The sequence below is a fragment of the Marmota flaviventris genome, chromosome 3, assembly GCF_047511675.1.
Source record: "Marmota flaviventris isolate mMarFla1 chromosome 3, mMarFla1.hap1, whole genome shotgun sequence".
NCBI lineage: Eukaryota > Metazoa > Chordata > Mammalia > Rodentia > Sciuridae > Marmota > Marmota flaviventris.
The window spans coordinates 145,784,244-145,928,422 of NC_092500.1; the positions used below are offsets into that span (position 1 = coordinate 145,784,244).

Sequence of the window (144,179 nt, forward strand, 5' to 3'; positions counted from 1 at the left end):
AATTTATGTTTGAAATTTCAGTTATGAAAGGGGCTAGATTCAATAACACTGACTAGGGACAGTGGCACAAAAGAAGGTCTTAAAGGCACCTCTACCTGCACATCATCTTCCTCTATCTCTGTGCTGGTGAGCAGTCTGCTCTTGTTTTGGGGCCAGCAACTTCTAGTCACAGATTGCTAACCTGTTTCAAATGGTCCTTACGGTCGGGTTACAGATAAATGTTTTAAGAGATTGGGGTGGCTCGAGAGCTTCACATACTATTTCATTTATGATGTAAACTTCATACTCGAAAGCATGATAATACCACAAAGTCAGAGCAAATTTCTAGATGGTCTGTGACATTAATTTTCGACCAAATATTCTAGGGGGAAAAATTACATTCGAAACAATAAGTATGTTGCTATGTAAATCAAATGGGTGTAGACTTTGTAGATGCTGGCAAGTCAGGCCTGGCATTTTTAGACTTAGAGTATAAGAGAATAAAGAATAGTGAAAAGTTGCTATGTAACCTCCTGAAAAGTACCAAACCCATTTAAGCCTCAATTTTTTACCTATTAAATGTGGCTAAGGAGGCTGGGGTTGTGGCTCAGAGGTAGAGAACTTGCCTAGCATGTGTGAGGCACTGGGATATTGTGTCCACCTATAACTAAAAAATAAATATTTTTTAAAAATGTGGTTAAGGCTCAAACATACTTCATGAGACTGTTTTGAGGATGAAATGAAGTAACACATCTATAGATTTACTGTAGCCTAGGGCACAGAAACTGTTCAATGAGAGAGTTTATTTGTTTCATAAATGCTTATGACATTGTTATTATTGCTGTCATCATCATTGAAAGGCTGTTTTGTAGGAAAATGATATAATAGAAGCAGGCATAAGAAGTGCGATTAGGCCATAGCAATGGTCTGCCAGAGAGTGTTAACTTAGGGAGGTCGGGTGGAAAATGGATCCTGGATTCCAAGGAAGTTGGGCTGGAACTGAACTAGAAAGGAAGCAACTGTTATGGAGGGAAGAGACAGCTATACAGAAGAGAAAAAGCAACCCAAGAAGCCCAGATGGCTGACAGCACTATAATTCCCAAGACTTAATAAGCTCCTCATAATTTGTGAAAGCCCGTTCTCCAATTGGGCAAACAGATGCATGTTTCCATATTTGCTTAACCATAGAGAAAAGAAAAATCCCAAAGCAAAACTAAATTACTGTTTTTGTTTGTTTGCTCTTGCAATTATTATCCCTCAGAACTTACTCCTATTTTATATATCATTCTTTCTCTTCAAAAGACAAATGCTCCAACAATACTTTGAAGGTAAAATTTCTATCCTTTCTGCGTTAACAAAAGCCAGACGTTCTTGTGAAAATACACTTTGAGGGAACCTATTCTTCGTGACAAGTTGTTTACTATTCACGGTTCTTAAGGTTTCCCAATCATATTGGACTGGGTCTACTAAAAAATTAACAAAAAGGATAATGGTATTTTTGTGAATGCTTATCGACTGCATAATTGGCTTTCTCCAAAGCAGTAACTCATTGTTATATTCAGTATTCACCTCCTCTTTGTTACATTCTAAATTGTTAAATGGTGAGATTTTGCTGCTTATGACAACATAAATGTTAATTTATAATACTCTTCATAGAATTTTCATTTCTGAGGGTAAATGTTATTTTTCCTAAATATAAAAATCAGAGGGGCCATAACCTTTAAAATATAGTTTGATACCTACCAATTTAGTTATAATGCCTTGAAAATAATATGAATAATAACATTGTGTTTTGTATGGAAAATGTTATAAAAAATTTAAAAGTATATCTGTCACCTGTGAATAATTTTATGAAATTTTTATTTTACATCAGTTTCTTCTTGAAAGAATTTATCTTAGAGGCAGAGAAAAAAATTATAAACAAATTCATAAAAATTTCAATTCTTTTTCATTTTACTTCCCAATGACTTGTATTTATTTTTAAAACAACTTTTAACAAAAGTCCCTACCACATATCTTCATGGATTTTTGTCAAATAGAGTAATAGTAATCTGTTATATTAAGAAGATACACAATAAAACTTCTCTTTGCTAGATTTACCTTTGAAGAGTCCTTGCTTGTATAATTAGAAGCAATTCACAACATTCGCTTTTTTAATGTTTGGGTGAATTTTGAATTTAATTTTGACAAGCAGAAGGATTTCTCTTTGGAGGTCTCCTGATGATGTGTTCATGCTTACAACAGCGGGGCGGGGGGGTGGGGCACGTAATCTAACATGTAAAAATGAACACAAACCTGGAGAACAGCGCGCTACATTTATCATCAAGCTCTTGTGTTTGGGGTTGTCGATCTGGCTTTTAAATTCCCCAGCACTGAGGCCAGAATGCTAACTTTGTCAAAAGAAAATCTGCAAAACTATTTTGTAGGAGATGGGGCTTATTCAGCTCTGAGACTTAATACTGGTTTTAAGCACTTGTAGCCGAATAAAGAGGGGGGTTGAAAAGAAATGTGGAAGGGACACAAGAGGGAATAAAGGAAACAAGAAAGGAGAAGAGCCATGAAAGGAATCTGAAAAAAGGAACAGTAATTAGTGGGGGAGCAAGCAGGAAATAGTGGAGACAGGGAAGGCTGCAGAGCGAAGGCTCACATTGCAAGAGGAGGCTGAGTTGTATTTTTGGAGCACAGCGAATATCCACTCTCTTCTCATCTATTATATTGCTGGCACTACAGCAAAGGAAACGAAAATATTTCAATATCGTGCTGTTTTTACAAGGCAATGGAAAGAAACTAAAACAGCCGGTTTATTCTGTTTATTTTCTAGCCCATTCAAGGGCTACTTTCCTACAAATTGTTTGGTGGTCGTGGGGGGGGGGGGCAATGAATATAAAGAATGTGCTTCTTTGTTTACACTCTTTGTTTGTAAACATGTGTCATCAAATTCTTCAAGGGCACCTACCTGCATTTGCTCTTCAATTTTCTAAGTCACCATACTAAATGAAGAACAGTTTATACTTTCAAGAAAAAAAAATTGAACTGCACAAGACATTTTCAAAGAAAACTTGGCCAGTTTTTCTAAGTACAAACACATTAACTCCTTTCCTTTACAATTTTTTGGCTCTGAATAAAATGTCACATGTGAGTAGTATATGTTTCTCCATTTGATAAAATCTACTTCACAGGGTGAGTGTGAAAGATGTGAGTGTCATTATTGAGCCATCTTCCAAGGGCTTCTCTCAACTCCCTTCCCCCACACAACATCCATCTTGCTTAAAGCCTAAAGGCCAGACTTCCCAGGCCCTATGAGGAAGGCAGGGGCCTGTGCCAAAACGACACTGATAGGGTGGGGGAGAAGGGGTGAGCCTAAGAACATGCCGTCTGTGCACAGAGATACAGTCCTGCCTCTGGCAGATCTGGAATCAGCACTTAGAACACTCTTAGCACAAATCTGCTGCTTCTCACGCTGACAAAAACTCTCTTCTGGACCAAACTAGTCAGGCCCCCCTGAGTCCTGTTTTTGACGAGGCCTTGACTTTGCTCCACAGCCAAGTTGTAGCAAGAATACTGCTTAAGTCAGTTTAGAGAAAACGTACTATCTTCAATATCTCATCAAATTCCTCATCTCCCACCTTTGATGGATAGGTCTTTGACCTAACTTCAGCAATAATCCTATTAATTCAGCCTGAAGCCCCTCTGCCCAACCACCACACACATCCCTGGTGTGTCTTCTTAGTTGTTTTCCATCCCCAATGTGCTCTTTGGTTATAAACATCCATTTTTTATTGTATTTGGAGGGGAGTCCCACCTCTCTCCCCTATTGCAATAGATTTGACACCAAATTGCAGTAGTCTTGAAAAAACTCATCCATACCTTTTTTCTTTCTTTTTTTTTTTTTTTTGGTACTAGGGATTAAACCCAGGTATATTCCCACTGAGCTATATCCTCAGTCCTTTTAAAAAAACTATTTTATTTAGAGACAGGGTCTCAATGAATTGCTTACGGCCTCAATAAGTTTCTAAGGCTGTCTCTGAACTTGCAATTCTCCTGACTCAGCCTCCAGAGCTGCTAGGATTATAGGCATGTGCCACTGATCACAACTTCCATATCACTTTAACAAAAGCAATAAAATACATTTTTCTTTCACAAAACACCAAGAAGCAGGTGGTTCCATATCACTGATTCCTGATAAAGAACTGAAATGACATGACAAGAACCATAGCAAGGTTGATTGGCATGGTAAAGGTTCAGCCTGAAAACCAGAGGTCAAGGGGCCAACTGTTATATTAGCATCAAGTAACCCACAGATGGTGAGCTCACTACCAGAAGTGTCATCAATAAAATGGGTTTATGAAAAAAGATTTTCAAAGATCAGATTAACTGGGGTCTTTTGGCTTCAATTTTTGCCTACTTTTTTATTTTTTATTTTTCTGCAGTACTGGGAATTGAACCCAGGGCTAGGCAAGTGCTTTGCCACTAAGTTACATCTCAGGCCCTTTTTATTTTATGAAACAGGTTCTAGCTAAATTTCCCAAGCTGGATTTAAACTTGCAATCTTCTTGCCTCAGCCTCCCAAGTAGCTGGAATTACAGGCAAATGCCACCATGCCCACCTCTGTCTGCTTTTGATGCCCAGAATTGATCTAGTGGAAGGATCAGGCCAGTAATACAGAACACAGTGGTCTGGAAACTAAGAGACAGCCTCAGCATCAAGGACCTAAAACCTAAGGAGATAGTAGCAAAAATCAGTAATATGATGCTGAGTTTGGGAAATGAACATAGTACTAGAGGAAGAAAATCTTAGATGCAAAGGCCCATGCATAGTTCTCTAAACACTTCTTGGAAAAGTCCTTTACCTCTGATGTGAATGAGAAAAAGAATGAGGTTGTAGGGCAATGACATCACTGACTGAGATATGTTGAATGTGAAATATGCAACAAAATGCCTGAGTATAATCAGAAAATACACAAAAAACATGAAGTAGTAAGAAGATATCAGATAATCAAAATCACTTGAATGGATCAGCCATCTAGTTTAAAATGTGATTAAAATCAAGAGGCATTACTAACGCATAGTTTCTTTGAGAATTAGCTCAAATTTTCTGCTTATAAATGATGAATAAATGGTCTAAGCAAATAAGAATTATTTCAGACCTCATTATCTAATTGCATCTCAATATTATCTTTAGCAACAAAATGATTTATTCTCTTATTATTATTTATTTTAGTTTTTTGCAGGACTGGGTATGGAACTTAAAGGTATGCTACCACGGAGATACATGCCCAGCTATTTTTTTATTTTTAATTTTGAGACAAGTTTCCCTAAGTTGCTCAGTCTAGCCTCAAGTCTGTGACCTCCTACAGCAGCCTCTGGAGTGACTGGAGTCACAGGACAGTGCCACCACACCAGTTTCTTTTGTTCTCATAATAGCAATAGGGAGTCAATCAAATCAACATATTTAACAAACTATGGTATAATAACCTCTTCAATAAGTTTTATCAGAGCATTATCCTGGGAGGTTACCCTGCTACCCTTATTCCAAATGCAGAAGGAATAGGCTAATTCTTGCAATGTCAAAACTATTCACTTAATATCTTTACTTCCTAGTTGGGGGCGGGGGGCAAGGAAGACCATGTTTTTCTTGGATATATAATACCCAGCTCTTCATTAATAAAATACACATACACTACTGGGGTGTACAGTGCTTGTCTAGTGTATAGTAAGACCCTGGGTGTGATCCCCAGCACCCCAAAAAACAAACAAACAAACAACAACAACAAAAAAACACAGGAGTTTCCTACTTCTCTTCAAATATTATTCCAGAAGAAAAGTCTACAGTTCTTATTCTCAAAAATCATTCTGATTTCTTTAATGGTTACTGATCTTTCTTCATCCCAATACATAAACCATCTTGGTGTTCTGAACCTTTTTCTACTTGCATGGCTCCTTACAAGTTGACTGAGATATAACTGGAGTGGACAGGGATCAAGTAATACACACTAGGGATCAATTTATCTTTGGCAAGAGAATTGACTAATAGGTTTTTTTCTGTCTCTAATTTTTGTGATTTCCCACTGTCAGAAGAATTCTCAGACCATTTCTTTTCTAGCTGTCAAAAGCACCTGCTCTCAGTCTTCTGCTCCACATGGGGCTGAGCCCTCTCACAGCTGTCTGATTCCGTCCCTGGTCAGAGCTCACACCTTTCTCTGAAAGCCTACATGAATGTAAAGGCTCAAGGCTTCTGGTCAACTTTCACTCTTTGCTGGCACAGAGAAAATGAGGGCGGTTGCCCATCCCACAAGCCAGGATGCCCACTCATCAGCCTCTTCCAAGCTCTGGAAACCAAACAGGAGCCGATTTGATATGAGATCAGCAAAACAGAGACTTTCAGGATGACTTTACTAAATTGTCTGGGACTCCAGCCAAAGCCCAAGTTAACCTTGGTTACATCACTAGTAAACGAATCACCTCCTTGTTGCAACAGAAAAGCAAGATGTGACCTTAGCTAAAATTTCGGCAAACTGGTGAGTTTTGTGAGATACATACATTTTCACAGTTGAGAGAGATTTTAAATAATAATATTTTGAATATTGCTGTTCTTTTAAATTTATAGTTCAAGATGCTTGGTATGGTATTATCAAAACTGATCAATATCATCATCAACATATGTGGATGCTATCAGCAAATAATTTATACAAAAACTCATATAAATTCATTATACATTATCTATTTATTTCTTCTAAATATACAAATATTTATTGCATGTGTACTCAATGCCAGATACTGTACTCTCCACTGGAGGTTTAACAGGGGGCAAAGTGAACAAGGTGCTTGTCCTCATGAAGTTCCTGGTCTAATGTTATTCTTTCATAGAACATATCCCTTTCCTTTTGATTCTAGAATAGTCTTTTTTTTTTCTTTTTGGTTGGTTTTAAAATATAGGATCTCACTAAGTTGCACAGGCTGGCCTTGAACTTATGGGCCCAAGTGCTCCTCCTGCCTCAGCCTCCCAAGTAGCTGGACTACAGACAGGCTAGTGTTTCTACCCTAGTCGGACCTTAACTTGCTCTTAGAGGAATGTCTATGCTAGTTCTTTTTTTTGAAATAGCTGACATGTCTTTTTTTTTTAAATAGCAGACTGTCTGCCAAGGACTCTGGTAAATACGTGGATCATTTAGTTTTCTCTGCTCAACAACTTTGTGAAATAGGGACAATTATCAGCCCCATTTAGAGATGGGAAAATGGAAATTATCTAAGGCCATGGTGCTATTCAGCAGTGGAATTGGGACATGGGACCAGGCAGACTAGTGCAGAGCTGGACTCCATCACTTGACTCTCCACTACACAAACTTCTCACACATCTCCGTCATTCCAGGTTCTCTTTCCTTTTATGCTGTGCTCCATGCTTCAATTATAATTTTTTAAAGCATTTTAATTTATGTCATTTTCCTCCTCAGATACATTCAGTGACTCTTTACCAATAATGGGTTATATACATAGGTCTCAGTCTAGCATGAAAAACCCTGTTCAGGCTTTCTCCAATCCACCTGTGCAAGTTTCTGGCAACTCCAACTATGGATGGCACATACTTAGGGGACTTGGACTACTCACTTTCCCCCAAAAAAACAGTCCCCTTATCCATGCCCCATTTTTATGTTCTTCCCTTTTTTAGAAATGTCCTTCTAGCTAGCTTCCAAGCACATGCACCTCCTCTCAAGTTTTTTTTTTTTTTTAAATTCAAACTGCAACTTCCTGCTTAGGGTCACCAAATGCTTAGGGTCACCAAATACCAGTACCACCTAGTACTGGTACCTTCTGCCATGTACTCAGTTATTTGTGGTCTCAGGAGAAACTATTTTAAAATGTGGAGCTGAGCTCTAAAGTCAGATTGGCCTGAATTCAATTCTAGCCTTTCAAATTTTTAGCTCTTAGAACCTAAGCAAGTAGGAGTACATCTCTCCATGTTCAAAATATTTTCATGGGGCTAGGGATGTAGCTCAATGGTAGAGCATGTGCTTTTCAATATGCAAGACCCTGGGCTCTATCCTCAGCATCAAAAAACAAAACAGGAAAACCCTTCCATAGCTTTGCATTGCAATTTTGAGAGAAAAGCCTTCTGGAATCCAAAATAATTTTTTTTAAAATTCAAATTCTTTTAAACTCCAAACTCTATGAAGCCCACCTTCCTTCCCTCTCCAGTCTTGTTTTATAATAGATGCCAATCTTCTCTTGAACCACTAAGTTCACCTTCAGAAGCTGGCTTTCCATTTCTCAAGTGCTCCAGCAAGCTCTTGCCTTTCCAAGACCTTTGCAGTTCTCTTCTTTTGCCTGACACATGCCTCAAAATGTTCTCTCCCATCTTTCAAGTCTCAGTTTTAAACTCATCACTTTTTCAGAGAAGACTTCTCTGACCAACTGATCCTCATCCACCCTGGACATTTCTCTCATGGAAGCCATTTCGTTTCCTCGCATATGTTGTGATAACATATTTTTGTGGTTTAATTGTATAAGGCTTATTTTTCCACTAAACTTGCAAGCTCTGATTTGTCCATTTTCTTTTTTATTCAATATTTTATTGGTGCATTATAATTATGTACAATAGTGGAATTCATTGTGATATATTTGTACATGCACATAATATAATTTGATCAATGCTGTAGTCTGTTGAGACTGTATAATTTATAAAGGATAGAAGCTTTTTGTAATTTTTTCTTGTGTGGGGGACTGGAGATTGAACTTAGAGACACTCTACCACTGAGCTAACCATTCAGAAAACTGGGGAGTCCAAGAGTGTGGCGGCAGCATTGGCTGGGAAACTGGTGCATCATAACTTGACAGAGGATATCACAAGGTAAGACAGAAAAAAAAAATGCATGCTAGCTCCAGTCTTTGTTCCTCTTATTATAAAGTCACTAGTGCTATAATGGGGGTCCTACTCTCATAATGTCAACTAATCCTAATTACCTCCCATAGGCCCCACTTTCAAATACCATTAACATACGAATTTGGAGTTCAAATTACCAATGCAAAACATTTTGAGAGATGCATTGAAACTATAGCAGCTCCCATAAGGAGAGGTGATATGCTTGGTTCATATGATATCCCAGCTGTCTGTACAATGGCACATGTAGATGCTCAAGAAAGACAAAGAAATAAATCTCTCTTTACCTCACTTTTCTCATTTATAAATAGGAATTACAGTAACCTAAACTCACTGCTTTTAAAGAGCTGACCACAATATTTTCTAATTATCTTACTGTATTGTGTGCATGTATAAATATGTAACAACAAATCCTATCATTATGTACAACTGCAAAGCACCAATTAAAAAATGTGGAAAGACAAGAATAAAAGCTGACCATAAAGTCTGCACAGAAGTGGTGCTCAGAAAATATTAGCTACTCTCACTTCTACTTCCAAACTTCACCCCTCCCGTGGAAACCACCTTTTCTTTGTATCCTTTGCATGATGTGAGCACAGAGCTTTGAATATCATGGGCATCCATCAATACTTCCTGAACTGAATTAAGCATGCCATCTGAAATCCCAATTTTTGTTTCTACCAAATTTACTGAATTTGACTTACCTACAGAGATCTACTTTCTCCATAATCATACAATGAAAGATCTGCAACCTTTGCCGTTGTGATCTACTAAGGAAGTACAAACAGGAGTCTAAAATAACACACCAGCATTCATCGGTTCTTTTGCTTTCACATTTGTGAAGAATTATCTCTTATATGACTTGTTTTATATATAGCATAACATAAGCAGGCAAACAACTATAATATTCAGATTAAAAAATCACTGACTTTGTGTGCATATGGTCAAAAATCAAAATTCAATTGTTCAGCAAACAGAATTTGAGAATTTTTGCAAACAAGGTCAAGTGTAGGATTCATGATCAGGAACAAAATTGTTTTAATCTTATCCTATGGATCATTAGCAAGCCGTCTAAGAAACAGAGGAGGTAGTAAACAAAAAATGTGCTATCGCTTGGGTGACCATTTAACTTAATGACCAAACCAAGACATTTTTAAGACTAAAAGGAGACAGTGTTGATAGCACTGAGACAACAGACATAAACCTGGATTATTCCAGGTTATATCTTGTGATTTGGCTTTGTGAATAGTTCGATTTTGACTCTATGGCACTAACAAAAATAAAAGATTTTGGTATTTTTCAATCAGTGTGTGTGGAGCATGTTCAATAGTTACTGTCTACATTTATTTTTGATGACATAACCTTAGAATATTATTCAGCATAATACAGTATCAGCAAAATAACTGATTCATCCTGGCAAGGGTCACTGAACTAAAATACCAATTTGACCTCAAAACAATACAAACTCCTGAAGGAGAGATTCCAAGGTCACCACTGTGATGTTGGAGCTTTGGTGTGGTGAAAAGCACAACCATGTGCTCCATGTTTGGGGACTTGTGACATGACTGTCTTTATCCCTCCCAAATAAATCTTAGCTGACATTTGAATCTGTATTTTCAAAACATGTCAGTTTGTTACATTTACTGTACTTTAAATGATATTTAAAATTCAGGTAAATAATGTAAAGAGAAAATATCAAGGACTTGAAAGGAATATCTTTAAATATGATGCAATCAGGTAGATACATGTGCAGTGTTTGGAGACATTGATGTAGTGATATTGAGGAACTGCTGACAATTAGTCAGAAGATGGAGCAGAGGTCTTGTAAGAAAATTACTCCCAGGTGACAAAATATTGAAAATTCAATTATACTGTGTTTATTACAGGCTTACATTAGCAACTATATTTCTAATAAAGGCCTTGATAATAAACAAATTAATGGGAACACAGGGGAGTACTATTAGAAATATTTTTCCCCTTATGGTATTCTATAATATTGATTTCTAAAGTGCTCCAGATGACAGTATAAGTCTTGCTAAAGAAATTCTTAACATAAATTATATGTATAAGAACATGACATATTAAAGTACTCAAGATTATGAAAATAATTTTAATATATAATGACAATGTGCAATAAATTTAATGCTTAAAATTTCAATTTATGCAAGTGTATAAATCATTTAGGAAAGAAAATCAAGTGAATGCAAATAAGAAGAAACCATAATAAGGGATGCACAAATGGTCTGAATTATAATTAAAACAGTATGTCATGGAAGTTAATACGTTCATTCTCCTTTTTACAAATGTGATTTAAAAACACATCCAGAACATGAAATTCTTTATAAAACATTTTTTTTCAAGTGGGCAAAGAGCACAAATATCTATTTTCCACTAAGAAAATAATAACCTTTGATTGCACAGGGCTAAAGTTTTATTGATTGTTCCCACCATTTATGACATGCCTAGTTCAATGGACACTTCATTAATTCATTCATTTGTTGAAATTTCATTTAATTAGCTTACTCTTTTGGAGCTGGGGAATGAACCCAGGACGTTAGGCTTGCTAAGCATGTACTCTATGACTGAACTCTACCCCCGGAACCTCGATTTTTGAAAGAAATTAACTGAGTGTGCATTTTGGGTGTGACTCTGTGGGTATACAATGCAGGCAATAGGCTTAGAAGCCTGATTCCTCTTTCTTAGACATTTATGAAATACAAGGCAGATACACAGATAACCTCAAAATAATGCAGAAATCATGAAATACCATGGAAACACTAGGGAGAATAAAAGCTGTGGGGATTTAGAGGCAGGCCAACTCAATTACCCTTTGGTTGCAAGGACAACTAAAGGAAGGGAGACTAAAGTTGAACCTTGAAAGACTGGGAGGATTTTGATCAGGAAGGAGTAGCTGGGGGTTATTGCAGGTTGTCAGCAATGGAATGATCAAAAGCAAAGAAACAAGAAAGCACATGGTTTACTTACAGGATGGCAAATAATGAGGAAGAGTCCATTTTTATGTCCTCACAAGGAATCTCAAGGAAAGAAGAGGAAGGTAAAATTGTTTAGTACTTAATAGGAAACACAAGCACAGAGAATGTTAAGACTCCCTAAGAAGGTTGATTCCACTTCTGTCCTATCTTTGCTGGTGAGGAGGGGTTTATGAAGCCAAGATCAAAGGCACTGCAGGAAAGAAAGAAATTTCTAAATGTAAGAAAGGAACGAGAGAAAGGCATTTGAGCGGTCCCTGAACACTCAGGCCTAAAAAAGTTTTGAAATAGATAGTTTGAACTTGATGTAAGTATATGGCAATGGAAAGATTTCAAGTAACGAAGGAAGGCAAAGTAATGAGTTTGAAATTTTGGAAATGGTAAGTGGGAAAGAAAAAACAGAAAATTGAGCTCACTTTGGTAAATCATTTTGATTGCCATGATGAAAAATATATAATGCCAGTCATCATATGATTTTATAATATTTTAAAATTTTTATAGTGGTTTATGCTTGAAAAACTTCTTTTAAAAATTTCCTTTGTGAAAGAGAATCTGTTTGGTTTATAACTCCTCAGTGCAGCTTTAGATGGCAATGTGATTTTAAATAAGAAGAAGAACAGAAAAGATATTAAAGCAATGTCTGGTGGCCAACAGAAAAAGAACAGAATTAAAATTTAACTCAAATTTAGGCTATAAACAGAATAAAATAACAAAACTGGGGTGATACTATAAGTAATAAAAAACATGGTTAAAGAACTAATGTTAAAAAGAATAAAGATCATATGCATGGTGTATTGCTCAAAACAAGGATAAATGAATGAAGAAAGATTAAAGGACAAAAGGTGACTAAAGAAGTCTGAAATGCACAAGTGACTCTAGTTCCTAGTAGAGTAATTTCTAACATACTATATACTAAAAACCCTGGTAGGTTTTGTTTTTCAGTCTTACAAGCCTTAAAGAGTCAAGGAGAATGCCTTGGCTCTATTTGTTGAAAGAGTAAAGAAAAAATAAAATAAGGGGATCTCGGAAAGCAATGCTTTCTTAAAGTGGGGGAGAATCTGAAAAAAAGTCCAAAAACGTAGAGCTGAAAAGGGAACCAAAGAGAAACCTTTAGAAGGTGACCCCTCAATAAGGACATGATAGGTTGGGGTTAGAGTTCAGTGGTAGAGTACTGGTCTACCATGCATAAAGCTCTGGGTTCGATTTTCAGCGCCACATATAAATAAAATGAAGGTCCATTGATGGCTAAAAAAATATTTTTAAAAAATAATAAGGACATGATTGATGATTCTAAGAGCTCCCAGAAATGACTCCAGTGAGAAAGCAAGAAACTGCATCATTCAAATCTTGGTTCAGAGAATTCCAGGGACAGCCTGATGAACTTGTTCAGGAAGACAGAGGTCAAGAGAAGGCTGGAGTGTGCTGGCTTGTCAGACCCGCTCTTTAAACCAGCAGGAGATGTTCTGTCTTAATTTTTAAGAGGCAAGGAAAAATAAGACCTCCTCTTGAAGAAGCAATGGAAGCAACTGCAAATGAGGGAGATTACTCACCTTTACAAGAGGTCAGAGGGACAACAGGTGTACAACATTCCCAGGATACAAAAATTGGAGAGAGACTAATTTAACAATCAGTGACTTAATAATAATTAAAACTAATTGAACAATCAATAAAGCAAGTAATTATGAGATTATTTTCCCCTTCATCATGGAGCATGTAACCACTATTTCCTATGTGAACACAAATTTTGAGGATTGTATATGTATAATTACTTTCATACCTTGAGCTATGTTGTATCACAAATGCTACTCCTTTTATAGACTTGACTACTAAAAACAAGTATCTGTTAATTGCTCAATGATCAAACATCTGTTTGCAAACAAAATACTTTTGGAAGAATATGTTTTCAGGTGAGCCAGGGAAGAAATAGAAACAATTAAAATACATTTAAAATATAATAAAAAACAACGAGAAGTTATTAGTAATAAAAACCACCTTGTCAAGTTATTTTTAAAAAATTTGTAAAGATGTCAGTGTCATACTTAATATGGAAAATATGCAAAATATAGTTAAAAGAAACAGAATAGTGGTTTATGTTTTTCATAACATAATGAATCTGTTGACAGTACATATATTGCTGTTATTTATAATCCCAAAGTGACAAGAAAATGTCACCAATTACTGGCTACAATGACAGAACACAATTTATTCCTAATGATTTATACCCGTTAGGGAAAAAATGTAGGCTACAAAAAGACAACTACCCTTCTACTCCCCAATAGCAGTCTTTTAACTATTTGCAAAGGAAAACATGTTATTTTTGTTAATGAGACTTTTCATAATTTGCCTGTATAACACCTTTAACTGAAAACTAAAATGAGATATTCTAAGGTATATTGTTTAAACACATAGAAACTGAAATATCATATTTGTGGCTCAGGTTTTCATTAATTTAATGATTGCATTCCCTTCTATATCTAGATCTTTTAAAGATGCATTGGGTTTCAGGGTGCAAGAAATAAGATCTGAAAAGATACTAAATCAGTCCCTAAAATAGATATTTATTGTTTATCCTGGCTTATTAAGAATTGTAAGTTGAAAGAAATAGATATGAGAATAACCCAGTGACAAGGAGCTACAGAGTGGTGACATGAGAGGGGAAAGGAGGCAGAGGGTCTCACAATTCCACACTAGAAAGGAAACTAAACATGAAAATGCAGGTGAGATTGGGTGAACGTGTGGACAGAGTAATAAGAAAATCCTGATTGAGTCAGCTATAGGGATCTGAGAACTAAGAATCTTATAGAAAATTCTCAAAAAATTCAAAGTTGACATTAGAAAGAAATTTATGAAACAAGCAAAAGGAAGGGAAAATAGCAATGACATAATTTCAAGGGTTATGGTAACATCACTGTAAAGCTTAGTTCAGAACTGAATAATTAAAAGGGCCATAAAATAAGATTTAACCATTGAAAAAATATTTTTAGGAAGACACCATATTTTCCAGCATAGTGCAGATACACGTCATAGACATTAAAAAAAACATTGAACAGAAATGTGGTGTTACTACCATTCAAAAAGCAAAGAGATGCTGGGTACCTACATTAAGAGTACAGGAAAATATAAGGTGTGTGTGTGGGGGGGTGTGTGTGTGTATGTGTGTGTGTGTTGTCTATGAAAGATCTGGGGGAGAATTTTTAAGGTCCTCAGAAACTAAGGAGGTGTGATGAATTGGGGGCAAGTTCAGTAAACAATGAGAATGATAAAGGCTAGGAGGTAGAATCCATTTATCAAGGAATGAATGTTGGATCTAATGAGTTTTGAGAACAGAATAGTCTTACTTCTCAAATATAAGAAGGATCATGACATGAAGCTAGAGACCAAAATTTCTGTACTTTAAACCAAGAATTTAAGACAAAAAGCAGGGGAAAAATGCTAATTAAATGCAGATACAGGTTAATTCTGAAAAACCATGATATCCAATTCTGCTGTGTCTCTCTAGACTTCTTTACAAAGAAGAGAACTACTATCTCACAAAATCCATGCCAGACTTATGATGATGATATTCAATTACCTAGCAGGTCATCTAACAACATAAAGCTGAATTGATTTGCTGAGATCATTTTCCCTAGAAACAACCTGATAATTGCATGAATAATCTCCCGGTGAAATAATAATCCGAACCAGATTGTGTTTGGAGGGCCTGTAGTATCTCAAGAAAGACACAGATAATAACACATGAGGAAACAGGGTAGGAATGATTCATAAAAAATATCGAGTATAACCATGGTTAAATAAAATAGTATGTTCCACATCAAATCTCTCTCTTCGAAAAGTGTGTGAAATAAGATGAAAGAAATGCCATTGACTCTTTTGTTTTTGTATGTTAAAACTGGTTTGATTATGGTTTTTAAAAATACGGCATAGTGGCATAGTGGTTCCTTGGGAGGCTGAAGCAGGAGGATCACAAGATGGAGGCAAGCCTGGGCAACTCAGCATAGACCCCATCTCAAAATAAAAAATAATAATAATAAAAATAAAAAGGTCTAGGGATGTAGAGCAGGGGTAAAGCACCCCTGGGTCCAGTACCAAAAGAAAAAAAAAGATTGATTTACATATTTAGGTAATGTCAGTTATTCTGTACATCTGTTAAACATAGCACCTACATGCTTGGTATGGTAAGGTATTCACTAAAAAAATTTCTTCCTGCATATCACTAGTTTTCTAAATTTCTGATAAAATACCATAGATTCTTAACCTTAACTTAGATAAAACTCTTAGCACTGGAAGAAAATTTTGTTTTAGAATTCTGAAATGACTAATATAGATGAAATGTTGTAAAAACAAATAAAAGATAAAACTTTGGAGGCGCCAATGTCTATGGTATTAATTCAAGGGTTATAGTTCCATTCTTCATAGATGTAACTCTTATTGAGAGACATACACAGAAACAAAGGAAACTTGGATTATGCTTCATTGATATAAAAAAGAAATCTAATTTTTCTTACCACTTCAGGTGGTTTGTGAGATTTTTATGCGTCACAAGTTCACTTTGTCAGACCTATCTTGACCCAACATGACTTCCACTCTTGAGGGAAATCCTCAAGAAAAAACTTTGTAAAATTAGATTTGTAATCTTAACTAAAATTAACATATTTCAAATATGATTTAACAAGAAGGCACAGTCTAAGGAAACTCAAGCTCAAAGACACAGGGTAAAACAATGAAGTATTTGTAAGACTAGAATAAGAAACCAGATCCCTTCACTTCTAATCAAGTTGACCTTAACACTGTGCCTATGAAATTCTTTTCTTAATATAGAAGGATTACATTTTAAAGTAAGAAGTGGGAAGCAAATTCAACTACACAGAAGCTCAAGGTGACATGGAGGACATTTACATTTTCAAAGCTCTTTCCTTGTCATTGAAAAGTAAATATCCTCAGGGAACTATACTCTTTTACCATCTGGATACCAGTAGAGTCCATGCAAGGATGGGCGATGTATTACAGTAGGTTTTGGAATTAGACTGTACTTTTAAACCCCCGCTTGGTCATTTAGTATCTGTATGATCATAGCAAAGTATTTTGATTCTCTTAGTTTTCTTTTCTCTATAAAGTATGGGTAATACTAGCCTTAGAGGATGGTTGTAAACATTAAATATAATAAGTGCTTAACAAACACTATCTATAACTCTATATCAAGTTGTACTCTGCCATTTAGATTCTCATATAGTGGTTTGTCTAATGAACAGTTAAAACAACAATCATATCCAAAATCCTTAACAGGAGCTAGGGTTGTAGCTCAGCGTAGAGCACTTGCCTCACATGTGTGAGGCACTGGGTTCAATCCTCAGCACCACATAAAAATAAATAAATAAGATGCAGGCATTGTGTCCATCTACAATTAATTTAAAAAATTTTAAAAATGCTTAACAATTATCATTGTAAAGGTCACCATTACAAAATGCTTCTCTATAGTAATGGCACTTTCTATGGGAAGTCAAGGATTTGGGAGAGAATACAAACTTCCCTGTATATAAGGGAACAAGCAATGGTTGAAATGAAAGAATTTTGTGAGTGAAATTTTCTAATTAAAATAGAATCATATCTCATGGAAAGGGTCAACATAGGCTCTCACTTCTTTCTGATATTTTTTCCAGGAAAATAAATCTTACCTGACATCTGTCAACTAGCAATGAGGCATGCATTCTGTACAAACTATTTTAAATACAGAAGTGATGAGCACACCTGGGTATCTATGGCAAATATTCTTATTCCTTAAAGCACCATCTTTCATGTCCATATGGATTCCCTTCCATCAATTTTTACCCCTTTAGAGGCCAGTTTGGGGCAGCAGTGAAAATATGAGAACACTTTGAGGAAACACCCTTTTGGACTCTCTGCGCCAATCTCTTGATATTTTGAGACAAAACAATAAATGCATTCAATCTGCAACTGGTGAAATCAGGTCGTGAATAGGAGACCCTTTAAATGCAACTTTTTCACAATATCAGCTCCTGGAGTGGCAGTTCTTTGTCTTTACAGGATCAAAAAAGGCACTGGCAGATTTTTAAGCCCTTTGGATATATACCGAGGAATAGGATAGCTGGGTCAAATGGTGGTTCTATTCCAAGTTTTCTAAGGAATCTCTATACTGCTTTCCAGATTGGTTGTACTTAAAATCCGCGTACTATATTAATGCAGCCACATCAATGCTTATAGCAGCTCAATTCACAATAGCTAAACTGTGGAACCAACCTAGATGCCCATCAATAGATGTATAGGTAAAGAAACTATGGTATATACACACAATGGAATGTTACTCAGCATTAAAAGAGAATAAAATTATGGCATTTGCAGGTAAATGGATGGAGGTGGAGAATATCATGCTAAGCAAAGTAAGCCAATCCCCCCAAAATCAAATGCTGAATGTTCTCTTTAATAAGTGGATGCTGATCCATAATACGGGGGCCGGGGGAGGGATATGGAGGAACTTTGATTGGATAAAGAGAGGGATGGGGGAGGAGGGAGCATGGAGGAATGGAGGCAGGAAAGATGGTGGAATGAGACGGACATCATCACCCTGGGTACATGTATGACTGCCTATATGGTGTACCACTACATCGTGTACAACCAGAGAAATGATTTTTGTACAATTAGTCAAAATGTATTCTGTTTTTATATATGCCTCATTAGAATAAATAAATAATTTTTTTTAAAAAGACACTGGCAGGGTTAGGATACCTGCAGTGCCTTTAACAGGTCACCCACATAACTCAACTGCCTTAACTTAAAATCTCAATCAAGACTGAGACCCAGGAGGAAGAAGAATATGATTTACCCTTAATAATAATCTTGTAAAGGAAATCAATTTTATGTTGTGATTGTTTTGAGATTTGCCAGGAAGTAACTAAAATGTATGGGAGTTAAACATTCTGAGATTCTGCTCTTTAATCTCTAAGGCTTCACACTACTAGCAAATTAATGCATGTTAGGGTATTACTATATATGGGAATTAACTGGAATATTAAAATGCAGTATTCTCATTGGACACTGAGCAATGAATGAGTGCCCTGTTCTAAGGGCTAACTAGGAAACATGAAGAAATAACTTTGCTCTTCTAATTCTCAACTAGATTTGCCAATTGTTCACTGTCCATCTTGTTCTCTAATTAAGCCATTACATATTCCTTTAAATCCACATTTATGTCTGATATTTGATCAAATCTTCACATTCTGCACACTGTTTCACAAACTGCAGTGTGAATTCTTCTCTACCTATAACATTACATAATTGTGCAGTTGAGAATCTCTTTATCTTCCTATGGCTTTTCCTTTTTTTCCTCCTACCGCAACATTTTTCCAGTTCTTCATTCAAAAGCTGGATCTTTGGTGGGCTGGGGTTGTGGCTCAGTGGTAGAGTGCTTGCCTAGCTTGTGTGAGGCACCGAGTTTGATCCTCACCACCACATATATATAAATAAAGGTCCATCAATAACTAATAAAAATATTTTTTAAAAAAAGCTGGATCTTTGGCTTCCTCTTCTTCCTTCACATCACAATGCCTGGTCAACACCACCATCACTTGTACCTTCCCCTGCATTCACAACATCACCTTCCTGGTTCACATCAAACCTGCCTCCTTAATCCCAAATTCTCCATAGAGTCCATTCATCATTCATCATGTCCCAACTCTGCTTAAGGATGGAGTTGGGGCAGATCTACACACAGAGACAATCTTAAGCTTTTCAACATGACATCTACAGTTCTTCATAAGTAGATTCCGTTTAACTGTTAACCTGAACATCCCTTTGCTTCTCAAGAGGATGCTTCCAGATCTGGTGGCCTCCTTAAAACACTGCACTTGTTTCATATTGTTGTTTCCAAGCAATTCCTCAAATTTTTCCAACTACACACATGTACTACTTTTCTGCCACACTGAAATACATTTTACCGCCCTCCTAAATCCTGCTCAAACTCTGTAAATTCTAGTAAAATCTTTCCTTTTCTAAATCTTTATTGCTTTCCTCTTCCCAACATGTAGTTTAGTGATGTATTTCATACAGTGGTTTTGTCTTCTAATTGTTTCCTCTTGGCTAAGCCCCTGTCTCTCTAAGCCTACAAGCCTGACAGCAAAGGATGTAATTTATTCCTTAAAAAATACCTCTCAAAATATTTAGTATAAGGATATTCACAAAATATGTGCTTAATACAGCCTGACTTTTTGCAGGATTAATGCTTTACTTTTTAATGAAAAATAGATCTCAATAACTTCTTGTAACATTATATATAACTTCCATAAACCTATTTATGTCTGTTTTTCTACAACCTCACTATTGCTTTTTTTACAATGCCTAAAGGTTACATATTACACTGCTAGTGGATAATTGTATATTCCTGAAAATACTCATTTTTAGTTGTCATTCTAGATCAGAAACTGTCAAAGCTAAAAATTACTATTTATACAAGATATTTTACAAATCTTATCCCATCTCTTCACAAAGATTTAACTGCACAATTTTTATTGATGTTTCATTATTGAAATTTAAGCAAATAAGAATATATTTTTAGGTATTATAAAGCATATTCTAATTAGATTACAGGACATTGACAAAAATAGAATGTGTAAATAAATTTAGTTTCCTATATTACAAGGCATATTAAAAATTAAGATGTATTAAATGTTAAAAAAAGCAATATATCCAGGTACAGTGGCACATGCCTATAATCCCAGTGACTTGGGAGGCTGACACAGGAGAATCACAAGTTGGAGGCCAGCCTCAGCAATTTAGTGAGACTCTCAGCAACTTAATGAGATCCTGTCTCAAAATAAAAAAAAAATTTAAAAAGAATGGGGCTGGGAGCTGACGTTGTGGTTCAGTGGTAGCATGTGTGAGGCACTGTGTTCAGTTCTCAGCACTTCATATAAATAAAATGAAGGTCCATTGACAACTAAAAAATATTAAAAAATAAGACTAGATGGGGATGTAGCTCAGTGGTAAAGCACCCCTGAGTTACATTTCCAGAACATACACAAAATAAAGTAATATAAAAAATATATATATACAAATGAGAATTTAGGGAAGAAATCAACATTTCTGGCATAAAAGAAGCTGAAGTAAATAGTATCACTGATTTGATCATATCTCAAAGTTTCTAAAAAATTCTGTACCTCAAAAATACCTTAAGAAAATCAAACTGAGGATAACATTTGCAAAACATTAAAAGCTAAATTTTATAGAGACAAAGGGTTAAAAGATTTTTATATAAGATTATAAACCAATTGTAACTTAATTAGAATATATATACATATACCAATGTCTATGTCTCTCAATAATTATGTGTATGTATAAATCTGTATCTATATCTTACTTCTTTTCCAACAGACTATGGATCAATGGAAAGATATATCCCTCCCAGTGTTATTACTGCCTGCTTTAATTTTTTAAATAAGGGTACAGAAACTTCGTGGAAATGCTATTCTGAGCTGGATTAAATACAGATTTTCTTGGGAACTAGAATTTCTACAAATGAGTGCATGTTGAAGCAAAGCAGAATCCTGCTAGACTGGAAGACCATAAATTTGTGCTGTGCTCATGCTCTTTTATTCTTGGAGTTTGCATCACTATTCTATTCTTCATTATTGTAGACTTTGCGCATGTCTAGGAGCAGAAGGCCCACATAGAAGGGCATGTTTACACATAAAAGGTCTTCCTGCAGCCAAACCTGTCTCACCAAGGCCACATGTATACAAGAGAGGAGTCAATGCCCCGTAGCCTTTGAATTCTACCTTTACCTTCAGTTTTCTTTACATCAGGAAGATTCATGTACCGCCCAACAGAATAACAGAGGCACAAACTGACAATTCATCAAAGAAAAAATACAAATGGTATATACATACAAAAAATACAAATGGATGAAAATATTTCACCCATGAATTGTTGGAGTCTGTAAACAAGTCAAAGTAACACCTGGAATTTTGCCAGGGGAATGTTAGAGTTCGTAAACAAGTCTGGATGGTGCCTGGCAAAATGTCAGAGGGAGTGGTTTGAGAAGTAACAAAAACAAGCCATTAACTGTGGAGATTCCTTATTGGTTGACTGATGTATCTAGTTTATGCTAATTAGATAAGCTGTGTGGAATGTATAAATACTGCTCCTGTCCTGCAATAAACGGCTCCCACTCCTGCTGTATCAACGTACACAAGTTATTCGTCACCCCCCTGGTTATTTTGCTGCAGCCGGACTGCGGCAGATGGTGGCCCGTACCGGGAGCCCCGGGACACTTGGGGGTAAGTGACGAAAAAAAAGCTGCCCGTCCATAGATAGGACGGGAGGAAAAATGACCATTTCGAGAAAATGGAGAAGATTGATACAGTATGTTTGTGTCTTGTTTTGTCTTGAAATGTTGTATTGTCTTTGTGATGAAAATATAGAAGGGGTAAGAAGTAAATTACTAAGTGAAGGAGGCACCCCAGTGGAACCAAGAATAGTTAGGGCATGTGTTGATGGAAGCCCAGGAACTCTAGTCAGAAAGAAAAAGAAAGTTAAGAAGAAGAAGGATTATCAGGAAAAAAGTTGCAGCAAAAGGCTATTACTGAATACTTTTCGTTATCGGAGGGTGCGTGAAGAGGCGAGACGGCTGCCGATTGTGCGAGCTGGTCATGGCGCAGCAAGAATTTTCCAAGTGGCGACAGCTGGCTCTTCCACTGCCCTGAGCCCAAATCTAGACCTGACCTGGAGGCACAGTCTCGCAGGTTCTTGCTCCATGTGCCCAGTAGCAGTTTGAGACCAGGACACTCCCCAGGGCCATCTGGGGCTGCCCAGGCGCTACAGCTGGCAGAAGATACTACTGGTGTCCCTGATGTTTGGTCATTTTCAATGCCAATAACTAAGCTACAATGGTTCTCCCACACCTGGAAACTAATGAGTAATGAGCACTATTAATGCTTATTTCAAATGCAAAAAAACCTTGAGATAATGTACTAAATTGTTCAGAAGGTTGTTTTCTTAGTAGAATGCTACAGGATTTTCTTTAGCCATCCGGAGTTCCTGCCTTCGTCCCAGTGCCGGTAAAGACCAAGGTGGAAGAATTTCCAGTGTTGCTGAAAACCGGACAAGACTTCGGCTGAGAAACGGACAAGACTTCGGATCAAGCCAGTTGCCTGCAGAACTTACCTGGACTGTGATTTAAGCTAGCTGCCTGCAGAACTTACCTGGACTGTGATTTACCTGGACTGTGAGTTAATCTATTGAGACACTGCTTTACCTGGACTGAGACAACAAACTGTAATCTATAATTGTAACTCGGTATTTTTGCTAACAGTGTCATTGCTGGTATAATTTTTCCAAGGGCTTCTTGCATGGAGCCATCAATTGGCTTGGTATTGTGGCATTTTGTATCCTCCCTTTCTGTTTGTAGCAGGTTATTTATGGTGTTTCTGTAAAAACCACTATGGTCATTATTTAAATTAAACAAAAGGGGGAAATGTTGGAGTCTGTAAACAAGTCAAAGTAACACCTGGAATTTTGCCAGGGGAATGTTAGAGTTCGTAAACAAGTCTGGATGGTGCCTGGCAAAATGTCAGAGGGAGTGGTTTGAGAAGTAACAAAAACAAGCCATTAACTGTGGAGATTCCTTATTGGTTGACTGATGTATCTAGTTTATGCTAATTAGATAAGCTGTGTGGAATGTATAAATACTGCTCCTGTCCTGCAATAAACGGCTCCCACTCCTGCTGTATCAACGTACACAAGTTATTCGTCACCCCCCTGGTTATTTTGCTGCAGCCGGACTGCGGCAATGAATCAAATAAATCACAACCATAGTATGACACTATGTTTCAGAAGGAGAGGTAGTGGGAACTAAATTAGAACAAGATATGTCCCATGCTTTTGTAATTAGGTCAAAATGTACTCTGTTGTCATGTATAACTAAAAAGAACCAAAAAGTGTTTTGTTTTTTCTTTAAATTTCATTAGGAAAGGAGTATAAATGGAGACAAGCTGTTTTGTGGGGCATTTTGACAGAGTGTATCAAAAGCCTCAAATTGTACATACTTATTGGATCTGAAATTCCATTTCTAATAATTTATCCTATGGTAATCACAGATGGTTATTACAAGTAACTTATGTTTTCTAACTTTTTGTTTAAATTGGCAAATAAAAGTTGTATGTGTTTATCATGTATACCATGATATTTTGAAATATGTACACATTGTGGAATGGTCAAATCAAGCTAATTAACATGTGTATTAATTCAGTACTTATATTTTTTGTAATAAAAACACTTAAAATCTACTTTCTTATCAATTTTCAAAAATACAATATATTGGCTGGTCACAGTGGAACATATCTATAATCCCAGCAACTCAGGAGACTGAGGCAAGAGGAAGGCAAGTTTGAGGCCTGTCTGGGCAACTTAGTGAGATTCTGTCTCAAAATAAAAAGTAAAAAGGGCTGGAATACACCTTAGTAGTAGAGCCCCCTGGGTTCTATCCCTCCGATCTCAAAAAAAGAAAAGAAAATTGTTACTTACTAGAATCCCCACAATGTATAAAAGATCTCTTGAATTTATTCTTCCTAACTAAAATTCTGTATCCTTTGAGCAACATCTCACCAACCACTGCCCCCAGTAAAATTTTTAATAGTGAAAATTCAAACAACCAAAATGGCAAAAGTAGTGGGTACACAAAACAAATTATGATATGGTATACTATTTAAAAAAAACATCATGGAGTAGTATATCTAATAACATAGGCAAACTTATGTCAGGAGATATTGCTATTTTTATTATTGTAAAAAACAAGCACACAGATAAAGAATAAAAACATATCAAATACCAAAATAGGAACTGGTTAATATTATCTAGCTTTTTTCTGTTGCCTAATAAACATGTAATGCTAGGTAATTAAAATAGATTAAAGGTATGCATTTAAAAACTCATAATGTTTTATTCTTAAATTCATTTGCTCTAAAGTTCCACTTTTATTGTATCTGTCATATCGAATAATTTTAGGTTATTAAGACAGTACTTTACAAATAATGACTAAGTGCCTAAAAATTCTACTGATTATCTGAAACAAATCCTAAATAGGCTCATTTAGACTATTTGGCTCACCTATGAGCACATTTTGTATCCTGCCATCTATACAGTGGTACTCCAGTCACAGCAAATGAGACACAGTCCATTATAAGGAAATGTCTCATACTTGTTTTCTGCAGCAACTGACATTTCATTCAAGCACTTTCAAATCCCCCAGGAATCTCCATCTGCTGTATGTCAAAATTTTAAGATCTCTCTTTGTGAACTTTAAGACTCCTATATAAACCAGTTGGAAGGGCAAGCCTACTTCATCCTGATTACTGGATATTAACCAGTGTAGTCCAAATCATTATTTCACTAAGTCACCATTTTCCAAATTTGCAATATGTAAGTAATGACTACCTCTAGCTATTTATAGACTATTTCTAATTTTCTTAGACACATCAGTCATGACTAGGCTTTTGGTCCTCCTTTTGTATATTTTTCAAAAAATTATTATTTGATATTGTCTCAGAGAATTCATTTAAAAATAAACTGATTACATAATTATGTTTATAAACATGCATTTTTTGTTTTTAAGGAAATAAGCTGTTTAAAATAGTACAAAACAATTTGCACTTACTAAGGTGGAAACACTTATTTTCCGGCTATTGATTTAATCCTTAGGGCAAAGATCATACAGATGTCATGTATATGTATATATATGCACACATGGGTGTAGACACACACACACACACACACACACACACACACACACACACCAAAGATCAGGAAAGGAAATAAGAAATCACCTTTGTCACTGAAGTAATACTGAATGCAATCCTGGCATTCAGACCCCAAAGCCAATAACTACTTCCTTTTCATAATGCTCTAGATGAGAAACCACAGTTTTACAGTTGTTTAGAACTATTTTAAATAAAGTACCAATTTTGGATAAGAATGTACTTTCCCCACAAATCTTTTTATGACATGAAATCTCAATTCCATCAAATATTATCAGTTTATACTACTCTGACTTGACATTTGTTATGATTTCAATCAATATTAAATAAAAATGTGTCTTTCTCTTTCTTTTTTTATAGTGCTGGAGATCGACACCCGGACCTTACATACACCAGGCAAGCACTGAGCTACATCCTCAGCCCAGAAACATATCCTTTTTAGTAAACCTTTCCATAGCAAATACCAAACTATTTATGCACACAAAATGGTAAGATGAAAGTATATTAAAAGGTAAGACATCTTGAGGAATTCACAGTTGCATAGGTTTATAGTCCAAGGATCCCTGCACGCCTGATCCCTCAGTCCAGGTGCAACTCATTTCCCCCTTAATCTCCTCCACCTCCAGTTTCTTATTGCATTTCTCCTTCCCTTTCCTTATAAAGATGCTGAAATGTCTTGCAAGATAAAAATATCCCTTCCGCCAAATTCCCCAGGTGTCTTCAACCTAGCTCCCTCCTTCCTTGCTTAGTTGAGTTTTGGAAAGAACAATCTCCACTCGCTGATGCCACATTTTAGGTTTCTGTTCAACTCTCAGCCCTCTGCAATTTGACTGCCATACCCACTACACAGAAATTAACATCTTCCTGTCCAATCCTCAGGATAATGTGGCGCTTAACGGGGCAGAATGTTGGAAGTTTTTGATTCTGCAAAACATATACAATCTGTCTTCAGTGAATTGATCTTTTTCCCCCTCAGTGGAAGTTCATTTCTTTCATTGGTGCTTCTTCTATAGAAGATATATTAGAGAACTCATGATTCAACCTGTGATTGTCTTCATTTCATATTCTGTTTGCATTTGGGAAGAGCTTCTATCCCTGGTTTTACATAAGTATTTCTAAACAAAATAGCACTAAATGTAATGTATGTATTATATATAATAATATATGTATTTATATTATATAATATATTACTATGTATACAATGAATATAATATATATAATATATAATAAACAATGAATATTTTATATATATATATATATAAAATAAACACACACACACACATAATTGTGTAAAAGATTACTGAACTGAGTAGTAATTCCCTGGCTGAATTTCTAACAATATGCTTTAACTCCCAACTTGGATTATACTATCATTCACCCAGTCTACCAAGTTAGAGAAGATAGTCTTTTTAAATGTCTCCCTTCTCACTATTTCAATGCAAATAATTAATCACCAGATTTTGATTTTAAATGAATGGGTCTCCCTTTCCTCCCTGGTTCTTTATCCAAACTTATATTTTCCCATTTTGGTTATTAGAATATTACCTAATTGGCTAATTTGTTCCCAGTTTGCCCCTAGATTTGTCTGTTTTCTGTTCTATGACCAAATACATGATGCTGGGCACTTTATGTAAAAAAGAGGTTTATTTAGTTCATAGTTTGGGAAGCTGAAAGTCTAAGATTGGGCAGCCCCATCTGTTCAACCCAATCTTAGACTTTCACCTTCGCAGACTAAATGTGCTAAATCCCTTGACTGCAACATAGTATGGTAGAGAAATAGAATGGGAGTCATCCATGTGCAGAAAGGGGTAAATGTGGGGGATGGCCTCATTTTATAACAACCCACTCTCATGAGAATTTACTCACTCTGTGAGAGTAGCATGAACCCAAACGCAGAGCCTCCAGTGATCATGTTCCACCAAGTTCCACCTCCTAAAGATTCTACCAGATCTCAACATTGAAAGGTGGGGAACAAGTCTCCAGCCCGTAAACGGTTGGGCTGGAGAACCACTTCTAAACCAAGTCTATTCCAAGTCTATTATTTGAGTGAATCATTATTATTATTTGAATGAATATTCAATAGCAACTTCATTTCCAGGTTCAGAGACTGGGTAAGTGAACACAGTGGCCATGTCCCCACAGAGCTTACTCTCTTGTGGGAAAGACAGCATTCCACACTGCTTTCAAAGTAATTTCATAAAATGGGTGTGTGACCATGCAATCCCTCTAATCAAAATCCCTCAGTGCTTCTTTTGTAGCCTGCAGCAAAAAGTGTTTAAGGACCTCTGGATATATTCTGAGGCAACTTGTGCAGCCTCAACTCTCATGTGTTACAGGCACCAAACAACTTGGGATTTGAGGAACAGTCCCCAGGAATTTAACACATTCTCCTTGACTGATTTGTCTGTCTTGAATTTCTCTATAACCTTTAAGCCTCTATTCCAATACCATTTCCCTCTCCACCTTTATGAAGCATTCTCTCCTTTCCTCCCTGCATTCTCTCTCTACTGGCAATATTCTGCTCTGTGCTGACAGTGACTTTGCATATTCTGCTGTAATAACACTTACCATATTAAAATCCAATTACATGTCGACTTGCCTGTTTGCCTACTAGCCTGTGAGCGACTAGAGGTCAGGACCCACATCTTACTCATTTTTGTTTTTCCAGCACTTGGTACAACAGTCAGCATTTATTATTCATTGAATGAAGATGTAGTTGATAGACCAAATAAGAAATCAATTCGATGAGTCACATCCAAACTTTATTCAATTTTTAGTTTCTGTGTGACTTATAATAGTATTATATAAAGTCAAGGTAAGAGTCATCAGATGTTCCTAATTGCCCTTTTCCCAAGTTTATACGCATTTGTATCCACTTTAATATGCATTCAAATAGCTTTTACATTTAATTTATGTACAATCTAGTCATTATAGAAAACTATCTCAAGTCAACCAGTAAATATAAAAATATTTCAATATAGTAAAATTATCACTGAAACGACTCAGTAAATAATGTATAAGATTTTCATGTATAAAACTGTATGTAGATGTAATGTTAATAAACAGAATCGTTAAAACTTGAGAAGAATATTCTTTAAATAGCACACACAAAAAATCAGTTAGTTGCTCTTCAAACATTTGAATACACTCAGAATGGCAAATAAACTAAGGTTCTATGACTGTAACATTTATTTTTTTCTATTTCAGTGATAATTACATCAATAAACCTGATTCAGCATTCACTGCTGTTCGATTCATTAATTAAAACAATTTTACTGCTACCACTGTGATTTTTCAAGGATATCAAAAACACATTCAAAAATCCAAATGGCATACATCATCAGTTTTGTTAAGTGCATGATATACTTCATGTTGATTTCAAATCTGCAACTAAAAGAATGTTCAGAATTTAAACAGAGGTAGCTTATATTCTATATATTTTAAACAAAAATACTTAGAACACAAGATGAGTTTGGTGGAATTGGCAATGTCCACATGACAAGTAGCAAATTGAAAAGTTTACTGAAAAACCTCTTAGAATGAAAAACTACATATGTATACTAAGTAAGAGCAATGGCAGTAGACTTCATAAGTTTTCATAATAGTAGTTTAATAATAATATATTTTTAAATTTTATTTAAATCCTAATACTCAAGAGTGAGCTGTACATATTTAAGAAGTGAATATATTTCATCCTTAAATGAAAAATGGAAACTTTTACTCAAAGAATGAAAAGTCACAATTGAAACTACAAATGTATATGTATCGAGGCAAGGTAACTATTTTATACATTAGAAATGACTGTATTTTGCAAAGCAGCACTTCAATTCTGAGCTTGATTTAGTAAGCATACCCACGTATTACTTTCACTCATATTGACATACTAGAGCACCTAAAACATAAAATATAATTTACAGTGGCAGACCATGCCAGAATTGACCACTGCATGCCAGAAGAGGGCCCATAATTGAACTCAACATTCAAGTTATAAGTTACTGTGTGTAATAGAATCTCATAAAATTAGAATAACACTAAAACAACATTTATTTCTACAGCAAGGGAATTCCATCTCAGTTCTCACAATTTCCCAAGAAGGCTGAAAGGAAAATTTGTGGATAAAGCTGAAGGAACAAAATTAGGCTAGAGAAGCTAAAATACACACACACACACACACACACACACACACACACACACACCCTTCAAATTATCTTCAGAAAATCCAAATATTATTCCCTTCATGAAAAGAGCTAGGGAAATGCCATCTTCATGGTAGCTACAAGCATCACAAGTAGGTGACACAACGGGGTACTCCAAGCCTCTAGCAGGTTCTCCCAAACTCTTCTAGAATTTAATTGGTAATAGAATAACTATAGGTCCTTCCATTTCCTCTCTCTCACCTCATACAGTGACTCAGAAAGAGAAGAAATTGCACTGCCCACGCTTCCAGAGAACATACACTGCCTGACATAGTAATTTGGATTGCAAAATAGCTCAAGCTCTCTGTTGAGACACTGATGTAAACAGTATCAGTACAATGGTTTATCAAATTGGTTTAAGGGGCATACCTTACCTTTTTCCTTGTAAAGTACAAATAACTCAACTTTTAAACTTTATCTCTCTATACAGAAAGCAGATTTTTAAAAGTACCTATTTCAAAGGACAAGTAAAATTGCTTCCTTGAAAAGTGTTTAGCAGTGCAAAGCAAGTATCTTGTATGGAAAAAAAACAAACAAACAAACACTGCACCCTAATGTTATAGGCTTTTTGTTAGTCAAATTAGCCCTTAATACTTCAGTATCATGCACAATTAGTGTGGCCTTCCTGGGGTCCTACAACAGGTACATTGCTAGGACCCCAGGTGAGAAGTGAAGTCTTACGGGAATGATTTATTTTATTGTGTGAACTGATGAGCATCAGTTAAACTGCCTTTTAATTGACTGGCTGTCTAAGTAACATGCCTTTGAGGGAAACACTACTTTTGAAATTTCCTTCGGCCAGGAGGGGAAGGAGCATGCTAAAGTCTTTGAAGTCTATAGCCATCAAACTAATTATCAGCAGCATTCAATGCACATTCATTTAATTACAGTAAATTAAAAAGGATGTGGGGTTTTGGAGGAAAATAAGAGAGTCAATCAATGGTGACAGAAATTCCAGACTATGCAAATTATCAGTGCCTTTTTCTGGGAGAGAGTGTTGGTTCTCTCTCATCTTACCAAACCTATAAACACTTGGCTAATGTAGACAAAGGGAGGGTAACAAAGAGGTGGGGAGGGAAGGAGAGGGCACTGAATGTGGGCCAAAACTATGTAGGTACTTAATATTATTTATTTAATTTAATCTTCATAATTACTTAAAGATGTAATTTTCTGCCTTCACAAATAATAAGAGCACACACTCACAACTCAGTAGATGCCAGGCACTGTTCTAAAGCACAATATATACCTGAACTCACTTAATATTCACAACAGCCTTATCCTTTTAGGACTGTATACCAGTCACTGTCATCTCTATTTTACCTACATGGAAACTATAGCACAGGACTGTTAGGTGACTTGCCCAAGGCCACACAGCTGGGAGGGGATGGTGCTCATACAAAATCAGGTGGCCTGCCTACAGGCAGTATGTTTTCAACCTATACCCTTCATGAAGGTTCTCAGGCTCTGAATCATGATACAGTAGAAGAGCAGTGCCAGCTCCTCCTGGCCTGAATGATGTCAAAGGTCAAGTTTTCCCAAGAGGCACTAAGTGATAGAGAAGGGAAGAGCAAGATGAGGGACTTCCAACCGGGGAACACCACATCTCTGGAAGTAGCAACAAACAGAATTAGCAGAACAACCGATGCATTAGCAGGCAGAGATGCACAAGTTGGGAACTCGCACCCTGGGTAACTAAGGATTAAACGGTTTTAGGGGATGAATGAAAGGATGGGAGCCCTGATCTCTGTGATTCTGAATCCAGGCACCTTTCAGGATACCACACACTGGATGACAAAAAACAATACTTGCTTGACTGCCCCTGGGAAATGATGCATATGCGAACATTTTTTATAGCTTAAAGATGGATGTTTTGAAAAAAGTAAAAAGTCCTTTGTTCCTGACATTTAAATAGATATTCAGAATTAAGATCAGATTACTTGCAAAGCTAGATAGTGGGAATTCAGTAGGGGGTCTTTTAATAACACATCAGAGACAGGAAAGATGCCTAAAATAATCCAAAGCACACAGGTAATTTTACCTTTGATTAGAGAATCCCATTGCATTTATTTTTTTAACCTTTTAACAGCTTACTAGAACTGCTGTTAATAGGTGGGCACAAATCACTGTCCCTTCAGCATTTATCTGGTGCTTGGCAGGTGACTCATGAGAACGATGACAACCCCAATGATCAATATGTGTCAAGAAAGGACTTCTCCCATATCCTTAATTTGGAAAAAAGATCAACATTTGGAATTCCATATGTAACTCAATATACTACAAAATCTTTCTTTCCAAATTCTTTTTTGACTTCAAATTCCCATGGTTGGTGAAAACTTAGGTTTGCAAAAGAATAAATTTTATCACTTGTTTTGAATCTCTGCTCACATAGAGATGTGTGACAAGGTCTGAATGTTCTTTTATTCTCCTGGGATGCTCCAGCCATCAAAATTTCATTAGCCTCACAGTCGTTCTAGCACCTTCTTAACTTGAACTGTTGGCCTCTTTATCAATAAATAAATGAAATCTAATCTGTTTTAGTGACTAAACACTCCTTTGAAGTTATAACTACAGTATCAGACACTCCACTTGCATACTTTTACAAATGTTGAAAAACATCTTTTCCTGAGGAAAACGACCTCATTCACAGTTATTGCAAATGATGAAAACAGTCAATGAAAGGTCCCATGTTAAACCGGGTGAGAGGATGAGAACAAATCAGTGTCTGGTTCTTAAATTAGTTTCATTTGGTGAGATATTTTACCCGGGTCCTTCTTGTTCTGACCTTTAGTGATATAATAGGTTTTCCACTGACACATCTCAAGCTAGTTCAAAAATGAATAAAATCAGACAAGCAAAATAATTGAAGGGTCAAAGTAAAATATAATGGGAAGATCAATAGACTTTCAAAGTGAGAGCAATTCAAAATACCCAAAGAGAAAAGAATTGAATTATTTTAGTAATTTTATATTAGAAATATTTAACTAAAAATACTGATAGAAATAGAAATATGTATTAGTTTTGAGTATGTTGGTTTTGAAGATGTTCGAAGAACCTGTGTATGATTGCAAATTTTAGTTCTTACTATAACACAGCTTAAGGGGGAAAAAAAACATATATTTTTATATCAGGGAAAAATCCACAATGTTCCTGTTTAACTCCACAATTCAAAATTCTAAGGTCTGCTAAATGCCTCAGAAAACTATGTTTCCCCAGATCTTAAAGTAATTAATTAGCTTAATGAATTCTTGGTCTTTCTGAGTAATCACTGAAATTTCAGAACAAACAATCTGAAATGTTCCTATGGAAATATATAATAAATATATGAAATCCTCAGTATTCATTAAGATAACATATCTCTTTTCTTTCTTCTTGTTTCCTTCCTTGAACCAACCTCATTGGGAATTCTTGGACCATCAAAACGTTGTTTAAAAAATAATCACAACCAAACCTTGAGCAAAGAGTAAACACAAGTTTAAGTCATTGCTGTCCAGCTCAAGAAACACTGCTTTTGACACTTTATACTCTTAACTTGGCTGACCTGTTTACTCTCAATAAATGCTGCCAAATGTTCGAATTTCAAGGCAAGGCCCTTGTCACTCTCTCCCTGCCTCTCTTCATTCTGCTTCATAACCAACACTTGAGGAAATGAAAGAGTGCAACTTCTCTAGCTTTCCCATCACTCTAAGAACTGGATCTATGAGATTCCCAGGGAAACAAGGTCCTCCTCTAGTTAATAATAATTCATGCAGATGCAGAGGGGCAGCAGAGTTAGAAATTCACAAGTTTTTCTGCAATCCTCCCAATCATTTTTTTAACTAAACATTACAAAGTTTGCAGATTTATATTTTCTGAAAAGAAAGAAATGATACATGTTTGAAACTTGGTCATTCTCTTCCTTTCTATAATATCATAAATTCTATTGTGAATTTTAGGAAAATCAAATGCAGAATTTGAATATAACAATGTACCTGCAATTGCTCAAGGAGTGTTATATGAAGTGCAGATGGATGGGAAGCAATATTTATACCAAATTGTAAGTAGTTAAGGTTAGTGACTCTTGAATCCACTATGAAAATTGATATAAACACAGGATTTACTGAGGTGAATGGATTAACTGAGGGAAATGTTGGCGGCCTGATTCTGAGACTCATTTTGTCCAAAAGAGGTATCCTTGTTTCTTGCTTGAGATTGAAATAAAGCTAGCTTTTACCAAGAACTTGCACTTCCAAAATGAAAATATTAAGTGTATGTTATTAATTGATCTTGACTTTAGTTTAATGCACTAAAATCTTCTATATAAGGTAAGAAATAGTTCTCGACGTCTTAAATTAGACTTTTTCCCTGTGAATAGGAAGGAAATGCCTAATAAGCAGTGCTCCCACTAGGTACCACTTCACACTGTCATTTAGCTGAAACCGAAAACTAACCAGAGATCTGCACTCTTATTACAAAGCCAAGCTGACAAAGTTGTTCAATAAATATTACAAATGAAATATTATTAATAAGATAACAACCTTGCTTTCCAATGTTAAGGGATTCTTTTACCTTAATTTTGTCTTTTTTTTTTGATACATTGGATACGCATAGCATTAATAAACAGACTGAAGTAGCATTAAATCTGAAGGAGAAATGGTTTTTTTGTTGCTGTTGTCTGGTGCATTGGCACTGATGTTCCAATCCTTCCTAGAAGTAGCACTGACAAAAAATTAAGCTTTTTTAAAAAAATTTATTACTGCATTACTACACATAAATTAAGTGGTTTTTTTGTTTGTTTGTTTTTTAGTAATTCTGTACCAGCATTAGGACAGAAGTCCCAGTAATTTATAAAGACATTTTTCTTTCTTACATGTATAAAGCTACTATTTGGATACCCTTAAATCCAATTTTTGTGTGTGGATTTAATTGCATAGTCATCCAGTTCCTGAAGCACATCAAAGGCCACACTCCTCCTCTTTACCAAGAATTCAATTGCTCTCATCAACTAGGAAGTTTAAAGCATGATCAAATTTGTTCTTCAATCACTTGAGCCCTGTTAATAAACTATTCTGTGTGCTCACTCATCCATTCTAAGATTCTGCAACTTCTTTAAGATATCTTCAAGAGGAATCTACAAAGACATCTTTGATTGCAAGCTGGCTCTGGGATAAACCTTATCAACACTTGCTTTGCTGCTCTACGGAGGATAACAGGTGACATGGTCCAAGATAAGTCAAAGTTAATTTTTTTTTCCTGTACACATTGAAATGTTTTTCAAAACTATAGCTAACATATCATAGACTACTTGCATAATTTAACAATCTGATGTTCAATATTGATTTTTTTCCAGGAAAAAAAAATGCATTATTCAAGGACATTTCTTGTATTCTACTGCATTAAACAAAAAGAAAGGAAGAAGGGAAGACAAAGAAGAATGGGAGGAAGGAAGAAAGGAAGGAGAACATGACCCATAGTCAACCAAAATAGGCAGAAGCACTGAATGCCAACATTATAAAGCAAAAATGAAACTTACCATTCTCACTGTCGGACTTGTTTTCGTGCTCTGTATCTGTCAGGGTGAGGGCTGAGTTGGACCGGCTTGACAGGCAGGAGCTGCGGCCTGATTTGACCCCCCTGCCCCAAAGTCTCATGGCATGCTCTGGGGACATCACTGCTTCATTTTCAGTATCAGCATCTGACCCTGCACTGATAGAGTAACCTCTGTGAGGGAGCCCCATTTCCGCACAAAATGCCAGTCCTCTTCGAGTTGCTGGTTCACAAACTCCTAACTGCCTTAGGGTAAAATTCTGTCCTAATTAGGGGGAAAAAAAGATAACAACTAGTGAGTATATGATTAGTATTAGTCTTAGTTTAGTTTTTTTTTTTTTTTTTTTTTTTAAGAAAATCTCCCTGAAATAAACACTCACACATTCAGGTTTATCTGCTACCAGCACCAGTGTTCCCATTAGCTTTGCATGGTATATGGTCAAGGGGGTGCAATATGGGGCAGAGTGGGGCTGCACTGCAGCCTGTCTACAAGCTCCAGCTCAGACATCCCTTCTCCCACAAGCACCTCCATGGAGATGAGCAGGTAGCACAAACCATGAAAACTCAACCCAGAGAAAGGATTCCTTACAATGGCAGAATTTTGTTTAGCAGACTTATGAAGTAATAGAAATTGTCAGAATTATTTCCTGTGTCCTGGCTCCAATCCTGGACTACAGGATTTTCCCACCCAGATGTTACTCCTCTGAAAAAAGAAGAAGTTTCCCTTAAGAATAAATTTGTTCCTTAAGTAAAAACATGAGTTTACTCAATCTTATTACATCTTCCCACCTTAATTTAGCAATCAATATAAACATGGTGTGTGTGTGTGTGTGTGTGTGTGTGTGTGTGTGTGTACACATGCATGCATTAAATTTTGGGGTGTAATGTCTTGAAAATTTTCAGCATGCTTTGGACATTTTGACATTCTAGGGATTTTTTGCTTTAATAAACACCTGGAAAAACCTGTATTGATCTGAGTAAAACAATTTTTGCAAATACAGTAAACTCTTAAAGTGGAAGTATTATGTATTTAAAAATTAATGATAAAATCAAGTTCCCTGAAAAATAAATGGCTGTGAACTCTGTGGGCCTTTACTAATAAATTGAGCATAATAAAACTCATGACACTGCAATAACTTAAAGCAAAAGTGTTTAAATTAGGTGACACCTTAAAATGACTTCTGTTATTAATGACTTTCCCAATCCTGTATTTATTCTTGAATTCTCACATATGTTTGATGATACTATGGATGAGAAGAGTGTGAAAAATGTTTGCTTGTAAGATGTATATATAGGTCTCTTACATTTCTTATATCTTGCTGACATGGTAGACTCTGAGACATAAGAAACAAAATATTTACAAAGAACAGTAGGATAAGAAGAGTGATTTAAATTCAGCTACTGAATGACCAACAGTTTTAATTTTCCTACTTCTAGGAACACTTCAGTTAATTTGCTGGTATGAGAAACCTATGCTATACTTTTTAAAACAGTGTATTACAAATTACTTATGATAAAATGATATGTAGAATCTTCTAGGAAATAAATCAAACATAAAGTACAATGTAGCAAATATTGGGCTGTAAAGATATTAGCAGCCTCCAGGCCTCAGCATATTTTAACTAATGTGGTTAATTGCTTTATTGCTATGGTCATAATCAGAAGTTGGAATCAGCTTTGTCTTGGTCAGACTTCCAAATGGATTCTGACAATGACACCCATAAATAATGAAAATCAGTTGCTACAATTAGCTACAAATCAAACTGTGCTTATCAGGGAGATGTGAATAAGCATCTGAACCAAAAAAAAAAAAAAAATCCACAAAAAAAAATAAGAAAGAAAAAAGTGCCTGCCCACTTCACAGTGAGAATGTGGGTCAACTCACTGAGGTAGGACACAGGACTGTCAGTATTTTTAGTGAATTCTACTTATGAGAGTCAATCCAAACAAAATCATTGTCATCATGGACTGTTAATGGAATTGCTTTAAAAGAGTTTACTCACTGTTATTTCCATGTCACATTTAAAATGTCGGCGGGTGGGGGGGTGCAGAGAACTCTACAACATTTAAATATTACCATCAAACATGCAGGTTTTTCAAAATAAGAATACAAAATAATTTTTAGGGAGTGAAAAAATAAATAAGAATGATCCTCTGCATTTCCCTCCTATATTGGGAGGTACCCACATTCCAGAACAAAAAGACAGACGTTATAAAACGATAAGCATTCTCTTTCTTATCTTTGAACTTAATATTTTGAAACATTTTCCAAGTTTCTGATTTTTCAGGCTATTGCCATCTTGATGCAAAAACCCATGAGGTGAAAGAAAGCAGAAAACTGCAATCTTTATTTGTTCTCCAGGTATGTAAACACAGTTCATTTTGCAGCTAAATATCCAAGGCATCATCCCTCTGAATTGTATGTGATCTAAACTCCAGAATAATTTGAACCTCTGCAGTCATCAGCTCACAATGACTCAAAACTCTTTAGGGCTGTTTCTGAAATGCAAACTAGAAAGCTACCCAAACAGCAGGAATCCCTGTTAGATTTCTTCACTGAATTTAAAAGTTTATTTTTGTTTCCAGAGGAAAGAACACACTAAACTTGGCCTCTGATGGACCTGTGTTAAAGCCACTTACTACCTCTGTTGAAATGACTTCCCCGTGGCCTCTTTCTACCTTTCAGGGATTTCACAACTTGGCTTACAAGATGGTTTGTATAAATGAGGGGAAAATTCCTTAAAAAATAAATACCTTGACAAATGTAATTAATGATCATGGAGAAATGTGTAATTTTATGGTGGGGAAAGAATAATTTTCAAATCACTTGCAAACAGCCACATCACCACCAAAGTTGACTTTGACATAAGTAATTGACTTCATTCAAAAATGCCTTTTCCTGAGAAATGCCACAATGCTTCAGATTCTATTATTGTCAACTCTCCTCTTTGGGTAAGGCTTTTTAAATTTTAGGATCCCTTGTTTTAATGCAAACACCCTTCTCTGAAGATATCTAACCATTAAGCCAGAATAAATTAATCTACCAGATAATTTCCTGCAATCTAGCAACACTTAGCTAGATAAGCTACACTTACGGAAGACTATGCAGTTTTGACAAATACAGAGATGAGACAAGAAAGGTTCCTAACTAGGAGAAGAGATAATTGGTGAGGGATAGAGGAGGTGGGAGGGCTGAGCTGGGCTGAGAATGTTTGGGTACAGCTTGAAGGAGATGTAGAAAAGTAGAAAAAGAAAGGCATGATGAGGCTGCTTAGGTACCTCTGGGACCAGGGTAACCATCTGATAGCCTTGGTTAGAGTCAGATTCAGTTCAAATAGCAAATATTCTATTCTTATTTTCCACGATTTTTTCAGATTGTAAAAAGTCTGATGTTCTTTGCACTACTTTTAGCACCATTTCTCTTAACTTCTCTTTCTGCTTTCCAGTCTTTATATTAATTCTGTTTGGCTAAGAATGGCAAACAAGTATTTCTCTCCTGCACTTTGAATTTTGGTAACCTTGATCAGCAGGGTCAATGGCAAAGTTTCCCATTATAATTTGAAACAGCACCAAAACAATAAATTGTAGCAACAACAAGTCTACCTGAGGGTGGAATTCACTTGTGATTAAAATGCAAAGTTAGCTTGCAACAGATTAGGCATTTTTGTTTTATGACACTCATAAATTTGAAAATCTATAAAAGAAAAACTTAATGAACAACCTAGGCAGTTGGCATCATTAAAAAAAAAAACTTTACATTTAAAAAAATGAGTTAGCATACATGACAAAGGAGAAAGGATGATGTAAGGACAAATACTTCAAATGAGGTTGGTGCATGATACAACTACCCCTTTAATAAATGAAGGGGATCAGGGATCAGGGTTCCTATTTGGCCTTTTTTTCATACAGCACCTACAACTTAGTCAGAGCAGAGAGGAATTTCTCAAAGCTGCAATCAGAGTGTTCTTTGCCAATGGGTAAGACATCTACTATCTCTTATTTGAATTGGAAAGATAAAAATTCTACGTAAGAATCTAGTCTTAGAGTGGCACAGGGTGATGCCAGTACCCTGGGGGCAGTGTATTCTCTCCCTTCTAATGTCCAAATTTCCCTAAAGTTGGCGCCGCCTCTTACTTTTTAAAAAATAAATACTTTATTGAGATACAACTTATATGCCATATGGTATACAATTCAATGGCTTTTTAGCGACTATGATGTTAGAATACTTCTATTTACCCAAAAAGAAATCTTCTAAAATTTCCAGTTTGCTTCCCCCAACTCCCTTAGGAAATCACCAGTCTGCTTCTACTTCAATAGATCCACCTATTTTGAACATTTCAGATAAAAGAGCCCTTATAATGCGTGGTCTTTTTTGATCAATTGCTTTCAATTAGCATGATGTTTAAAAAGTTCAAACATGTTATAACATCAGTTCTTCACTGTTTTTCATGGTTATGTAATATTCTTTTGTATGGATACACCATATTTATTCATTCATCTATTAATGGACATTTCAGTTTTTTCCACTTTCTGACTATTATGAACTGTTTCTAGGAATATTTATGTAGAAATTTTTGTGTGTACACGTTTTCGTGTCTCTTGGGTATACAACCAGGAGAGGAATTGCTAGGTCTAGGGCAGTTCCCTACTTAATCTTACGAAGGCCTGGCAGACTGCTTTCCACAGCAGATGTACTGCTTTATTCCCACTAGCAGTACACAAGGCTCTAATTTCTGTATGTTCTTATCAACACTTCTTATTAGGTATTGGTTTTCTTTTATCACATTGCAAATAGGGCCTGAAACTTGCAACCTGTGTTTAGAAAATCAATCGTTGGTACTGAATGTGGGCGGCGGGAGGAATAATTGTTATTGTAAGAGCTAGGCACTTGTAATCCCAGAAACTCCAGAAGCTGAGCAGAAGGATCACAAGTTTAAGCCCAGCCTTAGCAATTTAGGGAGCCCCTAAACAACTCAGTGAAAATAAAATAGGGATCAAAATAAAAAATAAAAAGGCTGGGGATGATAAAAAGTGATAAAAAGTCCCTCAGTTCAATCCCAAGTATCAACAATTAAATATAACAATTAAATAAATAAAAGCAATTGATTTATGGGCTTACGTGAGAATTCATTATTTATCTTTTGTTTTCTAGATTTCCTCTTATGCTGCTTTTATTCCTTATAAAGTACTTTTCTATTAACATTGTAAATACTCTTTAGCTAAGATGGTTTGCCTTTGGGACTATACCCTATACAAACAAAATCACTTGATCTAAATATACATGTACAAAAAATGTTTACTGCATCATTGTTGCAAAAATGTAAATAACCCAAATGTTTACCAGAAAGGGAATGGCTGAATAAATTACATATCCATGCTATGGAACATTCTGGAACTAGCATAAATAATGAGTTTGGATCTCAATCTTCAGATCTGGAAGGAAGACCATTATGTATGTTTTAAGTTAAAAAAAAAATGTAAGTTGCAGAATGAAGTTGTATGGTATGATCCCACTTCTGGAAACAAAGGAGGAGAGTTAGCAGATTATGTAAGTGCTTGTGGTTTGAGCATGAACAGAGATGAGAAGGAATATATTACTATTAATGATGGTTCATTTAAAAGGGATTGTTAGTGAAGGAAATTAGCTATTTTCTGTCTTATAGTTTTGCATTTTTACTTTCCTGATAATTATTTTAGTAATTTAAAAAACAAAGAAAAATCAAAACAACCCATTTTACATGTATTTTCTTGATTTGCTGTTTAATAGTACCTATTCAGTAATTACACATTTAATATATTACCTTCTCTTGGGAAAGGGGAAGGTTAGGTTTTTAAAAATCTTCCCTTCTGGTCTGGAGTTGTGGCTCAGTGCTTGTGGTCTGAACATGAACAGAGATGTGGTAGAGTGTTTGCCTAGCATGTGTGAGGCCCTGGGTTTGATTCTCAACACTGCATATAAATAAGTAAAATAAATGTCTATTGACAATTAAATATATATTCATTGTAAAGAAAAGAAGTTGTGTATGATTATATAGGAGCATTTTTCCCTCCATTTCAATCCTTCCCTTTCCCCTCATCATATATGAATTATTTTAAAGAAGATTAACCAGGGGCTGAGGTTGTGGCTCAGCGGTATAGCGCTTGCCTTGCACATGTGACACACTGGGTTTGATCCTCAGCACCACATAAAAATAAACAAATAAAGGTATTGTGTCCAATTACAACTAAAAAAAAATACTTAAAAAAAGAAGATTAACCATCTGTTTCTTTTACAAAATCCAAGGTTAAGAAATGGACAGATGAATCAATATAAGTATAATACACAGAAATAAAATAATCTATAATTGTCTTTAATTATTTTTCTTGGTCACTATAAGCTTGAATGAAATTATTTATTTTCAGGCATGGAGTGACACTCCTCAATAGGTCCAAGCATATCACAAAATAACAGATCAGGTAAATGCTTCTTATTTGGCACTTGTGACACACTGGGTTTGATCCTCAGCACCACAGAAAAATAAACTTCTACCATCTTAGGAGAGTTTTCAGTTTGGCTGAGTTTCAAAACAGTAAGACAATTACACAGTAAGAGAAATACCTGTAACTTTATTTCCTGGTGCATATTTTTTCAAGACACTCCTCTTCTTATACTTTCCCACTAACTACCTGAACTTGCCCTATCCCCTTTTACTCTGCAAATAAAATTCAAATATCTTCAACTTCTTGCTAAAGTTATCTATTAATATGCTACTAATCTCCAAAATCATACACTGATGCCATTTTGGCATGCTAAATCCTCTGAACTGAAGGAGGCTGGAGACTTCAGAAGCAGCCTCAGAACAAAGTCTCTCTCTGGCCTTATCCTGACCTCCTCTCTCTCACCTCACTGATGCACATCACCCAAACCAGAGGTCCTCCTCCTCAAGGTGGACCACAGAAAAGGAACCTCTCAGGCTGGGGATATAGCTCAGTTGGTACCGTGCTTGCCTCACATGCACAAGGTCCTGGGTTCAACCCCCAGCACCACCAAAAAAAAAAAAAAAAAGAAAAAAAAATTTACTGGGACAGGGTTGTGGCTCAGTGGTATAGTGCTTGCCTAGCATGCATGAAGCACTGGGTTCGATCCCCCACACCACAGAAAATGGAACCTCTCTCTCAAAGCAAGTCATTAAACCAAGAATGATCACACTATCCCTGCTCCCTTTTACCTTCTCCCTAGAAAAACCCTGGTTCTGAAGGTGGACAGGTCTTGCTGCATTTCCCCTTCAGTCTGTTACCGATACGTCAAACCCTTTCTTTCCAATCACATTTCTACATGACTGTCCATTTTTCATCAAGCCTAATAAAAACAGACAGCTTTACCTAGGTCTCTCATTCCTGAAGGCTCCTGTTTCACACAAAACCTTCATCAATACATTGGTATGCTTTGCTCATGTTGACTTTCTCTGGATGAGAGTCCTATGTGCCATAGGCTGGGTGAGGAAAGGTAGCCCACCTTTCTGCCCCTACACAGATAACCTCAAATTTCCAGAGGATATTGAAAATGACCACCGTGCAACATACTTATAATCCAATTCATTACACAAAACACAAGTCTAATGGAAGCCATTGCAGGATGCCCCCTCAGCAATCATTTTTAGAAAGCAGTTGTGGAGGGGGACCTCTGCCAATGGAAATCTGGGGCTAGGCACTAAGGTGAACTGGATGAGGAGGATGAGAAGGGAAAACCCCAGCTATATCTGAAAGCAGAGAAAGCAGGATTAGAATGAATGGCCCTGGAGAATGTGCATTTTCTTCAAGATAAGATTCGTGAGACCCCCAGAGGAGGAGGAACATACGGATATTGAAAGGAAGGTTTGGTGGCCCAAATGGGAAAAACTACATTAACTCCACTGACTTTTAAAGAAAAAAGCATCTTTTAAGCCTGGATCATGAAGGATTTATACACTCAACCATATATACACATACATAGCGATTTAAGCAACCACTTGTAATTAGAGAAATATTTTTAGATTATTTATTTTATTAAAGGCATTCTGAAAATAAATTTGCTTCTTACTTTCTCTTAGTAATTATTCCTTTAGAACAAACCAAGAGCCAGAGATGATAAGATGCCTACAACCTATCTGTTGGTATCTGATAGTCAAACTGCAGTAGGTACTAGTATGAATAAGCGTATGGTTTGGCATAAAGCAGCAGGTGTTTAATAATTGTGACTGAAGCGGCACCACAGTGATTCACAATGTGGATCCAAAATTGGCAACGTGGCGAGGACCCGGATACAAGTTTAGCAGTAAGCTGGGGGCTCAAGACATCAGACCAATAAAGGCCGAGGCAGGGGGAAAGGATTACCCCCACTGCGTCAGGAGGAGGGCTGTAAGCTACATCTATCTGCTCACACCTTCTGGTAGGTAATCTACAAAGCGGGTTGGCGGCCAAGACTGAAAGAAGCACTTGCCTACTTAACAGCCAAAATTAGTTAACAATCACTTAGGCAGGGGAGCTAAAAGAGAGAGTTAAGAGGAAAACATTAACATGAAACAATGATAAACTGGAGCTATTTAACTTGTGTCTTTAGTACAGAAATTTAAGGTTGAGTAAACATGACCATCTAAATCCTTTAATCCCGCCGCTGACATTTATAGTGACTGAGAAGGATTAATCATTTTGATCTCCAAATGAATCATTTTAAGCAGTTAATATTTAAAAGTAATAAACTTTGGAGTTCACAGTAATTAGCCTAGTGGATCTGATTAATGTTTCAGGTTTTTGTCTCTTTATTAAACCCTATCTTCACACACAAAAAAAATAAGTTTGCTCAGGGCCAGTATTTCAGAAAACACAAAAAAAGTTTTCAGATTCCTTTCGTTTTTGTATGATGACGGAGGTGAGGGGGAACACTGGGGAAATGAAAAGTTTGGGGTCTAACTGGAAATTCATAGCAGCATTAAGTGCTGAATGGTAAGACCATCTGGTCATGTTTCTTTTGAAGTCTAGGATCAGTTCCCATTATTCACTATAATGGCATCCAAGACTAAACCAAATTTCAGTGTTTAAAATTAAAAGCATTTTCCTCTTGGCTCTTGTAATCTTCCTCTTTCACAATTTCCAACATGTCAGGAGGTTTGATATATTTTCACAGTGTAAAAAAAAAAAAAAAGCAAGTAAATAGAGTAAAAATAAGAAGAGTAAAAAAGTTTATTCCCTTTCCTTTCCAAAGCAGGATAAAAGTGGCACAGAGACACCATAATTAGTATTTTAGCAAAGGAATTATTAATACTATTTTTACATCTGCCCAGTGCTATTAGTGACATGCTAAAATTATAACTTGCATGTTCTACATTTAAGAAATATGAATTAAATTCTTTTGACCTATCTGGAACAATATAATATATAGAAATATTTAACAAATGACTTATGATTTTAGTATTAAAACTGCCCTCTGATGTAATCCATATTGAAGTGCTTAGAACAGTTCTTTTTTGATATGGAAACTGATGAAAATATTTGAAAGACCTGGTTCCATCCATATGCCACCAACCCTTCATTCTCTCAGCACTGTCTGGATATGTCACATCTGCGATTATCCTGTTGGGCAAAATGTCTTTATCCAGAAAAACCCTGCAGTACAACGGCAGCAGAGGTTTCTAAGAGAAGATTGTGGTTATGGCTCAGTAGAGGCCATGTGACTGCCCATGGCGCCAAAGGAAATCTCACCCTGGCTGAAGCTGTATGAGAGTAAAAAGATAAATCCCAAACTTGCCACATTCAACTATAGTTGTTTGAATGTGTCTAGCTCTGTTTTTGTTTTAATATTATGGTTTAGGTAAATTTTCATGCACTGAAATTCACAGATCTAAAGCAGACACTTCCATGAGTTTTAAGAAATACATGCATCTACCACAAGCCCAAACCAGATATGGCACCTCTCCATCATGCCAACCAAGTTTTCCCGTGCACAGCTAATTCTTACTCCCACAGGCAACCACGGTTCTGATTTCTTCTACTGTAGATTAGTTTTGTCTGTTCATGGAATGTTATAAAAATGGAGTCATATAGAATGTACTGTGGATCCTTTTGATTAACAGGATGTTTCTGAGATTCTTCCATGCTGTTGCACACATCAGCAGTTCATTCTTTTGTATTTCTAAGTTGTATTCTATTGTATGAATGTACTGCCTTTATTTATTTTTATTTTTTGGAACCAGGGATGGAACCCAGGAGCACTTAACCACTAAGCCACATCCCTAGTTGCCTCCTCCCCTTTTGGTACAGGGGATTAAACTCAAGGGCACTCAACCACTCAGCCACATCCCCAGCCCTATTTTGTATTTTATTTAGAGACGGGGTCTCACTGAGTAGCTTAGCACCTCACCATTGAGGAGGCTGGCTTTGAACTTGCAATCCTCCTGCCTCAGCCTCTGGAGCAGCTGGGATTGAGTGCCACCACACCCATCTTCCCCAGCCCTTTTTATTTTTTATTTTTAGACAGGGTCTCACTAAGTGGCTGAGGCTGGCTTTGAGCTTGTGGTCCTCTTGCCTCAGCCTCCCCAGCTGCTGGGATTACAGGCGTGCACTACTACTGCAATTTATTACATCCATTCACTTGGGCCTATGATGAATAAAGCTGCTATCAACACAAGTTTTCATGTGCTTTGAGTAAATATTTAGAAGATGAATCTCTGGGTCCAAGAGGAGATGCTATTTTAACTTTATATATGAAATTTCCAGTTTCCAATGCAGTTGTGCCATTTTACATTTTACACTCCCATCAGCAATGTGTGAGAGTTCTAGTTGTTCCATGTCCTCATCAATATTTGATGCTGTGAATCTTTTTAATTTCAGCCATTCTAGTGGGTGAATAGTAATCTCATTGTGATTTTGGCTTTAATTTCCTTGACAGTTAATGATGGCAAACATTGTTTTCATGTGCTTATTAAATATTTGTATATTTTTAATGCAACATTCCTCTTAGAAGTTTTCTGCCCATTTTGAAATTGAGTTATCATTTGTTATTGATTTCTAGGAGCTCTTTATATAACCTATATTCAAGTCCTCTGTCTTACACACACACACACACACACACACACACACACACATACACACACACAAATTTTTCCCAGACTCTATTGCCTATTCATTTTCTTAAAGACATCTCTAAAAAGCAGAACTGTTTAATTTTGATGAAGTTTAATCTATCCAAGCTCTTCTTTTCCATTTATCCTTTTCATATCCTTTCATAAAGATATTTTTGCCTAACCAAGGTTGTGAAGATATCCCAAAACATATTTAGCATTTTATTGTGGTTTTCTAATAAAAATTAGCAAGATAAAGGAGTAGAATAAAAAAAAAGATTTGATGAGATTCTGCTTATTCCTGGCCTTATAACTCACCAGCTATTGACTGTGTGAGCATTTTAACAAGTGTAGGTCTCAGTTTTCCTCACCTATAAAATGGACTTAGAGGATTGTAAAGATCTCCCAACCACCTAAGTCTATACAGATGCAGGAAGGAGGCAACGCAATGGAACATGAGACAGAGCTGAGAACAATAGCATCAAAAGTACAAGAAAACGGAAGAAAAATGGCCTTGGATAAAAATATGAGTCACGAGAGTTCATATTTCCTTTAGCACGGTTGATATTTCATCCCTAAGCTAACTCAGAAGCAGGATGCCATCCTCTGGTCTAGCTCTTCCCTTGAACACCACCTCTGGAGTTCATCCTGAATTAAAAACTAACCATCAGACAGCAGGGACCTTAGCAAGTTCTAGTCTGGAAAAGGTGCTTTTCTTCTCCAACCTCCAAAGTGTATAACTGACCTGCTTGGTTCCAAAGCAGGGATTATTTTCTGATTTCAACCTTTGATTTAAAACTGGAAGTCTTTCCTTCACAGAAGGAACCCCTATCCAAATACAATTTCTTTCAACATTTTACTGTTTTTAGTTTTCGTTTTCTTCTTTTTACAGTGGTAGTGATTGAATCCAGGGCCTCGCACATGCTAAGCAAGGGCTCTATACTGAGCAGCATCTCCAGCCCTTTTTAAAATTTATTTTGAGACAGCATCTCACTGAATTGCTCAGGCTGGCTTTGATTTTGCAATCCTCCTGCCTCAGCTTCACATGTGGCTGTGATTACAGACATGCACCACCATGCCTGACTGCTGTTTTTAGTTTTCTTTCTAGTTTTGTTGTTGATGGTGGTAATTCAACTGATAATTTTAAAAAATGTATTTCACATGTTTGTAAGAGGTTTTGAGTAAAGGTCTGAGTAAAGCTGTTCACGAATTCTTTCTTTTTATTGTTTTGTTTTTCCTAAATCTAAATTTCACAATTGCACAGAAAGTCCTCACTTAAGGAATATGTTGTGTCTAGATGTTGGTAAGGATCAGTATATGTTTCCCATAAAAACAACATGAAGGATGTCAGGCTGGAACTTGCAGGTCTACCAGGGTCTATGTCCCTAAGGGACTGAGTCAACAGTACTCAGAAGCATGGCTTCCACAGAGGAGACTGTCTCTTTGGAAACACACAATCCTAATTCCTAACAAGGAGACTAACACAGGAGACTCTTCATTGCATTTTCTATCTACCATGCTGGGAGACAACTCCTAAGAAAATCCCTGGTGATACCTTGGTTACATGAATAGTCAATGAAGGTTAGGAGCTGTGTGTAGGGATGTTAAATTAGGGATTAGCTATTGCCTTTTCCTGACTAAGAGGTAAACAGATTCACTATTTCAAGTTTATTGACCATTTGAATTTCTCTTTTGTGAATTGTCTATTCCTACCATTTTCCAACTGGATTATTCATTTTCAGTATGTAAAAGTTACTCATCTTACTATAGATATAAACTTTACATATGTCCCATGGATTAGAAATATATTTCCCCGTGTAATGATTTTGTTTCTGGGTATTTTCATTTACATGTGAAAGGTCTGCAAAACTAATCACAGAAACCTATCTTTTCTTCTGAGTTTTCTGTTTCCATTAAAACACTCTCCCCTGCTCTTGGGGTGTACTTATAGTCCCTGGACCATGCTGTGGGGATCCACATCCCTTTTCCCCTTGCCACCTTCTGTTATATAAACTGGCAAGCAAAAATAGTACACATTTCCTTTCCAGCAGCTAAGAATGGCCGTGCATAACAGTCCTGAAAAAAGAGTTGTAGGAGGAAGTCTCAGGGGAGTAAAAGAAGCAGTCCAATGCAGAGAAGAGCCTCCTCACCCCTGCGTTCATTGTTATTTCAACAGGAATATGAAAGTACAGCAACCACCTGGGGATTCACAGGACAAAAGCCACATGCTAAGGGTGGCAAAGCAAAAGAAGATAGAAGGAATCTGGGTCCTTGATGGCATCTTTGATCCCTGGACAGTCTATCTTTGGATTTATTTGCAAAAAAAAAAAAAATAATAATAATTCTCTTAGGTGTTTAAGCCACTGTTTGGGGAGTTTTCTGCTATTCATAGCTCATGTCATTCCTGTATTAGTCAATCTCCCAAATTAACTTCTAAAATTTTTATTGCTTTATTTTTTTTACATTTGTCTTTAATCCATCTTAATTTATTTTTGAATATGCTGAGAGATATGGGTCCAATTTTATATTCTTCCAGATGGATAACCAGTTGTGCCAGCACCATTTATCAAATCATACTGAATAAATTTTTTTTTTTTGTTTTATGTTACATTTCTGTACATACTAGGAAATTTTAGTTTATTCCTTGAATCTATTTATTATTTGTACCAACAAAATATACATGTGATAATAGAAGCTTCATAGTATTTTAGAAATTATATAATAAGCCCATTTTATTCTATTTGCCTTTTCAACATGTTTTTGGCTAATTTTAGACATTTATTCTTTCACATGAATTATAAGATCACTTATTAAAATTAAAAATAACCCTAGCCCATTGGGATTTTATTTGATAGTTTTGACTTCTATACATTTGTTTAGTGAGAATGGACATTCTTATGCTTTTAGCCTTTCAATCCAAAAACATTGCCTATCTTTCCATTCATTCAGATCTTGTTTTATGTCTTTCAATAATAGTTTACAGATCTCTTCATTTTGGGTCCCATATTATGCTTATAAAATTTATTTCAAAGAATTTTATAGTGTTTGCTGCCTTTGTGATATAGGTCATTTTTTTTTTTCTGACTTCCAAATTGAGTTAGTGATTGCTTAGTAACTACTGTAATTGCATATGTTATGGTTTAGATCTTGACTGTCCCCTGAAAAGCACGTGTTGGAAGTGTGGTCCCCAATATAGGAAAGTTCAGAGGTGGGCATTTAGGCTAATCCATTTGCTGGCTTAATCCACTGATGAGGTCAGACCCCTAATCAGAGTTGAAAGAACTAATGGGTGATAATTGTAGGCAGGTAGGTGTGGCTAGAAGAGGCGGGTCACTGCAGGTGTGTAGACTTGGACTATATCTGTTCCTGGCTCCTTCCCCAGCCTGTTTCTGTTTCTGGCTGCCATTAGCTAATCAGCTTTCCTAGGACACAACCTTCTACCATAATGATCTGCCTTCCGTTGGGCCCAGAGAAACAGTCAGCTGACCATGGACTGAAACCATGAGAACAAAATTAACTATATTACCTATGTTATCAATACATTTATCTTGTATTCATTCAAGTACAAAATTCATATCAAATTCAATTTTTTTATTTCTAGAGACACATGGATTTTCTATGTTTATAGTCATACATTTAACAAAAGTGCTAATTTTAACTTTTCCCAAAATATACATCAATTGTTGGAACTTCTTCTCTTATTGCATTTACTAAAACATCTGGAGTAATGTTGAATAGTAATTGTGACACTATTGTTGAAACTTCCATATGATCTTGATTTTATTTGAAAAGTCCTAGTATCCCACCATTTTGAATGCTATTTAACTTTTTAAAATAATCATCTTACACATGACTATCATATTTGTTTCTTCTTCTTGACTTAGTTTTATTTTAATAAAGAATGTTTTCTAAATTTTATCTAAAACTTTTTTATCATCTATTGATAAGATCATATTTTTCTACTTTGATTAATTAATGTAATTATGTTAACACATTTCTTATATTGAAAAAAGCCTGCATTGTCAGCAAGGATTAGTAACCACTTGGTTATTAATTCGGTTTAGCATGTTATACATTTTATATATTGCTGGAAATATAAATATAGCTGTTTAGAACTTTTGCACACATAATGAGAAGCAATTTTGGTTTATATAGCTTTTATTTTGTACTACTCAAGTCAATTTTGTTACTAAGGCTATAGCAATTTATTTTATTCTTATTTTTTTAGTTGTAGATGGACACATGTCTTTATTTTATTTATTTATTTTTAAGTAGTGCTGAGGATCAAACCCAGTGCCTCACACATGCTAGGACAGTGCTCTACCACTGAGCTACAGCCCCTGTCCAGGCTATAGCAATTTAATATGAATTTTGATGTATTCCATTTTGGGGGGTGTCAAGTAGCTTTTTGATATTGAACTTAGTTGTACTTTGAAGGTTACAAAATTTCACCTAGGAACCTATCTGGTACTTTTTAATGGCACCTGTTTTAATCACCTTCCTAATCTCTTCTAAGATAATTGGTTTTGACAAGTTTTCTCCATGTTCTAAAATCATTTGGGTTAAATCATATTTTCTGAGAAATAATAAATTATTCTAGATTTTTCAAGTGTACTGCTTAGCATAGTCCCATTTAGTTGTTAAAATATTTTCAATATCTCTCCTTCTTTTTGTTTATAGGGGCTCTCAATGAATCTTTGTAAAGAATCAGCTTTTAGTTTGTTTTAAATTCCAGCTTTGATTATCTAACTTTTCCTATTTCATTTGGTTTATTTTCCCCATATTTATAAATTTCTTAACATGAATATATTTATATACATTTATTGTTTATATTTATTATTTAAATATATTTCTTAGCAATATATTTTCCTATCCATAGGGCTTTTACTATCACCCATAAATTTTGGAAGTAGAATTTTTTTGTTTTCTGTTGCTTCTTATCATAATTAATGATGTCAAAATCCTTAGGGCAATGTTGTTTTCATTTGTTTATATTTTTGTTATTTGTTTCTAATTTTACTAAATTTAGGATGAAATGTTTTGGCTTATAAAGTTTCTTCTTTTCTAAATGTTTATGTTTCTGTTTTGTCGCCAAATACAGAATCCGTTTATGAAAGTATTCCATACAAATGTGAAAAACTATAATTTCTACCTGACATTATAGATATCTGACACACACACACATATATATAATAGCTAAAAAAATTAATTAATATTACATAACTGCTTTCTCAATTTTTTCTTTTATATCTGCCTGATTCTGAAAGAGGTGAATCAATGCATCCCATTATAATGTGTTTCAGCAATCTCTTTTTCCCTAATAGTTTTGGTTTATAACTTTAGCTATTACATTGTTTAATGTATATAATTTAAGAGGACTTGCCCTCTGTACTGTGTCTTTTATTGTTTGCTCATTGGTCTTTTTATCCTGTGTAAAGTTTTTTTTTTCTTTTTAAAAAATTTGTTCTTTTTAGTTATGACAGTAGAATGTATTTTGACATATCATACATACATGGAGACTAACTTCCCATTCTTGTGGTTGTACATGATGTGAAGTCACGCTGGTCATGTATTCACATATGACATAGGAAAGCTATGTCTGATTCATTCTATTGTTTTCCCCATTTCCATCCCCCTTCCCTTCCTTCCATTCCCCCAGTTCAATTCAGTGAACCCCCCCCCACCCCACATTGTAAATCAGCATCCACATATCAGGGAGAACATTTGGCCTTTGAATTTTTGGCACTGGTTTATTTCACTTAGTATGATAGCCTCCAGTTCCATCCATTTACCAGTAAATGCCATAATTTCTTTCTCTTTTATGGCTGAGTAATATTCCACTGTGTATATGTACCACATTATTTTTATCCATTCATCTATTGAAGGGCACCTAGGTTGGTTTCATAGCTTAGCTATTGTGAATTGAGCTGTTATGAACATTGATGTGGCCACTTACTATAGTATGCTAATTTTAAGTCCTTTGGGTATATGCTGAGGAGTGGGATAACTGGGTCAAACTGTGGTTCCATTCCAAGTTTTCTGAGGAATCTCCATACCACTTTCCAGAGTGGTTGCATCAATATGCAATTCCTTGTTTATAGAGTTTTTAAAATAAATTCCACCTTTCTGATATTAATGCTGCTGGTCCTGTTCTCTGTTTGTATTTACCTGGTGTCTCTTCATTCTCAACCATTTCTTTTAACTATTTTAAGTGTATTCCTTATAAATGCCAGTAACTTTTAGGAACCAATTGAATAGCTGATGTCAAGATTCGTGTATTTATGTTTCATGTAATATGTGGCAGGTTTTATTCCTTCCTTCTTGTTTTACGATTCTTTGTGATTTTCCTTGTTTCTTCCTTTTCCTTGGAGCTGTTCTTGCTATTTTGGTCAGGTTGATATCCATTGCCTTTACCCTGCTAATTAGGTAGGTCTATTGTGCTTTTTTTTTCATTCTACTAATGATTGCCTTCCCTTTCTGACATTCAAATTCAAATACATGTTTTTTCATTATTATATGAATGCAGGAGCAATTATTTACCTCCAGTAAAGCTCTTTCCTTCTCTCTCCATCTTCAGATGAGATGGGATTTTGCAAGACTTTAACTTTCCCTACCACTTTTCCCTAACTACCGAGTAGCTGAGATTGATAAGTACTTTTAGTTCAGCATTTGTTAAAGCTTCCCTCCAGCTGTTCTGGAACCACCATTTGAGGTTTAACTATATATACCATAAAGCTGATTGCTCATCACCTATTCTGTCTAACTTGGTATTCCCCCCTGAATATACTCTATCCATTGTAGATACAGTCTCTGGATCTTTTGTACCCCCAAATTATCTTTCATTCATTCTGAGAGATGAATGGCATGATGGGGTTCAGGACATGCTACCACAAAATATGGCACCTTGGCATTTGAGAAAACAGCAAAGACAAAAGGCTATTCTCCCCCTTCTTGTATCTCTTTCCCTTGAACACGGGTTATAAATCCTAGGAGGGCCACTCTCTGACTTTCTCCCCTACAGCTGGTCACAAGGCCCTCATTGTGTTGATCACCAGGCAGGTAGTTGTAGGGGCAACCATCTATGTGTGGGTGGAGAGGGGAGAGTTGCTGCCCCTGTAAATGACTATGAAGACTCCTTCAAAGTTGTTTTGTTTTGTTTTTTCTTTTTGTTTTCCAAATAAGGCCCTCCAGGAAAACTTATAAGGAACCATCCCAACTCTGAGTCACAGTGACTTACCCTTTCTCATTATAATACTAGATTTTCTCTACCCATAGGTATTTTTGTCTTGCATTTTTTTGAACACATGATGTTGAGCTCAAACAGAGCATGCTCATGAAGGCATAGGCCTCTACTTACAATGACAAGTCTTTTCTATATAATTATGTATAAAATTCCCCAATAAAAGCCCCTTCTTTCTTTGTTTAAAGAGATAATCCTTTGTGAATTATCTTCAGAGTCCTTCTTATTTTCTCTAAGTAATAAATCTTTCTTCACTTTTTTTTATCTCTTGATTGTACTCATGGGTATTATACTCATCAAGAGGTGAACCCATTGTGTTTGGTTACAATTGGAAAGGTACCCTTCCTATATCCAGAGGAAAGGAACATCCTTCTCTCTGTAAACACAAGAATGCAGAGAAGAAGCAGATCAAACAGGTCTTGTTAAATCAACCTCCCCTTTCCCTCCCAAAGCCTGAAGGGGCTCACTCTGAAGTTGCCTTATGTGACCAAGAGCAGCTCTTCCAGGAGGAGCTCAGTTGTCTTCAACTCCTCCCTGATGTTATCACTAGTCAAGAACTCACAGGAAATGAGCACCCAAGGTCCCACACTTCACCCAGAGAGAGTGTGTCATAAGCAACTATTTATTCTTTGGAGAGTTGTTACTGGTCAGACTTTTTTGTCACTACTTCTCTCCAAAAGATCCATGCCCATACTTCTTTCTGTAGCTGAGAACACTGCTTAAGCTTCAACCATCTGGTCCTTCCTTGGGTTTCACATTTCATGTGACTCCTATAGGCTTGCACATTGAGAAATCTGTGCACATTTTCCGTTAATATCTATTGTCAGTTTGCTTTAGAGACTGAACTTATTGTAACTTTAGTAGGTGGAAAGAGAGGATTCCTCTGTTGCTATACTACCATCACAACATACTCCATCTGTCTATACTTCTCCATAACTATTCACCTCTTTATCAGACCTAAGCATTAAAATACACACATTTACCTGTTTCTTTGGATCTTCATTTCCTTAGGAAAGTTCCCATGGCACATTAAGTGTAAATTAAATACCTTTGTATGCTCTTCTCTTATTAATCTGCCTTTTGTTATAGGGCCTTAGTGATGAGCCTAGTGATCTCTAAGAAAAGATATCTTTCCTTCTCTGTAATGTATTCTTTGCATATACCACCCTAAAGCATTATGCCACTATCTTCTAGCTTTCATTGTTTCAGACAAGAAAATCATTATTAGTCTTATTTATTTTTCTTTATAAAAAGAAAAGAAAAAAGTTACTTGATTTTTTTTTAACCTTAGAATTTTGTAAGGGAAATGTCTTTATCCCCAAAGAATTTTTCTGGTGTGTACTTAGGGATGTGCGTATGTATGTGTGAGTGTGTGCACAGTTATGCATGTGTGTTTATCTTAATTTTGCTTTCTGGTTTAGATACTTCTACTTTGTCCTTAAAACCATTCATTTGGATTTCAACAATGACCCTTCTCTTCTTCAACTTATTTATGTATTCATTTTGGTACTGGAGATTGAACCTAGGGTCTTATGCATTCTAAGCAAATGCTCTACCACTGAGCTATACCTTCTATTCTATTTTATTTTTAAATTTTAAAATTATGGCTTTTCCCTCCCTCTATTATTTGATTGCCAGTGTTGGTTGTGTTGGTGGTGGTTTTTAAATTATTGTTGTTCTTGGTTTTCTGTGAGTGCTCATATTGTAATTATTTAATTTTAGTTCACATTGTCATCTGTCATCTCCACTGCTCAATTTCATTATATGCTCATGGTTCTGTTTGCTTGCATCCTATTCCATTTCTTGCTTGCTGGTTGCCATTAAGCACATTACTTTCCTGAGGTGCCTTAAGAAATAGTGGGAAGTTCTGTTAGACTCTAAGGACAAGCCTTTCTACTACTTGATTTCCATAGCTGGCATTCTCATAATATCAAGAGTGGAGAACTGCATCTTTTTGGTTCCCCCAACTCCTGAGGGGCAAAGAAGCCAACTGCTCCTTTCAGGCAAGATCCAAGGGAGAGGCAGGCCAGTCTCTCTCTCTCTCTCTCTGGAACCATGAAGTTGCAGTGTTCTTTTCCATCTTTACCCTATTCTGATCTCTCACCAGGCCCTAAGTGAAAACACTTGTATCAGAGTGTTCCTTTAGGACCCTAATAGATTTTCAGCTCCCATTTGCAACCTTGATGACAGTTCAGCTCAGAGGAGATAAGGGGTTGGTTGGGAGATGGGTGAATGAGGCATCAATCAAGCCACCATCAAGCCAGAACCCTGGATAAATATTTACAGGAGAGCCCAAGTTGTTCTAATATTCTTTCTTGAGAAGGGGCACATCTAGAATCTGCAATATTGCATAAAAGATGGGCTAGAACTGGAGATGTAACTCAGTGCTCGAGTATTTGCATACCATGTGTGAGGCTCCTGGTTTACTCCCCAGAATCACACAAAACATAAATAAATAAAGGACTAGGGCTCAGGATGCAGCAGAAGAATCAGGACTTAAGGAACCTACTTTCTTTTGCCTCCCTAACAGAGCTCTCCTAAACCATACTTATGCAATGTCATAATGTCAGAATATAAGCCATGTTTGTGGAAGCTGGAGGCTACTGGACACTACTGCTTATGATTAAAATGAAGAAATGCCAAGTCCCAAAGAGAGGAGTTTCTGGAATTGGAACCACACTGTTAGGGAACACCAGAGGTGAGTCACACCTAGCAATCACGGAGTGCCTATTCTTTGTTAATCTGCTTTCCTCTTTCTTCCCTTCCATTCTTTGAAAATGATTTTTTCTATTTTGATTTCAGTTGTATGTAAACATAGATAGGATGCAATTCTTAAAGTATAAAAACCAACAACCTTTCTCCCCATTGCCAATTTAGAAATTAAGAACAAATGATCTTGGGCTGGGGATGTGGCTCAAGCGGTAGTGCGCTTGCCTGGCATGCGTGCGGCCCGGGTTTGATCCTCAGCACCACATACAAACAAAGATGTTGTGTCTGCCGAAAACTAAAAAATAAATATTAAAAAATTCTCTCTCTCTCTCTCTTTTAAAAAAAAAAAATTTAAAAAAAAGAATAAATGATCTTTTCATTGACCATCTTTTCATTTTAAAATCCTGAAATTCACAGCCCCAACACAGATTACTGACTATTAAACAGTTTGAGTTAGGATTGTCTCAAAGTTGGTTTTCTTAGACGTACGGTTTAGTGGAACAAAAATATTCTTTGTTTTCAAACACTATGTCTTTTTAAATTTTGCCCTTATGGCCAATATTCCTTGTTGGAGTTGACAGCATTCTTGTTTGGTCAAGAATACTACAAGCATGTGCACAGCACAAGAGAGATGAAGCAGAGAAAAAAAATTTTTTTCTTTTATCGCTTTTCCAAAACTGTGGTATGATCTTATGCAGCTGTTTCGTAAGAAATGTGTCTCAGACCTGACGGGATAAATTCTCTTCAAAGATGAATCAAAGAAAATAGTATCCAAGAATGCAAAACACGCCATTGTTACCCTAACCCCATCACACCTACAGAGAGCTCCACAGCTGCTGAAAGAGCAACTATTTCCATCACCCATAAACCACACAAAGAGATTGAAATAGAGAGAGAGAGAGAAGATCTATGTGAGATCCAGTCAAATTACACATACTGTGAAAATGAAATCATCCCCAGCCTTAGAGTATCTAAATATAACACGTAATTAACAGTAGTCACCTGCCAGTCAGTAAAGCCATAAAAAATGATTAAAATCAAGTTTGATGATAGGCTATAAATTTGGTGGATAAAAATAAAAACACCACATTTCTAGATTTGAATTCTCCATGTAATTGCATTAACAGGGTCTCTGCTCCCTCCAGCTGAAGTGGCATTTCCTTATGTCATTCAAGGAGTAAGGGGACGCAGGACTGACGAGCTCTTTTAAAACTCCACGGGCAAGCTAAATTAGCATGATTCTTTGGAATTGTTTCAGAGATCTTTGGCTACTATTAATATTTTCCATCTTTCATTTTTATTATGTGTATGATGTCAGGAGCTGTCGCAGGAAGCACATTTTGTCAATTAAATAATTAATCCCACAGCATAATAGTCAGTGAGGAAAAATTGACATTTGTCAGGTTCAAAGAAAATGAAAGCCTGGGAGGATTTTTCATTATGCTTGCTTAAAAAAAAAAAACATAATCTGATAGCAGACTCTCCCTATTCATTTCTCTCCTACACCTACGGCTCTTGCTACAAACACACCCCATAGCAAACCATAGGGAAGGAAAAGAATTTGCAATGCTTCCTCCACCTTCATCCTTACCCACCCCAGTACACACTCAGATTAATTTTATTTCCTATATATGTCTCACATTTGCCCACTTCTCACCATTCACTCTACCACCACTTTAATATGGAATTGAAGAAAAATAACTCCAAGGGGCAATTAGAACACTGAATTGTCTATTTTCTGCACAGAGCTTCAAATCCTGAGCACTAGAGGTAGTCTGGCCTGGGGTCAAGTGCTCACTAGCCAGGGGATCTCCAAGCCTCCTGGGTCTCACTCTGTGGAAGGAGGCTACCAGGAGGACCTAGTTATCAGGTGACTGCACACACAACCCACTCAGCGCCTTGGCACACAGTCAGGCATCAATCAGTTCACCTTAGCCAGAATTAGCAGTATGTTCCACTTATGTTTTCATACATTCTCATTGAGGAGCCTGTCAGTGAATCATGGCACCTTCCAACACTGCACTTCTGCTTTTCCTTTCACTTCTGCTCTTAAACTTCTCACTTCTCCCCTGGGCTCCTGACATCAGGCCTCCATCTGCTGCCTTGCTCGCTTTCTCCTCGTTGTGCCCCTTTTCCTTCACTAGTCCCCGGCTTGCAAGGAGCTGAGTAATACTACTATTTGGTCCCCAAGAACGTCGGTTCCAGGGTTTCCACAGATGGTATAGCCAATGTCGTCAACAACAGTCTGCACTGGATTAACGCTGCCTAGGAGGTGAAAATTTCAGTGCGCTATTTTTAACCTGTTTAAGCATCCTCCACTCTGCCAAAACTAAATGCTTGCTTGGGGTGGAGATGAATCTCCTCAATGCATCGCACCACATGTGTTACTTTTTTTCTCCTAATAGTATTCCACGATGTAGCCCCCCAACCAAAACAACAACAACAATAACAAAAACCCCAGGGCACTAAAGAGTTACTTTTATTACAAAATGCAAGTCTTCATGCTAGGTTCAGATCCTATCCCTGTCTACACTACCTATTTTTTTTTTTAATTGGTGAATGATGTACACTTATGCTCTATTTCAGCTGGGTAGACAGTGTGAAAGAGAGAAAAAATCAGGTTTAGAATTGGTACAATGAACTGAGTCTCTTGACTTATGATGAGTACATATGTCAAATATGTGTTCTATGTCTCCTCTAAAAATGAATTTAAAATCTTTAGCTATCTTATCCTTTTTCATAAAATTTGATACCAGCAATCAGCAAGGCATGCTTAAAGGGGGGAAACATCTCTCTTTAGGGAATCAAATGAATTTTCTTTGGTGTAAACTGATGTGGCTGAGTGAATACTATTGCATCTAGCTAGGGAAGGCTCTTTCCACAATGCAGAAAAGAAACATGGGAAAGTTTTGAACAAACTGTTGCACTATAATTTTTTCTTAAATTTGTTCCTGCCCAATATCAAATTCTTAGTCACACTGTCTATGAAGTGATTGGAAAAGAATGAATATATTATTTACTATTTAGGTTTGATTTATTTCTTCCCCACTAATTTCCTGATTAGATTAACTAAGAAACAGTAAGTTCTGTGTGAATTGTAATGCATGATTTGAATGTAAAAGGATTTTGTTTTTATTAGTAGTAATTTTGCCCACATCTCAAGACTGTATTAAATGAACTGTATAACTATGAATGCCTCCCTTAAAATAAACTACTGTCTTGGGCTGGGGTTGTGGCTCGAAGGTAAAGCTCTTGCCTACCATGCATAAGGCACTGGGTTCAATCCTCAGCACCACGTAAAAATAAAATAAAGATATTGTGTCCACCTATAACTGAAAAATAAATATTAAAAAAATAAGCTACTGTCTTAAGCACAAAAATTGGTTAGTTTAGAATTGTGAAGTCAAGATGCAGATGTCATTATCCCAGTGGTAGGATATGGATACAGAAAAAAGGGAATGTAAAAATGTTCAAGAAATGTATGCAAATGATCAAGCCACAGCAGACTATTTTACAGGAAACTAGAATGTTTTCAGGTGTAATCTTAATGTACAAGGTTACCTAAGAGAAAGAATATGGATCCCTTTGATGGCAGGCTCTTGATAATGTGCAGCCTTGCAAATAGCTGGGCTGGATGGAACATGAGATTATCTAGGGTCATAGTTCTTATTTTCTTGTGAGGGACAGGTAACTTTCCTCTTCCACAGCTCCTGGTTTGCTTGTACTAGTTCTAACTATAAAAGCTATAATTGTGAACACCTTCATTCAAATAAAAAGGAGCCCTACAGACTTGAGTTTCAGGCATATGTGCACAAAATTTGGCCATGCTTAGAACCATAAACTTTACATGTGAATGTGGTACTGTGGAATACCCTGTGCATTGGAGCCAGTGGTAGTACCCACAGGTGCCTTTCTACCTCTAATCTGGAATACGGTGCGATCATCTAGCATCTCAGCATAAGAACTAGTCGGACATGAAAATTGTAAAAATGATCATGTCCCCTTCTGGGAAAAACATGGCACCTACAAGTTAGCAACATGCCTCATCCTGCTAGAACCATTACCTACCTTGTCTAGAATACTCGTCTGCTTCTCTGTGAACCAAATCCTTTACTCTGTTTCCGTAAAGCAGCCGTGAAGAATCATGATCAAAAGCTTTCAAGGTTTCACTGGAACTATAAGACTTCTGCGTAGGGACCCTACACTCCTCATTGTCTGCAGAGGAATTTGTATACCGCCGTTCTTTTTCCCGTCTGCTCTTGGTGAGGGAGCAATAAGGCCTACGTTCTTTCACATCCATACTTCATTCCTTCTGTGTGCACATCGGTCCTGCTTGTTACAAACTGTGCTCAGAGTTCCATTCTCACTGGCCTCTCTGTAAAGATAAAAGGTTGGCATGATATCAGCATAATATTCATCTAAAACCTGACTATGCTCTATCCTTCTCAGTGTGGAGGGTGGTGGAAAAACAACCATCTTGCCTATCTAGGATCTTGCTTTCAACAATAAATTAGTTATTTGTAAGGTGGTTGTAAATATTCTGTAACACCAAGAGGTGAGGCACTTTCTGTTAATGAGAGCTATGAGTGTTGGTTTAAGCTACTATATCTGAATTTTCACATTAATACCAAAAAAAAAAAAAAAAAAAAAAAAAACCAGCTCAAGCTTAAATTTCACTACAGAAGCCAGCTTAAAATTGGCTTCAAAGGTTGGTTAAATTTTCCACAATGGAAAAGTTTCCTCTCGAAGCATTTTCACCATTCACAAATTAATTCCTTTTCTTACAAAAACTTAATACTACTTTTTCTCAAATATTTTGGTTTTGTTTAAAGAGCAGGAGTAAAGAGGGAGCTTCTTACAACCGAAACTTCTTCAAAAGCTTTGCACATTTTATCATTTTTTACGAAGACTTTTCCTTCCGAGGGCACAATTTTCATGTTTTAAGGACTGAAATGTCTTGATTTGTGGAAAAAGCTGTTCGGCCTCTCATACCCGCTTCCTTAAAATGCATTTTCCTCTCTAGCAAATGAATTTAATCAGCACTACCCTGATATTTAAGGCAATTCAAGTGGCTAATTTGATGGGGGTAGCTCCCAAAACTGCCAGTAGCAAGAATAACTTAGAAGGAGCAAGGCAAATCGTGTTTCTTTGCTTAGCAACTCTTTTTCTTGAATTTGCTGAACTAACAGTGGAAAGGGCAAGTAGGCTCTGTTGAGCTAGATCTGGGGTCTGGAAGAGGGAGAGTTAGTTGCCCAGGGCTAATCCGAATTTTAAATGATCCACTTTTGTCTTTATTCTTTCTCATTTTGTCCTTCCTTTTAATCTGAATGTCCCTGAGAGCTTTGACTTCAGCCCTCAGTGTTGTTCCCCCACCCCAATCCTACTTTCCTAAATTTGCTTTGTATTTTGAATGATTCTATAATCAACTTGAAATAAAAAGATTTCCGGCTGGCCCCAGGTCTTCTCTTTGGTTTGCCATCCTTAAGGCTGTAACTTCCATTTAGATATTTTCTTCCATGCAGCGTCCCTCTCCCGAAGAGTCTGTCTCCCTTTCTTCACCATTTGCTATGCTTAGACACACCACACAGCTCTTTAATGTGCTTCCAACTTGGAGTCTTGTAACTGCCTCTAATTCTCCCAGGTGGACTCAGTTTAATTGAAGTTGTCAACAACTCTTGATTTTTCCTGCTTAACATTACAATTCCTGTACCTCTCACGTTTGGACTTTTGCTTTCTGTCCAGCTACAAAGAGAGTGGCAAAGATCTCTGGGTTGGAATGACCAGTATTTCAGAGCCTTTGCTTGGAAAGGTTTTGACTGCTCCTCCATACCACCTATTTAGCCAAATTATAGCCTCACCCACAAACCACCCAAATTGCCAACAAAGGGTTCCTTCAAGTGGGGCTCCATGTTTCTCTGCTATTGAATTAAACTGGACTGTTCAAAGTAATTGGTAATATTTGTAGTTTGGTATTGAACTGTACCTTGATTTCTCTTTTTCTTCTTTTCCATGAATCCAATTTTTTTTAAATGAATTGTTTTCATTGACTCCTTATGATTTACTATTCCATTATTCTTTTACAAATTCTTCTAATAACTGTTCATAGAAATGGTATTTCCTTTAATGTTGCTTTCCTTTCAGTTTAGGATGATAAATAATTTTAAGGTATGTGATAGAAACTATTTTTGTACAATGGGATTGAAACAACAAATCAACTCATTCTTTTTATTGCAATAACTAGAGTTTACTTTAGATGAACATTTACAGAATGACTACCACAAGTTGGGCCAATTCTGGGTACCAAGGACACAGAAGAGAATAAAATGATGTTCTGCACTCATGGATCATACATTTTAGTCAGAAAATCTAAAATCAGGACCATTTTCCACAATAGTGTTTTCAATAAAAATCACAGGTGGCTATAGTTTTATTTATAATCTATTTTTTTATATATATCAGGGATTGAATCCAGGGACACGTTACCACTGAGCCACATCCCTGGCCCTTTTTATGTTTTATTTAGAAACAGAGTCTCCCTAAGTTGCTGAGACTAGCTTTGAACTCCTGATCCTCCTGCCTCAGCCTTTCAAGCTGTTGCTATTACAGGCGTGCACCACTGCACCTGGCAAGTGGCCATAGTTTTAGACCAGTCTCCTGCATTGGGTTCCACAGACCAGACTAAAAATCAAAATGGAGTCAACCAGGCTGGGGTTCCATGTCACAAACAGGACCTGGTAACAGTGACCTGACTTTCCTGAACTTCCAAGAAAGAGATAATAACCAAGTTTTCTAAACAGACCAGTTTAATCCACTTGGTAATAATGATCCCTTTGCTTTAATCTTACCAAAAAATAACCCAAGATTACCTGATATTGACCAGTCTTTTTTTTTTTTTTTTTCATTTTTCTATGTCCCTCTCCTTGCCTCATAAGGAAAGTAACTTTGAAATGACTGGTTCACATTTTGTTCTTTGTTTCTGCTTTCACTATCCATAAAAGTAACCCCTTTCATTCAGGCCATTGAAACACTGGTTCTGTTTTAGGCAATGAAGTGTTGCAGGATTCTAGAATGTTAAAATAAAGCCAAGTAAGATCTTTAAACTAAATGTTGTCATTTTGTCTCTTGACAGATTGAACAAAAATGTCTGAGTCCAACAAAAATTTTGTTTCCAAAATAGTCTTGATCTCTTCGGAGGAAAGGCCACATAGACCCTCAAAAGTAACTGATCATCAAAAAGCCTTCTAAATGACCAGAAAAATATAATTCAAGCATTCTCAGTAACAGAGATTTGAGATTCAAAATCATTATAGAACTTTCATTTTGTGCCCTAAGTTGACATCTATTTTAAAATAAATGTTGCTAATGATTGAATCAGAAAACCATGTCCCAAAATATGGTGCTTTGGTATGCTGAGTAATTTGCTTTTGAATGTAACAAGAATTCTCTTTACTGTACAATTTTCATTGATACAATTTTATACTCTTTCAAATTGGATAATAATGGTATTCTTTAAAAAGTAATATGAAGTATACCATCACAATTAAAGATACAACTTTGTGGTTATGTTACCAAATGTTACAAACCAATATTATATGTTAATAAATTAGCAATAAAAAGATAAGTTTGTGTATTTTTAGGGTTTTGTTGTTGTTGTTGTTATTGTTGTTTCCTTTTGGTGGGGTGGTACTGGGGCCTTGGAACTACATTCAAAACTCAAGAAGATAATTTTAGGTACTCTTGAACTTCATAGACCATCTCTACCATCAAATATCCGAGTTTGCTTTATTTGTGAAGCAATTTAAAGTACCATAATAAAGCAAGATATGATACACTGTCAGAGACAGAGGCAATTTGATCTTAGACACTCCAAACAATAAAAAGTCCTTTGTATTTCTCTGATTCCATTTTTGTACATAGTTCAAACTCTTCAAGGATTCAATCTACTCTGTGGCATTTGTAACTAGTGATATGTTTCTGATGGAAGTCAATGAGCTCAACACGACTTCAAAAGGCAGTTTTCTATGTTATCTCCTCCACTCAATGCTGAAGATGAGAAGGTTAAGAAGTGCAGCTGCTAAAGGAGTGCTAAATAGTTGAAACACTTTGATGGTGACTACACAGTCCTACACAAGGAAGAAGGTCACTGTGCATATATTCCTCATTAAGAACTCAATGAATAGGACATGAGTCTCATCAGTAGGCAAAGCCTTTGAGAAAGAAAGAAAAATACGAGAAAGAAAATTTGATCAAAATCTTTTGATTGAACTGGCAAGTATACAACGATATTAAACTGATTTGGTTAATTTTCATTAATTCATTGAAAAACAACCCAGGTACTAATCATAATACTCCTCTGGAAATCACTGCTAGTCCTAAAGCAAATTGTATTACTTAGTTAATTGTTTTGCTTTAATATAGATGGTCTCATTTGGGGAGAGTTTGACTTGATTTTTCAAGGGTATGATGGTGTGAAAGCAATATACACGCAGTATAAACTATACTTTGAATTTTGATCTTTTTCTAGGCTAGTGACCTATAACACAATACTCTCTGGGGAGGCTGGACAGTGGCAGTGAACCACAGCTCCCAATCAGCCATGCAACACAAAGGTAAACAACTGATACTCTATAGTGTATTTTGCTGCTAAGCTAAGGTGTTTAGAAGGCTTGGTGTATTAAGTATATTTTGACTTAAAACATTTTCAGTTTACAATGGGTTTATCAGAACATAACACCATCCTAAGTTGAGAAGCACCTATACTCTGAAAAGTATTTGACTTTTCAAATGAGCAGGCAGTTCCTGATTTATGGACACTAACAGAGGGTGACCATGTCCTGTATTTCAGATATATTACTTGTCCAGAAAACTGAACATTATTACCTTTTTGCATGTTCCTAATTCCAAAGAAATATTTTTAAATTGTATCTTTAGAAAGTAATCTGATTTTAATTAGAGTATGTACACATCTTTAAAACACTTGATGTCAGTGATTATAATTTTTCAGGTCTATAAGAAGTATCCTTAAACTCAACTGTGGTTCTAAAATGACACGAACTGAAATAAAAACATATACACAAACCCAAAAGATTAAACAGCCTATTGGTCAAACTCATTCAGGATTCCATTGTTATTTATTTTCTGTAAGAATTACAAATATTACGAAAATGCAACCTTTAATATCTTTCTACATAGATTGTCCCTCTGTCTTTACTATAGTTGGAAAACTCACCCAAAAGAATAAGTAGACTTCAGACAAACACTAATGTATCTTCCCACATTTCAGAATAAAGATTTAAATTAAGTTTTTTTGTACACAATTCCAAATTTTTGTCTTTTGTTACAATTCATATTTCCCTAATAAGGTAGTATTTATAAATTATTACTAGTTGTGTTAGTCAAACAGTAAATACAATTTTGCATACCATAAGAATTTTCCTTTATTGAATAGCTAGATTAATACCAACTGAACACAAGAGGAAATCAGTTGCTATTATTCATTTTAGAGGAAATCAAAGAGTTGAAATAAGAACACAAATAAAATCATATTATGGTAACTTGTTCCAGTAATGCTAACTTCAAGTTTAACTAGAATTTGAACTTACAGATTCAAAAAACAGAGTGAAAGAGAATATAAGTATCATGTTTGTGGTTCAAAGTTAAAACATGAATAGTATTGTTAAAGGAAAGATGAAAGAAAGGTGAGTCTGTAGATAGATGTTGTTGAGGAGATACAGGTATGGAGAAAAATAAATAAAACATCACCACTAATAGTGGTTGAAAAGGAGAAAATGAGTCAAGTTGCTTTCTTTAAACATGACAGGTCATAAAGAGAATATTCAATAGTAATGAGAAGTAAGAAATCGTCTTCTGCTTCCAGCAAAGATGGAGTAACAAGAACTAGATTTATTCTCCTGTCTAAAGTAACAACAACAACAAAAATCTGAAATAATAGTTTCCAATCCATTGATATCAGCAGTGAAGGCTAGTGAGCCCAGAGACATGGGAAACAAACCTGGGGGACCCCGACTCACTGCCTTGACAATTTCCAGACTATAGCACTGGAAGGAGGAAACCCAGGGAGAGCCCTAACCTAGCAGACTTCCTAAATTAAAGAGATAGAAGTGAGTCCACGGGAACAGGTCATTAGAATTTGCAGGACAAAGTGTTGGGGAAAAAAGACACACATAGAAAAAGAACCCTAGGCATCTGCAGAGGGCTTGTCTTGAGTATTCAGCAGATATTCAGCACATGTGTGTGAATTGGCCAGAGAAAGAATTATCTGGAAGGAGGATTGCAAGTTTTCCAAACCTCAGTACTACAGACTCTTTGGAGAAAAAAAAATATTTTTGTGAGGGTCTCTCTTATACTACAACGTTTATCAGTATTTGTAGCCTCTATCCACAGGATGCCAGCAGTTCCCCCAATTATGACAATCAAACATGTTTCTAGACATTACCAAATATTCCTGGGAGCAAAATGGTCCCCCTTAAGAGCATTAAATTACAGGTAGTGTATCCAAGGTTCATATAAGAATAGTGTTTGTTCTCACCAGCCAAATTAGAAAACCCTCATAATTTATTGGGCAATCCCACTCAAGAAGATCTTGCCTATTATGGGGAATATTTACCATCAGACTAATCACTGGACCATGTAACAAATCTTAAAACCAAGACCAGAAAGGATCAAACCATTTGCAAATTGCTTAACTAACTTCCTCATTAAAAAAAAAAAAGAAGAAAGAAAGAAAAAAGAAAAGAAAACTCAAGAGTCTGTCATTCATTGATAGATTATCAGGCATGTAATGAAGCAGGAAAACAAGAGAAAAAGAATCAATTAATTGAAACTGACCCAGAACTGATGTGGATGTTACAATTAATAGACAAGAACGTGAATTTTAACTGTGTTCCATATGCTTGAAAAATTAAATACAGACTTGCAATATATATATATATATATATATATATATATATATATATATATATATATATATATAAGACTCACATCAAGTTTCTGGAAGAAAACTACGGAGTCTGAAATGAAAAATACAATGTATGGTATTGATGGCAGATTAGATATTGCAGGAGAAAAGAGTAGTGAACTCAAAGAGTAGTCCCTACACAAAATAAAGCCCAGAAAAAGATAATGGGTAGATAACTAAATAAATCACCAGTGAGACAGATAGAGGACTCTAAGAGGCTAATATAGATGTAATCAGAATCCCCAAAGAAGAAGACAGACAGTAGTGAAAAGAAACTACATGAAGAAGAAATAACTGAATGGGCTGGGGATGTGGCTCAGGCGGTAGCGCGCTCGCCTGGCATGCGTTCGGCCCGGGTTCGATCCTCAGCACCACATACAAACAAATGTTGTGTCCTCCGAAAACTAAAAAATAAATATTAAAATTCTCTCTCTCTCTCTTTCTCTTTAAAAAAAAAAAAAAAGACGAAATAACTGAAAAAAATTTTCAAATTTGGTGAATACTATAAACCCAAAGCTATTAGAAGCCTAATAAAACAAGAAATGTAAGAAAACTCTACCAAACCATCTGATTGTGTTAATATTGTTCAAAATCAGTAATGAGAAGATAATCTTAAAGCAGACACAGAGAAAGGCAGGTCCCATAGAGCTTCTCAATGAAAATAAAATACACAAAAAGACTTTAGAGAAACTTCTTTAAAATACTGAAAGTAAAAAGAACTGTCAGCAAGAATTCTGCACCCAATCAAAATACCTCTCAAGAACTAAGGTGAATTAAACCCTTTTTCAGACATACAGAAGCTAACCCATCAGCAGACTTGCACAACAGTGACAACAACAAATGTAAAGTAAGCCCTTTGGCAAAGAGAAAGTGACATCATTTTGTAATGTGGGTCTGTTCAAGGAATGAACAGCACTTGAAAATGGCAAGTGCATGGCTAAATATTTAAGTTAGTTTTTCTTAACCAAATCTTAAAAGAGGATCATTTAAACAAAAATCATAGCAATGTATGGTAGGGTTTGCAACATGTAAGTAAGGAAAATGTATTGCAAGAGTAAATAAAGGAGGGAAATAAATACAGGTGGGAAGGGGAGAAACAAGTAACCTTTGTAAGGTTTGTATACTGCTTGAGAAGTGACATAATATCACTTCAAGGTAAACAGTGCTATATTAAAGAGGTATACTTCAAACTTATAGTAAGAATGAAAATAACAAAACAAATCACAATTAGTAAGCCAAAAGGCATAATGGAATAAAAAGAAACATAAAAATATTCAATTTTAATCAAAAGAAGGCAGAAAAGAGGAACAAAAAAATATATGGGACAAATAAAAAACAAATAGCCAAATGATAGGCATAAATCTAACCAAGTCAATAATGACATGAAACTGATGTGATTCTGCAATCTGTGTATGGGGTGAAGGTGGGAGTTCATAACCCACTTGAATCAAAGTGTGGAATATGATATGTCAAGAAATTTGTAATGTTTTGAACAACCCACAATAAAAAATTAAAAAAAAAAAATTAAAAAAAAAAAATAATAATGACATGAAATGCAAATGTCCTAAACATCCCCCAAAATCCAGATATTTTTACATTGGATTAAAAAAATACATTGTAAAACTCAGATATTTTACATTGAATCAAATCTCATGCTGCTTCCAGCAAACATACTTAAATATAAAGACAGAAATGGGTCAAAAGTAAATGGGGATGGGAGATGTGAAACCGAAACAATATCAATAATCACACTAAATATAAATTGCACAGATGAATGACATGGCAGAAATTGTCAGACTGGATGGGAAAGTGAATCAAGGCCAGAAGGAGGAGCACTCTGCAGTAATGCATGTGTGGACATAGGTGTACACATGGCAAATTGAGATCATTAATTTCTTTACTTATCTTTTTTATCACACACATAGAATACCTACCTACCACCTGTCAGTCATGGTGAGAAGCACTGGGAATGGAAAAATAAACAAGGCATAGTCCCTTTCAGATTAAAAGAGGAAAGAGAATGTAGAGAATTAGTGACACAAGAAAATATATAATTAAAACTGTACAAATGCTGCATGAAACAATCACGTCACTAAGATAAAAGATGTAATCTAATTGATAATTAGGGCCAAAAGAAGACTTCTCCAGAACAAAATACGTTTAAGGCAAGACTCATAGCTAATATGCTTTAGCCTGATTACCAGTATATATGTCACAGGCAAGGGGTTGCCAACAGAACAGGCCAAGCTGAGAGAATAACATGCCCCAAAGTACTCAGAGCTCAGTGGTAAAGAGAGTGTGTGTGTGTGAGGCCAGCAGTACACAAATACAAAACAGCAACCAAAACAACAAAGAAACACTCTGAGGTTGGGAAGAACATGGCAGACAAATGCTGATGGGGCATAGTATATAGGAAGAAAGGAGGAGGCATGAGATGAGTCCAGAGTGATCTAAAAGGTGAGATGCAGAATTTACAGAAGAGGTTAAACAGCTCCATCCATGGTTCACCAGTATTGGACCGCTACTAGAGAATTGTAAGCAAGAGCGTAACCAGGTTTTCAGTTTAGAAAGATCTCTCTAGCGGAAATGTGAAGAATGAGGAATAGTAGTTTGGAGCAAAAGTAGGAAAACTTGTTGACAGATTTTTGCAGATGTCCAGGCAAGAGACGGAGTTTAGACTAGGAAGCATGAAATGGCAGCAGAGATTTAGAGAAGGGACTAGATTAGAGAGAACATTTGAGGTGGCATCAGCACAACTGTGATGGTGTTGGTGTTATGGTTTAGATATGAGGAATCCCCCAAAAGCCCAAGTGCAAGACAATGTAAGAATGTTCAGAGGTGAAATGATCAGATTAGGAAAGTCTTAACTTAATCAGTGGATTAATGTGCTGATATGGATTACTGAGTGGTAACTATAGGCAGATAGGGTGTGGTGGAGGTGATAGGTCACTGGAGGTGTGACTCTGGGGTCTATATTTTGTCCCTGGTGAGCAGTTCTCTCTCTCTGCTTCCTGGGTTCCATGTCCAAAACTACTTCTCTCGGCCATGTCCTTCTGACATGATGGTCTGTTTCTGTTGGGGCCCAGAGCTATGAAGTCAAATGTCTATGGACTGAGACCTCTGAAACCATGAGTCAAAATAAGATTTTCCTCCTATATATTATTCTTTTTAAGTCTTTTGGTCACAGCTCACTAAAACACAAGGGTTGAAATATGAGTAAGGAAAAAGAAAGAGCTGAGACTGACACCAGGTTTCTGGATAAAGCAGCTGGGCACAAGAAGTCTCCTCCTGAGACAGAAAAGGAGGCCATCCTCTAGACACTGTTTAATACACACTTCCAATTTTTGCGTTTTCTTTTATTGAAAACATATATGAAGCAGGTAATACTTGTTCCTTATACAAACTAAAAAATAAACAACAAAAAAATTGCCCTCTTAACATTTTGGTGCTTACCTTTTCAGACATTTTCTGTGTGTGTGGTGTGTGTGTGTGTGTGTGTGTGTGAGTGTGTACGTGTATTATATATATGTATATATAATATGAATAATCTTGTACCCTCCTTTTGCTTACTATATTAATATTTTCAGGCAAAAGATATCTATGTTTTTATTTTAAAAATAAAAAGGACATTGTTTTAAAACTCAAAACTATTCTTCATGTTTTGTCATGAAGACAGCAAATATGTAAACTTAGATAATAAAATAAATAGGAACAGCGTACTAAAATAGCTACTGAATAAATGTGAATACTGGAAATTTTTTAATTGGAAAATATATAGAACAGCGCCTTAGGCGATAAGAAAAGTAGCTTAAATCTCATCAAATCATTAAAAATTCTTTCAAAAATATTTATATGGGAAGGAAACAGAAACTGAAAATGATCAAAAAAGAAAAAAAGGACAATGAGGTTTGTTTACTCAGTAATGTAAAATGGGAATATATTCGATACTCTAAAAACAAAATAATTCACCTGCAAGGTTTGAAGTTAAAAGTGATTTATTTTTCTGATAAAAATTATAAACATATTTAATAGATAATATATCAATACAGTTAGGTAGTCCATGACTGCAAAGGCATGAATAAATACTGGAAGGTCATAATCTCTATACTTAGAATAGATGGGAAAGGCAATCAAGAATCCAATACAGCTGACTCAAATGGAGATTTCCTAGACTGCAAACCTTTAAGGTAAAGTGTAAATAATATTTCTCAAATTGTCTGCTTTCCTGGACCAACCCAATATCCATCATATCTACTTAAACATTTCTGTGATGGTTTAAAGCAATACCCTGGATATAGAGGCCACCAATTTCTTCACTTGTGCTTCAGCAAGAGCCAGGTCTTTGAAAATTCTGACAGTAATAACATCTGGTTCAGAAGGAAAAGCAAGGAACACAATTGTGTGTCATGTGGATGATACTGTGCTGTTTAAATGACCTCAAATACATACTAGCTAGTTGGGCGTGGAAGTGCACACCTGTAATCCCAACTACTTTGGAGGCTGAAGCAGGAGAATTGCTAAGTTCAAGGTCAGCCAGGGCAATTTAGTGAGACCTGTCTCAAAATAAAAAAAAAACAAAGAGGGCTTCATATATAGCTCAGTGCTTGCCTAACATGTTCTAGGCCCTGGGTTCAATACTCAGTACTGCAAAATAAAGAATGAATGAATGAATGAATGAATGAATAAATAAATGACACTAAATAAAAATACAACAAAATAGACACCATTGATTTCACTCCAGACATATTGTTTTAATTGAGTGAGGTTCTTCTATTTTCAACCAAACATTCACATCTTGGTGGACATGCCAGCCACAATCAAATACCCAATGACAATAATAACTTCCATTTAGTCATGTTAGGTATTTTACACATAGAATTTCTATCCCTAACAAAAACACAGGAATTTTGAGTTATTTTCCAATTGTACGGATGAGGAAATATAAGAACTAATAACACCTCTCAAATCACACAATTAGTAGTGGCTAGATTGGGGTTCATACTCCTGCATGGTGCTCTTCCATTTATTTCTTTGCAGTTGCCACACTATACAACCTGTGTAGCATCAGTTCCCATTCAAACCTTTAGTTGTAATCAGAGAAAAATAAGGAAGTTTGTTGGATGGTTTGAAAAACAACTACAGTCTGCTATATCATAAGTGACTAAAAGACAGGTATTACTGACCTGGTGACAGCTGGCAAGGCTGTGTACAACTGGGGCAGCTTCTTAAAATGAAGAGCTAATATTATTTCCCTAAGTGCTGGGCATCTTCTTCTCTTTAAGAGGAGACATAAAAGCTCCTTGATGAATTATTAATTTCAATCTTGATTATTTATTGAATGCTTAAAATATGTCAGGTGCTTTACATATATGACCTCATTTAATCCTCACAACAACCTTGCCAAGTAAGAATTATAAACTCCATTTTCATGTAAGAGAATTAAGGATCAGAGAGATTAAGTGGCTTGTCCAAGGTCAGAGTCAGAAAGTAGCTGAGCAAAATTTGAACACACTTCAGTTTAATTTCCAATCTCTATTCTGTCTGTTTTTTTTTTTTTTTACATTATTACATCTTTATTTTTTTATTTTTTTTTAATATTTATTTTTTAGTTGTAGTTGGACACAATACCTTTATTTCACTTATTTATTTTTATGTGGTGCTGAGGATCAAACCCAGGGTCTCGCACATGTGAGGCGAGCGCTCTACCACTGAGCCACAACCCCAGCCCTATACCTTTATTTTATTTATTCATTTTTATGTGGTGCCAAGGATTAAACCCAGTGCCTTGCACTGCCAAGCAAGCGCTCCACCACTGAACCACAACCACAGCCCCCCAGTCTCTATTCTTAACCACTGGACTACACTTTTGAATCTTAGAACAAAAAGGAGATTTAAACTATAAAAAACACCAGCACCACCACCATCAACAACAACAAACTGCAAAATACAGAGAGAGAGAGAGAGAGACAAATGACAAAAAAGAATTTAACAAACTGTGTCAGAATGTCAACAGATCCAGTATTAATAGCCAATGAAGGCTGTCATATTGAAAATACCATCATAATTAAATTTGCAGAGATGCCAGTACCCAGGAGGCAAAAATAAAAACCATGTAAAATTCAACTGAAAAATAAGAAGAATATAAAATTTAAGACCAAGAAGATAGAATAATGCTAGAAAGTTGCTTCTTCAGGGAAAAGACAATTAGGGGGAACAAAAAATAATACTTGTGAAATGTGTGTCATAGGGAGACATGGTCACAGTTACCTTGATTTGTCTTCATTCCATGGGATTTAGGCACCAAAGGGGAGAAGCTCTCCCACATCAGAGCCGTCATGGTTTACTGAATTATTTTTGTATGCCCTGCATTTCCCTACATAAACAGTCCTCCCCAACACTGGGCTTAAGGGGTTCATGTGGAGCCAATCCCAATCCTAGGGCCCAGGAACTGCCTGCACAGAATTTCTGACTTGTTTGGGAATGCCCATGTGACCTAATTCAGGCCTGGAAGGTCAGTCCCAGGACATCTGATAAAATGATTGGAAATGAGCCTACTCTTTTCATTGGCATTGCTAATCTGGGAAGTTGTAAACTTGGCATTGCTTATGTTTTTGGAGGAAGGCTGTCTGCCATTGAAGTCTACGGAGAAGAAACAGACCTGAGACAGAGAGAAACACAATTCAGAAACAATTAAGTTCTTACGCTGAATTTTTCAACAACAACAAAAAATCTAAAAAACTGGGGAGGGAAATAAAGCACAAGTTTTTGTTGAGGCAAACTGAAGTCTAGCTCCTCTACTGACAATTCATGTGATATGTGAACTTGGACAGGGTACTAGAACTCTCTGAAGCTTATTTAATTCTCTGAAAGGCATATGATGACATATATATATATATATATATATATATATATATATATATATAAACATGATAAAAGTTTTTTAAAGCATTTAGTACAGTGAGAGGCACATGAGAACTTGATAAAAGCCAGCTATTATAATTCAATAAAGAATATTATCCTGTGTCCAAGAACTATGTCCACTGTCATTAATTAGGCTTACACCTAAGTAATCTAGGGAAACTGAGATGGAAAAATATATCAAAGCTCCATTCTGTAAGGTTTGAGATCAAGAAATTATATATCTGTAACAAAACTGATATTCTGGGGCTGGGGTTGTGGCTCAGTGGTAGAGTGCTTGCCTAGCATGTGTGAGGCACTGGGTTCTATCCTCAGCACCATATAAAACATAAAGAAAGGCACTTAAAAAAACTGATATTTTGCTAAAATGTTTGAATGAAATTTTTGTTTTGAATTTTTATGAGCTTATTTGTAAATGTGATATCATCAAATGAAGGGTGGGGAAGTTCCTGCATCTATAGTTTGAAAATGATTTCATTTATAATGCTATCCAAATATTTACATCTTAGTAGTAGATGGCAGTAGACAAACACTGGAAGAGCTTTCAAGAGCAGCAATAAAACTGATTAAGAGCCTCTAGATTGAAAGAACTATGTTAGGTTTATTTTAGAAACAACTAGGTGGAGACCTGATAACTACCCACAAGTATTTGGAGAATAAAGGATAACTGCAGTTATTCATGCCTCTGTAACCCACAGGCAAAATTACTATAATAAACATACTCTCTGTCTACTGCCCACCAGACAGTTTTCATCTGTCTGAAAAGCACCAACCCAGCCAAATGGCACCTTCTTAACAGACTCCTGGAGAGCGGGAAACTCAGGTGCAACGCCAGAGGTGAATGTCTCCCTCAACATGGCATCTCCCAGTGGAGTGAGGAAACCCCCACTTTCTCCTTAAAGTGGTGAGGTTAGAGAATAAAATAAGCTTCAGAGAGTTCTAGTACCCTGTCCAAGTTCACATATCACATGAATTGTCAGTAGTGGAGCTAGACTTCAGATCTGCCTGCACAAAAACTTGTGCTTTATTTCCCTCCCCAGTTTTTTAGATTTTTTTTTGTTGTTGAAAAATCCAGGGTAAGAACTTAATTGTTTCTGAATTGTGTTTCTCTCTGTCTTAGGTCTGTTTCTTCTCTGTAGACTTCAATGCCAGAGTAGCTTCAGGGTTTTATAATGCCTTTTGGTTCAGTCTGAGTTGTCCAAAGAACTGAGGAAACCCTCTTAGCTTGCTGTAGAGACCATGGGGTCTGGCTCAGGTCTGAACTCTGACTCGGTGGGCTTGGAAAACGGTTCCAATGTTGTTACCACTAGCATAGCAAGCAGGCTTGTGCACCTACTCTAGAGGATTCCATTGTCTTTGATATTTTTCTTCCTCTGTGTTTATTGTTTGTTTTTAAACAAATTTTAGTGCAACAGTACCAGGGAATATAAATATGCTTGACTAAGGTATAGGCTCACATAATTTAATGTTTTGACATCCCAAGTTTAGTCACACACCTTAAAGTGCATATGTACAATACACTCAAATATTGTAACTTTGCATAAATGCTGCCAAACAGCCAAGTAAAAATAGGAAGTGTGTATCCAATTACTTAGGTCTGGATTTCCTGGATGTTTTATATCATAAAGACAGATATGTGCATAATTTATCATTTTTAAAATGCTAGGTAGACATGGTCAAACTCAGGTGACAGGGGACATCTGCTGAGGGTTAAGTGTGGGTTGAAATCCACCCTGTGCCCTGCTCTGGAGCAGTGCCCCTTGAGCTGTGTCTGCTCCAAGGAGGCACCTTTCAATAACGATACAAAGTCTCAATAGTAGGAAGAGTAGTTTTTTTTTTTTTTTTTTTTTTTTTATGCTGTCACTAATGATAGTTTTAAACCACGGCACAGGATGAAAATGGACCCAGGAAGTAGATAAAAGTGTTGCCTTCTTGGATGTCTGCTGAAGTAGGATTCTCTCAATGCTCTTCTTGACCACAAAAGGGCAGTGCAAGCAAGAGTGTTCCAAGAGAAACAGGGAGAAAATCCGTTTCCTTGGGTTCCCTGTTGACGTCTGCCAAGTGGAGAAGCTGGACTTTTGCCACTGTGCTTCATATCTTGGTGATGTATTCTAGACAATTGTTAAAAACCACACTTTCAAGGTAAGCTAGTAAATTGTGGTTACTCAATAAATATTAAACCGCAACAACAATTTGGAGGAAGTCAAATGGGTCTGTTTCTTCAAAGAAAGGCATTACTGAAGTACAATAGTCACTGTTGAGAAAATATGATCTAATTTTGGCTACTGTGGCTTTGCTGTAAAGTAATTTAATTTGCTATTCATCTCATTACAAAATAGTTTTGCTATCAGTTAATAGTTACTGTTATAATCCACATGCCAGGAGGATTTTAAATCTAATTGGGAGAGAGAACTAAAGAAAGAACTCCAATATATGAAAATACCTTTGTCAGATAAGGGCTACCATACTTTTCCATCACCTTCCTAACTGAGTGTTGGCATTTCTTTCCTAGTCTGGAGGTAGTGCTTCTACAAGGAGGAGGTGCATTATTTTAATACCCAATTTAATTTTTGGTCCCTCTTACTTTGTAACTACCAGTAGGGGGACAATTACCACTAATTATAATAATTATTTTGTACAATAGGCACCTGCCACCTGTGGACTAGACTGAGACCACTAAACTGATTTCATGTGGGTCACCAAGTATTAATGACTACTAATTATTATTAGTCTGAATTGCCTCCTCTTCCCCTGCCCCACCCCTAGCCCATTCACAATCACCCATTATTCTCTGGGTACATGTGTAAATTGGTAATACCACTTTGGAAAGAAGAAATCATGAATAGAAATATTTCTGTGATTACTTTAGGAAAACAGCCACATTTCATTGTATTATTCCTACAGTATATAGTAGTAAGCATGTAATGTGGAATATATTTTAATTGCTGTGATGTAAATGAGACTTTGGGGTCATGTTACACAGTGTTAACTGAAAGATCCAGCTATGACTTTAGCATGCCTGCAGGCCTTTTAAATTGTTATGGGAAATTGCAGCATTCAATTGAATAGTTTGAACACTGAGCTCCCCTAAGGCTTATTACAGTTTGCCAACATGATGCCAATTTCAACTAATGTACCTAATGCCGTTTTCCTCTCATCCTTTATCTAAAGAACCTTTCCAGCATGTACAACTTGAGAACCATGAAACACTAGGCAGATGAAGAGCTATCCACTTGACAATTTACCATTTGTTATTGACAGAAGTACTCAGGTACTATAGGGCTTCACCCAATGGGGTTCAGAACAGCATAAGTATCAAAATAAAAGGAGTAAATAGAAAAATCCAAATTATTATAATTTCTCATTAAGACATTTGTGTTGAACTCTCCTTAAAAAATGCACCCAAAAAAATGCATCCACATAATGCAAAGGTTCTAGTGGTAAATAACTAGATGAATTTATGATAATAACATGTTTATAAAATGTATTTCCTTTATAAATATTTTCACATATGTTCTCCTAGTAAGTTGGTTGCACAAACCTGGTTCACAAAATGTCTTTCAAATGTAAGTATGGCTTACTGTCAGGTGAGGGGGCAGAAGAAGGGACCCTCTTTCTTCTCCTTGAGTATGTGAAGTAAAGGTCTATGTAACTTGCTAGCACTAAATGGAAAAAGACCAGCTAGATTTCCCATTGCCTGACCACATAGAGACCAGCCCTGCAGCCCTTCTCATGTCCGCTGTCATTCTGCCTTAGCCTTTTCCCAAATGGTTTGGATCACATCCCCTTTTGTCCGAACAGCAGAATTAAGGGAGTTAAGAAAGGTTAAAAAAGTCTCTATAACCAAAGACTTCTGTGAGTTAAACACCACATAATTGAACTGGTATCAGTACTGCTAGAAGTTCACACACACAATTCAGTAATACTCTGAACACTTACCACTATCTTTCTACTGAAGGCCATTACCTAAAGGCAGAAAGGGAGGCATTGCAGAATTAAAGGAGTGATAGAGAACCAAGACACAAATCTGAAGTACCTAGTTAAAAAATTTGTAGTAAAAGAGGATGAATTATGGCTAAAATGCTGGTTAACTAAATATCATCAACATAAGATTCTGAAACATAACACTTTCACATCCCTGTGGATAGTTCGCTGCAAGAATGTTTTATTAGTCTAATCGCACCTAATTTTCTCATCCAACAAATGCTCCACTGTAGTATTTATGGCATACTTTGAAACACTAAACATTTTGGTGGCACTCTGAAAGGAATAAAAGACTCAAAACAACATTGAAAAGTCACACACAATTATAATGCGATTATTTCTATAGCAAATCAATGCCTTAGAGTTTTCAGTAAAAGAATAAAAGCAATCTCCATCCCTCTGCATACTGGCCTTCAAAACTGGTTATTTGTTAACAATCTATTGAATTTTTGAACAGCATTGTTCATTGCCTTGATTATATCCTCTTCTATACTTTCAGAAGAGAATATTCACGTGTCAGGAAACGTGCAAATTTCTAGAACTGGCCTGATATGTGTGATGTTCCGTGGTGGCCAAATGTACTATGTTCACAACCAACGAGGCTCAGCTTTCTGGATGGTACACCCCACCATTAAACCATATCTTCCTAGTGCATAGGTTATGTTTTAAGTATTAGGTATCCCCCAAAAAGTTCAAATGTGAGAAAATGCAAGAAAGTTTAGAGGTGGGGGCTGGCTTTGTGGCTCAGTGGTAGAGCACTTGCCTATCATGTGTGAGGCACTGGGTTCAATTCTCAGCACCACATATAAATAAATAAAAAATAAAGACCTATTGGCAACTAAAAATAATATCAAAAAAGAAAGTTTAGAGGTGAAATACTTGGGTTTTGAGAATATTAACCTAATCAGTGTGTTAAACCCCCAATAGGGATTAACAGGGTGGTAACTGCAGGAAGGTAAGGTGTGACTGGAGGAGGTAAGGTGTGACTGGAGGAGGTGGCTCACTGGGGCAGACTTTGGGGTATATACTTTGTCCTTGGTGAGAGAAGTAGTTATCTGCTTCGTGGTTTCACAGCCTGAGCTGCTTTTCTCAGCCACCCCCTTCTGCCATGATGTTCTGCCTTACTTTAGGCCCAGAACAATGGGGTAGCTGTCTATAGACTGGGACCTCTGAAACTGTGAGATCCAAATAAACTTTTCCTCCTCTGATTGTTCTTGTCAGGTCTTTTGGTCATAGCAGCATGCATGCATAAATAAATGAATGAATGAATGAATAAATAAATAAATAAATAAATAAAACTAAGATAATAGGAGAGAAGAAGAGAGAATCCTTCACAGATTGACCTTACTCTATTGAAAACTGTGACCCACGTGCAGCACATAAATAAGCCAAGTCACAGTGGTTGAAAACTACTGCAGAACAGTAATAGATCAGAACAACCTCACAGATTCTCTGGTCTGTACCCATGCAAAACAGTTTCAAGCTGTGACACTCCTATTTCAGACTGAACACTATTTTGGATATGACAGTTGAAAAGTGGGAGGAGTACTGATTGTAACTGAAGTTTATTGTGCTATTGCTTTATTCAATTAATCCACACCTTTCTCTACTTCAAAGTTCAATTGCCCCAACAGAGAAATCTGCTCTGATGTTGTCTATTTTTATGTCTTCTCCATAGTAGGTCTTCAATAATAAATAATGTTTCCTGAGTTATGTGATGTCTCAAACAAACCTGGTGAGACAATAGAGCTGATTTTAATAAAAAAAAATTTCTTGAAAGAGAAAAGATAATATAATACAGTCCTCAGGGCAGCTCCTACTGACACAACAACATTTAGTTCATATGTTTTTGCATTTTTTTTTTTTACTTGCTGATCCCCTATGGAGTCTTTATACTCTATTTACTCTACCTTTTTTTTTTATTTTAAAAAAGTAGTATGGTACTAGGAATTGTACCCAGAGCTTCATGCATTCTAGGTAAACAATGAGCTACATTCCCAGCCCTTTGAATATTTTTGTTCTGGGACAGAGCTCCCTAAATTGCCCAGGGTGGCCTTGAACTTAGAATCCTTCTGTGTCAGCCTCCAAAGTAGCTGGGATTACAGGCAAGTGCCCTGAATGCCTGAATTATCTTTTCCTATTGAATACTGGGAATGTGATGATGTAGAAAGGAACGTATTATATTAAAATCATGTTATAACATTTATATATCTCTGTGACTTTTATTGTGGTAAAATTTATACCTAGAAAAAAATAATGGTTGAGAAAATGATCTAATTATAATTGTGTAATAAAAAAGAGGGGGAACCTCCAGATTAAAAATTAAACCATTAGAAATTATCATATACAGTTAATCTGAGGATTCTTACAGTCTTGGGGTCCCTAAAAAATAGAATATGATAAATAGAAAATAAAAGAAGCTTAACATCTATAAATAAAACACATTGAACCCTCACTAAACGTTCATTTTCCAAGCATTATGTCATTTAATTTGTACAACAAACTTATGAAGTTGAAGCTTTTATAAACTCTTTTTTTTTTTTGTATAAGGAAACCTAGACTCAGAGAAATTAAGTAATTCACCCAAGGTCACACATCTGCTAAGTAGCTCAGAGAGGGCTCAAAACTAGATCTGCATGACATAAAAACTGCATTTTTCCATGACACTATGTGACTGTTACAGCAGGTACATACAGTCACATTAAGTAAAATAAAATTGTGAGTAATATCAATTCTCGTGTTTTACTATGAAAGCTTTTAAGGCAAAGATGATCATCCATGGAAGTCACAGAAATAATACTCTTATGTCATAATATTGTTCAGTGGGGCTTTGGTAAAATCCTGTCATCTGATACTGGAGCTATCAATCAGTCATGTGCCCCAGCTAGTAACCAACGTGCTAAATCACAGATAGAAATACCAATGCTCAAACACTGACGATAATGCAAATAATTTCAGCTATTAATTTGCACACAAAGTAGTGATAAAGAGTACAGATATTAATTTTTGAAAAGGTATGTGTGCATGAAAAACAAATTCTATCCATGGTTTCTGACACAGTTTATGCAAAAGTTTTCATGAGTGAAATTAGGATAGGTTCCCATCACCAAGAATGCCGCAATTCACATAACTAATCACCCATAAAACCTATTACAAACAAACACTAAGAAAAACTCAAAAAGCATATAAGTGTGATGAAATTTCCACCTCAATGACTGATAAAGTGAGATATATCAAAAATCAACTGAGCTGGAAAAATGACACACTGTGAAAAGGTGCTTAGGATGATGTGTGGTCAGGATCCTCCATTAGTCAAAGTGATGACTCTCCATACATGGATATTTCAGGTCTTCATACCTGGAAGCTCAGTTCTTAATGACAGAAGTCTGTCTTCTCACATGGAAATTAGAAAGAATGCCTCCAAAGCCAGCACTCTAAAGGAAAAATGACTTGTCAGATGAACGGCTCTCAATCTGAACCTTAAGAAAGCCCTGGCTATCTTTCCATTTTAGAATGAGATAAAATAGAAATCTATCATGTGCTCTCTAAATATTGTTTCCAGAACCAGTTTCTTGGCTTCAAGTTTATGTTTTCTTTTACCATTGCTTTTGGCCAACCGTAATTAATGATGTTTTCTACCTAACTTTTTAAGGAAAAAAGACATTTTGCTTTGTTAAAGGGAAAATACTGCAGATAAAAAAAGAAAACTAAATGTCACAGATTACCAAAGACTCTATATATCTTACTTTTTAAACAGTTAATAGAGGAACCATCAGCAAGGTAGATCTGCTTCCTAAACGCTCATAGCGGCTCCATAGAAATTTGCTGAATAAACACATGACCAAATGACCCTATAAAGAATGACCCACAGGCAACCACAGCTCTCACATCCAGATCAAAGAAGCATCTTCTCTTTTTTTGCAGGGTTGGGGATCAAACTCAGGACCTCATTCATGCTAGGCAAGCACTCTACCACCAACTACCCCTCGCCCCCAATGGTGCATTTTCACCATGACTTTCACTTTCCAGAGGCATCAACATAAAACTAAAAACACTAACTGATTTTACATAGAAAAGAGTATTCAAACGTGAGAAAAGGTGAGGACAGGATACTAAAATGGGAAATGGCTATGGCTAAGAAAACAATCTGTGGATGAACTTTTTTTAAATATTCCATTTTTTTTTTAAAAGATGAGGCTTTAGTAAGTGTTCTGCGCTTAACTGGAATTCCTGGGTACAAATGATCCCAAGCAGCTGGGACTACAGGTGCATTCCACCACACCTGCCTCATATATTCCTATTATTATTATTATTATTATTATTATTATTATTTTGGTAGGTTTTTTGTGAAAAAGTTTTGGGCAAAATAATCATTTTTTTCCAGTGAAAGAAATTAATAGAGACACTCAAAGGTAATTGCTTAGTAGGGTTGATAAAACAATTTACCAGTTTTAAAAGAAAATACATAAGTCAAGTGAGTCCTTTTAGGCCAGCCTGCCTTCTTTCCTTCCTTCCTTCCTTCCTTCCTTCCTTCCTTCCTTCCTTCCTTCCTTCCTTCCTTCCTTCCTTCCTTCCGTCCTTTCTTTTTTGGTATTCTCAAGCTTGGAAGGCACATTAATGTGCACTGAGGAAGTACAGTGATTTGAGGCTTTCCTGTTGCAGAACAGTACCTACTGGCTGTTTGTCTTCCTTAGAATAGGCCCCAAACTCCCTGTCTTTATAGTTGTGTGCTACACTTATTCCCGGTGCTATAGTGCAGCTAGGTTGTCACTGAAAAGGCAAATTGCCTTTTATGGCTATATATGCTCAACTTCCTCTTCCTAGTGTATTCATTCTGTCACTTCAAAAGAAGCATCTTTAAAAAAAAAAAAAAAACTATGTCATCTGCAAAAAGCCAGTAGTGTGTTCTATTGTAGACAGTGTCACAAGAGGCTCCTCTTCTCTGATGCTTCCAGGAGTAAGAATTTTCAAGATGCTCTTAAATGTGCATTTCTTTTTAGTTTAATTGATTATTCATGAGTTTAAAATAATTAAAGAAAAAAACTCTGAAATTGACAGTAGTATTTTTCTTGCTAACCTCAATTAACTTCAGCCTCTTCTAAATTTCATCATGCTACCTGTCAAAGTTGTACTTTCTGCTGGGTGGGGGGAGAGTGCGTAGAAGATATAGGGAGGAATATATTATTTTTACAGATATTATTCAAAAATACAAACAATTTTACACAGGCAAGCACAGACAAATTCAGAGTTTGGTTGCAATTTTAGGTAAAGGAAGGAAGAAATTTGGAGGCACGGAGTGGTGTGAGGCAATGATATAAGCTTTGGCTGGCACATAAAAGACTCGACCCCATTGAGATGCCCCTGCCAAAGTAAAAAGTCTGTAAAAGTCAAAGGAAGTATAGGAAATGGTAAAAGGAAACATGCATGTGGTTTATTAATCATTCTTGCTACTGAGGTTATAATGTGCACAAGATGCCTTCCTCTTCATTTTTCTTTCAAATGTACATGTTATTTTTCCTTATGAAGAATATCTTTATAATTCAAAACCAACAGAAAACTAATGAGTAAAAGAAGATTTTATTTTTCCTAAAAAATCATATCGACACTGGAAATGCCAGGCTAAGTGAGTTCAAAGGTCACTTTCAGCACTAAGTGAAGTCAATGATTTGGGAATCCATCATTAAGTTGAAGTGTTTATTAAATGGAAAGTTTGTCCACCCGTTTCTATCATTGTTCAGTTTCACTGCCCAGGAGAAGTCTAGAAAGAGCTGGGGATTGCAGAGCAAGCAGCTTCATCAGCCTTCCCACGGCCATGCCTGCAGAAGGGTAGCTCCATTGGGAGTCATGCAAGGCAAATAGGCCAATCCAGAGATTCCTGCATTAGAGGAAGTAAAATATCTTCTCCTGTGGGATGTGGAGACATGGCATCTAATTTTTAAAAATATAAAAATTAATAATAGCAGGTGTAAAACAGGAGAAAGCTGATGTCAACTTCACCAGCGTTGATCCTTACCTCATTCCTAAGGCTAATGGTAGGTATAAGCCATCACTGTGTGTCCTCTTCACTGTCAATATAAAAATTCTCAAGGTTTTAATCCTACTGCCATATCTGTTACCTAGCAATATAGATCCTACATCTTAATGTCTTTATTTGTTAAAATGTGGAGCACTAAATCTCATAATTCAAAGTATACAAATGAATGAGGCAAGGTGATTTCTGTCCCCTTTCCAAACATATGGACTCAGAAGTCAATTGTCACTTTAGAGTAGAAGTCTTCTCCCTCCTTCTGTTCCTTCTTTAGTTCCTTCCTTCCTCCTTCTTTCAGGAAGAAAAGAAACTAGTTTGGCAAATAATGGTCTACTTGAATATAGCAGGTCTTTCATTCTGCCCATATCAAAATGGAAAATAATCACCCTGCTTGTAGCAAAATGGAAAACACCCCCTAGAAGCACACTGGCTTTTTACAATCCTCCTTGCCACCCCACTATCCTTCGAATTCTCAGCCATCAGTCATTTTTTAGTCATGTGACCACAGCAGGTAATTTAATTTACTTGTCTTATCTCTACGATGGGGGATAATAATACCTTGCCTTTCTGGAAGTAAAGGGTTGGTCTAAATTATCCGGAGGTGCCTGCTAACTCTAAGATCTATAATTTAGAGATTTCTCAAAGGTAGAGGGTTCCTTCCTAATTTCTATGACCTTGATCCACAGTAAAATGTCAACCTTTCTTCCAAGGTGTAACCTGTGCAAAATAAGCAGCATTACATGTCATATTGTTTTCCTTTTTTAAAAAAAGTTTATGTCTTCCTTATCTGATACTATAAAATAAATCCAAATCATGTAGAGTAACTGAGTCTTCTTTCTCCTTTCCCTTTGTTCTATATTGATTCTATGACATTGTAAGAGTTTGTAAGGTTTGAATTTAGTACTTGATAAAGTGGCCAAATAAGAAGCCTCTTTGAGTGGTTAGATTATCCTGTATTTTGAATGCCCTGTGGTGCTTTCAGTCCCGAGTAAGCCCTGGCCAGCCCCATTCCAACCTCTCAGCTTTACTTCCTGATCTCCAAGGCTCTATTCTCCATCTAGTCTACTATCTTCCTTTAATGTGCTTTAATCATTTGAGCATAATTTCTGCAATCTTAATTTTAACATTTCTTCCTCTTCTTTGAGTGTCATATATGTCTTTCTATCTTGCAATATTTCCAAGACTGCACTTTTCTAAACAATCCTTAAATCTCTCAATCTAAAATCTATTTTTATTTACTGTTTTACCAAAAGCTTTCTTTCTGCTTACTATCGATTTCCTTATAACAACAGAGTGCAAGCCAACATGTGAAAATGCACAGAAGCATAACAGAAAAACACATGGTTTGGCAAACTTTGCCCTACTTTGGGTGAAGTATCCAGACTAACAGCAGTTCAAATATTTGTATCTCAAGAGAGAATCTACTGGATGGTTCCTCTCCCTGAGAAGACTTGGAGCATCTATCATAGTATCTCAGGTCCTTCTGGGGAGTTTCTTGCCCATTTATATATTTATTCATTCAGAAACTATTTATCAAGGACTTGTTAGGTACTAGGCTCTGTGCCAGATACCAGAGCTGAAAGGGTGGAGAAGACAAACCCTGTCCTTAAGCAGGTTTTAGTTAACTGGGGGAAACAGAGGAACATATAAATAAGCAAGTGTAAATAAATAATTGCAAATTGTGATCAGTGCTATGAAAACATCAGGTTGGAAGCATAGTGTCATGAAGTGAATGTGTGCAGGGAGGAAATCATTCTTTCTGAAGGGGGTGATGTTTAATCTTAGACTGACATGATATGCTGCACCTCTGTGTCCAGGCTGAGGGCAAGCTCAGAGGGCCTGTCTAGAAGCCATGGCACAGGTCACATGTGGGAGCAGGCTGGGGAAAGGAGCTTAGAAGAGGCTGGAGACATTCCTTTAGTGTGAATGGAAAGGAACCACAGCTGTGGAGGTAGGAACCCAGTCACCTGAACTGGCCTGGGACAGAGGAAGTACAGCTCTGCTGGAATCCCGAATACTCACAAATAACCTAGTCAAGGCATTCCCTGAGGCCAATGCCCTGAGGGCTGTTTTCTCTACTTGCTGGTATCTAGGATAAATCACAATTCTAATGCAACCTATCCTAGACTCACCACCTAAAAGAGCCTAAGTCACTTAAGTAGGGAGCTTCCCAGGGTGGAAGCTAGTCTTAGCATATGGTTAACATGAGAAAGTATTATTAGTACACAGTTAATATTCAGTCCTGGGGTTTCACAAGGAACAAGGCAGTTTGATGGGCTAGGGCATAGAGGATTAAGGATACTTTCAGTCTCACATCTAAGAAGTAAGGAAAAAGCAGAACACACAGAATGCTGAATTACTATGTTCATTATGTGCTATGGAAAGAAAGTACAGAATATAGTAATCCATTCATTCAAAAACAGCTCCTCTATTGTATCTATTTAGATTATGGAATAACCGCAAATTATTAATTTCTGCATTGGCTCAAGACATAAGAAATTGCCAATATTCTACAGTTGTTGATCTAGGAAAGTGATAGTGTCACACAGGTTGACAAATATACAAATCATTATGGTAAACATGACTTGGTTTTCAGTCATGACCCCAATTGCATGATCATATTTGAACTCTTCACCAGGAGAGAGAGAACAGAGAGGAATCCAGTATATCCACTGCCACCACATGCCATGCAGATGGCTAGTGTTCTCTGTAGACTATTTCATTCCATTCTTCATAACAATGTGAATAATCTTACTAGGAAAATGGAGATTCAAATATTGTGAAAAGTGAGACTAACATCTAATCTATCCTCCCTTACTTGAATATATCCCTGATTTCTCTTCTCTCCAATTTTCTCTTTCCTTTCCAAATAAACAAAAATCTGTGTTTTCTTTCCCAGGAAGCTATTCTATCAAAATCAGAAATAAACAAAGAAATCTTGAGAAAATTAGCACAAGCAATTTTTTTGTTGTTGTATCAGGTACTGAACCCAATAGCACTTAACCACTGAGCCATATCCACAATCTACAGCCCTTTTTAAAAATTTTATTTAGAGACAGGATCTCACTTAGGTCCTCACTAAACTGCTGAGATTAGCTTTGAACTTGCGATCCCCTGCTTCGGCCTTCCAAACTACTGGGATTACAGGCATGTGCTACCACACCCAGCTCATTTTTTAAAAAAAAAGAATGAGATATTGGGGTGTCACTCATAGAATAAATACTTAGCACAGATTCAGTCCCCACCACTCTCCCCCCAAAAAATAAATAATGAAGGCCATGGATGGGGGTTAAGTGGTATAATGCTTGGTAAATTATGAACAAGGACCTGGGTTTGATCCCCAGCATAAAATAATAATACAATTGATATTTTGCTTTAACCCATAATATTTTAAATGTTTTTGGTAAACATTAAGCAAAACATCATAATCAAAGGCAGCAATATGTAAGCACACAGCTGTACCAAATACATTAATCGATCCAAAATGAGAGGTTTTCAAACTGGAACTAAAAGTCTAGGCAATTTGGAAATCTTAATGACTCCTGTTCATCTGAAAAACACCACTGGTAACAGCCAATTAGCATGCAGGAAATCTTCCGGTAGATCAAGGATTGCTCTGATTATAAACATCTCTGGTTTGGAAATTTCTCTCTTGATGTATAACTTGAAGATAAATCAAAACAGCCCATAGGCCGTATCTCTTAATGATTTATTTTGCATCCTTATCAAGAAAAATTGACTTTGATGAGATACTCAAAAAGAGTTTCCATGTACTTAGTGAAACAAAATGTTTCGGTATAAAATATTACAGGATATTGAATAATTTTATAATAATTTTTTTAAAAATAATTGAATGCTTGCATGACTCAAATCACTTAAATCTAACTCAATTTTGTTTGTCCCCAGCTGGGTCAGTTCCCTTATTTTGATTTTCAGGCCCTGACAGCTAAAATATCTACGGTAAACAGATACACCCTCCTTTGCGAATGCCTTGTCCAGATGTCATACTTATTTCTTCCGAGAAGCAAAACATAAAAACTCAAATAGCATATGAAATGAAAAATAATCGGATGAAAGATTTAATCACAATTTTTACTGCTTCTGTTATATTATTTGTTTTGCTCTTGCATATGAGCTCTGCTTTTTCAAGCCTTACAGTATTGTTATTGCTGTTTTTGCTACAAGGGTTACAATCTTAAAAGAAAAGCACATAGCCCACTTGTTTTCATATATATTCCTGAGAGAATGAGACACTGTGTCTTATATCACCAATAATACATATCACTTTTTCTTATCATGCTAGGAAACCAAATTAACTTGTGTATTACAGGAATGAATTATGTCAAATCAGTTAGCATTCACATAAAATAGCTCTCTTACTCCATGACTCAGAATCGTGTGGAAAATGCCAATTCTTCATCAATAATATCAAATGGCAATTCCTGCCCTCATTCCACCTTTCAACATTTTAATGAGAGTCATTACATTTGTAAGAAAGGATGCTAATATAAAATCAGGCTAGCAAAAGTTAAGCATTGAATCAAGAAGGGAACTTAAAATAATTAATAATAAGCACATAAATTATGCTTGTGCATATTCTGATTTTCAGAAATTCTAAGTCATATTTTCAAACAAGAATAGCTCATATATTTTTAGGTTATGAGTATTCATGGGAGTCCAAAATTTGATGGGCAGTGATAACATTGAGCAGTCTTGGAAACGCAGGGCCATGGTTAGTAGAAAAGCAGCTTTCGGGTTGGATTCTCAGCACATTTCCTCAACTTGGATCTTGCTGGAATATGCTACTTCCAACTCACAGGTCTGGAGAACTACACAACCATTGTATCTCTTCATAAGGAGAGCCACAGGAAGGCAGGACCATGAGGACACTCAGCCCTACCTCTTACCCAGACCTCTTGCTCTGGTCAACTTCTGTCCCACAACAATAACTCAAGGCTAGAATACAAATGTCCCTCTTAATGTCCCTTTTTTCAGTTAAAAAACAGAACCTGCTTAGGGATTAAAACACTAGTTTGAAAATAGCAAGAGTGAGTATTGAATGTTTCAGGGCAGCTGCCCTGGCTGCTGTCGAGCTGGACCTAGATACCCTAAGTCTTGAGTCCAGATCTTAAATCTAGAAATCTCAAAATTTCACTGCTAGAATCCTCAGTCCTACACTTCACAGTAGTTGTTTCTCAGAAAGTACTTCATGATCTCAACTCAATTTTCGTGGTATTGGGAGAAAACCTCTTACATGATGGTTTGTTGCGTGTGTGTGTGTGTGTGTGTGTGTGTGTGTGTGTGTGTGTTTCCTTTTTTTAATTCCAGCTGCTGTCAAGGGCAGCAGGGATGGGATGGAGACAGGGGCATCTGCAACTCTGACTCCAAATAATTTTGACTGCCTGCTGGAGGAAACCCTGAGGTCAGCCCAGGCCTGTGATGGCCTATGAAGCAGAAAGCACAGGAAAGCCCCAAGCCCCCCAAATATATCCCCACACATTCCATTAATTGCCATTGTGGAGACATTTGGGTTAACAAGCTCCTCTTTTAAAATGTAAATGTCCCCGGGGAGGGTTAAGCCTCATTCATACCTCAGTGCGAATTAGTTTAATTAGATAATCAGATCTAATTAATTGAGGGCTCAGGGAAAGAGAGTTTTGATTGAGGTGGGCCAAAGGGAGGAAAAATTTGGAAGGGATTCGGGTGGAAGTCTCTGAAGAATAAGGAGGCAGCAGGAGGACAGTAGGTTACAAGGTGTTCAAAAGGTCCAGAAAGAGCTAGAATGTCAAAGGCAAACTTGGCCTATTTTTCTCTCTGTCCAGAGTGTTGGGGTACCAGAATGCCCTGAAAAAGTAGCAGCATTCTTGCCATTAGGTATGAGGATTCATTTGCAAGCAGCAAGTCTCTTCTTTCCCTAGTTCATATTTATTGAGTCTGGCCAACTTCCATATCTTAAGAGAAAAAGAAAGAGTAGGACAGCAAGAGGAAGACAAATGTGTCTGTGCACCCTCTTTTACTGTAAGTGCGTCCTGTACTGTGGTCTCCAGGCTTCCCCACATGGAAGATAAAGTGTCTCCCATGCAGCTCCTAAAGCCATGTGGACTCTGATAATTGACAGCTCTCTTTGTGGCTGCCTGTTTCCCATATCTTGTTTGGAAAGAGGGTGCTTTAGAATTTCCCACACTGTGTCCCCCCCACCCCCGCCAAACATGCCCATGGGGCAGTATAGTCTAGTAGGTGGCAAACCAGGTCCACATCCTGTCCTTAGAACTTATTTGCTGTGATATCTGAAAAAATTGCTTTCAGTGGCTTTGGTTCTTCTTCTTCTTGGAAGGAAGGAAGGAAGGAAGGAAGGAAGGAAGGAAGGAAGGAAGGAAAAAATACCTAACTTACAGGGTCATAGCAAGGCCTAAGTGTCACAATGCAGTGAAGCACTTCACAAGGTGCCTGATGCAAGCCAGCATCTAATAAAGGTGGCTGGTATTAATGTGTGTTAGAAACAATAAGACCAGCTCCCAGAATGCACAGTGCTCTCCCACCTCTGGGTCTCTTTGGCATGTTGTGCCCTGGGTGAACCCTCTTCCTTCCCCAGTTCTCAGCTGTAATGCCTCCTCATATGGGAAACTGAGCAAAACCCCAAGGACACCATGCTCCCTTAACATGTTATGCTGGTGTCACACAAGTGGCCCTCCTTGAGTCATCTACATCTTTATGTCCACTGACAGTTCTTCAAGGGCAAAGAACAAATCCCCTGAGCTCTACATTCCCAAAGCCTAGCACATAGCAAGCACTCAATCAATGCCTACTTTTGGAGAGAGGGAAAGGAGAAAAGATAAAAACAGGTGCATTTACCCATAGGACCATGGGAATCTGTGATCTCAAAGGAATTGTGACAACAACAACAAAAAAGTCTTTTTGGAGTGATGGCTGAGGTAGACACAAAGACACAATCCTTTCCTGACAATACAGGTTAATAGGCTCAGAACAGTAACATTGTATAACATTGGGAAAATAAAACAAAAAAATATTTTAAGAAAACATCTCTACTACTTGGCTAGATCCTAAAGGATCAAAATCTAACTTGGTGGGATGAACGCTTCTATTACCAAGATATGCACTGTTCATTTTTTTAAAGGTTAATTTTACATAGAAAATATTTCCAAATGTGTGCAAGAGTGGAATGCCATCGGCAAGGTTTCCACCATACCACCCTGGACTGTGGTGCCTCACGGAAGTGGCTCTGTTTTTGTTTTTCAGGTATTAACGTGCCCACCTCCTCGTACCCTGCATTCTTACAATAAATCTTTACAGTCTCATATTTTTCTCATTAAAAGAAATAGAACAGTGCCAAATTGTTCTTTAGCATTGTAGTCTGTTCCATAAACAACAGAAGGCACTCATATGGCAAAAACAGCTTTTTCATGGGCTGAAAATGGAAAAAGACAAGCAGAAAAAAAATGTTTTGGGGAAAACTTTTTTATGGGCCCTTGTTGGAGACATCCAAGTTTTAATAAGATTACTAAGAAAATCATTCTAGGGAAGAATATAATCGTGACTCACGGAATATAATTAGAGGCTCCCCAGCCCCTCTGAGCCCCATATAAACCTCCGAGTTGGGGCCCAGAGAGTGCCTGGAGAGAATGCTCTGTGTGAAGGTGATCTCTCTGGGCTGTCTCTGTGTTGACATCTCTGCTCTGTGTTCCTCTGTCTGGGTTGGTGTTCGAGAGTACCGCAGCCTTGGAGAAGACACCACCATGAGGAAAAGGTACATATCCTGAAGTTAGACTAGCTTTGGTTTCAATCATGGCTTTGACAATCAATTTACTGTGTGATCTGGACATGTCACACAACCTCCTCAACCAGAATGTTGATGATATTATCACGTCTCACAGGAAACTAATTAATCTATGAGGATTAATGAGACCATGATCTATAAGCATCTGACACCGGGTCTGACACTCTCACAACTCAAATCTACACTGACGTCCATTCTTGTCCCTTCTTTCCTATGATCTCCCGGCATTTCATCTCCACCCTGTTCTATGTTTGTTTTCTTACAATGACAGGGCATCCCCATATGACCAGGATCTTCTGTGCTTTGTCTGCTGGACTCCAAGTTGCCTTTGGGGATGCCCTTTCTGGAAGTTTTATAAAATAACCTGGAGTCAGAAATGAGCATGGCAGTGGACACACACGCCCGTGCTCATATCATCTATGGAGAGTCTGTGAGAGTTAACCAGCAGATGGAAACATTCCTCAGGTAGTCAGTGTGGTCACGTATTCACCTTCCTATGACTTGTGGGTTGATCTAAGGTTCTGTGAAATTAAAGTCCTCTTTAAAAGGCTCTTTTGGATGTAAAAACTAGAAAAAATAGTGTCAACTTTGGTTTGGTTTAATAACCGTGATATTTCGAGCAGTGGTTCTAGGAACTCTAGAGGTTCCAGAACTCTAGTGACAGAGGATGTGGAAAAACTCAAGCAACTGCTCAAAGTTTAAGGATTCCAAAATCAGCGGCTACAACCAGGTTTCTGGAGCTGCCCTGGGGAGCGGCAATAGAGGAGGGAGTAGGTCAGGAATCTTCTTCATTCATTCATGTGTCACCATTCGGTCAATAAGCACTTACTGTAGCCCTTACTGTCTAGTTCATAGTCATTTCAGGGAAATACACAAAGTAGGCAGCCAGGAAACACACAGAGCAGTGGGCGACCATAAGCGGGTTCTAGAGAGGTTTGCTCAGAAGACAGGACTCCTGGGTGGCATCCTCAGATATGGATAGGAGTTAGCTAGGCAAGAAGGCATCCCAGTCTGATAATGAAGCCAGAGAGGGGACAGAGCTATACTCAGGTTGGGGAAAACTGATGTGGTGTCCTGGTTTATAAACTCCAGACGAGGGGGACAAGGCTGCAGGGGGATTCAGGCAACCAGGCCCCGAAGCAACTCAGTTGTTGTGCTAGGGGGTTTGTATTTTATTTTTAAAATAATGACAAACTCAATTATCCCATTAAATTAAACTTCTACAAGGCTAGGGTTCAGCCGTATTCATCCTTCTACACATCCGAGCTTCCCCACAGAAGATTCTCAAATACTGCATTTTGAGCTCAACTGTTGAATGAGTTGGATTCTAAATTAGTTTCATTGACTGGCAAAAGGAAAAACTATGTTTATGACATCATTTTTTCCTAGGTTCAAATTTAATGTTTCAATAAACGTGTTCCTCAATAAGATTTAGTTAAAAAAGAGAGAGATGCTCCTTGACGTACATCCTGATAAGCCCATCTAAACTGAAAATACTATAAACTGAAATGCATTTAGTACACCTAACCTATAGAACATCACAGCTTAGCAACACCAACCACTGCAGACTGTTGGTTGCTTCTGCTTGTAATCAGTGGCTACCTGGAAACTGTGGCTTGATGTCACTGCCTAGCATCACCAGGGTATCATACAGTGTACATAGGTGGCCTGGAAAAGATCAAAATTCACAATCTGAACCAAGTACTACCTATATTGAATGTGTATTGTTTTTGCATCCATTATAGTTTTTAAAAAATCATGGGTCAAACCATCATAAATTGGGACCTGTCTGTATTATATAACCTAAATCTAATTTTCAGTGTTCAACATGTGGCCATGTTGCATAAGAGGGCTGCATACTTGCAAAGGGCATTGTATGGCTAACCCTCATCTATCAGCACATCTGAGAGAAGGGCCAGAAACAGACCTCTATAAAGAGAACAAACAACTCTTCGAAATCTAGGCCTTAATTTAATTTGGACAATTTTTTCCCATTCTACTTCACATAACATCTATGCGAGTTTTAGTACGAATCTTTGAAAATTAGTTGCCAGTTGAATTACTTAACACATTCCCACCCACACCCCTCCAATTCTTTTCTTTGAATGTGTGTGATAGACCTGAATGAATTTGTATGTGTTGGTGTGCCATCTTCTATTCTATGAATTGCTCTTGGCTGATGCTAGAAAAATCCAGTTATCTAAAATCCAGTCAGATTGGACTACATTTGGTTTCCGTTTTTTTTTTTTTTTTTCCTACTCTATAAGTATAGACAAGTCGCTCCATTCCAAAGTCAAATTCTTCACTTAAAACTTGGAAACAGTAGTGCCTACTCCACTGAATCATTCCACACAGTGCCTGAACATCTAGGTGCTGGGCAGAATAATGGACAAGACAGACAAAGTTCCTATGCTCAGGGAACTCATATGAGAACAAGTAAACATATAAATAAATAATAATGCATAACAATTTTAGAAGTAATAAGTACTTTGAGGAGTGTAAGAAAGGGAAATAGGAAATAAAGGGATTATTGAGGGAAGGAGCAGCGACTTCTCTAAGCTGATCAGGAAAAGCATTTCTTAGGAAGTGATATTTGAACTGAAAACTGATTTACTGGGAATGGAAAGGAAAAAATCTACTTGGAGATTGGGGAAAGGGCATTTCCAGTGAAAGAAACAGGAAATGTGATTTCTCCAAAGGAGCAAAAGCTTGGCATATCACAGATGTCAGCAGAAAGCCTGTGTGGCTAATACAGAAGAAATGAGTGGGGAGAAGAGGGTTGATGAGGGCAGAGGGGCAGACAGGGGCCAGACCACACTGGGCACCACAGGCACAACGTTTAAATTGTATTTTAATGGCAATGAGAAGTCACTGGAGAGTTTTGGGCTGGATTGAGATATGATCTGATTATGTGTCTCAACATGGTTCCTCTGGTCCCTAAGTGGACCAGAGGGCTGGGAGGAAATGACAGGGAGCAAGGCTGGAAGTCAAGAGACGACTGAAGAGTCTTTCGTGATAGTGCAGGTGAGGGGTGTTGGTGGTTAATTAGCAAAATAAGTTGTGAAAGTTGCCTGAAATTTACCATGAGAGACCAAAGCTGAGGACAAGGCAGGATTGAGTGTGTCACATTCTGAGACGTGCCAGCAACTGGAGCTAAACGCTGTCTCTATAGCTTGCCAAAAGAAAGGCCTGTTCCCAAAAGCCACCACCCACAATCCTCTGCATCTACCAAAAAAACCTGGGGAGGGAAGGAAGGAGAAGACAATGGGATCCATCAGCCCTTGCTGAGATGCAGTGTGTGGTGAGAACTTTCTCCTTTTCAACTGAAAGCTGAAGAGGAAGGAAGGAGGTTCTGGTAGAGGCTGAGGTGCTGAAGAGAAAGGGAGAAGGGCATTCCTATCTCTGGTTGCACAGATACTTGGAGATCCAGCTGGTTTGCTGATTTATGCTGAGCTTATCTGAGAAGGGAAAAGGAAATTGAAGAGGCTTGAAAGGTAGAGTGAAAGGCGGAATCACGAAAGGCCTGTATTCCCACTGTTCTCTGCGGCTGACCCAGCTGTTTTCATGGTCACTAGGTTATGAGGGAAGATAGTCGTCTTGCCTGAACCCTTGGCAATATCCAGTGTAGGGAATCCCAGAAGCAAGAAGCTAAAGCCAACAGCCAATCAGAAGAATTGAGATGAGGGAGTTAGGTGAGTAGTTCAAGCCAGAATGGATATGCATCCTATATCAGGAAATCATGTAGGGGGTGGAAGCCATCAAATCCAGAAAGTGTCCCCCCAAAATGGTTTCATCTCCCTAAGCAGCCAAATTCTTAAGAGCAAAACCCTGCTTTTATACCTTCACTTACGGACCCATAGTGTCAGACATATAGTAGAGCACAGACAAATACAAGCAGAATATAAACGATGAGTATTTAGTTCTTTGTAAAACAGAAAAACAACAAATAAGATAAAAACATGTTCAGAAAACAAAATTATATTAAAAATGATAAATGAATGCTAATACTGGGTACCATATTCTACCCAGCATGCTCACCAAACTACCCAAATACTTACAAACAAACATTAACCTAGTTATAATGAATTTTCCTCTAATTAGAAACTCCATGCCATCTATGCTTTTTAAAGCAAACCCTGAAAGTATTTAAACTAGAAGGAAACAATGAAACAATACTATAAAACTTGGAAATTGGGAACCCAAGACTTTACCACCAGTATGGAAGAAAACAGTGTGATTGTATTTTTTTAGATATCCCTCAATTAAAATGAATAGATGGATACATAGATATAAGTGTATGCACAGATGTGTGTGTATGTTGTCCAACAGCCAAGGAATAAGACATCTGATATTTAAAATGCGGAAAATATGTATATTTCTCAAGTAGTTCCTTCATTAAAAATGTTATTTTACTCAAATCTGCAAAAGTCGTGTAGTTCAAAGACTAGGAGCCTTATTTGGATGAGGTAAGTGGGAAACCCACCGGTTCTAGCACTCCCTGAAATTGGAGCACAGGGACACAAGAAAGTCTATTTTCTTCAGAAAACTATTCATTACCCTGATCACATTTTCCGGGGTGGGGGGGTGGGGGGGGGTGGAAGCTTCTACAATTCAATATGCTCACTGAAACTTTGTTGTTCTATTTTGTTTGTTTGCCTGTTTTGGGTTCATTGAAGGTTTTCTCTGTAAAGAACAGGTTTGAGTGTTTTACTGAAACTAAATTTAGTAACTGGAATCTAATATATGACAACAGAGACTAAATGTTAGATGCAAAGGATGAGGAGATAACTGAGATGGATAAGAACAGTGATCACAATCACTCTGTGAGGGAAGGTCTGATCTGTTTCTCTCCATGAAACACTGTCATTCTGAACCAGTTTTATAAATGCTAATGAAAGGATTCTACAGAGAGAAGGATACATGGTATAAGAAAGTCTTTGTACCAAAAACATGCTAATTCTAAATTTAGAAAAGAATCTGGGACAAAGGGGCATGATGTGTTTTATTGAAATGCTTATTCTGATTATTATTGATAGAAATATGAGTGTGGGACCAAACCAATGATAGTTTTTCAGGAGTATGGGGCCGTGCATAAATATTTTAGCCATTTATACCATAAGTAAAATTATTTTTGACATTATAAGTCAATCTTTATGAAATGCATTAAAATAGAAAAAAATGACATTTTATATTATGCAGTAAATATTATTAAAATGTCTTTCTTCAAGTCTTGACATTTAAAAGTAATTCTGATGTTAAATTTTAATTCTATACACAGGCACCACACAGTTCTTTAGATATGTCATGAAATTTCAAAATGCCATCAATATTATGATTTTTGAGAAAGAAAAATATAAATATTTTTCACTTTGGAAGGAAAAATAAAAATACAAAGGAACTTCTAAAAAAAATACAACTGAATTTTATGAAGTTGAAAATCCATGGCAAACTTTTGAATAGTCAAAATGTAACATAATGACTGCTTTTAAATTAAGGATATCTTGATAAATTCCAGATAAGTAAATAAAAGATTACAAAAGCATGGGTTGGGGGCATAGCTCTGTGAGGCCCTAGGTTCAACCCCCTATACCACAGAATATAAATAAATAAATACTAAAGCACACCAGTTTTCATCCGAAATTGCTAAAAATGTAAAATGCTACATGACTATTATAAAACTCATTTTTTAAAAAACTGCAATTAATAATTATGTAAAGAATGCTTCCTTTTAGGCCTAAAATCTTATTCAACCTGTTATTAATAAGATAAGATCATTTACATGAAATGTGCGACCCCCTCTGAGTTCAGAGGTTCTATTTTGTCACAGGGGGAAGTGACTCTCCAGACAATTACCTGCTGAAACAGCAAATCCTCTCCCTAGAATGTCTTTGTTCCTTGACTCTGCATTTCCAGGAAAAAAAAAAAAAGACTATGCTAAATATTAACTTGTGCCTCTTTGACCCAGATTCCCAAAAAGGTATCAAACAAGGGAAAGGATTCTTCACGGGGTCCACACCACCCCAATTCCCAAAGATGGTTTTAAGAAAAGATTCCTTTGATGTTTAATAGAATCAGACATTTGGACTAAAACAGTCCTGTCTCTCTGCTCTATCGCTGCCACCACTGCTAACAATTATAAGCTTTCAGTGCTCTGAATAATTCACAATCTCATCTGTTCTACTCAGTGTAAAGACAATGTTGAGAGTACAAGGTCACTTTTTTTTTTCCTTCCCAACCACTGACTTTTCCAACCCGACACCAGTCCGACTGCATGATACACCCAGTGTTTGACACGCTTCCCCTGACAGCTTCTTAACAGCCGTTAGTCTATTTAGCTTAGGGTATGAAAAATAATAAGGGTGCAATGGAGTGTCAGATTCCTTCCACAGTGATAAACACGAGGGCTATGTTTCCCCTTCATTTTACTTCAAGACACTGAAAGCACCATCCCATTCCTCCTTATTGTAGTGTTGACCGAAATCAATCCACAAATACATTCAAAATACCAGACTGCCTAGACATTAATGGCGTTTCACATGTAACCCACATTTTGAAAAAAATCAAAATTATAATAAGCTGTTTATGAGAGATTAACACCTGTGAATATGCCTCTCTGGGGTCATCTGGAAAATCTTGCAAACTTAGAGTCATGCAACCTATAATCTTGGAGTAGAAAGGAAACCAGAACGCTGGCATTGCTCAGATTTCATTCATTCATTTTCATCTGAAAGTGATACCAGTCAGAGGAGAGAGGCACGTTTTTGTAACCCTAAAATAAAACTCTAACCTTAAGTGTCAACTTTTTTTTTCAGTTTAATTAAACTCTCTTGTGTCTTGTAAACCCTGACTTTGTAAAGGGGAATTATTTTTAATGTTTTTAAAATGTAAAAGCCATATAATAAACACTTTCTTTAGGCAGGAAAACTATACCACAATATTGAGGTAATGCATATATCTCGCCTCAAGACTGCAATCCCACAAACAGTGCCAAAAAACTTGCAATCAGGTAAGAGTGTGGGCTAACATTTTTTATACTGCTTTAAAATAATTCCTTAGTATTTTTTATTGTGAAAAAAATTATAGTGCTTCAAAATAGAAAAAAAAATATTGAACAATGCACCCCACATACCTATCACCTCCATTCATAAGTTATTACAACTTTATTCATCTTTCCTTTCTTTCAAAGTAAATCTCAGATAGCTTTCCAATTTACCACAAAGTCTTTGTGGTCAAAGACTTCATTTGTTTTTCTTCCTTCTTGTTGACTTTGGAGAACCCAAATGGGTTAATATAATCTCTCATCTCAAATCATGCTAGAGTTAGGAGGAAACCCTAAGGTTTATTTCTAGTATTCCACTTTGGGAGCAAATAGGACACATTCACATAGGTATCTTTGTCCTGAAAAGTGTGTTAAAAACCAAAAATGACCTAAAAAAAAAAAAAAAAAAAGTCCTACCACATCTAAAGTAGTCCAAGAAAGTATGTTTACAATCTTTATTATTTTGATGCCATCTCACCTGAAACCAGCCAGACTAGGGTCTGTCTAAAAGAACCACAACAATGACAACTGCAAGGTACAAGGTGCATGTGATCTATAGAAACAAGAGCCCTTTTTATCGCCATTTTAAGTTCATTCAATTAAATATGAGGAAAAACTACATATGAAATAAATGTAAATTATGTACATATGAAATAAATGTACCTTATTGACATTATTTATAATTTATAGGAATGGATTTGTGGGATTACTATACAATTAAAAATAAACTTTTAGGGCTGGGGTTGTGGCTCACATGGTAGCATGTGTGAGGCCCTGGGTTCAATCCTCAGCACCACATAAAAACATAACTGAATAAAATCAAGCTATTTTAAAAAAAGTTACCTTATTTTAAAAAATAAACTTTTGAAAGAAAAAGATTGCTGCTATTATTTGAGACGAAGACAATTTTTAAAAATGCAAAAAAAAAAAATGTATCCAAATCAATCACAATAAGAAACCCACAGCTTTTTGTATATCTAAATAGCAGGCAGCATTTCCATTGTAATAAACCATCAATAGACTGTTAAGATAAAGGCAATTCTATTTTATTCTTTGTTTAAAATAATAGTTCTCAATGAAATATATTAGTGATGTAAGCACATAATAGGAGACATCAACTATGAATTTTTATCCAGTTTCTATTCTAGTTTTATGACAAAAATTTCAGGTTCCAGACAAAGAAAGGAACATTGGTTCTCCACACCTACATTCACTTGCTGATGACAGATAAGCACCTTCGATTGTCATATTTACATGTTATTAAAATACTGAAATGACTCTTGAAGAAAATAATGCAACCTCTGGATAGAAGGATAATGAAAATTTTATCTTTGCTTCTTTAACACAGTATGTGAAGACAAAGAATATACTAATATAATGGAGAAGTCAGAGAAATCAATATAAAAATATAAATCTTCACTACTGTCCTGAAAGAACTTGGAAGCAACCTTGAAAGTGCCTGTCCCTCCTAACAATTTAGGGGAAGATATGCCAATGGGTAGGGGACTGCATTGTAAGACCTCTTGACCTTTCATCTGAGGCCATTGGTATTTGAATTATAAAAACTTTTTATAAATGTTGTCTAAAAACCATATTTCTCTTGATGATTTTTTTAAAAGTTTGCAATAGAAAACACTTGGTTGTTGAATAGTAATTAACACACTGCTAATTAGAATTAAATTTTAAAAGGACAAGGGTTATTATAACATCTTAGGCATCTGGCACATCAGAGTTATAGTTAAATATGTTCTGTTTTTTCCCCCCTGTGGAGGAAAATATTCAAGGTGAAAAGAGGCTCTGGTGGTATTGTTTTATTTTCGGTGTTGGGCTATATTCAGTCTACTATGAGAGAGTTTATAGCGGCCGAAAGCTATTGGAGACAAAAAAAAAGAGGTCTTAATTCTTTGTTCATGACCAATCTATAGGAATATCTTCCAATACAGGTGTTATTAAAGTGACAATTAAAAAGACAAATGCTAACAAAATGCATGCTTTTATCGTATTAAATATTTCTAAATTGCAAGGAACTCTATCAAAACTGTTCCACTTGATCATTAAAGATAGGGCACCATATGTCCCAGTTTGCCTGAAATGGTCCCCATTAAAGAAAAAAAAAATGTTAGCTTCATAACTTAAATATGTGAAAGAGACTAGGATCCTATCTCTTACTGCATCAGTTTTCTACTTTATTAAAGAGGGCTAGGAAGGGGAGGTAGGAGACATTGACCAAGACTGACGAGCCACTGCCAATCATCATTTGGTGCTGCTGCCTAAAACAGCTTTCTTCCAGAACCACATCATTTTAGACATAAAAGAGGCATCTGGTCTAGGGCTTACCAACTCTGCTCCTTGGGATTCCTCGTAAGACTTGCAGGTGCCTTAGAGGCTAATGGGCAAAGAGGCAAAGCCTTCACTGTCTTTCAGAACAGCTCCCCAACTTGTACCTATTTCACATGAAGTTTCCAAAAGGGACTAAAAAAGGCTGGAAGATCCTCTTTCTATAAATGATTCCCAGACTACTTAAATTACAAGTACATTCCACCCACCTGATTTGCAGCACAGCTAGAAACAGCACAGAGGTGTCTGGACAGAGCTCAATTTTTCCTACCATCCCAACTTGAAGTCGGATCTGGCTGCTGAAATGAGGCTGCTAAATGTACAACATGAAGATTAAAAAAAAAAATTATTTTTATACAAGGACTCAGGTTCATACTTGGTAAGAATATATTTTACATAAAAATAAGAATTATTCTCAAATTTTGGCGGATAAGAATTCCATTCTTTGTAAGTAAGGAAGAGAAAAATGAACTGTGCTCTTTTTTTTCTCTCTTTTTATCCAAGAATATGAAACCTCAATGACTATAACTTCCATCAAATATCACAGAAACAGTGCTCCTCTCTCCAATATTTAAACACACAGAAATATCAAATAGCATGTTAGTTTTTCAAAAATTAAAATTAAAAAAACATATATGGGGCTGGGTGCAGTGGCACATACCTGTAATCCCAGCAACTTGGGAGACTAAGGCAGGAGGATCAAAAGTTCAAGGCTAGCCTCAGAAATTTAGTGAGGCCCTAAGCAACTTAGCAAGACCCTGTCTCAAAATAAAAAGGGCTGGAGTTGTAGCTCATTGGTAAAGCATCCCTGGATTAAATCCCTAGTACCAAGACAAACCAAACAAAACACACACCATCAAAAAACATATGGGGTGGGAGGATTGGAGTGTAGCTCATTGGTAAGGTAGAATATGTGCTTAGCATATACAAGGCCGTGGGTTCAATCCCCATCACACACACACACACACACACACACACACACACACACACGAAAGCCTACGAAAGCCTACCTTGGAAACAAAATTAAAACCTCCAAGGGTTAGTATATAATAAATGAGGAACAGGTCCAAAGAGAAGCAGGAACTAGAGTTGAATGCCTGAAGAAGTCTCAGACCAGATGCTGCTTTGAGGAGCCTGTTAATGGATAGGTGATTTAGATAGCTGTACTGAGTCAGGAGTTGGGGAAGCTATCCCACCTCTGAGAAGGTGGCTGGGAAAATACTGCCTTTGGACTCACGATCTGGGCAAAGGGGTACTTAAGTCATGGTTGGAGAAAAAAAAAAGTCCTCTCAGAAAGGAGAACCTGACGTCTCTGTGATGTGTGGTACTGATGCTATGTTTTTACAACAGTCTTTGTGAACCCTGGACCAAGACATTAAATAAAAACTGATATGAAACCCCTACTGCCCAGCAGAGGCATACGCAAAAGTATTCCACAGGGACACGGCAGGAAACCAGACCTCTCAGGGCTCTGGCTGAAGATGAGTTCACAGGAAAAAAAAAAAAAAAAACAACAACAACGATAGAGCATATAAGAAAAATGATTGCTATGAGCATCCACGTGGGCAGAAATCACACTCCAAGAACTATAGAAAATAGAAGAACCTAAAAGAAAACACAGACTGCATAAATGGCTCAGAAGCATTAAACACACCTTATTTTCTGTTTCCATTTTCTTTTATATATTTAACAATTATATACGTCAGAGTATCTGTCTTTATACACTGCTAGTTTTTTGAAGCCAGGTTTCTGCAATGGCTTATTCATTCAGCTAGTCTCATGGCATAGTACCCTGCCTTGCGCACAGAAAAACAGGCGATGCTATCAAAATATCGTATACATGTAATACATCTCATTGCACTTTAAGGGTATGAAGAATACTGATCCATATTTTATTCTAAAGATGATACTAATAATAATTCTAAGTAATCATGTGATAAGCAATAACTCACTATATATACATACCTATATTTATACACACATAAGTATATAAAATCTGTCATATTCAACAGAAATATTTTAAAATCCCATGCAGAAGAAAGAAAAAAGAAAAGAAACAAATATGTGACTCTGATGAAAGAGCTAAAGCAAATAAGGAAACTGTAGATCATTAAAAGCAAGGCAGTAATTTTAGTAACTGATGTGGGTTTTCTTAGGCTAAGCATCTCCAAATTTTGTTTTGTGCGATGCAGTGAGGGATCCTTCCCCGCTCTTAGGTTTTGCATCAGCCCCTACCTACCCCACATGGGGCTCCCCGCTCTCCTCTCTTCAAGCTCGGAATGTGGCAGCATGAGCATGGATTGTTCGTGGCTTCCGCCTCTGTGGCACGCACTGTGTTATTCGTTTTAGCACACAGCACCAAGCACATGACCTAGGGGTGTGTGTTAAATCCCTTGGGATTCCCAAACCTACACTAGCACCACACTGCATACAGTTGGTGCTCAACCAATTTATATCTCTACCGATGACAAGCCAACTCCACTGTAAAAGCCTGTTACATTAATCAAATCATGAAATGTCACAAAAGAAGAAATTTATTCCAGCTCCTTCCTTCTGCATGCTAAGAGACTTGTGGCACTGGGAAGGGTCAGATGATAAGGCAGTGGAAGGGTTGGGTCCAAAATTTATGTGACTGGCAGATACATCTTATTTCTTTACAATAGTTACCTTCACTGTCAACATAACAAAAGATAATATTTATTAGGGCTTATTTATGGACTATGCACATATTGACCCCAAGAGACATTTCTTTAGTATTATCCCTATTTTACAAACGAGGAAACAGAAAGTCAAAGAGGTTAAATTGCACAGGTCACCAAGCTAGTATGAGTTTCTTACTGGCAGTTAACTACTCCATTCTGTTCTGCATGGAAAAACATAAATGGCAAAAGAGAACAGACCAGATTGAGCCCAAGCAAAGCAGGATCCTGTAACAAAGACTGGAGGGGAGGGGTCTCTCCAGCCTACTGCTTGCCCACGCCCTGAGTGTAAACATCATTTACGTAATTTTGCACTACTGTGTAAATAGAAGACTTCTAAAAATGTCTTCAGGTGCCTAGAATTTAAAATTGCACGCTGAGTACGGAGGTGGACCACCTGGTAAAATAAAGAAAAAATAATGATTATACTGGTAACCAAAGCTGCTTTGCCTTCTGTAGTTGGACGTGTCACAGAATTGGGATTCTCTCCTATCATCCTTTCTTAAGGCAACACCTTACTGCTCAGGTAACTCATTCGTCCCCAGGATACATCTATCCAAACAACTCAGCCAGAAGGGTCCCTACTATTATACTCAAAGAGTAGCTATAAAAATAAACAATAATAACAACACTCCTTTTTATGAACAGGAAGCTTATTATTTTGTCTACCTACGAACAATACACAATCCAAAACGTAGTGTATAATTTTGCCTTTTAACAGTTGTCATATTAAGAATGCTTGAAAATACCCAATTTCCCTGCAACAGATGGAAAAGAAAACAATAAAAATTAAAAAAAAAAATCCCCCCAACTCTACCCCTAAGAACATACTTCCTTAACATAAGGTTTCTCTGAAATGAGATATTTTCACCCCAGGAAAATCTGTAGATTTGGTTAACATTGCTATCTAATCTTGCTTTGAATATTCAACATAAACTAATTCCACCAAACTCAATCTTATTCTGACCACATTGCAGAATTTCTAAATCTATTATTGCCTGGTTTATGCTTTCTCTTTAAACATTCCCAAGTAATAGGACCTACCTAACAGAAAAGCTATGCTTTTACATTTCCATTTTATTTTTCAATCAGACATTTTGTTCAGACATTGACATAAAAGGCCAAGTAAGGTGGTTATATATACTTCTTGCTCCTTCCATACTATTCTGTTTCATAATAATGAAAATATTGGTAAAATCAACATGATTCCTTCAAACAAGACAGTGCTGTAAAAGTACAGAACTGAGTTTGTTCAGTTTTATCTAAAAGACCTTATGCATATCAGCAAGAGGTCATTGTTTTGCCAAGTGGCAAAGCTATATATACAGACTAAATATACTAAATATGTCACTTTGAAAGATAATAAGCATAAGATAAACAATGGAAAAATCAGATAACCCAGGAAAATTTAGTTGACAATTTTCATTGAAACATTATTTTCTCTAGGCAAATAACATAGTTAAATGCTATACACTATTTAAAATCATTGGAAAACAGTGTTTAAAAATACAGCAGTGATTAATTCACTTTCAGTGGGAAAAGACATTTGGCGATTTTATCGAATACTTGTTTATAGTAATATTTACTGATTCTTGGCATTTAAATAAGTGATATGCTGCAATTCCTTTTTCGGAGAAAGTAGCATTCTAGTCAAAGGATTGACTGAAACCTTATGTTCTTTTCAACACACTTATCACAAATGTTTATCTCAGAGAGTGCTGGAGGGGCAAATACCCTGAAGAACCATTCTACCCTTTAAAATGCTAAAACATGATGTCGCTAGGGTTTCCTGATAATTTAAGTTTACTTAAATTCTACTCTTTTCATTTGATAAAAAGTCAATGAGGGACATCTGGTTTGGGCTATAAAGGGCAAAAATCTCTTATGCCCTATGCTTAAATGGGAAATGATGTATCCACTCCAGTGACACTGGCCTTTCTGTTCCAGGAGCACAGCCAAATCAGTCTCCTAGTACTTCTGCCAATGACACCCCACATACACTCCCACCCCCTGCCATGTAAACACCTGCATAGAGACTTCTTGTTGTCTGGGTCTCAGTGCAAATTCGCTCCTCTGAGACGCCTGCTTCCTCAGTTAATTTAAGTAGCATCCTTATTACTCTAAACCATAACACCTTTCTTTTCTTTTCTTTTTTTTTTTTTAAGGAGCACTTAATATTCTCTGGAATTATCTTGTTCTCTTATCTGTTTTGGTTTTGGTGTTGAGGATTGAATCCAGGTCTCCCACATGCTAAGCATGAGTTTCACCACTAAGCTATACCCATAGCCTCCATTTACCTTTTCTTTTCTTTTTTTTTTTTTTTAACTTCAGTAAAATAGAAGTTTTATGAGAACAAGGACTTTATTTTCACTTTATTCCCAGGGCCTAAAATAGTGCTTTGCCACATTGCAGGTGTTCAATTAAAATCTCTTGAATAAATGTACGTGTGATGTTCAACCTCCTAGTAGCCAGGCGCAGTGGTGCACACCTGTAATCCCAGGTAACACTGTCTCAAAAAAATTTTTTTTAAAAAATTAAAAAAAAAATAAAGGGATGTAGCTCAGTGCTAAAGCAGCCCTGAGTTCAATCCTCAGTACCCAAAAAACAAAAATCCTAGTAATATTTCCACAAAGGTTGGAGGAGTCAACTAATACATGCTCCACAGGTGCTTCCCTTACACCTTTCCTGTAAACAGGGAGAAGAACATCAAAGAAGGATCTTCACTTTGGGTCCCAGGGACCCAGCACAGAAGGAGAAAAAGCTTTGTCATGATACTAGAGGGCAATGAAAATGAATCCACAAATCAAATGAATGAAAAAATACTAAACTAACAAATAACGGAGTGCTTGATTTAAACTCTGAAATAGTCCTTCAATTTCAAGGTATCCTGCTTACTAAATAAATGATAAAAGTGACCGTTATCTTGCAAGTTTCAGAACTCAAACACAATTTGCCTTCAATTTTATAGAAGGCCCTATGTATCAAAACTTATTTACATTTCAAAAACAAGTTTCCATGCACAGGACGCAGCAGCTGAGCAGGGATAGGAACAAGTGACCCTAGCCAATCTCACCCTCCCAGCTTGCCTTCTTTCTCTACCACATCATGTCCTCTTTCCTCTTGTCCTCTACACAATAATAGTTGGTGGCGATAAATCTGCCAGGGACATCTCTGTTGCTATGTCAAGCACTGTATCACTGCATAAGGATTAGTGTGAGCAATGACTCCTATATTTTCAAGAATGCTTCCTTCTCCTCTCTGAGGGAGTCTTCAGTGCAAATTACGTGTCTTCATCCCCACCTTATCAAAATGCTTTCTTATGACACTAAACCAAAATAAGCAGAAAACTACACTTAGGAAGAAAAAAAAAAAAAAAACACCCAACTTTTCTAGCTTGTTTGCATTGCATACCCACCAACTAAAAACATTTTCTTAGCCTAGCTTTCCCAAGAAGTTTCTTCTTCTGCACCACCACCATTAGGTTAGCATTTTATTCTGTCTTTGGAGTCTCCTTCCACATTCCTCCTTGCCTTCGGCTTGCTCTCCTCACTTAGCCTGGCCTCTAACAAAGCTGTGCCCCCAGCTTTACTTTCCCACTGTTGTTGATTCTTGCTCTTGCTCTAACAGGCCCATGGTTGTAAGAAAGAAATCCTGTATGTACACTTGAGAAGATGCCATTCATATTTAAAGCACTAATAGGAGAAACATCCTTCCTAGGAAGATAACTATTTTCATGCTTTAATCTTTAGAATACAAAGCTCCTTAATTAAATTTAAACCAAAATATTTTTGTAAAGCTCAAATTTCCGAATTGGCATTCCTTCACATTTCTCAATTTACACAGCCCCTTTGTCAGTGCAAAACAGGGTATTCACTGCTTTAAATTGCCTTGTGTTGAATGTGATCTGCTCCTCAAGTCTGAATAGGGTAAGCCAAGCTCTTGGAGTGTTTTTGTACTGATTTTTCTTTAATTGTTTTGCACCTGCCTTCTAACAGAATGTACACATTTTTCCCCCTTATAATCAACATGTACTATTGAAATGCAGTACAATCAATAACACCTCGCTGGAAGATGTTTAGGAGAATAAGGATATTTAGTTAAAAAGAAACAAAGCAGGGACTTGTACCCATATCGTGTTATTGATTCACTCACAAGAATAAGGAGTAGCTCACCTTGATCAGACTTCTTGAGGCTAGTTGCCCCAACTAAATTATCTGTCTTTCAAAAATCTGTTAGATATAGTTAAGGAAATGAGAAATACTCATTAAATTATCTGAAGTCTAAGAACGTGAATTCTGGACTCAAACTACTGGGTTTCAACCCCAGCTCTGCCATTTATTAGTAGTGAAGCCATAGACAAATGTCACTCCCTCTTCAAGTCATGCTTGGCTCAGATGCACAGTGAGGACCATGAAGGTGCCTCTGCCTCACAGGGCGGCTGTAGAGATCAAGTGAGAGAACCCAATGCCTAAGCCCTTGGTCTATGTTCAATAAGTGCTAGTTACTTTGTTATTATTACTCTCTGAAGACTGTCCTGTTTTCATCAGAGGACACTGAACCACAGATCCTTCTCCATCTCCATCCTGGTTAAAGGCAGTTTCAGAGATCAGCTGACTGCATCCCTCTCCTCAATCCTTTAACTCACAGTTGCCTTTCACGAATTTAAAACAGATCTGTCACTCCCCAGTTTAAAGCCTTTTGGGCCGCACAGGAGTCTCATCGCAGGTACCTGCATGCCTCTGACACTTGAACCTGCCTCTGGAGGAGCCTGTCCCACCGGGTCATGCTCTCCTGCCATGCTGTTTCCCTCTCAGCACTTCTCTCAAGCTGACATCGCTCTGACATGCATGTTCTTATGCACTGGTGTTTACTGGTGTTCTCCATCCTAGATCATCAGCTCCATGAGGGCAGAGGCTCTGTCGTTATTGTATACTGCCATTGTCCCATGAGCTCAGTAAACATTCATCAAATAATTAAATCCTCAGGTTTATCACTATGAATTGGAATCACGACACAAGGTGTAATGTAGCGTTGGCATTAAAATCTACCTGTAGCATTCCAATGGCTTGCTTCTTCAGAAGAACAGTGGCCTAAGATTGACAAGCGTTTTTGCATTTTTATGTATTTATTATAGTTTTTTTTTTTCTTGTTTCTGCCCTTGCTCTCAGAGTGTCAGCTTTGGGTTTCTGTGTATTGGCCTCTAGCAGATTTGATCTAGTCTCATTTTATTCCTTTTCTTGGCAAATTTATGCAAATCTATGATCACCACATCTAAGTCAGTGGTAAATCAACTCTGTGCAGTTTTCCAATGAGCAATGCACATTGGCAATGCATGCTGGCTTATGGAATTCGGGGAGATATTTTTAGACTGCTGGATATTTCTTTGGTTTATTTCCTGATTCTTGGCTGAATTACAGTGTTAAGGATTAAGATTAATGACCTCCAGTCAAATGGGTGATTATAATTGAAAAATAATTTGAACTAAGTAGCTTAGTTTACCTGATCTTAACAAGAATATGTCTATTCCATAAATAATAAACCCACACCTTGACTTGGTTTATATGGAAATGAGAAGACCAAAATTTTTTATTTTGTTCATCATCTAATAATTCTTCTGGTATTTTTTATCTCTTTGAGAGAACTCTGAAAACAAACTGCATCTAATCAGCTTACCCTGGCATATGGTCATAAAAGACTCAGCGAGGGCAGAGCAGCCATCCATGCTCACATATCCTTAGTAAATTTACCTGGTAAATCCCCACTGCATTTGTTCCTACAGAAAAAAAAATTAAAATATAAAAGCATCTCAGAGCTGAGATTAGACTTTTAGACCCTCCTGAGCGATAATCCTTACTCCGACATTGACTTTCTTTGTGGGGTTTGGAAAATCAGTTTTCTCCTCTATAATACAGGGATAATAATGCTTTAGTCAAATGGATGCTGTGAGAATTAATTACTGTTATACAATTTATTGAAGATGGGAAGCCCTGTAAAAATACTGCTACTGCTTATAGGATTGAGGTCCAAAGACAAAGGCATCACACACAGCTAAGAAATCAAAACATCTCCAAATCCCCACTGCTTCCCTCTCTCACAGTGTCCTCATTCTTAACTCAGGTGAAAATCAGGCAAAGCAATTTCAAGGACATGTCTCCTTCTTCTGTGACAAGAACTGAAATGCACCACTGGGCCCACCTGTTCAGATGGGCAGCCTCCACCTACTCAGGGTGGAAGGGTGGAGAGGCCTTATTTGTGAGGATTGCTTTTGTTTCCTATGCAATTCTTCTGACCCTGAACAGGGCCTTTCTCAATCAATGGATGCCCTAAAGACTAAATTTCAGGGAAAGGTCTTTTCAGCAGCACTTAGGAAGGGGGTGGTTAGACTTTGAACTGTCAAGAAAGAAGAATGAGTCTTGCTGTAAGGTGATAACTAACTGGTTATAAAGATTGAGCCCTATTCTAAGGAAATATGATCGCTTATAATAAACACTAAGAGCCCTCAAGACACTGGTTGTCTTAGCAGGAGGAATTTCTACAACGTGAACTATAGTTTTAAAGTGACCAGAGATAAGAGAACTCAGGTTCTATAAGGATTAAGGACAGTACGGACTTGATTTTGTTCCAAAACCAAAATAAAGCAATAGAATGCAAAGCACTACCTATTATCCGTATTTGTGTTAAGCTTATTTTTACAGACATGTCAATCAACCGAAGGATCCACAAACTTAGGTCAAATGTAGGGATAATATAATTTTCAGAGCAGTTCTATAGCAGTGCCATAGAGATCACAATTTTGAAGTGCAGTCTAAGAACAGGAAGAATTACGGATATTCTGACTATAGAATCTCCCTCTTTAGGAGGTCCAGATTGTAATCAGAACTGAATTTAACCTGTAGGGTTCTACATGAACATTTTCTGAAAGTGGTGATTTTGAGTGTGAGGCTGTGCTACCACAGAAATCTTTCTGCCTGGGCCCCCCAAGCTATTTATTTATTTTTACTTCACTAAGATCACTGGTTTCACTAAGATCACTAGAAAAGGGACATGGATTAGATAATCTTCAGGGTTCCCTCCAATTTTATTTTGCAAGGATCAGCTCCATCAGTTTTAAACCTTAGATGGGGAGGAAGAGAAAGGCAAAGAGGAGACAGCAATCTGAGCCTGTCTGACTTTACATGTATTAAAGGAGAGAGGGGTTGTGTGGGAAGGATCTTGTTCCCTGTCACCTCGAGTGACATTTCCCCCGGTGATCCTTTACTCCATCTGCTCATTCATTCCTTTAATCATGCCAAAGCATCCAGAGAATAACTTCTACACACCAAGTCTTTAATTTTCCCTTAGTTAACTATCCCAGGACCTACACGTTTATACTTTATGAAAATATATCATTTTACTTTCACTTCTTCCTCTGCTTGGTTTTTCTCTTCTCTTCCTGCCCCTGTGAGGCCTGAATCTCCTCCAGGATATAGAGGTCGAGGCTGTGACATGCTGACTCCGTGGTGCCTCACCCCTCAGTGTTCTGATTCCTCACCCACAGAAATGCAGCTGCAGATCAATACAGCACTGCTAGATATTTATACCCATACAAAGGGAAGGACAATCTCTCAAACCTGGAAAAACACTGGCATTACTAAATTGTCCATGTGAAGATCTCTGCATTGGTATTATGAGTCCTTAGAATTAAAAAAAAAATAGTTTGAATACATTTGCCATCTCTGTAGATTAAGTAAATAGTGACATTTTAATACAATTTTCTAATTAAGCTTTTAAAATTCTACTTGTTATGTAGTTATTACAAATGCCATGTGGCCAGGAGATTATCAGGCATGGCCAAATTGCTAGAAAAAAAAAAATGCAGTTCTTCATTGAGTATCGTACCAATTACCTGGAAGCATGTAATATCAGGTGGTTGAGTCCTGAGCTTGGCAAATTTTATTCTTAAAAAGGATTAAGTGATTATAGCAAATTGGGGATCCTCAAAGTCAGCTGTTGGAGGTTTTCAAATGGGCCTTTTCTCTGGCCCTGGTGGAAGGTAAACTAAAACAATCCATTCTACCCAGTAACACAGTAGAGTTACAATACATGATGTGATCACCTGTACTAGCTAGTATATAATTGCACACTAATGATCTAATGTTCAAACCAACATGGTTAATGGGGACTGCCCCAAATTGGACCTTCTGCCCTTGCAGGAACCTTCTGTGGAACAAATCTGTGCAAGTAGTCTTCAAAACTAATATTATATTCTCTCTAAATTTTGAGGTTGCAATCCACCTCCCAAGTACCTGGGATTTTAGGTGTGTGCCATTGTACCCAGCTAAAACCATTATTCTTTAAAAGAAACTTTGCTTTTTGAAAAACCTTAAAGTTTAGAGCCAAGCCACATGGATAACACATATAACTAAAAATACACCCAAGTTGGGCTGGGGATGTGGCTCAAGTGGTAGCGCGCTCGCCTGGCATGCCTGCAGCTCGGGTTTGATCCTCAGCACCACATACAAACAAAGATGTTATGTCCGCCAATAACTAAAAAAAAAAATAAATAAATATTTAAAAAATTCTCTCTCTCTCTCTCTCTCTCTCTCTCTCTCTCTCTCTCTCTCTCTCTTAAAAAAAAATACACCCAAGCTAGGAACATTGGCTGGTGACATTAATTAGACCATGTTCCTTCAGGTCACCTAACCTGGATGCCACAGAGGAAGCCAACACTGCCATGATGCTGGAACAGCCTCAGCCCCTCCAAGGTGGCCACTCTGTGAAGGACAATGTTTATCTTAGTGCTGGAGATCTGGACGGTATGTATATACTCAGAATTTCAGAATTACAACCTACTAACTTATAATATTGAGTGTCCAGATCAGTGCCTAAAACTGATCACTGTATAATCAGTAACTTTTTACTCAATGAGTGACTACTTTTAAAATAATAAATTAAGCTTTAGATACATATTATTTACTGTTTCCTGGCATCGGGGTAACTATTAGATTCCAGTAACTGATCATTTCTTTTTAAGTTATCAATACTATATTTTGAGTTCAGCATCTTGATATACTTTTCTGTGTTGTAGATAATATGTAAGAATAATTCACCTATTTGTCAGTGAAAGCTACACTCACAGGTTAAGCCTGTGGATAAGAAATATTTATTTGAAAAGTATGATTTCCTTTTGTTGTTTCAGCATAACTGCTTCAGAACTAAGGGTAAAATGTCAAAAATGAAAGTGTAAAAAGAAGCTGCTATTATAGACTGCCCCCCAATTATATAATTTCCGTGATGCCTTAACATTATTTAGCAGGCAATGCATTAGGCTACTAAGTTGGTTAAGTGGAGTTGCTTGTTTTGACATCTATTTACCTGTTCTTTTTCATATTACTGATCAACACAATTTAAAAAATGAACTCCTAAAAATAATTTTCTTAGAATAAGCCTAAAGGTAACTTTTTAAAAATTCGAAGTGGCTCCCTGACATCTTCCACACATAATCTGTAGAAAGCCAACCATTATAGTCAGGTCTTCAGACCTTGATCTATAGTGAGGATATCCAGAAAGACAGACACATGCTCCTAGATCACTTCCCTCTAAGATCCAGCTCTATTCTTCTCAAATATGTTTTTGCCATTTTTCTTAGCTTAGGGTATCACTGAAATGGAAAAAAAATATAACTGGCTTTACATAAAGGTGTCTAATTACATTATCTAATTATGAAATCATTTAAAAGATATTTGTTGTTCTCCAAAACAAATTTGAAACCAACCAAAGTAAAAGCACAACATGCCAAAAATAGATAGACTTTTCAATACAAGCGAAAGTGTTTTAAACATTGAGTTTCTGGAGCCATTTCCAAACAACCCAAGCTTTGTCCTTTGCAGATTGATGTTTATGTAACAAATGCTATTGAGAAGAGGAGATGGATGGGTTTCTTTGTCAGACTATTTCTCTAAAATCCTGACATTAGTTTAATAGGTAGTCACTGTATGGCCTTTTACAAAAATGTTTTTGTAATATGGTTATAAAACTCAAAAGATTTGCTTTTTACACGGAGGGACTGAAGTCTATAACACATGCACAGTTACAAGTAACAAGCTGAAACTCAGAAAGCAATGAAAATACCTTATTCTGACTTCTTACATAACAATACCTTTTTATTTGAATTGCAAATTAGCCCTTGGCCAGTTTTCTTTTTTGCTGATTTCTTTTTTTTTTTTTTTTTGAGGGGGAAAATGGTTTTCCTGCAAACGCTAAGCAATTGCAAGTATATGGTCATTGAGAGCCTAAAGATGCAGTCAGCATCCATACTGACGTTATTTCTACACAGTGTAAGCTACAAAGATTGAATCTGCTTTTCCCCACAAGAACTCTTTTTGGATATATTACTCATTGCCTGATGGAGTCATTATAAATCACTTAAAATATTTTATTTAGATTATTTGGTGGGGTTTAGCAAACACCCTATTTACCATTAATTTCATCTCAGAACTCAGAAAAATGTGTAGTAGAATTTCATTTCGATTTAAAAACATTTGTAAATATATAGAAAGAATGGAATATATTGTACACTACATACACTATTCTGTATACTTTACATGTTTATGTTATAGACTATATTTTATAAAGTGTATATATATTGCATATATATATATATATATATATATATATATATATATACACACACACAATGCACATTTCTATACATTTACACTGTATACTATTGTATTCCAAGAATATTTAACAATCAAGATACATTAATATGCTGTTAATATAGTAAAAACAATTAAATAAAGTGGCAAGCATATTTATTAGTGGGTGGGGTATGGACAATATAAATGGTAAAATCTTCTTTCTTTTCCACTAAATGCAGCATTATGGAAAGTGTGGTGGTTTAGGGAACAGATATGAATCTCTATTCTATCATGTAATAGTTTTATGATACGGTGCATGTTCTGTTTTTCTTCTGAATCTAAATTTCTCACCAAAAAAAAAAAAATGAGGGTAGTATTATCTATCTCAAAACACTGCATTAAACAAGATAACACCCACAGGTAATCCAATATTGCTTCTTTTGGTCCTGGTGGTTGCTGTCGCCCCTTTCATACACAGATCACAACTCATGGCAGGTTTCTGCAAGTTAGTTAAAGCCATAGAAATGTGTCCTTGGGCAGTGTTGGGATGCCAGACATTATGTCCTCTAGACACTCACACTTCTGTCACCTCCATTACTGTGTTCTCTGAATTCACTTTCATTATTTTGCTTTTGCCCAACAGACTAATCATTTTAGAGACATTACTTGCATGGTGTCTTCCAAAGAATCATTATCCACGGTGTCCCCTGAGGTTTGGAGGACAGTCACGATTAGACCAATGAGTTGGCTTGTATTGTGTGATGTTAAAAATATATATAGTTGGCTCTCCATAGCCATCTGTACCCACAGATTCAACCAACTGCAGATCCAAATATTGGAAATAAATTACATCTGCTCTGAGCATATACAGCCTTTTTTTCTTGTTATTATTCCCCAAATACCTCAGTATAGCAACCTTTTATATAGCATTTACATTGTATTAGGCATTGCAAGTATAAGGAGGCATGCATAGGTTCTATACAATACACAATTTTACATAAGGGAGTTTGCTATTCTCTGCGGGTGGTCAGGGTTCATGGAATCAATGCTTCTCCCAGTGCAGGATACTAAGAGATGACTATATATTGGTATATACCATGCACACACACACACACACACACAAACACACGTATGTGCATTATATTTGAATGTGGACATTACCATTGAGCAGTGGTTCTCAACATTGCCTGGAAACTTGTTAGGCATGCAAATTCTTGAGCTCCACCCCAAGATCTATGAAATCAAGGGTCTGAGGTAGGATCCAGTGCCCTTAAGAAGCCCTTCAAGTGATTCTGCCTCAAGCTCAAGTTTGAGAATTGATGCCGAATATAATAACCATTACATCCTATGGTAGCTACAAACTGTAAGCAAGTCTTTAATATATTCAGAACCTCTTTTGACACCAGTTCTACTCTAAGAGAGCCCTGTGTGAAGCTGAGAGAAGAAATGGTGCTGGAGGTAAATTTTTTTTGTAGTTATTTTTAAAGCACTGTTTGAAAGAAGAAAAGAGTAAGCTAACAATAATAATCCAACAGAATTTGGTCCACAACTATTTCCATTTAATTTGGCATTATATTGGGCTATTTTACAAATGGAAATGCTCCAAAACAGCTAAAATCATGTTCTATGTAGAAATAAGAATATCAAAATTCATTAAAATCTTTAAATGAACACTTGAAATAAATTTTATGGTTGCAATGTTATGATCTCTCTTTAGCCAGGTGAACCAGAGACCAAAGACCACTTTTCAAGAGGAAAATGGAAAAGGAGAATTATAGGTGATTATGAACTCCTAAAAACTGGTCTTAGATTTCTTTGTGAGAAAGAGATTAAAATTTCAGAGTTGTAAGATCATAAAGTACCAATAAATGCATTTCCATTTTAAAGTTGTAGCTGTAGAAAGCAGCAATATATACTAAAACATTACGTAACTGCTAGTATATGTAGTTTGGGGTATGGACATCAGCTTTAATCGAAGATTGGGTAGTTTCGTTAGTTCAAAAGTCTTCAAACTATTAAATTATTCCTGAGTAGTACATCACCTGCCACTCACACCTTAAGTGGAAATAGCACCACATGTTAAGACTGACTGAAATGGAACCTAGAATATATTCTAATTTGGTCCATTCTTCTTTATAGCTATGGCCAAAGGGGAAAAAGACAATTATCTCATGCATTTTATTCTCATAACTTTGGGGTTGAAATAATTTAAGATCACCAGAATAACTCTGAGAAGCCCTAGAAAGAAAGAACATTGGTTTCTCCATTATTTTCCCAATAACTGAAAACTACATATAGGTCCAAGTGATAATGCATGGTGGTGGGACCCTGGGGAGAGTGTCCCAGAATGCTCAACACATTATGTTATGATCTTAGAGCATACTGCAGGAACACAGACCTGCAGGTTTTTGAATGGAATAAATCATATAATAAAATGAAGTACAAAAACAGAGAAGAAATGCACAAAGGATTCAAGGGGATGTGAAAGTCAAGGTATAGTGCAGGGTTGAAAATATCCAACATTTTTAGAACACAACTTTTCAAAAACCAGTCTTATCATTTAGGTAAAAAGAGGAGAGAGGTAATAATGAAGAATGTGGCTGTGAAGGAACCAGTCTGATCAGTCTAATTCTCTGAAACTATCTTTTCCCACACACACAGAAGCCCAGTTCTGGCAGGCTGTGTAATCTCCAAGGGGGGAAAAAAATATCTCTGGCTGCTGCCACTTGTCCCGGGGATGTACACTCTGCCATCCTCAGGAGCCAAGGCAGCTGCATTCCAGTCCCTCACTCATATCCAGACATGCTGACATCAGTACTTGCTAAAAGATGCTTGCTAAAGATGCTGGTGGGAAATGCACATAATTCTGGAGTCTCAGAATCTCTACTGAAAAGCATATCGTATTATTATTCTTTGAAAGTGTTGATTTTAATTTCTTTTGCTATATAGTGCAAGGTGAATGAAGAAGAACAGACCCTTGAGTAAGTCCTAGGTTAATTACATTCGAATCATAAGCTCTGTTTCTTCCTAAACACAGTTAATGATCTCTTCTATTAAATGTTTGAAAATGTTTATGGGGTTCGCGCTTTAGGGGTACTTGCTGATGATGGGCTTATAGGGCTTCTATTCATTCAAACTGTCCTAGGGAATTTCCCCCAATAAAAGAAGAGGAAAGCTAGTATAGTCCCAGAGCTGTCATCCTTGCCAAATGACACAAAAATTAAGGTATGAAACTTAAATTATATACAACTCCGGAAGTTTAGGGTAAACACTGGTTCCTTTGTGCTCCATTCCAATTTTCTAAAAGTATCCAATCTTTTGTTAAATTAGTACTGACTGAATTGCCTCAGAGACAAACTATGTCTCTGCACATATTTAAGTATACATATACTATTTGCAAACTCACCACCAAAATCCAAAATGTTTAGTTCACTGCTTTCCTGAAACATAAGAGCCTAGCTTGTACCATCAGAGCAATGGGTGCTGATATCTTTGGTATAATATTGTCACTACAGATTGGATTGTTTTAGCTACACAGCTCTGGAAATCTAAAACTGAAAACATACACGATAGGATAACTGGAATCTAAAAGTTAAATAATAGGTTATGACCAAAGAAATAAAAGGCTTTTTACACATGTTTGAATTCTTCCAGCTTAATATGTTTAAATGAAAAAATTTGCACTTCAAAAGGATTATTACTTTCAGTGTAACATCTACCTAAATAAGGGAAATTCTGCTGTTAACCAAAGCTTTCTGCTTCTTATAAAGACCCAAAAGGATAAGAAATATTCCAGCCTTCCTCAAGGCATCCATACTTGAACAGTGAGTGCTAAATACCGGAAGAATGACTTTCAAATTCATTTCTTTAAATCAACCGATACTCTTGTGAAATATTCTTATCTTAACTCTCTTCAAGAAATTTTTTGAAAATTAGAATTTCTTTCCTATCATGTTTAAAAGCTTCAATAACTACCAAAAAAGGGGGATAGGGGAGTCCTTAACATAGAAAAATAATGTGGATGGAAGGTGCACAGTTTGGGATCATTCGAGAACAGGTAGAAATCACCCAAAGTCTTGTCTTTGTCTTTATCTGGTCTGCATGTTCCTGCGATTCCTAACATTCAGAGTCCTTTTTTTATAACCTATTTCTAAACCTAACATGGAGGTATTATGGTTTTTGTTTGCTTGTTTGTTTTTGTTTTGGGGGGTTTTTTTGGTACTAGGGATTGAATTCAGGGCACTAGACCACTGAGCCATATCTCCAGCCCTATTTTGTATTTTATTTAGATACAGGGTCTCACTGAGTTGCTTAGCACCTCGCTTCTGAGGCTGGCTTTGAACTTGCAATTTCCCTGCCTCAGCCTCCGTCTGGAGCCACTGGGATTACAGGTGTGTGCCACTGTGCCTGGCCCACATTGTATTTTTTCTCTTATGAGGAAACATGTGCCACCAGACAGAACATGTTTTAGATTCAAGAAACCAATGTCCACTTCAATGTAGTAAGTAAAACCTTCTTTTCCATAAGAAGTAGACTAGAATTAGAATGGTTCAAAGAGGACTGACTGCAGGGCCCTGACCATGAGAACGCAGTTTGATGCTAGCAAATGTAGGATGACTAAAGGCAAACATAAAACATACAACATTTATACTTCAGGGGTTTTTATTTCCGTATCTTTGCAGTGATAGGGATGAACCCAGGCCCTCAAGCAAGCCTGGCAAACATTCTTCCTCTGAGGGCACCCCAGCTCCTCCACATCAGTTTTAAAGTTGGCCACGTTACTTTAATAAAAGTGTTTCTTTTTCAGAAAAATTTACTTTTTGCTGTAAACTGCATTTTCTTAACAACCTTTTACTGGGCTTGTGACATCTACTATCTCAATTTAGAGGGAAATGTCACTCCTCTTCAATCCCTCTAGTAAGTGTTAACTTGTTTAAAAAAAATAAATTAGCTAATGGCAATTAATCTTAAAAAATTAAAAGTTCATTTCAATTTAATTGTAAGGAGGGAAGGAGGAGAAGAAATAAATATAAAAATAATCATTTTTAAAAATTTTTTAGTTGTAGTTGGACACAATACCTTTACTTATGTATTTTATTTTTATGTGGTGTTGAGGATTGAACCCAAGGCCTCACACGTGCTAGGTGAGCAACTAAAAATTAAATATTTAAAAATAAAAGATATCAGAATTATGCCTTACATTTAAAAAAAAGTGGTCTATTCAGCCTGAAGCCTCAGAAATTTCAAATAATACCAACTTCTCTGTGTAATTCTTACTGAGAATGATAGCTCAACAAGAGGGCAGTAGTTTGGGATGTCCATAAGCCTGTATTAAACTCCAAAATGTGAAAGAGCAATCGAATGCTTTATTGGAAAAAAAAAAAGAAAACTATTTTTTTTTAATCTTTCCAAAGGTAGTTTGGTGTGTGCAGGCAGTATAGATGAGGAAATACAGCTAAGGCTTTTGATACACAGGAATCTGGGTCCAAATCCTTGCTCTACAAATTCTGTGACTTCGGGCAGACATTTAACCTGCATGAACCAGGGTTTCCTTGTCTGCCAAACAAAGTGCAGCTATTGTTCCAAATTGAAAGGATTCAGTGATGTGATTAAATGAGACACACAGTAAAGAGACACTTAATAGACACTGAATTAATGCCATTTTGCTTCTTTTTATTAGCCAGGTGTCGTTTTATGTATAAAATTTCTCAACTAAAATACTCAGCCCAAAGGTATCCCAGAGTCTTTTTATAGTAATTATGCCAATTTAAATATTCAGGTGAATTCTAGGAGTAGGAGATGCCTCTCAAAAACAGTGATCTGGAAAAATAACAATAGGAGGAACTCTGAAGGTTTATGAAGGAAATTTTAATGAAAAAATATCTTATTTAAAAGTCAGTGCTCAATAAATAGAAAGTCAGTAGTTATGTTTATTGCATTCTTTATTTTAATATTCATGTATTTTAAGTATGCTGATTTGCCAACTGCACACTAAATCACATCGTTATTTAAATTTTTTTCCCTTCCAAATCTCCATGAAAGCAATTTCTACTTTCACAGCAGCATACATCTGATGGAGAGATTTTAGAGGTCTTAAAAGCTTTGCACTTCATATTTGTTTGACTTATAAGGAGTATAATAAAAGAAAGTTGTGTCTATATTTAAATAATTAAGACCATGGACAAGTCTGGGCAAGTGACATTATCAGCAACCACATTTTAATTCAAATGTAGGTATTCAAATTCATGTACTCAAATGTTAAAAATCAGTCTTTGTAGCTGATACAGATCTCATTCACAGTGTCCAAGAATTGTATGTACTGTACATGTTTTAACTCAAAGTTTGAGAGTGTATCGTTAGTAAGATATAAACTGTCAGCATCTATCATGAAACTAAAACAGATTTCTCCCATTAAAGAAGATACAACTTATGCCTTAGGGGAAAAATAGAACTCTAGTGATTACTAAACAATCAACCATCTCATTTGGCATCCTAAATTCAGAGTGTGTAAAAAACGTGACACTAATTAGCTGGAAAAGAAGGCCCACCTGCTATGGGAAAGCACAGTAGTGGTTTCATTTTCTCCCCACACCTCATTCCAACAGGAAAAGACAACTTCCCATGATGGTGTTCTGAGCAGAAGAGCTGTTCCGGTTCCTCAAACTGGTAACTGTGAAACCCAGACCTCAAAATGCAATTACTTAATTAAAGCCCCAAGCCCTTCAGATGGAAATATCTTGGTGACAATGGACATCCCACATTGAGAAGGGACTTTGCTGACTAAATGAAGAGATTCCTTCATTCTGAGCAAATCTCTTATTTTGTTTCTAAGATCTTTAAATATTTAAGAAAACAAAATGTGAATAAACCCATGTTTGCATGACAGATTATTACACCCCTCTGAAAATAGTGCACCATTAAATTAACTTCCAACTGGAATTCATTGCGAGTTGATGTAGAAAACCTTACCAATTAATTGTTCATTACTTAATATCCTGCGTACTACCTGAGAATTTCTACAAAAGCAAATACTTTTTAGTCAACGGATTTTTAAATTCCTTATTTTGAAAGAATAAATCTTCAATATATACCTCTCAAGATGGCTCTAAAAATTAAAGGAGTTGATACACACAGTTTTTGAGGATCTGGCACATGATAAACACTCAATACATGTTAATTAAATTTTTGTTTTGTGTTGGGCTCGGTGGTGCACATAATCCCAGCTGCTTGGGAGGCTGAGGCAGGAGGATTGTGTGTTCAAAGCAAGGCCTCAGTCACTTAGTGAGGCCCTAAGCAACTCAATAAGACCCTGTCTCTAAATAAAATATTACAAAGGGCTGGGGATATGGCTCAGTGGTTAAGGACCCCTGGGCTCAATCCCCAGTATTTAAAAAAAAAAAATTCTTTTTGTTCTTTGTTTCTATTATTGTTACACTTTTTCATAGGTTTGGGGGCACTTAAAAGTAACAGTGGTTGTGACAGGATTCTATAACCTGTTCAGTGCTATACAAATTACAGTGGACTTTCACTCAAAACCTGCAAGAGAATGCAAAGACTGGAGTATCCATTGTGTTCAGCTGCATCCTAAGCCCTGGAACAGTACCTAGCACATAGTAGGCTTATAAATATTTGCTGAATGAAAGATGGAAAATTATGAGTCTCCTTTGTGATATATTCAAGGCAGGTTCTATTTTTAAATTATGTTCTCACTGATTGAGTCTCAACCAGTTTCAGAAATCAAGGCTTTATGTATACAAGTTAATTTCATGTACTGGGTATATTTATTTACTTAAATTATCCAACTTACAAGGTCTATTTTAAATAAAAATATCATGTTATCACTTCTCTGCACAGATCAGAATAATTAGTGTTGCACATTAGAAAAATCATTTTAAATTAAAGATGTACTTTAATAATATCTTTTGTCAATGTGCAGTGGAGGACAGTTTTGATACTTTAAATTATAAAACCAGCCTGAGAATTTCAGGGTGTTTTCTTCTAACATTAAGGCTAAGATTATTGAAATTACACTTCTTTAAAAAAATGACTACCTTTTGAAAGCAAATTTTAACTGAAATATAAAGTATAAAATGATAAAATTTGTTTCATTATGTTTGGTTAAAAGCCTAAAGGCAAGTATGAATGGTACATTTCAAATCAATTTTCAAAACCCCTCACTTGAAGGTCATATTATCTGAAAATACAGCATGTCTTTAGATAGGCATCTCCCATGATCCCACCCAGCTCTCTCCCTAGAAAGTAAGTTCATCCCTTTCCTTTCAGAACCTAGAATAGTGCATGACAAACGGAAGGGAGTGAACTGCTCCTCTTCTGGACCCTATATGGATTCATGTCACCAATTCTTTGTGTGTGTGTGTGGGTGGGGGTAGGGGTGAGGGTGCTGGTATTGAACCCAGCGGGGTGCTCTACACCATTGAGCTACCTCCCCCAGCCATTCTTATGTTTTATTTTGAGACAGGGCCTTGCTACATGGCTGGGGCTATCCTCAAACTTGTAACCCTCCTGCCTCAGCCTCCTGAGTCAAAAAAGTCTCTATACTCCCTTCTCTCATGTGAGGCTGGCTCTAGACTGGAGCTAGTTTTCAGCCCTATATGACTGTGTCTTACATCTTGAGATACCTAGCTCCAACAGATTCTAGCAGGGACTTCTCCAGCATATTAATCTGAAATGTCTAAATAACATCTGGATTCCCACAGTTCAGAACAGACCACAGCTGCTGAACAGAGAAATAAACTGGGCCACTGCACTGCCTTCATTTAGGAACTGTGACAGAATTTAAAGAAAAGTACTGCATGCTGGAAAGGGAATGGAAAATCAAAACAAAATTTACAACCTCAATAGGAATATGTGATTTACTCTTGGGACCACCTGAAAAGCAATATGTGACACAAATAAACAACAACAACAAAGAAATGAAGATCAGATAAATTCCTTTCCACTTGCTTTTTTCACTTTTCTGAATGAAGCTGGAGAATCTTACATCACTTGAGACACAGCCAAGTTGCTAGGGAGCTCTGAAGAGAGCTCTGCTGCAGGGAACAATGGTGCCTGGTGCCTTGAAAAAGTCTTGGGGAAAAAGGCCACAGATTAAGTAAACTCATCCAATGACCCTTCCCGGGGCAAGAAGAGAATGATTTCAGCATGCCACAGACTGCCAATATCCCCACCGCAATTTACCTCTGCTCATGAAGCAAACACGAGCAGAGCATGAGTCTGTTTTTATTTTTATTTTTTAGATGGTTTTGAAGCTGTTGCTTCATTCCCCAAACACACAAAAGTATGATATCATTTAAGAGGATTAAATGCACCTATTGATAATTGAATGTAGACATTAAAATAAAAAGAAATTTTAGAAATTTAATTTTTCTGAAGAAATGCAAGATGCTTGTTAGTTTAATTAGAACACAAATAACACTGAGCATAGTTAATACAGTTCAATATGATTTGATCTGCAATGAAGATATATTAATGTGAGGTGTAAAGTGATATTTGCAACTTCTCAGAAAATTGTAAAGTTGTAAAGGTTTCCCCATTATGTTATTAGGCTGCCCCAAAATTTGATTTCTCTCCATGTGTTAGCCACCATGAGAACAGGCACAAAGGACCACTTAGACAAAGGAGCTTGTGAGTTGAGGATTTCAGAAGAGTGCGTCTTCCCCTTCATCTTCTCTTTTTCTCTGCTAGTTTTAGGAACTGGGGCAATTGCCAAAGCTTACACATTTTATGATCACAAAATAAGAAACAAATATAATATTAGCTAACTTGGAGACCATGAAAATCAATGCATTTGAATGTAAAGGACAGTGATTTACATGCTGTCCAACTTCCTATAAAACCCTCAGAATGAGTATCTATAAATTGCTCCATCAGGTACAGCTGGTTCAAACAATTCCATTGGTCAAGATAACATTTTTTTAAGTTGGCCCAAAGCAACTCAGGTAAAATGACTATTTTTGGATTGCTCTGGACCATCCCATGCTCTCTTACCTTTGGTTAAATGCTATAATAGAGAAAATAAATAATTTCATTCTTCAAAATCTTTTAGTTCGTACCTGGAGATGACAATAATCTGTGAGTGGCCTGCCTTTCTTTTATTTCTTTGTCTAAGTGTTAGAACCTTGGTCATAAAAAGAAAAAAAAAAAAAAAACATTTTGAAGTCAACAGCATATATTTAAATTGTTTGGCTGATGTGAATATAGTCCAACATCACTTAAATACAGGGTCATATTCTGAGAAAGATGTCATTAGGTGATTCTGTCACTGTGCGAACATCACAGAATATACTTACACAAACTAAGATGGATACCATGTCACCAGGCAATATAATCTGATGGGACCACTGTCATCTATACGGTCTGTCCTTGACCAAATGCTGTGATATGACCTCTGACACACAGGTAGATGGGGGAATCACAGTACAGAAGAATGGATAAAGAAGAAAGAAATGGATGTAGTACATGTGACGACCTCTCATTTCTTAATGCATTAGAAGAAAGCACTATCAGAAATTAAGGTGAAAACTGTTACAAGAGATCAAACTATTGGGATATTAATTGATTTGATGAACATTTACTGAGTGCTCAATATGAGCTGAGTACTGGGAAGCCAGTAATAAACCACAAAGAAGCCACCACTATTCCATGAAAATTCTAGCTCTCCAGGGGGATGAGATTTCAATGCTGAGTATTAAATCACCAAAGATGGGGACAGATTAAGGGAACCACAGATTAAGGGGCTAATAGGGGACTGGGATCAAAGCAAACCAGAAAAGAAAATCTTCAGCCCCAATGCCCAAAGCCTCAAAGATGCACGGAAATAACCCTGAGGTTGGTAGATGGTGATGGGAAGTGGGCTTCAAAGGAGGAGGACATACTGAATGAAGGCCTTTAGAATGGTAGTAAAAACAGGCTGCAAAAATGCCATACTGCCCAGAGGGCTCAGAGGCCAGATCTGAGGGGACATGATGGGTCTGGTTTCAAAGCCATGTAATATGGTAATCCTACAACAGAGGCACATTAGTCGCCTACATTGCATTCTGTAGGAGGAACTTACTGCCCCTCCACCCTGTGGCACCCGCAAGGCTGCCCCTGTGGGGAGGGTCCCAGGGGAAGAACACCCGCCAGGTCTCCCTCTTCCCTGCTCTCCAGCTGCCAGGCCAGGCCATGCAAGGAGAACCACTCGGATCTGGTGGCAAACACCCACCTGTTCAAAGTTCATATAAGATAACTTGAAGAAAAGCTGAAGCATTTTCACCCTGAGATCAGCATGCTGATGACACATGGTCTACATCTCCCCTTTTATCTCTAATCCTGACACCACGGTTTCACAATTTATTCAGCATCTGAGGGGCCTAACAGGGGACTGGGATCAAAGCGAACCAGAAAAAGGATTAATCCAGATAAGACAGAGGTTATGATGATAGCCCGGAGAAAATATTTAAAGAATGTGGTGAGCATGCGCGCCTGCGTTTCTCATGTACATATCTTTCTCCTACTTCCCCAGTTACTTTCTGGAATCAGTTGTAGGCCATGACAGGGCAAGCCCCACAAAAGCAGGCTTGTTCTGAGTTCCCAAACTCGGAGGCAGTGACACTGTATATGAAGGGATCTTGCTCTGGAATTTCTTGGCGGCTGTGGCTAGCCAGGGTCTTGATAAACAGTCAGGTGTTTGTTTTTGTTTTTTGTTTTCTCATTTTCACAAAAGTCCCCTCACTGCAGTTATGAACAAAGCAAAAAAAAAAAAAAAAATACTACTTCAACTTTTCTTCAGTTTCATTAATCTACAACTGTTATTATAGCATTGCCTTCCCCAATCATTTTAATTAATGTTGTTTTGTGAAATTTCTTCCTGAATCTATTTCTCTGAGAAGTTTAATTTTAGAAAGCCAAAATGTGTCAAATGATCTGAAATTAATTACCTTATTTTCCCATTTTGAAAATAACAAACTATTCATCCATTTTGGGTTTTGTTTAAATCAGCTAGGTATAATGATTTTTTTCCACTAAAGCCTTTTCATGGTTATTTGATATAATATTGCTATAAGCAACAAATATTAGATATTATTATCCTCCTTCCTTATTTCATACGAAGTGTCAGCAATGCTATTTTCTTTCTTCTCTGTCTTCTATTTGGTTTGAAATTTTTTCAATCTAGTTTTTTTTTCTTAGAGTCCATTTTCTTTTCTTTTTTTATTTGTTCCAATTAGTTATACATGACAGCAGAATGTATTTTGACACATCATACACAAATGATGCACAACTTCTCATTCCTCTGGCTGTATGTGAAGCAGAGTCACACTGTTTGTGCAATCATACATGTATATAGTCAATCTAATTTTCAACAAGATCCCTGTCAAAGAGAAAATTCCATAAAAGCATTTTTTTTTTCTGCAAGATAGACTTAACCCTCAAGGAAGACATTTATATGCCAATGCCAAAGTTTTTACAACATACTAAATATTAAAACAGTATTGTTACAATAAATTTTTTGCCAATTTTTAGAAACAAAATATAACTTACTAATAATGGAAAGAATTCAATAAATTGAACATTGAATGGAGCAGTAATTGTAATATTATATGGGACTATAACAAAAATTTTTTAAATTACACATTTAAGTATGTAACATGTAATATTAATGTGTAATTTAAGTGTGTAAATGTCTTAGAATATTCTCAGGGATGGATAAATACATATATATATACCTATCTGTGTATATACATATATACGCACTATATATATACACACACACAGACCTAGGTATTCAGAGAGAGAGAGAGAGAGAGAGAGAGAGAGAGCATATGTGCACATTAATCTAAAAGAAAGAACTGTTTTAAAAAATTATGATCTCAGCCAGATGCGGTGGTACACACCTATACTCCAGTGACTTGGGAGTCTGAGGCAGGAGGATTGCAAGTTCAAAGCCAGCCTTAGCAACTTAAAAAGGCCCTAAGTAACTTAGCGAGACCCTGTCACCAAATAAAATATACAAAGGGCTAGGAATATGGCTCTATGATTAAGTATCCCTGGGTTCAATTCCTGGTGCAAAAAAAAAAAAAAAAATTATGATCTCAGTCTTTTATCCCTGCCCCTCTCTTCTGTTTTTTTTTTTTTTTTTTTTTTTCTGAGAGAGAAAGACTCAGATGTTAGTAGGAGTCACAAGAGTAGGTAAATGAATATGACAGAATAGGAAAAAGATTACTTCTATTTGCATTTTTATAAAACTTTTAATAACTTTTCACAATATTATCATTACCTTTATCTAAATTTATAATAAAGTTACTAATGAAAAGATAATTCAGTCCTTAGACATAGGCTAAGCTTCATTATCCATAAACAATAATGGAAACATTCATTCATTTATTCATTTAATACATACTTACTGAATGCCATCTGCCTGTCACTATCCTAGGTCCTAAGGATTCTGCAGAGAAAACAAAGTACCCTGTACCAATGGAGCACACAGGCATCCATGGGATTCAGATCAACAGGGAGTGAACACATACAAGATTTCAAGAGTGATAAGGAAATGAAGCCAGGTGAGGGTCCAGTGGCTGGGTAGCTAGGAAAGGCCCCTCCAAGGATGAGATGAGAGGAGAAAATGGGGAAGACTTTCTGGCTAGAGAGAACAACAGATACAATGGCCCTGAAGAAGGAATGAGCGTGGCCTGTCCTTCTTCTGAAGATTCTTCCTCTGTTGCTCAGTAGTTGGGAAACTTCAGGGAAGCGTTTTTCTGGCTGGGGAAGATCTGGGTTCCTCTACTCTCAGATTCCCTCTCTGGGAGTAAAGCTGCTAAGAATGGAAAAGGAGTTGCTAAGAAGGGAAGGAGTTGTTTGAATTCGAAACCATGTGACTGTTGCTTCACCCCTACTTGCATTTATCCATTCATTTATTCATTTCCACACCTTATTTAAAAGCAACCCCACTGACCAAGCCACCTATCGTCACATGATATGGAAACAAAAGACACTCCTGTGTTCTGCTGTGGTGACTAGTATTTCCAGACATATTCATCATTTCTTGGTCTGAATGCCACAGGCCAGACTTGAAAATTTTCCAAAATTCCTTTGGGATTCTGTTACAGGACCACAATTTCTTATCTGTAGCATAAAACCTAGAGAGCAGAAAGCTATGAAAGCAGTCTTGCTGGTGAAAAAGCTAAGCACCAAAAAAACAAATAACCCAAGCAATAAATGGGCCAAGGATCTGAACAGACACTTCTCAGAAGATAATATGCAATCAATCAACAAATACGTGAAAAAATGTTCATCATCACTAGCAATTAAAGAAATGCAAATCAGAACTCATCTCACTACAGCCAGAATGGCAGCTATTATGAAGATAAACAACAATAAGTGTTGGCGAGGATGTGGGGAAAATGGTACACTCATACACTGCTGGTGGGACTGCAAGTTGGTGCAGCCAATATGGAAAGCAGTATGGAGATTTCTTGGAAAATTGACAATGGAACCACCATTTGACCCAGCTATCCCTCTCCTTAGTCTATACCCAAAGGACTTAAAAACAGCACACTACAGGGACACAGCCACATCAATGTTTATAGCAGCACAATTCACAATAGCTAAACTGTGGAACCAACCTAGATGCCCTTCAATAGATGAATGGGATTAAAAAAAAATGTGGCATATATACACAATGAAATACTACTCATCAATAAAAGAATAAAATCATGGCATTTGCAGGTAAATGAATGGAGTTAGAGAAGACAATGCTAAGTGAAATTAGCCAATCCCAAAAAACCAAAGGCTGAATGTTTTCTTTGATATAAGGAGGTTGATTCATAGTGGGATAGGGAGAGGGAGCATGGGAGAAATAGATGAACTCTAGATAGTGCAGAGGGGTTGGAGGGAAAGGGAGCGGGCAGGGGGTTATAAATGATGGTGGAATGTGATGATCATTATTATCCAAAGTACCTGTATAAAGACACGAATTGGTGTGAATATACTGTGTATACAAGAAGAGATGTGAAAAATTGGGCTCTATATGTGTAATAAGAATTGTAATGAATTCCACTGTCATATATAAATTTTTAAAAAAACTTAACCTGTAATGATTTATGTTTTATTTACCTTCTTACTCTGAACACTGAGAAGTTTTGTGGAAGAAATCCTAACATGGTTAATCACCAAATGCAGTTTCACATTTTTAATTCTGTTATATAATAGAAAATAAATCCACCATATTACTTTTCTAAAACAAAAATTCTAAATTCTGAATGAGTTTTAGCTATACGATGTGCAAGATCCATGAGGTTTAATATTGTCTGCGGAATAGAGAGCAAGGTCAGTGGGTAGTACCATCTCTTGCTTTAAGACTATTAAAATTAATTACCATTTCATGTTTTGATCCCTATAATTGTCTTTTACAAATTCAAATTCTTCTAGACCCTATGTTTTACTTCATCAAAAAAATATTTTTTATTACTTCGCATACCAAAACAACCTTGTTGAAACATCTTCACATGTAAATTATTTAACATATAAACATTTTATATATAAATTTATCATTAAATAATTTAAAATATACACTGAGAAAAACAAGTTTGCATGGTATATTATAAAATCACATGAAAGAAAAGTGATCGCCTATGAATGAACTCATCATGAAAGGAAATCAGGCATTTTACATAGCCAAAGTAGCCATTTATGAGAATTAATGTCCATATTATGAATAGGCAGATGGTCTATTTAACCAAACATATTATAGTTTGTCATTTCTTATCTGTGGATTTAGGAGTAATGAGAGTAACTGTGAGCAGATTTGCAGGAAGTTGCCCATCAAGAAGCATTCCTTAAACATGTTATTCCAGGAGTATTCATTTCAGAAATATGATGTCTCTGTCAGTATAAAACACAAAGCTTTAGATAACTATGCACGACTTGTTTGTTATCTTTAAGTAAAAGCTATGAAGTCTCAATAAAAGTTTGATCTTGGAGAAAGCAGTATATAACTAATGAGTTGACCAAAGATTTGACTTAAAAAGGGATTCTGTTATTGTTCCTTTTTTTTTTTTTTTTACTACAAACAACCCCTCCCAGATGTATTAGTACCATGAGTCAAGGAATGCAAGTTTGATTGTGCACTTGCTTGCATAAAATCTTTCAACACTTCTTTTTTCTCTTGAGATAGTTTCCCTAAAAAGTAAGCTCCAAGATGACAGAATTTTCTAGACTGTTGTGTTTACTGCTCCATTCTCAGTGCCTAGAGCAGTGCTGCACATAGTAGGTGCTCAGCAATTAGTTCTTAACTGTTCTTTGTGTGGATCAGTCCATAAGTTAGCACTTGTCACATTCTCCCCTGTCTTGTGGCTGTCTCCTTTTTCCAGGAACACATTTCTTTCTTTTTTTTAATGTATTTTGTAATCTTTTTAAGGGGTGCTGAGGATTGAACCCAGTGCCTCACCAATGCGAGACAAGTGCTCTACCACTGAGCTACAGCCTCAGCCCTAGAACACATTTCTTATAACTCATTTCCTTCTTCACTCCTCACGCATTGCCCTATACCAGTCACTGAGGTATTTTGAAATTCAAGACCAGGTTAAGGTCCCCTGTTACCATATCCTACATTCCTCTTTACTGCCCCATTTTGAAATATTCATGACATTCACAACCACAATTCAGTATCTAATTTTCCCATAAAGCTGCAAGCTTAATAAGGACAGGATCCAACCAATTTTGTCTTCCTCTATATCTCAGCACAAAATAGGAACTCAAAAAACATGTGCTGAATGAATGAATGAAAGCACAGAGACACAAACCTTCAGTCTCCCTCCTAGTGCTCGAGCTTTTGTACCTCACCAGGTTTAATACACTTGCCCAAGAGATGTCTGGTGTGTGTGTGTGCGCGTGTGTGTGTGTGTATAGTGGTGATGGCGGTGATTGTTTCAGGGCAACCACCTTCTCTCTTCCGGCTGCTGTTTGATTTGTACTATTCTTCCTCCAAAAACAGGTGAACACTGAGGCCAGTTCTTTTACTCTTCAGGAATTACAGAATGCTTAGCATTGAGAATTGTGCACACAAGAGTACACACATCTCTCTCCATTAACACTAGCCGTTTGCACTTTACAGTCATCCTGAAGAACGCCCTCCTAGGAAGGTAGATTTTTTTTCGTAATGTAAGGTCATAAGGTCATGGCCGTGTAAGATCATCCTAACCATATACATTTTGAGATCCTTAAGATCACAGACACTGAGAACATTTTTAACTTACTAATATTTTTTCCTACAAATATCCATATGCTTTCAGTCTAGAATCATTACTATGCCCCAGAGGCATTTTAGAGCTATAATATGTACAGGTCTGGTGTACCAACACATATGGTAGTTGCCCCCAGGGATCCTCGGAAAATGAGGCCACTGAGATCCACTGAGGTCATGAAATGGTGGATGGGGGTATTAAGAAGCAGTTTTGTATATAAGCAGTAAAAATGTGTTCACTACCCTCCATGCCAGCCAGCATCTTGACTGATTCTCTGCTTTGTACACAGTGACCTCTTGGCCTAGAATGCCCTTCGTGAGCCTATTTTCTATGCACCCTTTAAGACGAAGTCCAGGCCGATGTCCCCACCTCCAGAAAGTCTTACCCTTTCCATCTTCCTGCTGAGGCCTTCTGTTCAGATTTCCAACACTCTGTATATTTCTATCAGTACTCTTATGAGGCTGTATTATCGTCTCCAGGCCTGTCTCACACTTCCTTCAGAATAAGGGATGCATTCTATTTATATTCCTAATTCCAGGATTTAACAGAGTGTTTGGCACATGGTAGGCCTGTTGGTGGAAAGAATGAATGGATGTTCTTGCCAAATTTACCTCTCATGCAAATAATTTCCAGCAGCGAGGCAAGACTGTGAGTACAGAGAGAACTATGCTCTGCAAGGTTATTCCTAATAAAATGTGAGTTACTCACTCTGGGTGGACAAACCTTTGAAGATAGTAGTTGTCTTGTCTCTTAAGTTGGAGGTTGGAGAGACTGAATCAGGAAGTTCAAGGGTTGTTCATGCAGAAAGAACTGACAGGTGCTGTGAAGAAGGTAGGCTTTCACAGTGAACTTGGAGGTTCCTGTATTTGTCAGAGAACCCAAAGCCCTCAATCCAGCTCTGCCCCTTTGGCTATTCAAATTCATAAAGGAACCAGTTCTCCACTTTGAAAGAGAAACAGTGATAACAAAAATCAGAGGCCTGGAAAGCTGGGAAGGCTGAACCATGTGTGAAGAGGGACTTAACCAAGATAAAAAACCATCTCAGACAGTTGGAGCAAAAGCCTATGCCCACATCCAAGAGAATGAGGGATTTCTACCAGACACTGCATACCTACAGCTTCTCCTGAAGGGAAGAGGATGGTCCCTATCCAAGCAATTCTTTGTTTGCTCAATGGAAAAAACTGGCAGTCTCTTGTCACCTAGGATATAGTCCTCTGGTAAAGAAGTTACCCAAAACCATCTTGCTAAGTTGGGAACATAGCAGCCCAGAATATCTGCTTGGAAATAAACTGTATCAGTGACCTAATCATGTGTCAGATATACAGCCAAAGAATAAATGAAATATATGCTGGAGAAAGAATCCAAATTTTAGTGAATTTTAAATAGTTTCCAGAATGTCCTTTTCCATAAGAAGCATAAAATTTTGAATGTGTATCATACTGCCAAAAATGTATTAAATACAGGCGGTCCACAACTTATGAACAGGTTGTATTTCAGAAGTTTGTTTTTGAAGCAGTTGTGTAGGAATCTGGAGTGTGCTTTTCCCACTGAAATTGTAACATATGTGGTGGTCAGCTTCCCAGAATGCACAGGGAGTGTCATTTGGTGATACCAGGAGCCCACTCTGTGCAGAACAATGCCATGTAGGAGTAGGTGGGGGGCTTTCTCCCATGTGCTCACATTTTCTCCTGCTGAAAAACTAGTGGGAGGCATCAGGGAATTTCCTTTGCTACCTGGGGCCCTCCTGTTCCTGTTCTAGTAAGCCCTAACAGTGGGGATACCTCAGGATCTGGGTCACTGGTTCCACGTGCTTGTAACTTATGTGGAGGAGATGTGGAGGGGCATATGGAGGCACTCCTCCCCTGAAGACCCTTCTTCTGTGTACTTCTAAGACTAGACATTACGATGTCTTTAACAACTGAACAACTAACAGCTTCCTAGGTGTACATAATAGGTACACAGTCTGCAATGAAGGAGACTCTCTTTGGAATTAACACTGAGTCCTGGGAATGAGGGAAAGATACAGTACAAATAAAAGTGGAATTCTAAGCCCTTTCAGTCAGAAGAGCAGGGGGCTTACAAAGCCAACTCCCTGACTGGATATTTATACACAACCTACCAACAATTAATTTCTCCAAAGACCTCAAATTAAGAAAAACCCAAACAGCTGGAGATACCTGTAGTATGAGGGATAAGAATCCTGAATTTGGGAGTGTTTAACTGTATCCTTTGTTAGTGTAAAGTTTAGGCAAATGATTTCAAATGCATATCATAGGCACATACAAAAATATGCAAACCAGGCAGGAATCCAGCCAATTTAATCTAAGGTGCTTTCCAGCTATTATTTTCTCTCCTTCCCATGTTCAGATCTTTAGAAATGGTTGGAAGAATCTGCATATCACTCAGTAACTCTTTGGGAGTCTGCTGGTGTGCATACACTATGCATTGGAGGTTCGGAATGCCAGTGATGTGCAAGCAGACCAGCTGTTGCAGAGCCAGTCCTGGTACAAAGAACACAAGGTCATTGGCAACTATCCGTTGCATGTCACTGCTATTCTAGGAGAAAAGCCACTCCTGAAACAGCTGAGAGGTCCTCATGGAGCGAGAGGCAGGAACATTCCTGCCCTGGGCATCACCCTTTGGCCAGAACCTCCTGCTACTGCTTGCCAGGGTTCTTTCCATGTTTTAAGGTTATAAGCAGCTGCCCATGAAATATAAAACTGAGCAAATGGACACAGGGGTACAAGAGTTTAATGTACCCAAGCAAAAATGTACCATAAGGTGGGGCTGATCCAAATTTTCAAATAGACACTTACGAATGCTGAAAGAGTTTGAAGACTCAAAGATAACTACCCCATACTTTTCCTCCTATACCCCTTGGCTATCTCAGAGATCAAAGCAAATCTGACCATCTCCAGCCCAAGATCAATGCCTTTTGGTCCTGGAAGAACTTTCTCAGAATAAGTTAGGCATTCTGGGCCACAGACCAGATATTTATATATTTAGTGAGGAGAAACCAATACTGAAGAGAACAAAGATGAGAACAGGAGCTGGGGAATTAAAATTAAAAAAAAAAAAAAAAAACATTTAAAATCTTCTGGAAAGAAGAGCAGGAATAAGAAAAAGAGAGCCTGGTGCAGGGTGCATGCCTGTTAATTCCAGTGGCTTGGGAGGCTGAGACAGGAGAATCGTGAGTTCAAAGCCAGCCTTAGCAATGGCGAGGTACTAAGCAACTCAGTGATACCCTGTTTCTAAATAAAATACAAAAAAGGGCTGGGGATGTGGCTCAGTGGCTGAGTGCCCCTGAGTTCAATACCCAGTACCAGAAAAAAGAAAGAAAGAAAGAAAGAAAGAAAAAATAGGAACAGGAAGCTCTTCAGAGGCTCTTTTGACCCTACCACCCTAGGAGTGCTGGCTAGTCAATGTTTTCCTTCCTCCCTGGGCCTGGGTTGGGCAGCTACTGCATATTAGAGACCTCAGGTCTGGTCCAGGAAAGGCCTTCCTTGGTCAGGGTCATCATAAGGTGGGACTGCACCCACTCCTTTGTAGGGGAAATTTGCCTCAGCATGTGTTGTGATTAAGGGAGAACAGGCAGTAGAAGGGGTAGATATGTAGCATGAGAAACCATATTCAACATAACTATTGCTATATAACTATAACACAACTTTTAAAAATTAAAATAATACAAAACACCAGAAACAAAGCTCAGAAATATTTCCCGGTCTGATGGAGATATGTGGGATGGGGCTGCCTTTTCTTAAAAAAAAAAAAAAAGCGGGATTCCCTCTTTTGTACAGGATGGGTGATATGGGCAGGATCCAGCTATGAGTAGCAAGAAGCACAGCAAGGGTCTCCTTTCACGTTCTGGGATTGCCAGCTCCATTATGTCAGTGACTGTCTGTTTTGGTCACTTCTCTACTGCAAGCACCTAGAAAAAATCTTGCCAGATAGCCAGTAGTCAGTACATACTTTCCATACATCACGGTTTGGCAGAAAGTCCTACAGAGGGTGAAGGACATGTCACCTCCCTATTCTTGATTCACCTGCGGAATAGCAAGAGGAGGCAGACAAGGATTCAGGAGAATCATCCCTGAGGCCTCTTCTGACCTGGAATTGTTAGAATGCTTTGAGGGCCCAGGTGTAAGGCCCCTGGGGAGGCAGGGTGCAGGGGCACTTTGTGCTCTGCAGGACTTCACTGGGAGCTGGAACCATGCCCCTGAAAAGTAGTTATTTAAAGATCAGGTACATTGTGTTCTTTATCCCAGTTTCTGGGAAGAATTTTTTTTAGTAGCTCTAAGCAAGCAGGGGACATGAAATTTCTCTGTCTGCTTATATCTAATTAACGTTCAGTGAGTCTCTGGCTATTTAAAATAGGAAAATAATGCATATTTATTCACACATGCTTTGAGATCTGTGGATAAAAATGCTATATTACTACCAACCACAATGAATGCACATACTTTAAATATAATTATCAATTACCAGCTACCACCTGTTGAGATAACTAACTACAGTGCCTTTAAACACCATCCTTCCAAATTTTAGAATTGGAAACATTCTTCAATGTTATATACACTATATTCAACCAATTCATTAAGGAAATTCTTTGTTACTCTTATTGTGACTTATGTTAGCAAAAGAAGTATAAAATGAGCTACATGAATGACTAAAATGCCTGAGGACCTGTAGTTGGGGTCTAATCTTACAAAGTCATCTTTCAAAGCTCATTTAAGATGCACTTAATGGTACATACACACATACAGTCGAAGGTCATAATGCTGCATTTTAAAAGCAAAAATTTTGCCCTCTTGGCAAATCAAATATTAAATGGTTAAGATGCATACAAAGTGAGATGCATTTTTATAAATACAAAGCCCCTTGTGCAAATCAGTTCATAAACCATGCATAAATAGAAGGTATTATGTTACTCTTTCCTCACTCGGGACCATAGATTGCAGCTAAAACCGTAAGACTCAGCTTATAGATAGGCAATTATTATGGGGTTTTTAGTCTTCAAAAGCTATTAACATTTTTATAGCATAAGCAAAGTTATTACAAACAACCTCTAAAATGTGAAGAATGATTTTTTCTGATACTCCTCCCAAATCCTCGCCTCAACATAAGGCACTATATTTGTTTACTGAAATGAGAAAAAAAAAAAAAAAAAGAGTAAGTAGGTTAAAGCTGAAATAAAAATGTTGCTAGTGCAAAGTTGGGAAAGTCTAAATGAAACTCCATGGAGCTGTTCTATACAGCCTATTTTCTGACAAGGAAACAGTATCGAGCAAATATACTTGGGGGTTTAAGTCATCATGAACATTATTCAAAATGTATTTACACAGTCTGAGCCATGGGGCCAGAGCCTCCCAAGCTCATAGTAACTTAGAGCCTCAGTGTCATCCACAAGCCCAACCTGAGGGCAGCTTGGCAGTGACCTCTGACATATGCACCAGTACTCAGTGGGACTCAACAAAACTTCAGGCTTCTGAACTTCAAAGGGAAGGATAACAGTGCCTTTGTGCTAAAGCCTACAAAGGCATTTTCATAGACCTTTTAGTCATCATACAAAAATTCATCATTTTATAGAATAAGACAAAGATAGAAATCCTACCATAATGCTAGGAATGAAGAATGAATTTCTGAAATCAGCTCCTGTCCCTCAAGAGCCTGTGAGTTCAACCTAAAAAATATCTGTGAGTATAAAATACATTCTCTAAGCATTCCTAATGAATGCTCTTGATGCTATGTTGTCATGAAGCAAAGAGACACCTGATAACTAGATAATTTATCTATGTAAGACACCAATTACCAGTGACAAGGCTGACTTCATCTTTCATGCTCTTCTTTGAACTGGTAGGCCCTAGCATGTAGATTGAAGAGGCACCAGGAGAGAAATCAATAGGGTGGGCTGTGAAAGGAAGTATCTGTTTCTTAAAGAGTCAGTTATCCAATTTCCAGTGTGTAACTTCTTTGAGTTACGAATTTTAGAGCTGGGGGGATCTATACACACATAAAATTTTCTTTTATATATTCAGGTTTTCAACACAAAATTATAAGATACATAGAGATAGCAAAATGGTTAATATAATGAGGCTAATTGATATATCCATCATGTAGTTACATGTGTGTGTGTGTGTGTGTGTGTGTGTGTGTGTGTGTGAAGAGCAGGTAAAATCTACTCATTTTAGTAAAAATCCTGAACATAATACAATATAGCCCTTGTGTTGTACATTCAATCTATAGACTTGTTCATCCTACATATCTACTACTTTGCAACCCTGACCTGAATTTCCCTCATTGCCTCCCCCAGCCCTGTATCAATATTGTCTGTCTCTCTAACAGTATTCTCTATGTCTGTATATTGGACTTCATAAAAAAAGATTCCACACATAAGTGCTCATACAGTAGCATCAAGTATACTTTTACTTGTGAGAACACTTAAATGTAGCACTGAACAATGAATTCTCAAGGTCAGCAGGCATCTTTCTTCCACTCTATCCATTCTTACAGAATACCAAGATATTTACCTTACTCTTAATTTGCTTCTGTTTAAAGAAAATTTCAAAAGCCCTGAACCTCAGGGCTAATGTAACAACAACAACAACAACAAAATGTTTTTAAATGCTGAAAAATATTTTTCTATTGGGACAGGAGTGGTTTTTGGATGTATGACTATTTTCTTCTTTGCCCTGAAGTCATAAAAAAAGAAATATTTTGAAAGCAAAACAAAATTGGGGGGAAAAACTTGCACATGTGAACTAAGAAAATATTAGCTTGAACCTAGACTTCTTAAGAGTTAGTTTCATGGAAATCATTGCTTCTTGCTATAGACCATAGACTACATGCTAAGAGCAGAAAGCAGAGGTATCACTGACACCTAAGATTCAGGAAAGATCAAGGAGTACTGACAAGGTGGTCACTGATGGCCATGCAGCGACTCCACTGATAGTGTAACCAGACCAATCACTGGGTGATTATTGTGTTGAGGGGAGGGCTTGAGGCCTTGAAAGCCCAGGTTCATGGGCTCTATGGCTATGTGACCATCAGTCAGCCTCCAGTGTACCATGATAATGCAGATCTACACCTAAGGTCTTGGAAATAGCTGCTCTAAGAAACCAGTGGGGAAACCAGACAAAGAGGACTGCATTGTCCATTCTATCAGGTTGCTTGAGAGAAAATGAGCTCATCAAATATCAAGTGTGGAGTATTTTTTAAAAAGTCATTATGCCTCTATTCCATGGAAAGAAGTATCCACCACTTGATCTATCTCAGGCAATAACCAAATTTATAAATTCAAAGAGGTAATGATTGATGGAAGATAAAAGAATAGCACCAGCACCAGTGGCAGAAAGGATGAGATAAGACAGAAAAGCTTTAAAGTGACATCAAGAAACTGCAGGAAAATTCTGGGCACTCTTGTAGCTCTAACACTTTGAGAAAGATACATTATGACCAAAGACCATATCAAGCTATGGTAGAGAAATCCAGCTTGCAATCAAGGTGGAGGGAGAGCTCAGTAGGAAAGGACTATGACTCACGATCCCTGTCCTTCAGTTACCAAGTAGGGCTTGATGATTTCTAAGATTCACAGCTGAATATAGTGAAGTCTCCCCCCACCCTGCATCACACGTACACACACACACACACACACACACACAAAATCATCAGCTTGATTCCAGTTTATTTCCATTTTTCTCAATTAATATCTTTGTTCTTGATGAACCAAGTTAAAGAAGCCTATTTGGACATTGTTGAAATAGAAACTCATTACATTCCATTAGTCATCTTTTCTGTACAATTTTGGTGACTAGATTGAAGCAATCAAGAATAAATAGATCCCTTGCCCTTGGACTCATGTATCCTTCAAGGGCTAACTCTACATGCAGTCACTTCCTTATCAGCAGAGTCTCCTAGGGATCCAGGCTTTTCTCTTTTCTTTCCTTTAGTGGGCTGCCACTTTCTCTATTTTTCCAGTTTCCTTTCTCTCAGCTTGGCAATGGAGAAGGACATCCTACTTCGGCTTTTCTATCTTCTCTGTCTGAAAATACAGACAGAGACCATTTTCATTTAAGGGCCATATTCTCTAACAAGAAACTGGATGGAAAAGCAAAATCCACAAACAAGGGGGAAGTTATACAAGTTCTAGCCATATAACAAAATATTCAGGGTAACTGTCCTTGATCTCTGTTTCCTGATGGCTCCTTTCTTGGATGATATTTCAAAGTTTCTGTTAAATGGTACTGATCGTTGAGTTGAGCTGTGATGGTGGATTGAAGAATGACCACTGCTTGGTAGATTAGATTGCATTTTAAAGTTCTGTGAGCCCCTGTGTTCTAACCTATGCTGCAAGCACAGCCCACCCCTTTGGCAGACTCCTAGGTGTCTTAGGTAAGAAAGCCATTCCTTCCCAGGCCCTTGAAGCTTTTTTCATTGGGCTGCAAGCAGCTCTGCATTGACTTTGGAGACACCTTCCATCTCCCTGGTCATTCCCTTGAAATCACACCATCATCCATGGTTCCTCTTTATCTAAGAAAGTTCTTTCCTTCAAAGGACTCCACAACTTCGCCCTGTAGGGACCTCAGATCATTTTATGTCAATCTTCAATTGTCTGTTTCACTCTTCATCTACTTCTCTGTGGCTCTAGCATTGAGAGGTCCTAACCATTCCATTCACCATAACCTTAGTTTCTTACATACCATAGAACTTACCTTTGAAAAGATCAGGTACCAGTCACAAGGCAGAATAAATCTCACAGGTGTGCTTGGCTGTTTTGCCTGTGGTCCTCTATAAACATTGTGACCACTCCATTTCAAAAGCAAAACCTCCAAGTACCCATGCCTCCAGCCAACATTCTCACAAGGCTCCATGTCAGCTCTCCAGTGTGTTGATCTTTTGCATATTTAGAAGCCCCTATCTCTATGATGCATCCCAATAAGGTCCTTTACTGTAGATCACTGCAAACTTACAGATCCTAAGACCAAAACCAGCCCAAATTGATGTAGTGTCCTGGGTATGCAAACATGTTATACTGAGCACTGAGCTACATGTTTTTCAGTTTGTTTTATTTAATCCACAAAATAAACCCATAGGATAGGTATTTAGAACTTCAGTTTCAGGTGTAGGAAGTCAGGCTACAGGGGTAAAATAACTTGCCCATGGTCTCAAAACTAAGGATATCTGAGGCCGATGCTGTCTCACATGTGTGCTCTACTGCCTCACTGCAGCAGTCAACAAACCCAGTATGACACGGGTTATCATGAGCTGTGCACATATCTCCTACATCTCTGTATATACATCTCCTGCCTCACCTGGGCCCAGGAAGTGGTTTGTTTATATGTCCATTTTTTTTTAAAGTATAAAAACAATTTAAATATATATACCTTAAATTAAAATATTTTTAACAATTAGAAATATTGCTGCAAAATTGACAGACAATTTTTGCCTTTGAAAACAGTGGATTATTTCACTGGGAGAACTACCTTTGATAGTATCTGCTAGGCTACAAGGTACACTAACAACTGTTATACAATTCATGCCAGGAAGAGAATTTTTTTTCCCATTTGTGAATTCCAGCCAGAAATATAGGGCCTGGATACTCTCCCTAGTAAAGATAGCAAAGCCAGAAAACTTACTTTTCCATACGTTGTCTAATTTTGCTTCTTTTATTCTTATTCTGGAGAATATTCAGCAAGAAAAAAGAACAAATATACTAATTAAAGGATCTCATATGCCTACTAGGAATAAAAATTGTGAGAAGTGGTTGACTCATATTTCAATTAAAATATTAAAGAAATTTATCTAAAGATACTTAAAACCTTTTAGAAAGCAGCTTGACTTATGAATTGATAATATATATTGTGAAGTACATAAAATAAGTCACACCATATTCATTTTTCAGAAATCTCTTAAGTTTTGGATTCTAAAAGAGGATAATCTTGGAAGGACATTTTAACCATCTTTCTTCCCTTGCCTCCAGTCAAATACATTCACAACAGATCACTTTAATTGGATTGAAACTATCTGTTGGACATTCCTCGGCTTATATTAACACACTGAGGGCAATCCCTAGCTGCCAAGTGTATATATAATAACTAATAATTTACCTCTAAATTCTATTCCTCTTTTTAAAATCTATCTATCTCCATTTGTGCTAGTGACTATATTCACACACACATGCGCACACACGCGCGCGCACACACACACACAATCAGAAAGACAGTGCAGGGGCAACTATGACAATTTGTTTATGTCTCTTTAATGTCTCTGAACTTCAGTTTTATTCCTTATACAGGGGGAATACTACTTGCTTGTGTTCTTCAAAGGGCTTTTTGTTTTTAGAAGCAAATAAGTCATGTCAGATGCGTTAAAGCATGTTGCAAATGGTAAGGTATAAACATAATAAAACATATGTATTCATCATTATTACTACCAACTGATTTCACTGCTGTTTTCTTCGCCAGCAGAGACCTTTAGCAAGACACTCCCTGAATAAGGAAAATGTCATTAAAGTGCTATGTAATTTAAGAATCTATATAACATATTTTGCATATTTTGCTATATTCTTAATATAGTACTAATTTTCTGTATACATTTCCTTTCTGGTGCTTTTTTTTTTTCCTGCTTAATTTAGTTTTGAGGAGACAATACATGATTCACTCCAGCAGATGAGGTAGGAGTAGAATTATACACTGGCAGAATAAAAGGGATCATACCACTGATTAATTTACCAAAACAAAGACAGCAAGGAAGGTCTCCTTCAATCTCATTTCCCACCATTCTCTCTCCTCTCTCCCAGCTTCCCTCTCCTCCCTCTTCCCCCACCTCTCCCTAACTGCTTTCTTATTGGCATGGTGCTGAATTTACGGGAAGACTGCTCAGAGAGTCAAAACCTGCTTCCAATTCCTAGAGACCAAGCTGTTTTGGACAAACCAGTGAGGTGACATTCAGAAGATAAACACTGCTTGACCCTTTCCAAAGAATGACTAGTCCAACTCTTAGGAGTTGGCTTGTTCACTTGGGCTTGAACAGGAAAAGCAAGCCCCTTAACTGTGACCCACAGCAAATCCAAAGTCATGTTTCATTATAGAAATTCTCTCCAGAGCAGACAGAGAGTTGTGGAAGGCCCTCCTTTCATCCCATCATAAATTATAAACAATTACTATAAATATAAATAGCTAAAAGTGAAACATAAAAATGGAAAAAAAAATCTTAGAAAAAACTTTTTAAATTTTTTGATTTTTTTTTTTGGGGGGGGAGGGTGTTTTTGTTTTTAATGGTACTGGGGATTAGACCCAGAGATTCTCTATCACTGCTATATCCCTACCCCTTCATGTTTTATTTTGAGACACGACCTAGAACTCATTTTGCCAAGGCCTAGAACTTGGCCATTCTCCTGCCTCAGCAGCCCCTTTCAAAAAAAGATCATAGGTGTGGGCCACTATCCCTGGCCAAAAAGGGTCCTTAAGAAATATAAAATATACAACCTATCTCTGAAAATAAAAGCTCAACATGAAATGTGATTTCTTATTTACTCTTTCGAGGACTCAAAACCACTGTGGAACAAGTAAATACACAAATATTATACTAGTTTCCTTTACTCAGTGTCCATGATGTATATAAATATCATTCCCTCATATTTTCAAACGTATAAGACTATAAAAATGAAAAGCAAAAACCACATAATCTCATGGGTGTTCTCAAACACAAATACACAATCACTGACCAATTCCCTGAATGTTGTTGCCAGCTTGGGATATGGGGAGGAAGGAGTTAAGGAAGATTTGTTGATAGCATATGTACAGGATAACTTTCTACATTTCAATGAGTTTTAAAGACCTCCATGCTTCACTGACTATTGTTAAAAACATACTGAATTGGTTATGACAACCTGTGGGTTGGTTTACACCACAGTCTAAAAATTGGGAAATTCAGTTTAGAAATTTGATCAATATTCATGCCATCTCACATCATAATTCAATTGGCAAAAATGCAGTAGAAAACTCCCCAGGGCAATCCTGAAGAACAACTTACATTCTGGTGGTTTAACACTTGTAAACCTCCTGCTAGGAATCACCGGTGGGGGTTGATGGAAGCCTTGAACTTTAACAAGGACTTCCAGGTGATTTGATTGAGGGGCTAACTGTGATGGAGGAGAAATGATCACATTAAAATGAATATGCCAAGGCAAAAACTCAAG

At 36.9% G+C, this 144,179-nt stretch overlaps 1 protein-coding gene across 1 annotated transcript; it reads right to left on the reverse strand.

Annotated features, from left to right (window-relative positions):
• Positions 1 to 22,384: 22,384 nt before the first annotated feature.
• On the reverse strand, positions 22,385 to 60,646 carry LOC139705110 (teneurin-3-like). The gene is made up of 4 exons (XM_071609316.1): positions 60,415 to 60,646; positions 35,309 to 35,587; positions 33,338 to 33,435; positions 22,385 to 22,753 (listed from the first exon to the last, which is right to left on the reverse strand). Exons 1-4 carry the CDS (start codon positions 60,644 to 60,646, stop codon positions 22,385 to 22,387), a joined length of 978 nt encoding a protein of 325 aa, XP_071465417.1.
• Between the last annotated feature and the right edge of the window lie 83,533 nt (positions 60,647 to 144,179).

Bases quoted from the DNA above. Each gene is read 5' to 3' on its own strand.
- LOC139705110 (XM_071609316.1), bottom strand. From the start codon at position 60,646: ATGGATGTGAAAGAACGTAGGCCTTATTGCTCCCTCACCAAGAGCAGA. The intron at 33,436-35,308 runs GTAAGTTTCATT...CATTTCCTCAAG, and splicing joins CAAGTCCGACAGTGAGAATG to TGTTGGTTATGAAGCAGAAT. The intron at 22,754-33,337 runs GTCAGCCAAGTT...ATTAGTTTCCAG, and splicing joins CATTTATTGAGAGTAAACAG to GTGTGGGAGAACCATTGTAG.